Source organism: Ostrea edulis, chromosome 1 (assembly GCF_947568905.1).
Source record: "Ostrea edulis chromosome 1, xbOstEdul1.1, whole genome shotgun sequence".
NCBI lineage: Eukaryota > Metazoa > Mollusca > Bivalvia > Ostreida > Ostreidae > Ostrea > Ostrea edulis.
The window spans coordinates 83,895,671-84,039,849 of NC_079164.1; the positions used below are offsets into that span (position 1 = coordinate 83,895,671).

The following is a 144,179-nucleotide window of genomic DNA, read 5'->3' on the forward strand; positions in this document are numbered from 1 at the left end:
AGATTGTCTCTTTTTCTTTTGCTGATTTTGACTTTTTTCTTTTACATACGTGTTACCTTTAGAGCCTTGCTTCGCGGACGGGCCTTCGGCCCGTCCGAGCTTCGCTCGGTATTAGTCAGGAATTTCTTTATGTATATATTTGTCAGGAATTTCTTCATCTATATATTTGTCAGAACCGCCGCGGTGGTCTAGAGGTAGAGGGTTTGCCCCGCATGCGGAAAGTCGGGGTTCGAATCCCGGCCGCGACAGACCTAAGTCGTTAAAACAGTTAGTGATAGCTCCATCGCTAAATACTCGGTCTCAGTGTGAATGCCACGCGTCCTCGCAGATGACCTTAAAACGGATGTTCCGTGCCACAGTAGTTATGGCACGCTTAAAACTGCTCAATGGTCGTAAGCGCCGAGCAAAGGCCTATATTTGAAGCCCTCCAAACGTCTTGGTGACGTCTCCATATGAGTGAAAAATTCTCGAGAGAGAGACGTTTAAACAAGATACAATCAATATATTTGTCGGATTGAAACTTGGTGTTTACATAAACCCCTCAAAGACAAAATGTATCCTCTTTGGTATACATCAAAGTCAGAATTGAATAACTAGTCCTTGGATTTCCGAGTTTCTGGTTATTTTCTTTAAAATGCTAGCACTGAAATGCCACGTGGTGTTCCCATAAACAATAGACTCCAGTGTATTTCTCACATCGACTTCATTTTCAAATCATTATGTCTTTCGCATGAAATTAAGAAATAGTCCACCCTTCATTCATGAGAACTCTTGACAAAACCATCGTCGGAAACCCACGGTTGATTACGCTTCGTTCCTCTCTCCATCACCCGTGGGTCTATTCATTCCTACTCGCTCGTTCTCATGAATAAATATTAATATTTTAAAATATCGTCCAATCAAAGTAATCGTTATAGTAATGGAACTCTTCTGTTTTTAAAGGTAGCACTAACTTAACTTTGCTACCACAGGAATTGTATACCGAAATTGGGCTGAAAGCGTCTTTTTGATTGGACAAATCGCTTAGGGTTTTCCATAAGCGCCCAATCAAATTATCTCATTAATTATTCATGAGAACGAGCGAGTAGGAATGAATGGACCCACGGGTGATGGAGAAAGGAACGAAGCGTAATCAACCGCATCTTCGCTAGCCAAGGGTGACGCTCCACGGTGTTTCTAAGAGAAACACCGTGGAGCGTCACCCTTGGCTCAACCGTGGGTTTCCAACGATGTACAATATTAGCTGCAAGGATTATACTAGATGCTGTTCATGATTCATTATTTTCTACACTATTTGAACAACTTGGGTGGCCCACAGATCTTTAAAAAGTCCAATTTTGCAAATACATTTTGATATATACAATACTCTATTGTAAGAGCTCAAGTTGTTTGTGCTTTACAGTATTTTTCTGAAAAGATATGGTTTATGATCTCAATCCAATGTATAAGGTACCTATAAGATATGATTTGCATAAGTATTCACTTCCAAAACGATTTTGATATATCATTATTGCGACTCAGAACTTTTACCTTTCTCAAAATAACAATCACTTGCTCACTTGCATAAAAATGACGAATTTTTAACCGAAAGGATTCGAAAAAACCCTCGTAGTAGTAATTGCCCTTGCCCCCCCCCCCCCCCCCCCCCCCCCCGAAATTCTAAAAAAAAAAAATTTCTCGCGCTTTTTAAACTTTTACATCAATATGACTGGAGACATAGGGTTGCTGGTATTGAATCCCACAACATCCACCTTGGAAATTAGATCAAGGTTCAAGGTAAATCTAAAATCTGGCAGTTATGTTTTACATACATTAAAGGTTTCTTCGCCCGGGATCTTTATTTCTAAATAAAATTATTCATTGTGAAACTCCGCGCTACAATGGCTAGAGCAACTGCACATGATTACAAGTGCATGCAGACAGATTATTACGGGGGATACGTACTCCTCCTAGGCACATGATCCCACCTCTGGTGTGTCCAGGAGTCCGTGTTTGTCCAACTATCTACATGTGGTAGTTCAAGTTCCTGTATTTTCCCCAAAACATAAATTATGATACATGGAATACAAAATCATATGTCAGTCAAAAATAAGAAAGAAAGAGTCAGGACAAATGTGTAAATATATGTTTACCTAGAAGAGCCGACCATACTGTAAATTTTTGTTATAAATGTAAAGATTTTTCAAAAGGTTGTTGTGTCTTTACTTGATATTAATACATAAACTGTTAAGTGTTTGGGTTTTCCCAACAAGTGCTACTTAGCAACTCTTTTTAATCAACTATGACAAAGCAATGCATTGTATTCTAAATGTATAATGATATTCATTACCTATCTGATTGCTCTGACAGGTTACACAATGCATTCTTTGCGACGAGTTAGTCTCCATCTACCACTATCGATAGGAAGGAGATAGTTTACTGTTCTATACTTTATATTTCTTGATTTTCGTGGTAATAAAAATATATAATATTCACTACAAAATTTGGATTATAAATACGACATATGACTCCTTTTGAAGAGTCGACTATATCACAATTCCACTTTTGAATAGACTGGTCTCTGTCTGGGAATACTCTCTAGCCATTTTACATCTCTATCCACTATTCTTCATTTCTTAATTTGTGTAATTATTGAAAATGTACATAATGCAGGCAAGCCCAGAAAAGTTTCAAGTCATCTTTATTGGCTACAAAACACAAAGGGAAAACATTGTCTTTGATTTAAATGGCATCAAAATTTCTTGTGATGATGAGGTAAAACTATTAGGTATCACTATTGACTTTAAGCTTTCTTTGAACACACATATCACCAGTATTTGCAAAAAGGCAGCAAGGCAATCAAGTGTTCTTAAATAGGCAAAACATCTAAGTAAATTAGGCAAATTAACAATAAACCATTCATTTATTATATCCAATTTTAGTTATTGTCCACTGACATGGCGCTTCTTCACTGAGCAAAACACCCGCAAAATTGAAAAGATATGGGAAAGAACTTCGAGATTTATTTATAATTACAAAAGCACGTATTCAAATATATTAAATCAGTCAAAATAACCATTAAAAACAGGGGAATGCGAACAATATCTCGGGAAACTTTAAATTATTCACAATTAGCCCAATTTTTTTCTACAAGATTTAATTGTTTAAAAAAAAACCTTTCATACTATTTTAGATATACGAACACAGCTGAAGTACCCAGATCAAGAACAACCAGGTATGGGATTAAATCTTTCAGATATGAGACATTAAAGATCTGGAACTCTTTGCCGAATGTTGCCAGAAATTTCTCATCATACAGTAAATTTTCAAATTACTATTATATCCTAAATTGGTGTGAAGTAAATTGTAAATGTAGCTCATGCAGACTCCAGCCTCTCCTGCCTAAATCTTAATTTTTTAAATCTTAAAACTTTTAATCTAAACTATTATTGTTAACTGCTTTCATTTTACCCAACTGTTTTAGTGCTGTGTATCTTACTCCTGATTTTTCTGTATGTATCTCTGTTTTTATATAGTCTCTGTATATCTATGCATGTTTGTTTCCCCATCTGTATTAATGCTGTGTATTTTGTCCTTGATACCGTGGGGTCCTAAGTACCCCCTTGCTTGTCGTAAGAGGCAACTAAAAGGGGCGGTCCTTCGGATGAGACCGCAAATACCGAGGTCCCGTGTCACAGCAGGTGTGACACAATAAAGATCTCTCCCTGATCAATGGCCGTAAGCGTCGAGCATAGGCCTAAATTTTGCCGCCCTTCGCCAGTAATGGTGACGTTTCCATGAGTGAAATATTCTTGAGAGAGACTAGAAACAATATTCAATCAATCAATCTTATCCCTGATTCTTCTGTTTTTAACTGTGTTATTTGTTCAGATAGTATCTGTGTGTGTATGCATGACGTGTGATGTCAGTATACATGATTGTGCTTTTGTTTTTATTTAATAATTTATCTGTTTTATGACTGGGTGCATATATATACCATTTGTGCTGCATGTATGTGTTTTCTGCTATATAATCGGTTACAGAGGATTTTAAAAAAAATAGATCATGTTACTTGTTCACTGTAAATACTTGTAATTTCGACTTTAAATAAAAATTACTAAAACAAATTCCTTTGAGCAGCTACCAACTTCGCTATCAACATGCATACGTGTATATGCAATAATCGAACTAATCGTCAACAATATTCCTCCGGATATCACATTACTGTGACAATATATCTTGATATTCATTTACAAATCAGTACTTAATTAGTATTGCCGCGTTTTGAAAGATTTTTATAGGATTTGAGAAACTAACAGGTGGAAAGCTGAAATTTCACGGACCAATAAAGATTGGGCCTTTGATGCACTATAGTAGACGTCATTCAGCTGATAGAATTGAACTGTGTCAGGATGAACTTCGTAGTATTGACGAAGAAAACAATTTTATTTCTAACAATTTCAATACAGAATCAATTCCACATTATGTTCATTCGATATCAATTTAGTTTTAAGGACCCTTTTTAAATTTGAAATAGTGAACATATTTGTGGTATATTTATTAGATAAATATACTCTCTTTGATAAGTATCGATAAAGAATGAATGGAATGATCATTAAGGAAATAAAAGATGTAGACCATTGGAAAATGTTTAACAGTTGAGGACCGAGTTCGATGAACTAATTTAATACAAGTGTACTTTAATTACTATTAGCTATAGGTTTTGTGTTGAAGCATTAAAATGATGAAAATTCTTTGGAATGAAGTTTGCGAAGCACGATTGTAGAGTCCTTCAGGGTTGACATGAAGCCTCTGAATATTATCACAGCTATACCATATAGATCTAGGGTCTTCCAGATAGCTATTGATATTTATGTGGCGGTATCACAATAGCAAGGTAGAGCAATATTCAAATAAATTGAAGGCCATAGAATATCTTTAAAGATAGAAGTACGGGATGGAATACACAATCTTCTTAAAAGACTTTGATTTGATAAAATGCAGATGTAAATATACAATAGAAATTATTATAATATTTTTAAAAGAAATTATATTTTCATACTAATCTCTTGGTAGAAAGTTACATACACTTCCTATTTATGAAAATATGAAATAAAATTAATAATTTACCGCACACATTTTTAGAAAATGAGATTTTTCTTATTTTTACACAGGGCAGTTAACTTCTAAAAGTCTCGAGTGCAAAAAGGTCAGCTTCTAATTATTTACCAGTTATGTGAATTTCATCAACTTCACTTTCATCATTACGTGTATTTAACAATAAACATTTATGTTGCTTTAAATCTTTCAAAATTGTTTGTTATCTTTCGTTACATGTATACATTGAATACCTTACATTCATGAGTGAATTCAAATGCTACATGAAAGATCAAAATATACACATCTACGAAGGCTGTTCGATATGTAATGTGTATTGTACGATATCTCAAAAGCATTCGACTGAAATAGTGAAATGAACATTACATCCCTTCAAAGTATTCTCCGCGGTCTAAAATACATAATTTCAATCTCTGAATCCATTTCTGAATTGCGTCACTGTACGCTGATTTAGGTAGACCTCTGAGGCACTGACCAATGGCTGAGCCAAGGGCTTGTCGGGACTTGTAACGACGACCAGATAAGAACTTTCTAAGTTTTGGAAAAAGGAAAAAGTCGCATGGGGCTAGATCTGGAGAGTATGGTGAGTGTGGCAAGACGGTAACCTTCTCCGACTTCTCTGACTTAGATGTAAGGTGAAGATAACGGAACAGTGATCAATCTCATAACTCCTACAAGCAATACAAAATAGATAGTTGGGCAAACACGGACCTCTGGACACACCAGAGGTGGGATCAGGTGCCTAGGAGAAGTAAGTATCCCCTGTTGACCGGTCACATCCGCCGTGAGCCCTATATCCTGATCAGGTATGGAGCATTATCATGAAGTAGACGAACATGCCTAAATCCTGACACAGGGCGTCGTAAGATAATATTTCTTGAGCTCTTTTAGTATAACATCTCGTTAATACTGACCTGTAACACCTTTGCCCATCAGTACCGGAATTTGTACGGCTATAACATCACATGAGAAGAATATGCAATAAAGAATCATCTTTGTGCTTATGGTTCCTTTGGCAATTACAGGCCTTCTACCGTGTTTATTTAGCCATATTTTGTTTCCAATTTTTCTTACTGGTTCGAAATAGTAAACTCATTTTTCGTCACTAGTAACAATGTTTGCAAATTGTCTGATTGAATTTGGGAAACATTTTGAGCAATTGCTTAGCGGTTTGTACTCGTACCCGTTTTTGGTCATCTGTCAATATATGCGGTATCCATCTGACAGAAATCTTTCATACTTTCAAAATACGCTTCAAAATGAAATGCAACCGCGATAGCAATATGCCAACAGCTTTGGCAATATCATGAGTCGTGTATCTGCCATCACTTTCAATTATTTCCCTGACTTTTGAGACATTTGCCTTGCCTGTTGCAGTCACAAGTCGGCCAGATTTTGCTGCATCTTTGACGGACTCTGTGCCCGTCAGAAATTTCATTCTCCACCTACGAACTGTCTCATAAGATACCTTATCAGACCCATAAACTTTTATATAAACTCTAATTTCTTCAATATTCTCCACCCGTTTCCCAACCATTTTTACAACAGTGGTCAACGACTGGCTCTATTGAAATGACTATAAGTTTAAAACTATGTGGAGATGAAGGCTCGTGTTTTTACCATTGGAAAGGTATTGCATAGAGCTATTCAATAGTATCATCAGCCATGAAATCGTGCAAAGCGTTGTTGCGCTGTGGTACAATACACATTACATATCGAACAGCCCTTGTATACTGAATATGATGTTGAAATATTTGATCATTTGTAATGATTTACTGTTTTTACAGAAATTGAATGCAATGTACTTCTTTTTAAATTAATTTATTTACACGTTATTTTGTGTTTTACGAGTTTTTAACTCGATTTTTGTACCATTTCATTACAGAAATAAAAGCATTGAATATTTTAAAATAAACGTCTATGTTAAAAGAATTCTGAATTGTTGTATTCAATACTGCTTCTGTGTATACATGTACAAACCATGAATTTATGGGGTGCTCTAAACGAATATTTAGTTCAACACAGTTCAAAGATCACATCGCGGCAAAAGAAAGCTTGTCAGTTGTGTCTATATCTTCCCTATCAATGTGTATTGGATTGTTCGTGTCCCTGATCACACGTTCCCTACGTATGAAATGCTTATTCTTGACCAAAACAAAGACCGCCGCCCTTTGAAGATTTACTATAGTACTTTCCTTCATAGTACTTAAGACACGTATCTGGATGTCTGAAGATCTCTAACAATCTTATGATTATCAAAACATATGACAGATTTGTGAAATAGCTATGAGGGGATGTGATGACAAATTTTGGTGTTAAGACAGATTTTAGTGATAAGTTTAATTTGTGAAACTGGGCCCAGGGTCGTAGCAATGAGGTTTCTTTAACTTTCCAACGCCTGTCGCAAAACGGGGCCTCCGTTTCTAAGGTCACCCGAACGATCATTTTACATCTAAATATCAAGTGTTTGGTGAAGGAGCAATCACTACCTACATTGTATGTTAAAGTTTTGGATTTATCCATTGCTGGTCGCACGGCTGCCATGACACAAGTGGGGCTAGAACTCCCAACTTCCCGGTTACGAGGCGAACAATCTAACCACTGGTGATGAACTACTGTGGCCGGTAAATAGAGGTTTGGAATGTCCACTGTTCTACATAATTAATCAAATGTATTCTGTCAAAACTTACCACTTCCATCATTGAATTCAACTTGTAGGCAATAGGATATCATTGTGTGGTGTGGTAATGGTTGAAATATGAGACACATGGGCGAAGTAAGAGTCAAAAGCAAATCGTGTGCGAAAATCAACACCAGCTCTGCAGTAAACAAAGAACTAACTGTCATTTGATGTCTACGGTTAACATCACAATAAATTCTAACATTGAACAAAAGATTTTTCTATCGCCCGTAGGTGAGGAATGAATGAACTAGCTGGTACACAGCAGTCTACATGAAAGCTAGGTTATCGTTACAAAAAGATGATAGCAAAGAAGTTCAAAGCGTGGTTGCAGGCTTGAAGGGACATCAAGAGAGAAGTTCAGGAGAAGCAAAAATATGTAGTAAACAAGAATATATAATCCAAGTACTCATGACTGACATTTAAAAAAATAAATAAAAGCACAGATGATAACACACGGAAGTAAATCAATGGTAGAGATCGGACTATGTAGATATGTGTATAATGTATTAAGCCAATAAAGCTTTAAGGCAGAAGACGCAAACAAGAATCAATAAACTGGACAGTCATTCCTATGTCCAAGACCAAGGCTTTAAATGACCGCAACACATAGAGCAAGGACACAAAGAGGGTGGTCCATGTTTTCCAATCGAGTGGACTGGAAACAACGTAGAACACAGACCCTTCCAGCAACAGGCAGCATATTCAATTTCAACCATAATTGTAACATTTGTCAACTGTGAGGTTTGTTTATCAGCCCCTAAATGATTGGCGCAAGTTTTTTTTAAACTTCTTAAGTTTAAGATTGATTGTATACTTTAGTTACAATAAATTTCGTCTTATTACCGTAACTTCTTTAAGTTACGCAAAACATTCGTCAATATATGGGCTATCGTAAGCTAAAAAATAAATTCTTAAGTGGTGTTAAGGTTTTTTCTTAAGTGGTTAAATTCGAGTTTACAAAGAATCAATAACTTCAGGGATATGATTAGATATGAAATATGTTATCCAAATTTTCATATTCTTAAATTCTTTCACATCATCATTCGTTCAGATTCTTTATTATCGAAATATTACGTTCACTCTAAGAAATGAAAATTTTGTCCGGTACATGGCATGGTGCAGGGAAAACTATGGATATGGTAGAACCGAATTGCTTAAAGAGATTTTTTTTTTTATAAAACACCAATCAATATGGCGTAGTGAATATGACGATTTATGAAAGTAGCATGTGGAAGGTGAATATAACGAACAGTGATCAATCTCAAATCCCATAAGCAATAGATAATTGGGCAAACACGGACCCCTGGACACACCAGAGTTGGGAACAGGTAGGTGCCTAGGAGGAGTAAACATCCCCTGTCGACAGGTCACATTCGCCGTGAGCCCTATATCTTGATCGGGTAAACGGAGTTATCCTTAGTCAAAATCAGTGTGCCACGAAAGGTCTAACAATCGATATGAAACCCATCAGACAGCATTTGACCCAATGATAGGTTGTATTGGCAAACTAGAGCGTTATAACGACCATAGAATTTGCGAAATGCTGACTTTAAACGAGACTGTTGAAACCTCTGTACCATCAACTTGTTTGTCAGTAGCTTGCCTTGATCTAAAAACTGACCATACGCAGAAGATCTTGCGTATCGAATCAGTTGAGAGATATAAACTCCATATGCAGGTGATAATGGAATATTGCTACATAAATATGGGAAGTTGACGACGGAGAAGCTGAAGTCATCCCGTTTGTCATAAAGTTGAGTTGTTAGTTTGCTGTTAATATCTACTTTCAATAAAATATCTAAGTATGAAGCAGAAATGAACGACTCTGTGGTGTCTTTTATTTCGAGCTCACAGGGATATATCGAATCGATTGGTTGATTGATTGAATATTGTTTAAATATTTCACTCATATGGAGACGTCACCACTGCCGGTGAAGGGCGGCAAAATTTAGGCCTATGCTCGGCGCTTATGGCCATTGAGCAGGAAGGGTTCTTTATCGTGCCACACCTGCTGCGACACGGGACCTCAGTTTTTGCGGTCTCATCCGAAGGACCGCCCCATTTAGTCGCCTCTTACGACAAGCAAGGGGGTACTGAGGACCTATTCTTACCCGGATCCCCACGGGATTATAGCGAATCGACATATGAATGAAAGTTATTATTGTTAATAGATAAATCTAAATGTCGAATTGAAGACCACAACAAGATATATTTCTTATCATAACAGAATAAAGCGGGTAGTATTTATGTCAAAAGTTAAATAGGGTTCAATACTAAGATTTCATTTAACCATTCGTTTATCATACGTGTATATTTACATTAACGGATGTTTTGTCAGCGAGGCAATGTCACTGTATCTTATTTTTCGATGAAATTGTCGATCTTTTAACTTGACATAAACAACTATAGAGCATCAGCCTTAGGTTTAGAAATCAAGTCAGTTTATACATGTAATAAGAACAAAGCAAGAGGTCATTTCTGTATATTCGTCTACCATCCCAATGATACAAACAACCTAGAAATTTATTCATCAATTATCTGTAAAAGATGACCCATTGACTTTGGAGAAATGATACGCATTTAACCATTGCAACTTATAAAGAAAAAAATTGGAATGCTTGTAGTTTTAGGACATATGATACCCCAAATTATTAAAGCTGTATGACCCGATGTTCATGTATTATTTTTGTACATAATTACTTTAAAGCAGATTAATTACTTTATAAAGTTATTAACTTTCCCTTAATTACATGCTTGAAAACATCTTCATGTAAAAGAAAACAGTGAGAATATTATTTAGAAAGTAAATATAGTGTTGTACATATATAAATCATCCCATAACAGTGTTAGACGTCTATAAATAGACTCATGCGCGTCAGGGGAATCCCAACATGATGTATTAACTCATACGCAACTGTCTACTTTTAAGGCTGAAAGAGCGTAAAACAACGAATTACTAAGGGGTATTTGATATTTTTATTTCTATTAAACTTATGGCACGGTACTGTTGTAACAAAATACACAGCTTTACACAGATAAGACCACCGATGATCTGAAAGTTTGAACTGGTTACGTGACTGTCACTTGAAATGGCAGAGTGACGCGGTTATTTGTAAACATCGTTTTAAAATCAAAATAAATTTAGTTAAAACAGGTGAAATAATGTACGATATGTCATACAGACTCATAACTACATACGTGCGATGATTTGATAACGTTTTTACGAGATGGAAAATAATATTGCAATTCGGACCATACAGCTTTAAAGAGTTTTGTAAAACTGTTTGCAAATATCTTTTTAAAAAAATCCTATGAAACCACATTTATTTTTTCATTATTCACAAATCTTTACTTGAAAATTCATTGGATGAACATTTTCCCAAAATTTAAATCCTTCATGCAATTCAAAAGGTAACGGTAACGAACAGTGATCAACCTCAACTCCTAGAAAGATCAACATGAAAAGTAGGACAAACACGGACCCCTGGATATACCAGAGGTGGGCTCAGGTGCCTAGGAGGAGTAAGTATCCCCTGTCGACCGGTCACACCCGCCGTGAAACCTATATTTCGAGCAGGTAAACAAATTAATCCGTTGTCAAAATCAGTGTGTAAAGAAAGGCATCATTTGGGATGAAACATGCAAGACATTTTACCCAAGAACAGGTTGTATTGGTAAATTAGATCTTGATAACGACCATAGAATTTGCGAAATGCTTATTATACCCCCCAAACGAAGTTCAGGGGGTATATAGGAATCACTCTGCCCGTCCGTCTGTCTGTCTGTGCAGAATCGTGTCCGGGCCATAACTTCTTTGTTCTTTGACATAGGCATACCATATTTGGCACACAGGTGGATCACCATGAAACGAAGTGTCGAGTACCTTCATGACCTCTATATGACCTTGATCCTTGACCTCAATTTCAAAATTAAAGGGTTTCTTTTTTACAATGGATTCGTGTCCGGGCCATAACTTCTTTGTTCTTTGACATAGGCATACCATATTTGACACATGAGTGTATCACCATGAGACGATGTGTCATGACCTCTATATGACCTTGACCTCAAGGTCAAAATTAAAGGTTTTTTTTATACAATGGATTCGTGTCCTGGCCACAACTTCTTTGTTCTTTGACATAGGCATACCAAATTTGATACATGAGTGTATCACCATGAGACGATGTGTCGTCATCTCTATATGACCTTGACCTCAAGGTCAAAATTAAAGGTTTTTTTTATACAATGGATTCGTGTCCTGGCCACAACTTCTTTGTTCTTTGACATAGGCATACCAAATTTGACACATGAGTGTATCACCATGAGACGAAGCGTCGGGTACCTTCATGACCTCCATATGACCTTGACCTCAAGGTCAAAATTAAAGGTTTTTACAATGCTTACAATGGATTCGTGTCAGGGCCATGACTTCTTTGTTCTTTGACATAGGCATACCATATTTGACACATGAGTGTATCACCATGAAACGATGTGTCGGGTACCCTCATGACCTCTATATGGCCTTGAACTTTGACCTCAAGGTCAAAATTGATTATAGGATTTTGACATAGTCATACCATAAGACATGGGTGTATCACCATGAGACTATGTGTCATGTACATTCATGACCTCTTTATGACCTTGATCTTTGATCTCAAGGTCAAAATTATAGATTTATACCATGGATTTGTGTTCCGACTATATCTTCCATATTCTTCTACAAAGGCATACCATATTTTTACATTCGGGAAAGAGATACTTTATACCTATTAACAACAACCTTTGGGAGATTGGGGTAAACGGGGGGGGGGGGTTATTCTTAGTGAGCAGTACCTTTTGTTTTAATTGAGACTGTTGAAACCCCTGTATCACTAACTTATCTGTCGGTAGCCTGCCTCGATTGAAAAACTTATCATAAGCAGAAGAAGCTCTTGCGTATCGAATCAGTTGAGAGACATAAACATCATATGCAAGTGATAATGGAATATTGGTACATAAATATGGGAAGTTTTACGATGTAGAAGCCTAAGTCATCACGTTTGTCATGAAGTAGGTATATAAGACTCTGTGGTGTCTTTTATTCGAATTCACAAATCAACGTATGAATGAAAATGATTATTGTTAATAGATAGAGCGTCTTCGATATGTCTATATGTCGAGTTGAAGGCCAGAACAAGATAGTTTTTAGCCGAGTTGCAACGAAGTTGAACTCGGTTATTGGTTTGGTGATGCGGATGGTTGGGCGTCAACATTTGGCTTCCGGATGATAACTCAAAATATTTACAATCTAATCAAATGAAACTTTTGATATATTGTTGGGTACCAGGTAAGGAAGACCCCTATTGATTTTGGAGAAAAAAGGTCAAAGTTAAAGGTCACAGTGGCCGAATATAGAATGGAAATTTCAGAAAAATTTGGTTTCCGGATGATAACTCAGAAAGTTTAAATCCGAATCAAATGACACTTTGATGTATTGTTAGGTACCAGGTAAGGAAGACTCCTATTGATTTTGGAGAAAAAAGGTCAAGGTCACATTGACCGAATATAGAATGAAAATTTCAGAAATATTTGGTTTCCGGATGATAACTCAGAAAGTTTAAATCCGAATCAAATGATACTTAAAGATATTGTTATGTAAGACCCCTATTGATTTTGGAGAAGATAGGTCAAAGGTCAAGGTCACAGTGAAAATAGATTTAAAATTGAATGAAATGAAACTTGGATATATTGTTGGATACCAGCAAAGCAAGGCCCCTATTGATTTTGGAGAAAAAGGTCCAAGGTCAAGGTCACAGTGACCGAAAATAGATTGAAAACTTCAGACAAATATGGTTTCTGGACAGTAACTCGAAAAGTTTAAAACTGAAAATAGTTCTTCACAATTATAAATATGCCACATCATTCCTGACTTTACAATGTATCCCATGCAACTCGTCTCATGTACCCCTGGGTTCATATATTGATTTTCTTTAGATGTAGAAGCTTTTGAATAATTTCTGCCTTTTAAGAATATAACAAGAGTAACGCAAACGGTACAACGTACGCCCATCGGACAGTGAATTTCAACCTGGAAGCACATTAAGCGCTCTGAATTGGTTCCACACGCATTCTGAATAGAAAAGTCTTAAAGTAGGTCATGGTGCATCAATCCATCTGACGTATAAACTGATTATGTATTTCTCTGAGAGGGAAGTTGTAACAAATTATCAGTGGAATATATGCATCTATGGTGAGAAAAATTCCAGGAAACTATTTGACCTACTTTAAACCCTAAAGTAGGTCATGGTGCACAAATTAAGTTGAAGTGTGAACTGATTATGTATTTCTCTGAGAGAGAGATTGTGACAAAATTTCAGGGCAATAGCTATCCAGAATTTAAAAAAAACAACCTGGAAAACTGTTTGACCTACTTCTACCCCTACGGTAGGTTATGGAGCACCAACTCAGCTGAAAAGCTAAGTGAACTTGTATTCCTCCGAGAGGAAGCTTGTGACAAAATTTCAGGGCAACATTTTCGTCCGTAAAACTACTTTTAGACCAAAAGTAGGTCATGGTACATTAATCCAGCTGAAATGCAAACTGAGAGAGACGAACTGAGCAATCCAGCTGAAATGCAGACTGAACTTGTATTCCTCCAAGAGGCAGCCTGTGATTAAATTTCAGGGCAATATCTGTATCCATAATGAATAAAGTCCGGAAAACTGTTGATCTACTTTTAACCCTAATGTAGGTCATGGACGGACGGGCCAATCCAGCTGAAATGCAAACTGAATTTGTATTCCTCCGATAGGAAGCTTCAGGGCAATATATATATATCCATAGCGAAAATAGTCCGAAAAACTGACCTATTTATAGCCTGAAATGCAAACTCACTCTTACGCTTCTTGAGGGATAATTGTTACCAAAGTCCAAAGCTGTACATGCATCAGTTGCGGAAAAGGGTCAGGACAACTTGACCTCGGACGGACAGTCTGCCAGACAAACAGCGCACGGACAGCGTCATATCATAAAACGTCTAACGACGGGAGTATAAAAACAGGTCAGCTAATAAAGGAACATGATTCGTGCCTATGAGAATTCCAAAAGACTGTTGGAAGACCTGATCACCAAAGACTACGAAATATTGTCTATGAGGAACTCCAGCATATTTTTGATAACAGCTTCAGAGTACGTGTGCTTATAATCAGAGTGCTGTTTAATAAAGGTGAAGATAACAAACAGTTATCAATCTCATAACTCCTATAAGCAATACAAAATAGATAGTTGGCAAACACGGACCCCTGGACACACCAGAGGTGGGATCAGGTGCCTAGGAGAAGTAAGCATCCCCCGTCGACCGGTCACACCCGCTGTGAGCGCTATATCCTTATCAGGTAAACGGAGTTATCCGTAGTCAAAATCAGTGTGCCAAGAACGACCTAACAATAGGTATGAAACACGTCAGACAACATTTAACCCAATGATTGGTTGTATTGGCAAACCAGATTGTTAAAGTAATTTTTTGAATGACTGGTCAATATGAATACATCTTTTTATTGGGGCATTTCATTATCAATAGGCGGTTAAGATTCTCTTTTTTAATCAAGCAAATCCCACACCTGTTACCTTAAAACCTGGGATTTTATTTTTAGTGCAAAAATTTGCGTTATTTACAATGGCGTTATGGTGTTAATTGCGTATTATATACCGTTTTGATATATAGATAATTGGCATTTTAGTGCTTTTGGAAAGAAATATATTACTTTTACATGCATGTTTGATTAAAAATTTATAGAGCATATGTCACCATCACTTCAAAATATCTTGTTAATGTATGAAGTTACCTTAAATAATTCAAAATCAATTATTGAACTAGCAAAACAGAAAAGTAAAATGTGATTCATGACAATATGAAAACAAGCAATATGCATGACAAATGTGCAACCTATTTCTGATGACTGCTTAATCTGTTTCATATTGTACAATTTGCAAAATACTGGATACAAAAAAAATACCGATTACAAAAACAAACTGTCTCAAGTGATGACATATTTGTAAAAAAAAAATTAAAGAATGATATGTTCATATGAATACAGGAAACTAAAAATTAAGTTTTGTATCAGAGAAACTTTATCTAAATACAGCATATTAAAGCAGCTTTTACGGGAAACTGCAAATTTTATTCACTAACGTTGTTCTGAAATAAATTAACACTATCACAGGTAGCATGTATAGAGGAAATTAAATTTTGTAACTTTATCTGAATACATGGATATTCCTTATAGGAGATATGAGATCGATCACTGTTCATTATCCTCACTTTTCATCGTACTGTAAGACATTTTCTTCTACAGACCCTTGCTCAGGACAACTGAACTTTGATATTGTAAGCCTTTTGACACCCTGTCCTAATGCCAATCAGCAAACAAGATATACTCTGCATACTCTCTGGGCTACATGGTAATTTTTACTTCGCCTCGCTCCGTCATTATTAAAGACTTAAATGATTTAACTAGGTATATCATTGGTTGAGTTTATTTGCTGGACTTCCTACAGTCAGTAATATCATATATATATAATAATGCCTTGTCGGATTAAAATAATAAACTCTTAACAAACATCATTGTGGATTGTGGTGTCCGTGTGGTGGAGAGCTCTAAAACTATATACATGTATTTCGTATAATTCCTACATTTTCATACCTAGTGAATGTTCAGTGTTTTGATTCTTTGAAATGAACGATAAAATCGATACAGATCAGGATGATGAAACTGGCAAACTTCCCGCTTTATATACTTTCTCAAAATGGTCATGTGACCGAGAGAAAAAACCCAATGAATAATTGTCCTTTGTAGAGCGTATCCACACAAAATATAGGAAAATACATAATGTCAAAGTGTCCTATTTCTGTTCAGCGAATTATAATCAAAGTTATTATGATTGCATACAAACATAAGTCAAAATAATTCTTTATAATAAAACTGACAACTACAATCCTATACGTAGGAATACAGAACAACAATATGTAAATTGTACATTACGCCATCACAATAAGTTCAAGGTAGTTTTTTCACTGAAGTTGCAAATAATCTAGATCACATGTATAAAACAAATGAAGTAGAAATACGAAATTCAAATATCTAAATAATCGGAAAATTCTACTATTGATTATAAGATGGTATATCTATAAAGAAAATATCACGTGATGCATTCTTTCGCAAGCAAGATGGCAGGCGACTAACTTTCAACATGCAATAGTACCGTAGAGTAAGTTACGTAATTTACTATCGTAATACTTGATTTCACTTTGAGTTATCGATATAATTTACATCAACACATCTGTCTTAGATTGTAGTTTTACCAAATACATGTACCTTACATACCAAACAATGTATGCTATATAGATGATTGTTTACATACACATGTCAACAATATTGAAAGTAACAATGAACGAATAATATGCTAAAAATGAAATAGAACATCAAGATAGCTTATATAATCAATACCAAACATGATAACAAGATACTGCACTACTAGCCACTAATGTACATGCACATGGGATCATCATAAATATATGTGCAATTAATATAAACATTATATAAAAATCCACCCCAAACCAGGACGACGATAGGAGAAGGGGGGTTGATTTTAATCAGACTGACCCCAAACCTTATAGTGTACAAATAATTGAAACTCATGAATAATTAATATTACATCATTACTTTTTCCTCACTTTAAAAATAAAATTCTCCTGAATTTACACGTCAAGTCGAAGTCCAACACCGTCGTCATCTATTTTCCTCAGTAATTCGTCAAAACTCTGATCACGGTCTTTGAAGGAACTGTCGGTCATCTTTAATAATTCGTCGCAGTCTTTGTTGTTATGTCCACGCACGATATCTCTCAAGGTGGCAAGGTAGCGAAAAGGTAGTACTGTGCTTTGATGTGGACGCCATTCATTTTTGAGATTTTCGATCTTGGTAGTGCCAGGAAACTGTACCTCGTTCGTAGATCTTCTTTCGATAGGGGTGTTGTTTCCCAGAAGATAGCTCCGCTGCGACACAATGTACTCCCAGTGAAGAGTCTTATTCTCAGGGGTTATGGATATCCAGTTTTAGAGGGGATCACTTCAACTCCAAGGGAATCTTAGTTATGGTTATGAATTCGTCTGTTAACCATTCTCTTTGGAGTGGAAAGAGGAAAAGGCAATCTTTCCTGAAAAATTCTGTTGCTCTCTTTTCACTATCTGTCTGTTTTATCTTCTTCTCTTCTCCACCCGACTTATCTTCTGCTTCCCTTCCTGGCTTGTCAATCTTGGGTTCTTCTCCAAGCTCATCTTCTTCCCTTCCTGCTCATCCTGGTCTCGGTGGATTCCTGATGTGTCTCTCTTCCAGGCTCTTCATTTTTTTCTTCAGTTAGGATAAAGCTAGATGTCGATGGACAACCCAGAGGGAAAGTGGTGTCCTTTCAGGAACATTACTGAGTCGTGGGGCTTTTCTTTGCCACCAGTCAACATTTGCTTTCGAAATGCTTTACAAGAACCTTTCCTCAACAGTTTTGAAACAATGGCCGGAGTGTCGCTCCTGCTTTCAACATCATAAATACTGGCTTCTGATGGCTTACGCAGTGTTGAGGTGGATTTTGTCCACAATCTCCCCATTTCTTAGGACTTCATCGCTGAGCTCGGCCCTGTACCACTGTATTCCATTCCCCAGCTCCAATGTGAAATAAGCTCTAGTCACCCAAGCCCCGATACTGAAATCTACGAGCTTTAAGTATTCCATGACACTGGGCCTACTTGGGCTATATCCCCTCTTCTGTGGCTGAGATGGTCTTCGTGCACTCATGATATGCTCCTTCCACCCTTCCTCCTACTCCTCAATTGATCTAGATGACTTGTTCCACATGGCTACAACATTGGTTACCTCTATCCTGGCATTCATTGGCTCTGTTGATTCTGCTGGGCTCGGATGGATGACGGTCTTATGTATCTCCGGGTGTTCCTAAGCATTAACTCCAGGCGGAACCTGTGATGCTGTATGATATCGTTGAGATCTACCATCCGCCTAAATACTCGTTGTGCGAGACATCAAACACAGAGGACTATTAACATCATATGAGGGGAGGCTGCAAGGTGGTTCTCCAACTCTCTCCAGTTCCTAAATACCTTGTAACATAAGCTACATTCGACGTCTCTGTCGGCAGGTCGCATAGTTAGATCTAGAGATTCAAAACATTTAAGATTAGTTGTAAATCACTTTGTAATTAGTGTCAGAAATGACCTTGCTTAAGAGAATTCTAAGAAAAAGTCCATCCTCCATCCCTGTAAATAATCAAGTTATAAGCCACCTCCTCCCAACGATATTTTACATAATGCCTTAACATATATGTTTCTGTCAGTCAGTCATGTCTAATTGTTTGTTATTCCTTGCAGGTTTCTAATGATACCCCACTCAGAATGATCATCTGATTTTAAATAATTTCATTCCAGTTGTTGAATAGAACCAACGGATATCATGGATTTCCAAAATACATTCCGGTCCAGCCCTTAACTGTTCATTTTCACAGCCCGGTCTTAACCTAGTTGACTGCTACATTTAACTCTTCACGGTCCCGCCCAGTTCTAGTCAACTGCTACATATATCCAACTCACAGTCCAGTATATTTATCCGGTCCAGCCCTAGTAAACTGCTACACTATGTGCAATAACAGCAGAGACCATTTCCTGTCTACACATTCATCATTCACATGTGTCTGTCAATTAAAGAAATTTTTAAGGGAAATCCTATGTACTTCAATGAATCTTAAACTTACTATAAGATTTTCATCATGGTGCATACTTGTTGAACAAACTGAGGACAGTTCTTGCCATTATACAGCATCAGTCGGTCAAGGTGGTACACCTTATAAAGTTGCTTCATAGACCTCTTCACAATTTAGTACAAACACCAACTTTTCTGAATCCATCGTGCAAACACACATGTTGTCCAACTGCCAAAGAGCGTTTCTTGGCTCTCAAATTACAGTACCGCTTCTGATATGTAGAACTTTGTTGCAAGTTAATTCTGGCATATTGATGAACTTTAGACAAGTTTGACTGTAAATCTGCATCATAGTTATCTTTTTCAGGACATACATCATATGACCCTTCCTTTGGACGGGGTAGAATTTCTTCCATAGGCATCACTGTGTTTCGACCTAAGACCATTTCATTAGGTGTTTGCCAGTACTAGCATGCACAGATGCTCGGTACACCATAAGAACTTGTGGAAGATATTTGTCCCATATTTTTTTTATTGTGTCTCAAAAATATCGCATGAAGTAATCTGCTATCTATAAACAAAATTAAAATGTTCCTCAAATTTATTCCCAATTGTATAAAATAAAAAGGTGAAGATAACGAGCAGTGATCAATCTCATAAATCCCACAAGCAATATAAAACAGATAGTTGGACAAACACGGACCCCTGGACACACCAGAGGTGGGATCAGATGCCTAGGAGGAGTAAGCATCCTCTGTCGACCGGTCACACCCGCCGTAAGCCCTACATCTTGATCAGGTAAACGGGGTTATCCTTAGTCAAAATCAGTGCGTCATGACGGTCTAACAATCGGTATGAAGCACGTCAGACAGCATTTGACCCAATGATAGGTTGTATTGGCAAACTAGAGCGTTATAACAACCATAGAATTTGCGAAATGTTGACTTTATACAAGACTGTTGAAACCCCTGTACCATCAACTTGTTTGTCAGTAGCATGCCTCGATTTAAAAACTGGTCATACGCAGAAGAAGATCTTCCGTATCGAATGAGTTGAGAGATATAAACTCCATATTCAGGTGATAATGGAACATTGCTACAAAAATATGAGAAGTTGACGATAGAGAAGCTGAAATCATCCCGTTTGTCATTAAGTTGAGTTGTTAGTTTGCCGTTGATATTTACTTTCAATAAAATATCTTAAGTATGAAGCAGAAATGGACGACTCCGTGATGTCTTTAATTTCGAGCTCGCAGGGATATATCAAATCGACATATAAATGAAAGTTATTATTGTTCATAGATAAAACGTTGTAGGTATAATTAAATGTCGAATTGATGGCCACAGCAAGAGATTTTTTCTTCTCACGTAGAAGTTTCTGAATACATTCTGCTTCATGGGAATATAAAAACAGGTCAACTAACAAAGGATCACAATTCGTGCCCATGGGAATTCCAACAGATTGTCGGAAGACCCGATCACCAAAGACCATGAAGATATTGTCAATGAAGAAATCTAGCATATTTTTTATTTCAACTTCAGAATACTTATGCGTGGAATCAGAGTGGTGTTTAACAAAGTAATTGTTTGGATGATTGATCACCAGATATAAATATTTGCGTTTTCCAGTTTTGTTGAAGAAGCAACTATCTATGATGTCAAAAAATCTAGTCTTTAATTTATCGTGAGGAATTGTCGTGTAAAGTGTTGAAAAGTCATAGGTCTTGATGTTGTTGATCTGAGAAAACTTTTGCGATTTCAAGTTAACAAAAAGTTCTTTTAGAATATTTTAGAATCCACATTTGATTTACACCACTTCTGCACTAATTGTCGTATATCGTCACCCACTTCAGCTATAGTTTTCCCCAGATATCCGCCTGCACATTTCAAGTTTTGAACAGTTGAAAGCCATCCATTTTTGTGTTTAAAACATTCAAATCGTTGGACCATATGCTGTACCAGTGTGGCGAAAGTACGCCTTTCTTCTGGAATCAAACTCATATAAAATGTCCTAGCTTGTCAACGTAAGATAGCAGTTATGGAAAGAAGATTTGTTCTTTCGTTCCATTGAACCAATTCAGAACAATCCTGAAAGTGAGAAAAATATTCCTACCAACTGTCTTTTCCACAGTGTAGAATAGCGATCCGGGTAAAATCGGGAGTTTATTTTTCTTTTATGTGACGTTTTAGAGGCATTTCGTTGGTATATTTAAAGGGAGGGTGTTGATCCAAAATTACATGATTTGGCTCTGTCAATCCTTGAAAATATAACTTTCTATTTACGGAACAAAACTTAGGCCGAACTTTAATTAGAAATTATTTTATTAATTTCCATATCGCGTTTTGTGCAGGAAACAGCACGAGCGCAATTATATGCATTGAAACCGGATGCGGTATGGCAGAAATACCTAGTTTTGATAGAAATTCTTAACTTTATTTGATATTTTTTTATGGGACCCAACCTTGAACCACGATGATATTTTATACACAGTTAAATTGTAATCTGAGTAATATCATGTATGAGTTTCGTGTTGGTTCACGAGTGGTGTGTCAGTTACCAGTCTTGGTATGGAACATTGAATATTAAAACAAAACACAAAAATTTGGGTGGCTTGGGCGACCAACAGAGACAAGAGATCAGACATGCTCTATTTAAGACACACACACACACACTCTCTCTCTCTCTCTCTCTCTCTGAGGGTATCTGTTATGCCCCATCACTTACACTTCATGAAAAAAGTATGTGTACTGACCATCTCCTGCTCGGGCTTCGGTCACAAAGTGATACATCCAGTAATCTATCATTTGAAACAATCTAAAAGACACAGGAAAAGTTTTATATCACTATCAGCATATCTGATCCGTTTTGTTGATCTCCCAAATAGTCTGTTTTCAAGATCATTTTCAGAAATGATATCGAGGAAACTCATGGAAGTATTTTTTATCATGCCCAAAAATGTCCAAAAGAATATTTTTAGTACGTTCTTAGCTTAATTTGAAAAGACATGGCAGACACTCTTGAAACATGAAGATTCGAAAAACCTAATAATACTTGAAAACTACTTACTCACTGTGCACCCTCACCTGGCTGTTGAATACAGGTAAGCTCCCCTTGAGGGCACTAATCATCAAACCCAGCCAATACAAACTTATACCAATGAAGATAAATGCTGATGATCTTGATTAAAGGGGAAAATACGGAAGGGTTATGATAAACTGAATAGAGACCACAAAGAGTTTTCATTTCTCGTGTGAAACATGTACTGAGTAGGTTGTTAAACTTTTTTCTCGCCACTCGATTTGGTCCCTCGCTTTACTCGGAACCGAATCTCTTGGTTTACCAACATATACATAGTCCCCTACCGGTCGCAAAAACTATTGGACCGCAACAACAATCAAAGTTCATTACCAGGTAGGTAAGTTATGGTAAAGTGGAAAATTAACGGACCAGGATAGGAATGGTTGGAAATCAACTAATATTCAAGTAGAGACTAGACCAGGAAAAAAGACAAAGAGCGAAGGGCAATAAGCTGCCACAAGTGCTCAACATATTTTTTAATATTTCAAACAAATTAAATGTTTAGAAGTTTAATATTGCATTGAAATACAAGTTTTTGTCTTCTCAATAGTGATCTAATCAATTTTATTTTTACATTGGTAACCAAGATATCCCAGATTAAATTCGTCATATTTCCCTGTCAAAACAACATTATCATGATGAAATTTAGAATATATCCGCAGCAAAACAACGGGATGAAATTTAAACAGAAGAACAAAAGTTAATGTATAAATCTCTCATAAAAATATCTTTCCGTTGTTTTCACGCGAACATCACAAAATTTTAAAAAGTTGTCGATTTTTTAACACGCGAATTGCCCGGTTCGGTTTTTCCTTTTATAAAACAACACAAGCAGTTCTAAGCAGACGTCAAGTGTAAACAAAGTACATGTATGTGACACAAGCAATGACAACGAGATCGAAGGAAGTTAACAATTAAAATCCAATACAGAGAAACTGCTAATTAGGTTTAGGTCTTTAACCAAGTCATTGAACTGTGAAATGTGGGTGATCATGAATAATTTAGCTACATATACATTGTTGTATCACCATGCTATACTAGACAACATTTCTAACTTCCCACCTAAGTTTTTTTCACCCACTGGTTTTACTTTCTATCATTTTGACATAGGTTTTGATTGGTTTTAAGGATAACATCTTCAAAAGAAGTGAAGTTCTCATCAATCTTCATTTATTGAAACATTCAATTAAAAACACGAAAACTTAACGGCACCCTAAATTTGGAAATTCTCCACAATCAATACCGTGTGTCTCCCCCATTCATTCGAATACATGTAACTGTCTGACACTTGCACACTTGTATTGAGGTCACGTAATTGTGTATAACCCTTTGTGGAATGCTATTCCAAGTGCTAATGGGGTCTCTCTGAAGCTCTGTCAGATTCTGCGGCTGGGGAAGCTGTCTTACTCGCTTGTCTATCTCGTCCCTTAAAACATTGTTGTGACGTCAGTTCATTGTTTTGACAGTACTTTATTTTTCATACTGTACTGAACATAGTCCAGTATTATTAAGAGCAGTCCAGTATTATTAAGAGCAGGCCAATATTATGAGAAATACTGGACTGACAGTAAAACCAGGAACAAAGACCACTCTTTGTTGTTCGAGAAAACATATTTATTATTTATCAAATACAATATTCAAGGCATGAAATATTCCAGTAAATTATACGAAATGAGTGTTTCTTGAATAATCCGATATAATCCGGATATGAAATCGTTAAGGCACCACAGTTATAAATCCATGTCACAATCATTAACACATGCACATTAAAGTCGCAAATTCACTGTTACATCCCCGGCAGTGATGTTTATTTCTTTTCTCGATCCAAAGGAAACACTTTCATTGAGCTTCACTTTTTTCGGCTCCGGCGGGGACACTGTGGACGGTTTCTGAATTAAATCACTAACACTCTGTAATTGATCATCGGAGGTGCGTTTGTAGTTGCGAATCGCAGATGACCTGACGAATCTTTTATTTGCTCTCAAATGATGCTGCAGTGATATAGTACTCGTTTCCTCCTTATTTCGTACTTCAAGAATAAAGAATTTCAATGCCGAATTCAAATGTTCATTTGACATAGTCAGAAGTTCGCCGTGCCATTTCCGCGCGTTTTCCCAAGAATTAAAGACGCTCACTGCCCAACGTGTCTTGTTAATGGTATTGACAGGTTTGGAGTTCAAAACAAAGTCTTGTACATCGTGTTCCTGAAAAGGCAATGCAAATCGCTCGAAATTGTCCACTTTCTCTATTTCCTGTGAGGCCTGAACTAAGAGGTCATTGTCTGCATCTGATATATCAGAAAAACAGTCACTTTTAAGGTCAAAGTTCAATTTAAAATTTGGTTTCTTCCTTCTTTCTTCCTCTAAATCCAGAATATCATTCAAAATAGCATCAGAATTCTCGTCTGCTAAATCCGAAGTAGTATCGCGAAATTTATTTTGAGTAAGAGGGTAGTCATCATCTGAGTCCATTTCTTCAAGGCACCCGGACTAAATGCTAAAAGAGGGATGTGGCTTCTGTTTTTATACCAGTTATAAGCCTACGTGTCAGTATCATATTATGAGGGTTCCCAGAAAGGAACGTAGGAAATCAATGTTTTGTTTTATCTAAAACATTCTTTCCGAACACCCTTTACGTCCCCTCATTCACCCAAAAAAGAAAACCTGTTTTGTTGAGTACAGTCTTCAGACAATAGAAGCGTTCGAATCGCTTTCCATGAAGAACAAAACCCTGTTTTGAGGAGTACCGTATTATGACAATTGAAATGATGAGCTAACAGTTTTTTGTGAATTAAAGACAAGATTTGACCTTGTGTGCCATTAAAGTTTATGAATTCCTGATATATCAAAATTATTAAAAACAAATCAGAAACGAAAGGTGTAAATATATTTGTCTATACCAATGATTATTTGTACGTGGGTTTTTTTTTTGTGTGTGTGCGTTTAAATGCATTTGTTTTTAGATAGAACAATGTTTTAAGTAAGATACAAGACTCGATGGTCTATTGTGTCAGATACGGGACTGATCACTCGCCGCTACGCGGCTCGTGCCAGTCCCGTATCTGACATAATAGACCATCTTCGTCTTGTATCCCTTACATACATGTTCAATAGGATTGAGGTCTAGACTGTAAGAGAGCTAGTCAATTACACGGATATTGTGACCCTGCAGCATGAAAGTTGAAGACAACGAACAGTGATCAATCTCATAACTCCTATACAAAATAGATAGTTGGGCTAACATGGACCCCTGGACATACCAGAGCATGTGTTGGGTGGTTCTTGTTGTGTGTAGAGTCGCATTATCCTGCATAACGACAATTCCGCAATTTGCCACTGGCTGAAAGACAAGGTTTTGGTACTTTGCTGCATTCAGGTTCTGGTGGATCGGGATCATTGGTGCCTTTGTTTGAAACGATATTCCCGCCCACATCATGACAGAACCACCTGGTTCCCTCACACATGCGTCAATATATCGTTCCCCAATCCTGCGGTAGACACAGGACCGTCTATCTCATCCCCTTAGATTGAATCTTGAATAATCTGTGAAAAGAACTTGTCCATAGTCCGCGCGCGTATACCTCAAATGGCGTCTTGTCCACGCTAATTAAAGTTGTCTATGCCTTGCAGACAATACCAACATTACATAAGGCCTTCTTGCCCACAATCCTCCTTCCCTAAGTCTGTTTCTTACAGTTTGATCACTGAGGGGACTTCCATGTGTTCCCAATGTGTGCCTTGCTTTTGCTCGAACTGTCAAATGTCTGCCACGTAAATGGGTCACTCTTATGTAGCGACCCTGTTAATAGGTTGTTACACGCCGATTTGGGCCGTCGGAGTAGACCCGCTACACTTCCGGTTGCATTGATTTTTCGAATAAGGTTTACGATGGTCTTGTAGCCACTATTGAAATTTCTAGCAAACTCTGAAAATGATCAATTTAATTGACTTTCTAAATTGTTTCCTACACTGCATCTGAAAGTTTTTCGCAAAATATCGAGTTTAATGGGGAAAAAGCGAAATTTATTTCTTTACGTTTTACAATTCGTCATTTTTCGTTGCTTTCCGTAAATACATTTCGCGCGCTTCTTAGTCCATGCACGAGCGTTTTCGCGCTCAGTATGTGTCCTTTGTTAGCTAACCTGTTTTTATATTCATATGAAGCAGAATTTATTCAAAAACTTCTACGTGAGAAAGAAAAAATCTCTCGCTGTGACCTTCAATTCGACTTTTAGATATATCGATGACGTTTTGTCTATTAACAATGATAGCTTTCATTCATATGTCGATTTGATATATCCCTGTGAGCTCGAAATAAAGGACACCACAGAGTCGTCCACTTCTGTTTCATACTTAGATATTTTATTGAAAGTAGACATTAACGGCAAACTGACAACTCAACTGTATGCAAACGGGATGATTTCAGCTTCTCTATCGTCAACTTCCCATATTTATGTAGCAATATTCCATTATCACCTGCATATGGTGTTTATATATCTCAACTGATTCGATATGCAAGAGCTTGTTCTGGGTATAGTCAGTTTTTAAATCGAGGTAAGCTACTGACAAACAAGTTGATGGTACAGGGATTTCAACAGTCTCGATTGAAGTCAGCATTTCGCAAATTCTATGGTCGTTATAACGATCTAGTTCGTCAATACAACCTCGCATTGGGTCAAATGCTGTCTGACGTGTTTCATACCGATTGTTAAGCCGTTCTTGGCACACTGATTTTGACTGCGGATAACTCCGTTTACCTGATCAGGATATGGGGCTCACGGCGGGTGTGACCGGTCAACAGGGGATGCTTACTCCTCCTAGGCACCTGATCCCACCTCTGGTGTGTCCAGGGGTCCGTGTTTGCCCAACTATCTATTGTGTATTGCTTGTAGGAGTTATGAGATTGATCACTGTTCGTTATCTTCACCTTGCATACTAGCCCTGGTCAGTTTTCGGGCAGTGCGAAGTTCGTTACAAGTTACAAAGGAAGTCCGTGTATTGCTGTGCCTTAGCCTTCCCTCCCACCCAATCCATTGTCAGTTTTGAATTCAGTTTTTGTGTGATTTTCAGTTTTGTTGATTTGATGTTCATAAAAAGCGATCTTGTAACGAACGTAACCAACCTACCAACCTTTTTGTGTTTTATTACCAAATATTTACATTTGCAACTGTTTTCTCCTACATAACACTATTACGAGCAATACGTATTTATCCCCGCATAAATCCACTACGGGGTCAACAGAGGTCACAGCTGTGCGTATGAACATTTGTTAAAAGTAGGTAACAGGTACTACTTTTCTAAGGCAATACACATCTAACAATCGCTCTCACTTACTACAGAAATCTATCAATAGATGAAATCAACATCACAAAATGTATTTACGGTTTTATTTGTATTCCAAGCAGTGGACGTTCATCCATAATTGATAAAAGCATTTCTGTAAACAATATTTTACTATTGTATGTCTAAACTTTCGTCTGCTACAACTTCACCCTGGTCATCGGTGAATTGTACCTACTGCTAGACGATGACATTAGGCTTTTGCAAAAAGGTCATTCACAGGATGTATGGCCGATAAGTCGTCAAAGTGCATTAAGACCTACACACACACTGCTTCCGTGCCACAGCAGCCATAGGTGATTGATGTCGGTTTCCAAGTTTATGTTGGGACATCGAAGCGAGGCGTCGTTAAAAACCTATTACAGAAATTTATCGAGTCAAAAGAAGCGTTCAGTGAGCTCATGTTTGTCAACAATTACATATCCAAATCCAAACCGTCCCTTACCTTCGTACAGTTCCACATTCTCTGCGATGTTCAGTTCTTTCCGGAGATTCATCTGAGCTGCGTCCTCTGTTCTGTCTATAAATGATTTGCCTACACCTCACGACTGTCGCCCTGTTCTTCATGCTCCTCCATCTCAGTCTTCTGTTAACTCCGTAATATCCACAGAATATCTTTCAAAGTCGGTCTTCAACGTCTTCACTTTTCAAAAGTGAAAGTGCATCACAACTGTAAGTGTAACATTACGCACCCCCGTTTAAACCATAATTCCCCCCACCCCCTAAAATTAGACATATGGAAGAGTTTTCCATTATATACTCTCGAGTTAATGTATAAGTATAAGTTGATATACTTGCTTTCTAGCGTCTTAATAATTAAAACAGTTCTTCATTTTATGGAACTTTATTTTGTGTTGTCGTCATTTTGAACATCTATGACGCTTCGTTGTGGACGTCAACAATTTGAAATGTATGGAAACGTGTTGTTCACACAATTCAGCAATGTTACCGACCAAAAATGTAAATATAAGAAATAAGGTATCATTTTGAAATATTTATCGGGATATAAATACGGGTTGGTACATGATCAAATTTTCCATAAAGCCCTTCGGGCAATGAACCAAATATGAAATGAATATCTGCAAGCACAACAAAAAACGTTCGTAATCTGATAATTTACGCTATTTTTCTAAGTCCAAGGGCCATAACTTAGTGAAAACATCAACGGACTGAGACGAAATTCGAACTTGATCTATAACTTATTATGGTAAAGCAATGTTTCAAATATCAAATGACTATCTGCAAGCACAACAACAAAAATCCGGAAAACTGATAATTCAAGCTACTTTTTCTGAGTCCAAGGGCCATGATTTAGTGAAAAATCAACGGATCAAAACCAAAATTGAACTTGATCTGTAACTTGTTATGGCAAAACAATGTACCAAATATGAAATAAATATATGCAAGAACAGAGAAAGGGTGCTGGAAACTGATTTGCCGGACAGAGAGGTGGATGGACGGATGGATTGCAAACATTAAGTCCCTTTCGACTTCGTCGTAAGAAACCAACAAAACACTTTAAAGGTTACATCGTTGAGACGGGTTGTTAGCTAATAGGGGTGAGGGACTTGTTGATTCAGTTGCCGGCTCACTTAACTAAGTATATATCTTTTATCAAAACGATTATCCGTATTATTGGTGAGATAGAGAAGGAAAACCTTGTTCAACCACGTCTAATCCCTGTCTTACCTAAGATGTTTTCAGCTTGATTTCTACCAACAAAGTGAGGAGCTACAGTGACTGCGATCTTTATATGCATGTACTAACTAGACTGATTTTGATTGGATGATAACCTTTCTTGGTTCTCATTTGCATAAAAGAGTTCTAACATATTAATCTGAATTTTGCCTGATTATCACACATAAAACCATGTATCCTAACGCGAAGCAAGAAAGCATTTATTTATGTAATTTTTGAATATGGAAAAGACAGTCATTTAAAGATACCATGTGATTAGTACAAATTATCAAAAATACTTTAAATTATTTTTGACATTATTACATAAACTATGTGCATACCCCGCAAGGCTATCGATTGCCGAAATATGGGGGCGACGTCAATATGTGCCGAGACCATCATAAGGGTATGTACACATCATCGCCGACGACAATATGTACCGGTCGACCACATGTACCGTCACAGGAACCGTTTTACCCTACTCTTAATTTTGCATTCTTTATAGGATTTATTAGATTGATCACTGTTCGTTATCTTCACTTTTCCATGAATAAATCTGTTTACATGCAGACCTTTCAAACATTTTGCTGAGAGTTCATTTTCGATATTTTACAGGGATAGGGAAGGGTTGTCACGATAAGTGCACTTACTACGGAAAGATACTCTAGCAGTAAATATTTATGATTTAATGTGCTAAATGTTTCATTTTGTTACGCGTGAAAAGGACCTAATTCACATAAAGCAGAGATAATGTTCTATCTGTAATATCTGAAAAATCGAAGATAATCCATAGGAGTGAACAATTGTCTAGGCGCCAAAACGAGTACTTCATGTAATACCATTTAAACACACCAATGCCATTATATTTACATTCCATTGCATCATTATCATTAAACTACATTGCAAACGTTGTGTTTTATTCAACGATATCTACCGTCATTTTACCAATGTTCTGTTAGGCTGTTTCTTCAGTGACCCGACCTTTGAAATTGACATACAAGTTGCTGTCCTTTAAAAAGGGACCGTAAACCGTGGATCATATGCCACGTGTTTCTAAAAAAAAAGATACCAGTACAAGCTGTAACTGACGGTATTTTTTCAACTATCCAATCATGCACCAAATAACACGTATCGGTATAACTAATATCTGAAGAAAAATTCAGCAAAATAAACAAGGGAATATTGTTTGAGAGCATACCTACAATAAGGGTTTCATATAAACCGCCATTGCGTCGTATACACGGACATGGGGACGATGATTGCCGAACATTAATCGGGTTGCTGAGACCGAGGTCATATAAAAAGACGGAAACTGACGTGAATAACTACACGTGTCGTTTGTTTTAAAATACTACATCGTTTCATGAATGACAAGAAGTACTATAAGAAAATAATAATTACGTAACTGTGCCACTCAAATGAAATTTTGATAGTGAATATTTATGGAGCGCCAAATTAACATAAACTCAAATAATTGAAGATATCTTTAATTATTTGAAAATATCATCAATTCAATTGTTGCTCTCTTTAATTGAATTAATTCGCGCATTAAATCAATTATTGCTCTCATCAAATGAATTAATGCGCGCTTCAATTCAATTATTGCTGTCATCAATTGAATTAATGCGCTCATCAATTGAATTAATGAGAGCAATAATTGATTTAATGCGCGCATTAATTCAATTATTGCTCTCTTCAATTCAATTGATGCGTGCATTAATTCAATTAATGAGAGCAATAATAGATTTGATGCGCGCATTAATTCAATTATTGCTCTCTTCAATTCATTTAATGAGAGCATCAATTTAGTAGAAATATTGCTCGCAATAATTAAGTTAGAGCTTGGATTAAATTATTTGATGATCTCTTTAATTCAATTGAAGATATCTTTAAATCATTTACAATGCTTTTGTATAAGGAATTAATGCGCGCATCAATTCTTTTAAAGAGAGCAACAATTCAATTAAAGATATCATTAATTCAATTGTGGATATGTTGAATTGAAGATATCTTTAATTATATAGTTGCTCTCTCTAAAAGAATTATTGCTCTCTTCCAATGAATTAAAGATATCATTAATTCAATTGAAGAGAGCAATAATTGAATTAATGCGCGAACTAAATCAATTATTGCTCTCATCAAATGAATTAATGCGCGCATCAATTCAATTATTGCTCTCATCAATTGATTTAATGCGCGCATTATATCAATTATTGCTCTCTTCAATTGAATTGTAGCGCGCATCAATTCAATTGTTGATATCATTAATTCATTTGAAGAGATCATTAATTCAATTGAAGCGCGCATCAATTCAGTTGAAGAATTAATGCTATCAACAATTCAATTAATGCGCGCAATAATTCAGAATTGAAGATATCATTAATTATTTGAAGAGATCTTTAATTCAATTGTTGCGCGCATCAAATGAATTGATGATATCTTCAAATAATTGAAGATATCTTCAATTATTTGAGTTTATGTTAATTTGGCGCTCCATAAATATTTTCTATAAAATTGGCATGTTAAATATTGTTTACAAATCTGACACGTGCTCAGTGCCTCTCTTTCGCCATTTTCCGAACTGCTGACACCCGAAGTCAATGCACATTGGAGATTACGAGCTGGACCGCGTTCAAGAACGTAGCGGCTAGCCTAGCTGCTTGGCTAGATACTTAGGTCTATTGAACGCACTGTATGAATTAACGTTTGTTATTTTTGGCACACTGTTTTTGCCTATAATAGCTCTAAAACTTCATTATTATTTCGGATTTCAAACATTTCGGTTGAGCATCACTGAAGAGACATAATTTGTCGAAATGCGCATCTGGTGCATCAAAACTGGTACCGTATAAGTTTTACATCCCTACGTAGGGCTAGCCTAGCACATCGTTCAAGATCGTAGCGCTACCGAGCCCTACGTAGCCGCTACGATCTTGAACGCAGCCCAGGAATTATACTGACAGGATGACAATAATTCATGAATCGAAATTTTCTGCTGATTTGACGGGTTTAGTGCTTCAAATTCACTCTGATTCCATGAAGTTATATATATTCAAACACAAATATGTTAAATATTTGTTCTTTTATTTTTCAATTTATTCGCCGTTAGTTACAGCTTGTATTACTTTAATGAATACTCTAACTTGGATTAAATATGTGCTGTAAAATAGATTTTTAAAATCTTAAAACTGCTTAAGAGCTGTAATGATATATTTAGACCTAATCATCGTCACAAGCCACGGCTGAAATGTACATGTATACACTCCTCTCGAAAGGGGAGAGGCGCGTACGTTTCAGCCGTGGCTTTTGACGATGAAGCCTAATAGGTATGAAATATTTGTAGCCTTGACATTTAACCATGGAATTAAGAGTCATCATTGTATTGATTGATTGATAGATGTTTTCCGCCACACTCAACAATTTTTCAGTTATCTGTTGGCGCCCAGTTTTTATTGGTGGAAGAGAGAACCCAGATACAATGTACCTGGGAAGAGACCACCGACCTTCCGAAAGTAAACTGGGAAACTTTCTCACTTACCGGCGCGAGCGGGATTCGAACCCGCGCCGACCAGAGGTGAGAGGCCGTGTGATTTTAAACGTGATGCTCTAACCACTCGGCCACGGAGGCCCTTAAAGTTCATATTTATCAGAGGACACAATCTGGTATAAATGAAAAGTTGACGTTTGAGAATTCCATAATGTATCTAATCCAATGATATAAATTTGGCAACAAAATATACCTTAATCCAATGATATAAATCTGGCAACAAAACACCTTAATCCAATGATATAAATCTGGCAACAAAACACCTTAATCCAATGATATAAATCTGGCAACAAAACACCTTAATCCAATGATATAAATCTGGCAACAAAACACCTTAATCCAATGATATAAATCTGGCAACAAAACACCTTAATTCAATGATATAAATCTGGCAACAAATTATTGATCATGATGCTCACGAGTTTGCATGTCGTTTTTCATTTCAAAAGCTCAGTGCAATATCACAAAATGATGCTCATTTTAAGGTATGAGTAACAATACCCTTTGAATGTATTTTTTGTCAATTATTTTATATCAGTATGCTGATTTTGTATTTATAGAAGAAGACAGATTTTTTTGCAAGGTGAAAAGAAAATTGATATTGAAAGGCTATGTAAATATACATTGAGACATTACATTTCATATAACCATTATCAATTGACTGTTTAAGAAAAGAAAATGAACCACAGGCACTTGACGTTTTAAATATCTATAATAAAAAAAATTGTCTTCCTGTAAACATAATATTCACTTGTTTTTTTTATATAATAAATTATACAACTTTTTTATATAATAAAAATTTATATAATAAAAAAATTATCTTCCTGTAAACATAATATTCACAAGTGAATATTATGTTTACAGGAAGATAATTTTTTTTATTATAGATATTTAAAACGTCAAGTGCCTGTGAAATGAACTTGTTTAAAAAGTTTTTCTTACATAGAAATCCTCTACTGAAAGAAACAGAGGTAATATCATTGTTCATATTTTAGATACAAAGTGTTTTAAATGTGATTGTAACTGATGATTAGTCTGTGATATGTCTTTGGTTTAAATGGAAGAGGAGAAAAAAAAAGCACGTCGACTGCTGAACTGTAGATCACAGGTTCGAGTCCAGCAAGGGTTTTGAAGTTTTTTCAGATTGCTTTGTACTAAAACTATATATTTTGATTAAATAAAGAAAATATGAAAGTTTAAAAAAAACAATAAAGCAAAAAACGAAGAAGATCTTGTCACAAGAGATGCTCCTGTACAATATGAAAGCTCTAATATTTACCATTTAGAAGTTATGACCAATATAAAAAAAATTAAAAGTAGGTCAAATGTCAAGGTCAAAATGTTTAGTACCAACGGAAAGGTCTTGTCACAAGGAATACTCATGTGAAATATCAAAGCTCTATCACTTACTGTTCAAAAGTTATAAGCAAGGTTAAAATTTTCAAAACGTAGGTCAAACTCCAAGGTCAAGGTCTCTGGTTCAAAAATGTTGGTACACACAGAAAGGTCTTGTCATAAGGAATACTCAAGTGAAATATCAAAGCTCTATCACTTACTGTTCAAAAGTTATTAGCAAGGTTAAAGTTTCAGACAGAATTACAGACAGGACAAAAACAATATGCCCCCCCCCCCCCCCAAATCTTCGATCTCGGGGGCATTAAAAAACCCAGAAATGTTTGTAAAACATAGGACCCCCCCCCCCTTTTGTGGTGCAAAATTGAATTGAAAAGGGTTATACAAATGCATCATTCAATTGATAGAGTAGTGCCAAACCATCTCTGAGATATTGAGCACACAATGTATTTCTATGTCCAGAGTGGACTCACCATGTAACCTCAAAATCAATTGGGGTCATCTACTCCTCAGGATGTACCAGTGTTTCACATTTGGTGTCAATCAAGCAAATGATTCTTAAACAAGAGATGTTTGTAAAACACATGTGCCCCCATGGTGCAAAATTGAAAAGGGTTATACACACACATCATTTAATTGATAGTAGTATCAACAATTCAAAATATTGAGCAGGCAATATTTTCCTATGTCAAGAGTGGATTGACCAATCAATTGGGGTCATCTACTCCTTACGCTGTACCAGTGTACCAAGTTTGGTGTCAATCAAGCAAATAATTCTTTAAAAAATAGAGGAGACAATATATTACTATGCCCAGTTCAACCACTGACCATGTGACCTCAAAATCAATAGGGGTCATCTTCTTCTGAAGATGTACCAGTTTACCATGTTTGATGTCTGTCAAGCAAAGGGTTCTCAAGATATTGAGCAGACATCATATTCCAATGTCCAGTTTGACCTTTGACCATGTGACCTCAAAATCAATAGGGGTCATCTTCTAAATAAGATATACCAGTGTACCAAGTATGTTTGTCAAGCAAAGGGTTCTCTAGACATTGAGTGGTCAGTATATTCATATGTCCAGTTTGACCCTTGACCTCAAAATCAATAGGGGTCATCTACTCCATAGGATGTACCAGCATACTAAGTTTGATATCTGTCAAGCAACGGGTTCTCAAAATATTGAGCAGACAGTATATTCCTATGTCCAGAGTAGATTGACCCTTGACTTTAAAAACAATAGGGGTCCTCTTCTACACATAACCAACCCACATATGAAATATCATTATGATCAAGTGAAGGGTTCTCAAGATATTGAGCACACATGTGGTCTACCGACAGGTGCAATATGCCCCTCTTCTTTGAAGGGGGCATAAATATATGAGACAATTTGGCCCTTGACTTTTGACCATGTGAACCCAAATTTTATGGGCAGTATTTTTGTTTGTCCATCAAGACCCTTGAAGTTTGACAATTTGACCTATAAATCAATAGGGGTCATCTACTCCTTAGGATGTGCTGGTATGCCATGTTTGATCTGTCAAACAAAAGGTTCTCAAGATATTGAACAGACAGTATCTTCCTACGTCCAGTTTGACCCTTGACCATGTGACCTCAAAAATCAATAGGGATCATCTACTCCTTAGGATGTACCAGTGTACCAAGTTTAATGTCTGTCAAGAAAAGGGATCTCAAGATATTGAGCGGACAGTGTTTTCCTATGTCCAAAGTAGATTGACCTGAAAATCGATAGGGGTCCTCTTCTACTCACAATTAACCCATATATGAAATATCATTATGATCAAGTGAATGGTTCTCAAGATATTGAGTGGCCAACATGTAGTCTACCGACCGACAGGTGCAAAGCAATATGCCCCTCTTCTTTGAAGGGGGGCATAAAAAACCTGTGAATTTAGTCATAATGATGAAAAATGCTAAAACGATCGAGGCTTTATGGCTCATATCATGAAAAGGAGTTATTTCTTTTAAAATCCTCCTCACACCTTGACAACAACAATCAAACTTAGTACACAGTAATCACTATGAGAGATGTTAGTACCAAAATTGTGGAATTCATGGCACCTGGGTAGGGAATCTGGTAGTTTTATGGCTCATATTGTGAAAATGTATCATTTTGGTAGAAGCTTCTCTCAATATCATCGTTACGTAATGAATTTGGTTGTTTGCCAATTAATGTTTGATGTAAAGGAGTTTTAAAGAATTTGCATTTTGACTCCATGACCCATAAAGCCAACCCCAGCATGTGAAACCCTTACCCGAAGGCCATTGAATTGAGGTCATAATTTTGGTAAATGCATACCTGCTCATCACAATACACAGTTTGTTTGCTACATTACCCTGAGTAAAGGAGAAGGAATTTTGAAGAAGGATAATTCTTGAAGGTTTTCACTCTCATCCTTTAGACCCCATGCAGCGGTTCAGTGACCAAGAAAATCATTAATTTTGTTGGTTTATTTGGATGTTAATCTTTTCTCCGATTTCTACTGCATTTCTAAATCTATTGGACGGGCATCTTTTGCAGCATGAGAGTTCCTCTTGTTTAAATATCCTTGTCATAGTGATGATAAAATACAATTATGAATAACAGAAATTGAATGCAAGTCAAAATTTACATTTTACATTTTGTTTATTAGAAACACAATGAAATGGTGTGACAAAAAGATGAGAGCAATATCTTCTTTCTCAGAAAACAATGATGTAGTCATTATTCATCAATATTCCTCATAAAACTTGGGAATTTGATCTCCGGTTAGCACAAATCTTTCTACACCATCTTTATTTATACTGGCTAGTCTGACTACCCCACCACTGCTGCCGTCTCTACTCATAGCCAATGAAAGTCCTGGAAAACAAACCCAACCAAATATTGACAATAGATTACCGAATCATTTATAGATTTTGTTCCTAATATTTACCTTATAACGGATATTTAAGCAAGCCTTAATCATTATCAACTGTGTAAAGAATTCTCAGTATTTGATTGACACATGTGAGAGAACAATGTTGGCTCTCCTTCTGTATTTTCTCACAATGCATTGTAGAGTTTATTTTCTTTATCAATATGTATACCGTAGTTTCAAGTACATGTAAATATAATATCATTAAAACAATATTTATTAAAAATAATCAGCTGTAATGTTTAAATAACTAAAACAAATGTTCATTTTCTTCTGGATCTATAATGGATGATCAACAGAGGACTATATAGTATGCAATATAATTTAGGCCCACTGACCCCTAAAAATTGCCAAAATTCCAAATCTTTAGATTTGAAATGTTTTTCCTTAAACTTTAATTCTATTTAGTTATAAAACTAATAATATGAGTTTTCCACCAACTTTGTGTCATTTGTTGTACATGAAATTCAGCGTTGGAAATAAAGTTTTTTATCATTTGCTAGCTGTAATTTTTTGACCGAAAACATAATTTTAAGTGTTTTTATTTCAAACAGAGAACTACTTAGAAAACAAGGGTAACATTTTCATCAATTCTGCTATTGAGAACTTGACAGCTCATTATCTGACAAAGCAATGACAATTCTGCTATTGAGAACTTGACAGCTCATTATCTGACACAGCAATGACAATTCTGCTATTGAGAAGTTGACAGATCATTATCTGACGTAGCAATGACAATTCTGCTATTGAGAACTTGACAGCTCATTATCTGACGTAGCAATGACAATTCTGCTATTGAGAACTTTTGTTATCTTATAAAGTAATGACAATTCTACTTTTGAGAACTTTCCTTATCTTATAAAGCAATGACAAATCTTTGGAAGATACATAATGAAGCCATGTACTCTATGTCTGTGGAAAGGAAAACAACAGAAAATCAACAAAAATTCCTACATTTGGGAAAATTCCAACATTTAAGAAATCATTTCTAAGTATTACCAACAATTTATTGCAAATAACATACTAGTATATATGAAAGTTACATTTCTTGATTAAAATAAAATTGGTTAAAACAAATTGAAAGTAATTTTAAAGAGTCCCTTAGTATACACATTTTATTAAAGTGCTGGAGTTAGGACATGGTATATCATTATTTACACTTACCATTGGAAACAAACTTCAGACATTCTTCTTTAGTCATGCCTGGCTTGAAATTCGAGTCAACATATCCATATATGTAGGTACTCCCAGAACCTCCTGTGGAAAAGGGCATGCGTGTCAACATGCCCCCCAATGGAATACCAAATACCTGTTCAGAAGCAAACAGTAAATGATTGGATGATCAACATTATTTTAACAATCCAAAGTAACAAGTATCCAATCATGAAGAATGAGACATACTGTATCTACACTACATGACAATTGAATAGCTACAAGAAGTGTACAGTATTACCAAATGTGTGCATATTTCAATATGTACCACAGCAAAATTGTTCTTATTAATCATAATGAAGAATGCAAGCTTGTTAATTGTATTTAATGGGTAATTATGATAAAAATTAATTTGATTTTAAATACTAATAATTAACTGATTACAGCAGAAATGACTGTATGAAAACATTACAAGAACATGTGATTTCACTGACCCAACCAACCCAAATTATACTCCCAGTCCCTACCCTATACATTTTTAAACAAGTTGTTTGAAGCATTATCAAATAAATATTGTTTTAGAGTTAATACTTGTATTTACTTCAAAAGAAATTAGTTGAATTAATAGTTAACAAGAGTACTGCAAACAGTACATAATACGCCTGTGAAATGCTTACATAGGGTGTTTTTCTTGTGCTATAATTTGTATAACTTTGCTTCAGGTAGTATCAGCCATCATGAGGCTGTGACAAACTTTCATATGAACAAAGGGTCTTAGCTTAAAAATCGAGATTTCCTCAAAATGGACCAAGTTCAACAACCTGTAATTTTTTTCAAATATGGAAGAAAATCAAAATCCTTCCCCAGATGCACAACTTCAATACCCATACAAACACTCCACAAAATAAGATGGTCCTCACTTGAAAACTGTGGGAGGAGTTGGGCAGACAAATTATGTACCCTCCATAGAATATTAATTTCCAAATAGACTAAGTTCAACAACCTGTAATTTTCTCAAAAATTGTAGAAAATCAAAATCCATCCCACATATACATCTTCAATACCCATACAAACACTCCACAAAATAAGACGGCTCTCATTTGAAAACTGTGGGAGGAGTAGGGCGGACAAATTATGTACCCTCCATATAATAATCATTTCAAAATAAAGGGGCATAACTCCTGGAAAAAAGGTCGAAATGGATCAAAATTGCAGTATGATCTAGAGTGAACCACAAAGAAGCTACACAGCAAGTTTCTGCATGATATGTGAAAGGGAAATGAAATTATAAAGAGAAAACCCCGAACAGACTGACGGACGGACATCGTTGTACCATAATACGTCCCATCTAAAGATGGGCGTATAAAAATGAGAAACTTATATTCAATATGTTGATATAATTGCACAAGGGGATTGTGATGGTAAAGTTTGAAAAACATTGATTTAATATCCTAATTTTGTCTAACATGCTAGCGAAACAAAATAATTATTTTTGGTCAGAATAATGGATAGCCCTTTCACAACTAGGTTGCAAGAAATTGTCTATTTTTATGTACAGAAAGTAGTAAAAATTCTTAGGTTGCAATTGTACATAAAATTTGAACACAGTTAAAACAATTTAAGGCACAAGAATGTGTTTATCACTTTTTTTAAGAGCATGTCGCCATGCGAAACTGTCTTTAAAAGCCATTTATTTATAACAGATTATTTCCATTGATATGAAATCTGCATATTGGCATTTATATTTTTGTTTAATGTAACGCTTTTACATATATGTTTTTGAGATCAATAAATAAAGACTATTTTGTTATTGTCTCCAAAAGCTTCAAATCTACGGGACTAAGTATTTATAATATCACGTAGACTTGACGTTTTATCAGAAATGGGTTATATATAATTGTTCACAATAAAGTTTACCGTAAATACATTTTGGAAGATGAACAACGAATGTAACTTAATAAAAGCAATCAAAACAACAAGAATTAATTGATTGCGAAGAATAAATTTCTAATCAATGGGACAATTGATCGTAAGCATTCTAAGATGACGAGTGCCAACGTAGGGTTAACACATAGCGTACTTTTATACACCAGGTGACAATAGGTTGCTGTTAGTGTATGATTAAAAATTACATTTGAATATTTTGTTGAAATGATGTTAAGAATATGCCAATGATGTAAGAATTATAATTAACGGACCTAATTTACAAGACAATGAGAAAAGAATGGGATAAATAAAGTATTTTGGTATATGTTTCCATCGTCAACTGTGCTTTTCGGTATTCAGACCTAAGCCGAATATGTGGAGCATTTGTTTCGGTGATCATGACCTCTTAAAGAGACACTACAGCTCATTTTCCACATTTTAATAAAGTGTTTTTTAAAACATGTATTGATACTGACAATTTTGAACAATTGGGATGCATCAATTTACTCTCAACTGAGCTTTGAAGATCGTTCGGAATTCAAAGGTTTCTTCATTCTGACTCGGGACTTTTGAATGCTTATTTACATCACGTGGTTTTGAATGACAGCAAAGGTGTTGTGTAGGAAATTATTTAAATTCCCCTTCAAGGAGGTCCACACTCACCTTTCAAGTATAAGAGTATTCCCTGCTCCTTAAAATAAGTAATTATATCAATCATTATTTCAACAGAAACCCTTCCATGTTCCCATTGACCGATGTTTTTACAACTAACACGTGTCGTGTTCAGATAAAAATAGCACTTACTTTTGAAAGTAGTGTCTTCGCAGCTAATCTCAATGGCTCTTAAAGACCTCATGACCTCTTAAAGAGACACTACAGCTCATTTTCCACATTTTAATAAAGTGTTTTTTAAAACATGTATTGATACTGACAATTTTGAACAATTGGGATGCATCAATTTACTCTCAACTGAGCTTTGAAGATCGTTCGGAATTCAAAGGTTTCTTCATTCTGACTCGGGACTTTTGAATGCTTATTTACATCACGTGGTTTTGAATGACAGCAAAGGTGTTGTGTAGGAAATTATTTAAATTCCCCTTCAAGGAGGTCCACACTCACCTTTCAAGTATAAGAGTATTCCCTGCTCCTTAAAATAAGTAATTATATCAATCATTATTTCAACAGAAACCCTTCCATGTTCCCATTGACCGATGTTTTTACAACTAACACGTGTCGTGTTCAGATAAAAATAGCACTTACTTTTGAAAGTAGTGTCTTCGCAGCTAATCTCAATGGCAGATTTAGGGGGGGGGGGGGGGGGGGGGGGAGCAGGATCCCCCCTCCCTTTTTACGCCACAGATTTTGAATGAAAATCCAAATTTTGCACCAGAATGGCCGATTACTGTGGCTAATCTTTGACTTTCACACCCCCTTCAGAAATCCTAGATCCGCCACTGAGTTACATGGGTTTCTCTGAACTCTTTGTTTTCCAATGGTCAAACTGATACCATGGTAAATTTTATTTCACGTATGAGTTTTATCTCACTCTATTTTTACCTCTTTTCTCAAAGAATCTGTCAAAATTCTAGATCTATCAACTACCCTTTCTCTCACTGGACGACATGCTGCACTGTTTACTGTCTATGCGCATGCGTCTGAAGACTGAAAGGAGGAGACTCGATATTTTTTGTATAGGCCATCAAAAAGTATTAATTTTTACGTTAAAATGATAATTTTTAACTTTAGATAAGTGTTATTTTCGCAAAGTTCATACTTTCAACAATGCAACAAAAATTGAGAAAGCGCTAGGAAAATTGTCATTTCATAATTTTTGCGCAAAATGAGCTGTATAGTGTCTCTTTAAACAATATTGTCTGCTTCATTTTGCTTTCATCATCTGAGTAGATATATGTGTATCATTGGAATTTGTGATGGCCGGAGTAAACACAATTGAATAGCTCCTTACTGTCTATTGTAAGGATGCAAATAATATCAGAGTTGTTTTTAACAGCCACACCATGATTTACTCCTTTTATGTACATGTAAAGCCTCTTGCATCACATGTTGATAAGTCTGATAATAATTATTTTTGACAAGAATATATCCAAAAATTATTTGCAGTAGCGATTGTATTACCACAAATCGCCTTTCTAATTTATATTTGCTAAAAGTTGAATAGAGGGCAAAGATCATTGTTTACTTTTAGTTGTCCCAGTGAAACATAGTCTTGTGAATTTTTCTAGCATTTACATCAGACAAATAAGTTGAAAATGCAGATAATAGCATAAAAGGAAACGCAATGTCCCATTAATTGTAAGAATTGTGTTTTATCATTGTATAATAGGTTTATGCACTATTGTTTGTAACCGATATTCTTACTTTACATTAGATGAAAATAAGAAAGAATGAAGGAATAACGTGCCAGAAAAAAAGAGAGGAAATATCAGGAGACCCATCGTTAAAGATGGAACAGGAACGCATCAATGATTATTTCAACTGGAATGTTTATTGTTTCTGATGAGGTTCTTGATTTTATGATCACTTACAACTTTCACTTATCTACAGGACTAATGTTCTACAGTGCTTTATTGAGTAGCAATTTGATGAAGACTGCAGTTAATCGTCACACTGATTGTTTGACGAGTAGTTGTTTGTTTTAATATTCATTCAGATAGCTTTATTTTATGACACAAGACTAAGGAAAACAAATGTGTCCTGGAATATCTGAGACAGTTACAATCGGTGACTCTTGTTATTGAGGAACTTTTGTTTCATGTTATTCTATTTGAAGTGATAACTTGATAGATTAAGTTTGACAATGATGTAATATTGTGTTCATTAAAGAATGTCTTCTATTCAATTTGAATTCCTTAAGTTTTCATTATACATGTACATCTAACATACGGGACGTTATAACCTCCAATCTACGGGACAACCGTAGTATTGAACAACCCACTCTCAGTCTTGCCATTAGATGATGGATTGTGAAAATCTTGTGAAAATGAAATGTTTCCTATGATTGTTCTAGATTTTTTTTTTTACATATTGAATTAAAACAATTACACAATTCAAGACAATTTGGTGAATTAAGATATTTTAGAAAAACTATCAAAATTGATTAATTCGAATTCAACATTGTGATCAACATTTATTCCTAAATACATTGTTATACAATTGCCTTTATTAAACATTATAAAAGAAAAACATATTAAAAATTTCACATTCAGTCGCAAATCTAACTATTTAATGACCACAAGTTCATATTTCATGACATAAGAAATAATTCTACCTCTGCTGTTATAAACTAACAGACGAACATGAAAAAAAATCATCAGATGTTGAAAATATTTTGGTTTTTTCTTGCCTCAGTTTTTGCTGGGAAAATCACAAAAATAATTTTTTCTGACTATCAATATAATTCACCAAGTGTTGTACTTTCCCTTGAATGATCTAGTCTATACAATTGTTGTACTTTCTCTTGAATGAGTCTATAAAATTGTTTTACTTTACCGAGATTGAATCTATTAAATTGTTGTAATTTCCCCAAGATTGAATCTATACAATTGTTGTACTTTCCCCGAGAATGAGTCTATTCAATTGTTGAACTTTTTCTAGAATGAGCCTATAAAATTGTTGTACTTTCCCCAAGATTGAGTCTATACAATTGTTAAACTTTCTAGAGATTGAGTCTATACAAATGTTGTACTTTCCTGAGAATGAGTCTATACAAATGTTGTACTTTCTCGAGAATGAGTCTATACAAGTGTTGTACTTTCCTGAGAATGAGTCTATACAAATGTTGTACTTTCCCGAGAATGAGTCTATACAATTGCTGTACTTTCCTGAGAATGCATGAGTCTATACAATTGTTGTACTTTCCTGAGAATGAGTCTATACAAATGTTGTACTTTCCTGAGAATGAGTCTATACAAGTGTTGTACTTTCCTGAGAATGAGTCTATACAAATGTTGTACTTTCCCGAGAATGAGTCTATACAATTGCTGTACTTTCCTGAGAATGCATGAGTCTATACAAATGTTGTACTTTCCTGAGAATGAGTCTATACAAGTGTTGTACTTTCCTGAGAATGAGTCTATACAATCAAATTTTTGGACTCTGTCATTTGCATTGTGAGCATATTTATTGACTTCAATGTCACTTTTAATGTGAGTAACCACAGATTAAACAAAGACAATGATGACATGCACTGCTCAAGTACTAAACCTTTCTAGATCACTTGCTTAAAATCATTGCTTAATGAGAGGGGGGGGGGGGGGGTATATTTAAGGTGACTCAACCCTTATGTTACTAATCAATATTCATAGTTCAAAGTAGAAAAACTATTAATGTCCACTTGATATAGTGTAATTTAATCAATACCAAAGAATCTGGATATGCATGTTGCCAGTCCTTTTAAAGATGTCAGACAAGCATATACAGAAGTATAAGTCAACATCAGAAACTGCACATTTTCACTGAACAGCTTAAAAAAAAAATTCATAAAAAATGTTTAATTAAATGACAACATTTTGTGACTTAATCAGGCTCAACCTAAAAGGTCCAGAAAACTGTCAATGCACAACCACACAGATGCACAGACAGCCTGATCGCTATAGGGTCCCTGCCTTTATTTCTATAGCCCTATCAGCATGATTTGCACTAGATTATATGTAAAATTCTAAGAGGTCTTTAGATGTGCACAAATCCAACAATTAATGGGAAAATAGTACAGGATATGCTAATAAGGCATATATCTCTACAACTATAGTTTTTTATGCATATACCTATAAGAGTTTTTGGTTTCATTTTATTCATAGAATACTGTAGTATAGATATCTTTATTAAAATCTTACAAAAAATTGGACCATTATATATATATAGATATATATATATGTATGTATATATTTCCATAATGTAATCCTTTCCCGTCCTGACGAAGGGACAGGTTGTCCCGAAAATTTGACAATTCCAATTGTTCATGTCGTTGGTCATTCTAGTGCTTGATATAATTATTTTCCCTGACCATTGTATCTATTTAATATAGATCCGCCAGTTTTGGATACTGAATGTTGTTGGTTCTTCAGTGCTTTATATATATATATATATATATATATATATATATATATATATATATATCTGTGTGTGTGTGTGTGTGTGTGTGTGTGTGTACCTTTAATGTCTAGCAATTTAATTTTAGCTCGAAATATGTGGTAACCTAGATGTTGATGAAAAGTCAATTAAGTCAAAATGACAGAATAATCGATTTCTAAAATGATCACAAGATCAAGGAAATGCAATACACTATACTGAACTGTGAATTAACACTTAATTCAAAATTGTAAACATTACTGGAAACCATACTCAGTTGTCTTAACACAACATGCGTCATAACATCATTAATAGATAACGCCATGGAAACGGTCAATAATCCTGATGTCACAACACAACTGGGAGAAATAAATAATTAAGCTTTGTAAATTTGAATTACAGATGGATAGTTGAAGAAATCCCAGAGGAATACCCATGACCTTTAGTACTAATTAAGATTTTAAATATAGATTACATTTTCTATTATACGGGTAAAAACCGTGTGCTCTATGTTATACTTTGTACATTATGAAAGATAGGGCAGTAGTGCGAAAATTCAATAATCTTCTTTAAACAAGTTAAGAATTCAAAATTCATGAATCATTTCACTGTTCAGTGAGATGAAATGATCCAAAAATTTATTTTTATGGTTAAATATGTGTGGTATATATGTATTATTTATTACAAGTCTTAAGCTTAAAGGTCTACCTTTGAAGCATTTTAAAAAATATTTTACCATGTAATAATATGCAGCTGTGATTTTTTTTTTATGATATATTTAATCTAACCACTAGCTGCCCCAGCCAGGTGTAACTAGACATCATGAAATAGCATGTAATTTCAGCGATGTTCTTTCACCAATAGAAAGTCATCATTCTTATTACATAGGAAGTGCATGCAACATACTCTTATTACTTTAACTTTTTAAGTGAATTCGATTAAAGAAACTCTTGTGACACTAGAGTTGAATTTGCGCATGCTCAGTTAATGAACTCCATATATGAAAATAAAACATATCGTGTTGTGCGGTGTTTGTTTACAACATGGAGGGTAGGAACGCAAGAAATGCAAACTCTGATGGGGAAATGTAATATAACAAATTCATTGTTGCATTAACATAGGCAATTGTTTTATATCTTCTAATTGTCATATACTCATTTAGAATTGCATTTTGTAAAATTAGTAAACGTCAATTACGAAAAAAAAATCACTATATAGTTTTATTATTTAATATTATCTGGTAAATTCAGCATTTCGACAGTCTGTGCATTCGCAATTGTGATTTAAATTTTCCTTTTAGTATCTAGTTCAATTTTATGTGTCAGAATTATGTTTCGTATCGTGTTTTTATCGATGCGTTACATGTTTGGTACGAAATATTAACAAAACTAATCTTCACACTACGTTTCTTCCTAACACGCCGCCATATTGGAACACTTGTTACTCCTGGTAAAATGGGGAGTATACTCGAGTAACACGAGTTCAACACTAGTGTCGATAATTCGACATTTTATTTACAACTCTATTACTCGTGTAACTCGGGCCGCTTAATCAAATTCACCCTATGACCTCATGTCATCTTTACAACCCCACCAGGGATTTTGTTAGGGTCTGAAGGGGGCCAAAATAAGGCCCCATTCCCAGTGCTAAAAAACAGGTATTTTCCCAAATTTTTGCTTTGAAAGTAGCCTAATTGTTCATAAATCTTCTTCAGAGGCCCACAAAGAGTCAGAAGGGGTCCAGTTATACCTTAATGCACTCTGGATTGGTTTTCTCCCTACTTCTTTGTATGAAACATTTTTCCCAATGTCAAGCAAATGTCATTATTTTTCCCACTTCAAAAGGCCTTGAAATCAAGACTTTAAAGAAACCATGACCACTTTAACAAGTATTTTGTTAAAGCAATACAAGCTGTAACTGACGGTATTTTTTCAACTATCCAATTAAGCACTAAATAACACCTATCTGTATAACTAATATAATCCCCAAGATCTGAAGAAAAATTCAGCAAACAAGGGAATATTGTTTGAGAGCACACCTACAATGAACGTTTCGTATAAACTGCCATTGCGTTGTATACAAGGACATGGGAACGAGGATTGCCAAACATAATCGGGTTGCTGAGGTCGAGGTTATATACAAAGACGGAAACTGATGTGAGTAACTACACGTGTCGTTTGCTTTAAAATATTACATCGTTTTATGAATGACAAGAAGTGTAAGAAAGTAATGAATATGCAAATGTGCTACTCAAATAAAATTTTGATGGTGAATTTTCTATAAAATCAGCATGTTAAATTGTTTACAAATCTGATACGTGCTCAGTGTCTCTCTTTCGCTTTTTTCCGAATGCACATCGGAGATAACAAACAGGAATTACTGACAGGATGACAATGATTCATGAATTGACATTTTCTGACTGACAGGATGACAATGATTCATGAATTGACATTTTCTTACTGACAGGATGACAATGATTCATGAATTGACATTTTCTGCTGATTTGACGAGTTTATCGCCTCATATTCACTCTGATTTTATTAAGTTATATGTATTCAATCACAAATATATTAAATATTTGTTTTTTTATTTTTTCAATTTATTTGCCGTCAGTTACAGCTTGTATTGCTTTAAATATTGTAGAGCAATACATGTCCCATACCAGCCCCTAGTACATGGGTCATGACAAAAGTCAAGACTTGATCAGTTATCTAAAAAATTATCATTGTCTGGTTTGTTGAGCATGTGAGGCGATTCTTCAAACAATAAAATGCTTTCTTTGTTGTTTTATTGGGTGATGAAGCTAGCTAGCATTGCAGAAAAATTCATAACCTGCATATATCTAGGATCATGAAATTTAGAATTTTGGTAAAGGACTACTCACTTCTTTTAAATATCTATTTAGTTTCAATTTAGTATCAACAGCATTAAAGGAGATATTATTTTAATGTTCTACACATATACACCAAGTTTGGCCCTGCCCTGGAGTCAGAACCTCTACCCCGGGGATCATGAAATTAAAAGTTTTGGTAGAGGCCTTCCTGCTCTACATCACTATGCATTTAGTTTTTCAAATACATCTGAAATTGTGGAGAAGATTTTTGAAAATTTTGTCATGCTTTAACAATTTTTACCTCAAACCTAAGGCCCAAGGGGTGCAGGAGTCCTGAAATTTATAATATATGTCCCCCTTGTCCCAGAGATGCTTCATACCAAATCTGAAGAAAATTACACTATTACACTAACTGTATCCTTGTGGATATTGAAATTATTTTTTTTCATCAAAATTCCAATGTGTATGTGAAGTATCGGGCCTTTATTGTGACCGGGACCTAGCTGGTTCAAACAGAACTTTTAAGTCACACTACATGAAGATTCTTGTATATTGAACTGAGTTATCCACGTTCAGTGAAATGAAAGATTTTAAATTTCTCTTTTTATATATCTCACTTTCTAAACCCACTGTAGGCCCAATCCTGACCCAAGTTTTTATTTACACTTCATAAGGATGCTTAAATACTAATATGACAAATTGTAGGATTTTTAAAAGAATCTTCCAATAAAATGTATATATATATATATTCCTTTGTAAAACTTTGAGCCCCTAAGTGTGGCTTTGTCCTAGCCTCATGGATGATGGTCTGTATAAACATGAATCTGCATGAGACAAGAGAATGTTTGAACATTAATTTTAAGACAATATGTACTCTTTGTTGTTCTCAAGGCCATACATGACAATTCTGTCATTTCTTTTTAAAACTAATTTTCTCTCATCAAGCAATATTACTATACTTCGTATATATGCCTGGTTAGCTCAATGGTTAGATCACCAACTAGTTATGCAAAAGTCCCAGAATTTATCTCCAACTGATCCAAATATTTTTCTCTGAGGAATGTTGCATATGACCATTGAAGTGGGTTTTTTAAGAATTTCCAAAGGCTTCCCTATGTAAAATTGTGCAGCCTATTGTGGCCCCACACTGCCTTGAGGAACAGGTTTGAACAAACTTGCTTCATTTTGTGAAGAAACTTTCAAACAAGTCATGTCTTTCTGGTTCAGCAGTTCTTTCATAAAGTTCTTTTAAACACTCAAGCCTCTTTTCAATACAGGTGACTCGAGATGACACGAACTTCGATCTCTCGAAGTGAAATCATGGTCCCGATTTTTTTCTCTCTATATAACAAAGCAAATTTACTATTGATCTCTCGAACGCTCGATCTCTTGAAGTTCTCGATCTCTCGAAGTGAAGTTAGGTCCCGTAAAACACATTTCATTGTTTTTCACTCTCGATGTCTCGAAGTGGTGGTACATGTACATGTAGCGTATACCCACCATTACCCAAGCGTTTAATAGTTTCCGCTTGGACCTTACCTGGATTTTGTTGAATGCCAGAGGGGTAATTCGGTGTTTACATAGTTGAAACATCACCAGTGCTTCTTTGTGGAGGTGACACACTTAAGTATATAATTGGCTAATTGGTCAGTTTAAACCTTGCACTGGGGTTTTGTGTGGTGATGATTAAAATATAAATAATCCGACTATGAATAAAATCTATAATTTGTTTTGACATGACTACGAGAGAGTAAGTTTTATACATAATTTAGAGATCTACAGACTGTTAAATTTTTCGAGTTTGTTCTTTGTGTAAAGTTACTCTAAAATGTCGTTTTACTCAATCGTTAGAATTTTTGCTTTGGGTAAAGCGACATAACATTGTGCTCTGTTTAGTTTGCGATAGTAAAGCGTCTTCGGAACTTGGTTTTGTATGCCTATCAAAGCATGATTAAAGAACAAATAAATACATAAACTTCGAAATGTTTTTATTAATGCAAAATAAGGTTTTTTATTTTTATATCAAATTCACAACCTGACGAATATGAAGGAAAATATGTCAAAACAATATCATAAGATCTTGTTGGTAAACATTTCCAGTTACTATAAAATCTTAACCATACCGGCGGACCTTCAATTTCCGAATTTCGATCTCTTAAATTCTCAAAGTTTTATCAAGGTCCTCGAACTTCGAGTTATTGAGAGTCACCTGCATTTCTTAAATAATCTCCCCTTAAAGTTGAAAGGGGGCATGACCCTTCATTTGAACAATTTATATTCCCCTTTACTCAATGGTGCTTTGTGGCAAGTTTGGTTAAAATTGGCAGAGAGGTGCAAATATAGAAAAGAAGTTGACAAATGTGAAAACTGAAAAGTAAACAAAGGTACAAACAATTGTCAAATTTTGATCAAAAAAGCTCATTTGAGCCTTCAGGTCATGTGAGCTAAAAAGGGTTAAGGAACAAAGGTTACAAGGATTTCTTCTTCATCAGGGATCAAAATTAACTTTTTTCACTACTAGCTAGTGGATTATTTTCAAACTAGCAAAATTGAGCTTTTACTAGCATTTTTCAATTGATTGCTGTTTTACAGGAATTTAAGAAAACAAGCATGTATCTATTCTATATCAAAATATAGGGAGAATCTTTTAAAGTCTTCTTTAAAGTGCAATAATAAAAATAATACTGAGAATTCTTTCATTTAAAATTTAATGAATTATCAGACAACATACATGTACCATTGGGGCATGATGAGGGTCATAGGGTACACTTGTGCGGCGAACTCGCTGTCCAGAGATCTACCACTTATTTACAACATCATGTGGTTTTAAATCTTGAAGACTGTTTGCGCCAATTCAAAGTATATGTTCAAAACTTGTGGAAATTTCATCTAAAAAATTCTAGTTGAAAAAAAAATGCGGACTCTTAAGTGTTTGACTATAGACTACAGAAGGACACCGTGTGAAGCGATGACACTAACACTTTCATGTGTTGTTTTATGTAAACATGGACGAGATCAACATGCTTGCTATTGAAATCAGACGTCTCTAAGATGCCCGAAGTGTGCGTGAAGTAGGCCATCTTCGACATCACTGACTGAGATGACCTTGGCCTTAGTTATTTATTTGATCCACGTTTACTTTTTCAATACTTGTATATTCATTCTGTAAAGCGTTTCTATGCACAAGACAAAATTATTGTAAACTTCAAAGTACAAACCAAAGAAATGCGGAAAAAGATCAGGGGTTTTTTTTCACTCGCAAAAAGTTGCGATCACTTGTGATTTTTCACTCACAATTACAATTTTTAACTCGCATTTAGCAAGTATTTCCCCTTAATTTCGTTGCCTGCTTCATGTGGAAATGATAATCATTCCCTATGGAATGATTTTATTCCCTATTTATACCAATTTCACACACTGCTCCTATGTTTATAGTGAAGTTCATTCATGCCACATAATGTCAGCTCAATAGCATAGAATTATGCAAATATGTGATTCTAAACAACCAAGTACAAAACATTCATTCTTCAAACCTCACTCAAACTGTAGCCGTAGGTCACAATTATCACATCAGAACTGAAATCTGATTTATATTGCCATGAAGGTTTCTAATTTAAAAAAAGTTTACAAGTTATATTACAAGTGCATGTATCATTAAATGCTTGGTTATACTGGATATACTGCTTTCTATAAATCTTCACAAATATAAAATTATCTGCCCTTTACTTCATGATATATTTAATCATATTTTTCCTAGAGTGGATCATACTTCAAATAAAGGATAAATATTTGTTATCCTATATGTAGTGTTCTAGCACAGAGTATCAAAAATAAATTATCTAGCTATTGAGCTTTCTATGAAAAGATAACTGATGTCAAAATTATTATATTTTCTAGACGGAAGAGTAAAATACAGAGTTATCTGTTGGTTTCCTTTTTTACAAAAGAAAATAGGATTGCAATTTACACGATTTATATATCATATGTGAAAGGTTAAAAATACATTTCTCTATTAATGTGTAACACATTTCAAACATAGAAATATGAAACATTTTTATCAACAAATCGCTCTCTAAACAATTTTGAATTACTGGTAACAATATGGATAATACAAATTTAAATACAGATACTTTATCAGCATGCTTTACTGTACTTTAGGATTAACTCTGAACAATCCTATAAATCTGGATGCCTACCTGTCCTCCCTCACTCTTGTCCCATCCAGCAACAATGATCCCTGCTGACAAATTGTCTCGGTTGTTGTAGCACAATTCTCTAAATATGTTGGCTGCAATTTTCACTTTGGGCTGCTCTCCGGAATCCATTCTGTCAAAATACAAAAGAGAATTTAACAAGAGATTGATGAACAATATTAATACATACACACTTGTAACCATTATCAGATACATGTGTACATTGAAAATTATAACTCCTGCATAAAGTTCAATTAGTATTCTCGCCCAGAGTCTTCGAACTTGTTTAAATTACTTGAGGTAAAATTCACATTGCATTCATGTCATCAAAACCTTATCTTATTGTGTACAAGTTTCAAATGTAGCATAACTACAAGGTTAAGCCACTAAAAAAACTCATTTTTTGTTTAAATGACCTAAGACGAGATCATGAAATGTACAAAACACATAAATAAACATCTAAGCAATATATTCCTTATCCATTTAAAAAAAAAATTGTACCCAATCTGGTTATTCCAAAGGATCAAAGCCAAAGTATGTATCACAAGTTTCCAATCCTGAACACAGTCTTTGACATGGTTGTTTACCAATAAATTATAATTATCAAAACTTTGATAATCTTTGTACAGATCCAACAAGCATGAATTGGATTTTAGACAGATTTATGCTTAGTTAATTTTGTTTAATCCTAAATATACTGTGCTGTAGATCTTCATACACCTTGACTCTTATGTTGTCTACTGATTTATCTGTTACGTTTTGTAAAGTATCATCTGCATATTAACACAAGAATGCTCCAGAGCTTGTGGATAATCATTAACACACAATAAACAATGGGTCTAAAATAGAGGTGTGTGTAATTCCGGAATTCCAGTAGTTACATGCTTTGTCATATTTGTGGATTGTTTATCACAACTATACACAACAACTTTATCCACAAAATTCCTAAAGAAAAAATGACAAATAATATTTAATAACTACATAAATTTTGGGGTTTTGATCAAAGTCAGAGACCCTGAAATCTACATGTATATATTTTGTTACCTTCACTTACTGCAATGTGCGAATTTCATGAATCATTGACAATGGATAACACATAACAATATAAGGGAGCTAACTGTAACAGGCAAACAATCTAAACAGTATTTACAATTGTGTACCAATACATGCACATGGATTTAGATAGTCAACAAGTGCGGTCTGACTATTTATGTTGAGAAAATTTCTGAAACTGGGCATCCTCAGAGAAACAACCCCCTCCCATAAATTCTGGGGGAAATCAATTGACCCATGGAGGTGAACTCAGCGAGTTCAGGTTACAACCCTTACAAAACAAAATCCTTCTCCAGTTATGAACAGGTGTTAAATTTTACATACTGGTATCTTGAAATTAAAACCACAAGCTCACTTTCTAGCTCTTTTGAAAAACTTTTAAACTATTAGGATAACAGGGTTGAAAATTAATAAACACCCACTCTCACCATTAGCAGTGATCTGTTAATGTTTATCATAAAGGTACACATAAAATTCTGCTTTTCATTTTAAAGAACACCAGAAAAAAAGTTTAAAAACATTTCATAATTAGAAATCTTTGAAGTCCATGCATGGGCGATAACTTCGTTGAAAATATGTCACTCGACATGAAACTCAAACTTGATCTGTAAGTCATCAATATACAGAGATACACTAAATATTATCTCATTTAATATCTACACACACAGCGAAAAAATTCCAGAACTAACTACAATGGACTTACAAACGGATAAAGGTAACACTACCTGTCCTGACCATTTCAAAAGTGAAACATGGAATCACTTTAAGTATATTCTACTATGTTGAATACTTACTTTTGGAAATTAAGATGGTAATTCACAATATCTGCTACAGCCTGTGTATCAGCAGCTGATCCTGACCGACAGCAATAGATCATATCTGTAACTTTTGTGAGTTTGTCTGTCACTCTATTAGCTATGTAGGCACTGAAACATTAAATATAAAATCAAATTAAAAAACAGATATAGCAAAGTAGCCACTTATCACTGAAGAATTCTTAACGTAGTTCCACCCTCCTGTGACATCATAAGATTTCGCAAAGTCAATGATTTAACAAGATTTATGCATGACAGGAACATAGATTTTGTTGGAGTCTTTTTCAATAGTTATTGTAAAAAAAAATCTTGTTAACCATAAAATATTTCAAAGTCTAAGTTATATATGAATAATCAATTATATGCTTTAAAATATTGAATTCAAGGGTAATGACTCTGTTTTTGTTAAATTTTTTATCAAGTCCATTATGCAATAGATTTCCTTTAATTTTCACATACATTCTGTATATTTAAAAAAAAAAAAAAAAAGTTTCATGAAATTGTTATGAAATACTGTTATATCGCTTCAACCAGATTTTGTGAAATTTTGATAATGCTGTTTAAGGAAAATTGCAATTTTCTGACGTTGATACAGGTATAGGTGTGCTAATTGATAAAACATTTATCAATACCGCAACATACTTATTTTATCATTCTTATTTGTTACTAAGATGTATTATTTGAAGAATCAAAAATAAAATATAAGATTGAACCTATAATTCTAGAAGGGTGGAATTACCTTAAAAGAATGCTCTTTGGTATCCTGGACATGGATTTTATATAATCTATGATGAGAGTATTCAGTTTTGTGCACGATGACAAGAATTACATGTGTGATGCTGTCTTTCGGTGAAATATAAATACATGTTATCCTTTTTCTGTTATCCTTTTTCTATGGTAAAACTATTCAAGTTATATTGTTTGTACACAATTTAATTTTCATAAAGACCAGTTCCATTTCCCTGATCTGTAATTTGACATCTTATGACATTATATTAATTTAGCATCTGCCATGTTTTATTTCCTTCAGTAGAAACTGTCCAGAACATTTGACATTTTTATCATAGCGAATTTGACAAAACATACATATGAATTTCTATTGTTAAGGTTTTATATGTGTCCAGCAAAATTCAAATAGTCTTACAAAACTCGTAGCATCCATGCGGCCACCTTACTTTTCAGAGGTTCATCTAAGAAATTTTAAAGGACAAGTGACCATTTCTGAAGACAAAGAAACCTACATGTATTTTAGGGGGCATCTTAAAGTACTGATAAAGCAATGTCACTAAAGCACTATTATTCATTTATTCACCAAAACACTACTGGTTAATAGATTTATTTTTTTTTTTACATGAATATACATTCTATGTAACAGCAGATCTCTGGGGGAATAAATTGCAATATAAAATAAAGCTATAGATCCAATCTATTATTTAAAAAAACCTTCGATTTACAGCACAGTTTTTCTGTGAATGATCGAGGTCTTACATCACTTTATTTATGCTTCGCCATCTCTAAATTTTAATATGAAAAAATTGCTAACATATCTTCCTACTTCATGTTTTGAGTTCATTGCAATCTCTGCACTTTATAAAACATTTCAAATGCAGTGTGTATCTTCAATATTTTTGTATGATCCTCTTAAATTTACATCAAGTGACTGTATCTCATTTCCTTTCTCAATGACCAAGTAGCATGTGAGTGGCAGGGTGGTGAGATTCTATCATCATTGAAAGCAAGTTTTTTTTTCCACTTGACTTGATGATCAAGCAGTCTAATGTGCTGGTCAAACTCTGCTAGGAGATTTGATAAATATACAAACATAAACACATATATTTAGCATAACAATTCACATGTAGACATAAAGATATATTCAAAATTTATGTCATTTATAGTGAGCACAGAATGAATAAGCTTTGTGCTGGCTGGTACTGCAAGGTCTAGTGACTATAGTGGGCAAAAAAGTCTGAACTGAAGTTGCACATTCATCTTAGTAGAAAACGTTTTAGTCACAATCCCAGATGCAGATCTCACAAAGTCAAATCTCCTTGATCTCTGATTATGAACTTAGTTAATAAGATTATTTCAATATTTCATCCTAGTCTAGTGATCCCTTACACAAAGCAGTGTGCCGCGATAGGTCTAATGTATAACGTCTTCATTCCGACGTCATAATACAACTGGAGCAGTGACAGATTTGAATTAGGAGTTGAAGAGTGAGTTTAGCATACAGGCACACCACAATGAAAGTCAACCTTGCAACTTACACTATGACAAGGAAATGCATTACTACATGTACATATATGTCTATGAAAACATTTGACATCAAATGATTGTGATCGATTTGATTACTTCTAGGTTTGAAATGGACTTCAATGTATCATTGCAACAATGAAAAAAAATAGGGGGGGGGGGGTGTCAAACATGTAAAAATTTATTTACTATACTATACAAATGCTGAAATATTTAATTATGGTGATAAATTAAAATACATTATTGCTACATGGAGGTTATTAGATAAATTTTCAGGATAATCACTGCCTTGCTATTAAATATAAACTTTTGATGATTCTTTATTATCCTGTTGTGTGATTTTCAATAGCGTACAATTTTTTTCCACTTTTTTAAAATCAAATATCTTAATTCCAATGGAAGAGGCTATGTCAGGGATGCATATACAGGGGATGGAAGGTACAAACCCACCATCCCTGGGCTAGGTAGAAAATAAATATATTTGCCTATTATTAAGCACTTCCAGTTGTACAAGATTGCTACATGTAGTCAAATGCCCTCCAACACCACAAAAAAAGTTGAAGCATTAAAGTCCCATAACTCCTGTTAAATTTGCTGAATCAAATTGGCAGCGTAATATGATTGACTACATATGGTGACTAACAATCCTACAAAATTTGAACACAGTCCGTTGAACTGTTTCCAAGGAGTTGCGTCCATAAAGTGTTCCTATAGTGTGGCATGTACAAATTCAACAAAGTTCCTTAACTCCTGTAAATTTGTCAAATCAAAATGGTGGCACAATATGATCAACTACATATAATATATAGTAACTAACAATCCCACAAAATTTGAACATAATCTGTTGAGCGGTGTTGTAAGAATTGCTTCCACATAGTCAAGTGGGACGGACAGAGGGACACCAGTTTTTCTATGTCCCCTTCCACGATGCGGCGGGGGACAAAAATAAGAAATGTTGGTCCATAGTACTTATCAAATGAGACCCCTAAAAATGCATAGAATGGAACCCACTTCCATTGAGAAAATGTCTGGATCTGCTCGTATACATGTAGCTGGAAGTAGTAGCACTTGTTCTAACGGTAGCTCTGTCAACTTTTAAAGTATCATGGACAATGTAGAAAACACTGTAAAATTCAATGTACGTTTTCTAATTTTCTGGGTAGATGAGGATGCTCAATTTACTAGATGCCTCAGTGTATAGATTGATCACCACATCTACCCCAAAAACAAGACACCCATTCCTTAATTTAATGGCCTTAATTAATAATTGTGGTATACCCTGTCGTTGTTCTTGAATCTGCACCAATAACGACACCTCCATTGTATTCCACAGCCATAATAGTAGTCTATAAAAGAAATGAAAGAACAATGATTCTCATATTGACAATGAAACTCGCAAAAAAGATGCTACGACTAAAGTACTTTATTCAAACTTGAGCCGGGTCATATCAACATACAAACCCTTTCAACAGGTTGGGAACACTTCCTCTATAGCGAGATATTCTTGCATAAACGCGATTATCCCTCTTTAGCGAGAAAGTAAACATTACCATAAACAGGTGTTTTGGTCTCTTTATTGAAAATAATGGCAAATTCCGTGCAATGCTGAATAAGTGCGGCACACATTTGGCAAGATGCGATTTGTCTCTATAAAATTTATAACACAGTCAAGAAATTTCATATCAATGTTGCTGCGTAAGAGGGAAAGAGGCTGAAATCCAATGCACATAGTGAGTATTTTTGTTTTGATTAATATATTTGCAGAATAATCAGACATTTTAGCACTTTATCTTCTTTTCGCGTGAAACACGAAGAAATGTACTACAGTACACGCCTACTACACGGGTGTTTTTCCTCAGTTGTACAGGATATATTTACTCTCGCTAGAGAGGGATAATCGCGTTTTTGCGAGAATATCTATCATCTCGCTATAAGGAAAGTGTTCCCAACCTGTTCATTACACTAGTCTAGACTCTTGTCATGTCACAAGTCAACCATCATCAAATTGAATACCGCTATCAAAAAAATATATCAATTAATCATTTAACAACTTCTAACCCCAGTTTCATGTTCGGCACGAAGCCAATCTGGTGTATATGACATAGTGTTCATCATATTCTTTCAACTTCCAAACCCAAGACCTCGACCAGAGACTCTTTTTCTTTTTTCGCTAGTCACGAACGTGCGTTTGTATCTCTTAGATGAAAAGAGTTATAACAAAGGGGAATTACTCGTGATTAGTATAAATCGTAAAATTGGTTTTCAGGGGCGTAGCCAAGGTACTTTTGATGTGGACGCCCGAGTAGGCAGGGGGTTGGGGGCCGCCTTAAGGCCCTCAATGGGTCCAGGACAAAACCCTGGTAAGGGCCCAGGGGGCGAAGCCCCCGGAAACTAGTTAATTTTAGACGATTTCGATGTGTAGATCTATATTCGACTCCCCTGAACGCATTTTTCGTACACTTTATAAAATTTGTTACGCAGCCATATTCGAGGTCTGTTCTGTTTTTGTACGAAATGCGGACAAACACTTGTAAAATCTCAAAAATGAGAAAGGACCTGTCCAATATCGTTGTATATGACGAACCCACTACAAACAATTTTAGAACAAATATAATTGTCATAAATATTGCCCTTCACTACCTTTTGATATTTCTAACCCCCCCCTCTCTCTCTCTCTCTCTCTCTCTCTCTCTCTCTGCAAAAATGATGTGGACGTTTGTACGTACAAACGTACGCCTGGCTACGCGCCTGTTTACCATAGTTTGGGATTTCTCAATACGTTCCAAGACAATATATTTTGTGGAATATCAGTTTTGTCTGAAATGATCCAATAACGTAGACTTAGCCATTTTTGGTACGGATTTGTCTTGGTATGTTTTAATGCTATGCGTTAAGTAATACATATTGTATGATACGTTTTATACTATAGTTCTAGTATATCAGACTGGACCCACAAGGGGCAATAACATAAAAGAACATTATGATTAGAGACACACATGTACAATGTAATACATTTATAACAAAGCGTTGTTGGCATAATACCGTTATCTGCACCGCATATCTTTAATATACAGTTTATTCCGTAATTTAGGTTCATTATATATATATAATCCAAATAGAAAGAGTTGATATCATACAGTCAAAATAATTCAATAAAAAAGCAGGAAAATATACAGTTTCAAAATATATTTAAATCACTAGCGCTTTCTGGATTTTAACATCCATCCTCAGGTGAATACAAATTAATAATGAATATGATTTAAATATATTTTGGAACTATATTTTCCTGCCTTTTTATTGAATTATATATATATATATATATATATATATATATATATATATATATATATAAACGTTTTAAAACTTGTATCTGATAAAACTGCGAGTATGGAGTTACCTTAAAGAAGTTTGAAATACACACCATTAAATCACAACAAAATTAAAAGTGGATTTCACCCTCCACTTTGCCAGAACTACATAACAGTTTTGAAAGTTCAGAGGGGGTACTCTGGTATCTGTCCGATTCAATATGTAGCCAGGTATTTTTAGGGTCTATAGGGGACCGAAACAAGGCCCAATTCCCAATGCTAAAAAACAGGTATTTTCCCCAATAGTTGCTTTGAAATTCCCAAACAATGAAAACAAAACAAGCATGGTAGCCTAATTCTTCACGGGCCCACAGATTACAGTTTTTGCTTCAAAATTGCTAAGTAAACCTAATTTTCTGACCTCTACTTATTTGAATGAGGTAAACTTTGACCAAAGTGAAAGTCAGAAGGAGTCCAGTTATACCTTAATGCACTCTGGATTGGTTTTTCCCCTGCTTCTTTGTTTGAAACATTTTTCCTAATTCAAGCAAATGTCGCTATTTTTCCCAATTGGAAAGGCCCAGGCCCTTGAAATCAATACCTTAAAAAAACTGGTAGCTTGTATGATCTAATATTCTGAATTTCGTCAAGCTTCTTCTCTAATCAAAATTACTTATCAAATTTGAATAATTTCGAATCAAAAGTTTGTTATACCAAAGACGGTGGTAATTTTTTTTTTTTTTTTTTTTTACCAATGAAGAACTTTGGACTTTTGAACGAAAAACCAGTCTGTTCTGCACGAGGTACAGTGGCGGATCCAGGATTTCCAAGCACCTGGCCATGATTCACTAACAAATGAACATATTATTCACGGAGGTAAAATTCTTACTCTCTGTCTTCTGAAAATGTTCAATGCAGTCATAGCCTGCGGTAATATTCCCCATGAATGAAAGCGCGGTTTAATAGTTCCATTATACAAAGGTGATGACAAATCGAAAGCCGCATGCAACAGTTATAGGCCTATATCTCTTTTGCCCTGCTTTTTTAAAATACTTGAGAAAATAATTCTCTCTCGTATCTCAAATTCAACTCTTGTATCAAAACATTTCCCAAATGCTCAACAACAAGGTTTTCAAAAATATCTAGGTTGTTTAACCGCATCGTTTAATTTACAAGAGACAATTTTTCATAATATAGAACAAGGCAACGATGTCTATGTTAGCTTTTTGGATAGCAGTAAGGTTTTTGATACTGTTTGTAGGGATGACCTCATGTTAAAGCTTTACAAACTTGGAATAAAAGGTAAAACCTGGTCACTGATTAATAACTGTCACCAAGGAACATCTAGCTCTATTGTTGTAAATCAAACTCAATCTAGATGGTTCTCTGTTGATCAAGGTGTAAGACAAGGTGGTGTTTTGTCTACATTTTTATAACTTGTTTATATTAACGATCTTGTTGATGAATTAGAGCTAAGTAGTCCTAATACAGGTGTCCTTAATGTTATGAGCAGCTGTCCATCATTGGCAGATGATATATCTTGTATTGGATTATCCCCAATGGCCCTCCAAAATTTGTTAGATATTACATACGCATATTGGAATAAGTGGCGATTTTCCTTCATTAATGCGTCAAAATTGTGCGTGGTGAAATTCCGTGGTAAGAAGAGTAAAATGGATAACAACTTTCTTTGGCATCTGTGACAAGCATCGATTCCATGTGAAGAATCCTATAACCACCTAGGTATTGTGATTCATCAGAAATTCAAACTTTCTCAAAGAATAGGCAGAGCCTGCGAAAAGGGCAGAAAATCCTTTTTTGCACTATCTGACATAGGATCCCATTTTCTCAACCCAATGACTGTATCTCATTTATATAAAACAATCGTTATAGCTACAGTACTTTATGGATGCAAACTCTGGAATAATATGACCTTTCAGACCGCCAAAACCTTTGTATTTTTCAACATTTTGTGTGCAAAAAATCTCTGAATTTACCAAAATTATGCAGATCCGATATATGTGAGTCACTTTTTGATGTATTGCCCATCAGCGCAGAAGTAGATACAAGAAAACTACTGTTCTTAGGAAGGCTCTGTCGAATGGACATAAACACTCTACCAAAGAAAATATTCTTGGCCAGATTATTTTCTTACTGGCAAAAGCTTTCAGAAGTCCAATATGGTTTTATTCCAGACATCATTCAAACCTTACAAACATACAATCTTACCAATTATACAAGTACATGGCTTGACAACGGATTCTTCCCCGAAAAGGTATCCTGGAAAAGGATATCCAGAAATACTGTATCATTGTATCACAAACTGCCACAATTTGGAAATTAGGTAACATTGAACTTTGCAAATTCATAAGCGAAATATACACAGGTATGCATGTAAATGGCCTTGTTCATTTGTGTCATTTATGTGGTTTAATTCGTTCACGGATGTTTTCTGTCATTCGTCTTGTTTGTGTCCAAGTACCGCCAGCATACGAGAACAGTGGTGGAACGCCATCGTTAATAACTTCAGTGTCGAACTGTGTGCAGAACACTGTGTGGGCTCTCGGAATTTGAATGGTACCTTGTTCTTCTTGGTGGCCAAATATCTACACCTTAAACTCAGATGGATGCCATATCATTCCATCTGATGAACTTTAAATTGGTGCGCAGCACTTCAGCCCTATACTACAGATGCTCACTGCAGTAATTATATTATATCTATATTAAATATGCCTTGGTTTTAAAAGGGGCAGCTGCTACCATATGTACTCATCTATTGAGGTGTACAACTAAGAATATCCTATTCTTTTCTTTTTTCTTTTTTGGTTATATGTGTACATAGTGAGTTTTGTGTTGGGGGGGTGTTCCCCCCCCCTTTTTTTTTTCTTTGTATGTATTTGTAATTATATTGATGTAAATGTATTTTCTTTATAATCTGCTAAGGAAGGAAATAAAGTATGAATGATTGAAAGCTATATATGCTAGTAATGCCTTGTAAAATTTGTGGCGAAAGGGGAGGGGGGGGGGGGGCTCTAAATCCGCCACTGATGTACCAGAATGCACCGCTTCGTGTCGCGTCACTCTTGTTCTTTATTTTTATCTAAATTTCTAATTTATTAATTACCTACGGCGAATCTGATAGACTGAAAAATTGGGCTATTAGAAAAAAATATGAAGTGACGTCACATTGTGTAAATAATAATAAAAATGTAAAATGAAATTTAAACTCTGTAAATTTATCATATCATAATACAACCCAAGACACCAACATGCGTATCAAAATGCCTTAATCAGTTGTTATTTATGATTATCTTTTGTTTTACCGTGTTCTCACAAACACACCCAATGACATAATTTCTCGATCATATGAAAGTATGTGAAATTTCAACCAAAAATTCTTACAAAATGTATAAATTCCAAATACTGTAGAAATGACAGCTAGACTATGGATTTCCAATATCCAGTAAATTACTCTCATTGTTTTAAATTGGTCGATCTACTGAACAATCCATTTGAAATATCCTGTGCAAACGGGCGATCTCCTGCACAATCGTTTGATTAATTATCAAATTTCTTGAAAACAAGTGACAAAGGGTGATGTAAGAACATTTTATTTACAATTTTATTTAGAGTAAGATTGAGACTGGTTTTTTTGTTTTTTTGTTTTTTTTGTTTTTGTTTTACAAGGGTTTAAAACAAAGCATTTATTGACTGGGTCTCGGACAATGTGTGTTTTGTTGGACCCTCGGACCAAAATGTTGCCTACCGCCTCGGGTATTTTGGACCTCAAATCCAACAAAACACGTGTTGCCCTCGACGTCAGTCAAAATATATGATATCAAAAAAGTCGTGAGCTCGTTAATACACGCTAAATCCACGGATCCTGATTCCGTTTTTAGTTCACCTGAGCTATAAGCTCAAGTGAGTTTTTCTGATCAACTGTTGTACGGCGTACAACTGTCCATTGATCTGTAAATTAACTTTACACATTTTCGACTTCTTTTCAAGAATCACACACCAATTTCAACCACGCATACTTGCCATAAAGTACACTTCGGTAAAGGGAGTCAAAAGTCAACATGAAATGGTCACACCCTTTTCGATGGGGGGGGGGGGGTCATTAAGGAAATAGTGAAAATATGGTGGCATATCAATCTAATTGAAATTCGGTCCTTTGATCCGCTACACAAAAGCGACATACATGTACGTGAGCGGATCAAAGGATCTAATTTTAATTAGATTGGGTGGCACTTTAAAGAATCTTCTTTTCAAGAATTACTGGACCAGAAAAGACAAGACTTCCTTAAGGATCTGAGATTCAGAATTGTTCGAATCATGGCCCCGGGGGTAGATCTGTGGGTATGTACAATAGGGATCGAAGTTTTACATGGGATATATAGGAGAAATATTTCAAAATCTTCTTTTTAAGAACAGCAGGGTCATGATTAGTCATATTGACTTTTAATACAAGTATCCTAAGGTAGTGCAGATTCAAGTTTGTACAAATCATGCATGACCGGGGGCGGGGGGCAATGCAGGATCAACGTGTGTGTGTGAATTGTGAAAATCTTCTCAAGACTAGCAGGGTCATGATTTAGCCATGTGAATGTGCAACCATTAAATTCTCAGTGCTGATTTCAGTTAATTCAAATCATAGCCCCTGGGGGGTAGGGTGGGATGACAATAACACAATTAATACAGGACAACATATTAGGAAATTTTATATAAACATCTTCTCAATGATTTTCTCATCATAACTACGCGAGCATCTTCAGGTACTACCACAGGGGCTAAGCCCATTTTGGGCCCGAACTCTGTGATACCATAAATATATTTATGGTATCACAGAGTTCAGGCCCAAAACGGGCTTAGCCCCTGTGGGTACTACAGACCATATTTCTATTCTGACACTACCACTACCCCCTCCCCCCTTCCCTTAGGATTTTGCGGAAGACATCATTGTGAAGTCAACTTCTTCACCGACTGACCCCCTTCCACATTTGTAAAATGATGTTACGTGTCTATTTGATAGATGATTGGGTCATATGTTGTTTCAATCTGATTAAAATCAACTCCTCGATCCGCTCCTTTATTTATTGTAAAATAACCAGCTCTTGGGGAATGATTTCGTTCAAACTGATATACAGAGGATATGACGACAGGCCTTAATTGATATTGAGCAAAAATAAATTGATGGAAAAAAACTTGAAACATGAAATTAACGCTTAATATATTGAGTGCTATGCACATTTTCATGCCTCATTTATTTCCAATATTTCAAACATCATTTTCATTCCATGAATAACTATAATTTGTAAACATAAATCGCATTAGTTAATCTTTCCATTCGCATGTGTTGCCGGCGGGGAGTAAGGTATTTACGCTACAGAGACAGACACTAATTTTCTGTTACAACAACTTAAGTTGCCATAGAAACTTTCCGTAGGCACAAATAACTTTCAATAGGGGGAAAAGAAAGTTATAGTGGATATTGCCAAGAAATCGTAAACAAGATGTCGGGTGACCAGATTGTTCCTATAGGTCTGCGGAGATTTGATACAAGCCAGCCATGGGGATTTAAACTTCAGGGAGGATCAGATGTGGGATGTCCTATTCATGTCGCGGAGGTAAGACATCTCACCTGTAAATAAAATCGACATTGTGGTGATGTTAGCGTACCTGAAAAGATGTCCATATCGTGACTCATGTCTGATCATTTCTGACAAATTCACCGGAAGGACATGTACGTAAACGTTGTAATATCTATATACACACATATATATGTAAGTATATGCTTGTATCAAAGACTCTGAAAAGAACCAAGATTAATTTCTTCTTTTTTTTTAAAAGAAAGATTCATGATTTGTTTCCATTTAACTTTAGAGTTGTATTCAGCCCGATTCGTAAGTAGAATTGCTAAAAAACAACAACCAACCAAACAATAGGCTAGACCTAAATGATAGGTACGTACATTGATCCATATTTCATATTGTTTACAACTCACGCTGAAGATCAAATTTCAAGCCTTATACGTCAAGCATTTCTTTTCAGTTGGAGTTGTCCTTCTTTTCATGTATCGCTGAAAATCATAACGGCGGATCCAGTGGGGGTCAGAGATTCTGGAAATATACCCAACTAAATTAAAACTATGAAAATAGTACTTTATAGCATTGAAATTTAACGTGAACCGTGCCCGTCTTACAAACATTCTGAGACTATTGATGGGACGTGGCGAGAGAGAGAGAGAGAGAGAGAGAGAGAGATTTACTCTCGAGGGACAATATGTCAGAAATAATAACGCAATATACGATTTCAATTCATACGCCTCGGGCTTTTCACAGGATTATGAAGCATGTGTAGCTAAGAACCCTGTTGTGTTATTTATTAGAGGAGACACATATATAACTTCAGTGAGATTCGGATCGGCTGTTATAGATATCAAGACTAAGAACGTAGGACCATTGTAGTCGAGCAGATTGTTATCGGCATTGGAGATGAAGAATCTTATATTTCACAAGCACTGAAATTCCATGGGAGCGATTTTGGAATACATGTATATGAAATTTGATGCATGCAGTACATGCAGCAGGAAGGATGTTTAATTTCTTTCTCTGTGCACAACACTGTCGAAATCGTTCAGGTATCGAATCATGCAACATACGACACTGCATGTTTGCGTTGACTCGACAGTTGTACATGTATGTGGATATTTATTTTAAAGTCATGTATTCAATTTATCAATTCTGATGATAATAATAGAGAGAAAAATAGCCGATTGCATAAAAAAAAAAACAACTTACGTGTGTTAATTAACTGAGGCCTTCTCAACATCGATCTTCACAGGAACTATACATACATGTACTGTCTGTATCCAATGAAGCGGCCACGTGTCTCTCCTTATCTTTAAAGGGGAATCTATCATACAGCGCACATTGCTTATTTATTTTTAGCAAATACGCATGTTTTCTCGTCAAATTTGTGAAATTTATTTTCCCAGACATTGAAAACTTTTGTCCTATCGTTTTATCGTCTTTTAAAAGAACAAGGATCCCTTCCTGAACCCCTCTTAAATTTCAAGATTCCAGAGTTTTAAAAAGAATGAATTCGCTCATCGCAAAAATATTCATGTGAATCTTATAAAATTCAGGTTCAGCCCAAAAGCTTATCAGGGAAGAGTGGATTACAGAACGGCGATTTGATTCTGAGGATCGGTGATTTTGACATGCAGAACGCTACCCACGAACAAGCCAGAAACGAGATGATCCGCTCTGGTAACGATGTGGACTTGGTTGTACAAAGGTTTGTTTGGGGAAAATTAAGAGATTTTTTTAATACATGTATACAGTAATGAGGCTACTGAGTGCATCTGGGTAAGAACGAATAGTGATTCACATCAGATATATTTTGGTATAATCTTAAAGTTTGTAAATACATGTATCTCAAAATCTGCATTAAACTAATTAAGTAAGATGTCTTGTTCTATTCTTAAAAATGTATTGGCAATAAAACACAACTAGAAACTCGGTGGTTCTTTGAATAATTCACTCACTTGGATCAGTATAAATTTTGTAGGGTAAAATGTGAATCGGTCGACAATGGTTATCGTGGGGTTACAACTTCACATGTTACCCTACAAAACGTAATTATTTTGTTGTTGTTGGTATACTGAATGTTTTTCAGTATATATTCTAAACGGTAAACCACATGCGCAAACATTAGATGCGCAGTTAACAATTTTTATCTGTTACCCATCGTTATTCATTGTCAATCGGGTAACAGTAGTTTTAAACATCTGTCTCTAAATCAATCAAATTCGTCTAATTTACATGAAAGTATAACACTGTATCATGTGCATGATGGAACACCATTTGCTCGTTTACGATTCAGGGGAGGAGTAGCTGCTAAATCCGCTCCTGAACCACAGCTCGAGGACGACAGGGAAAAATTCCAAGAGGTGACCCCCAAAACATACCAAGTTCTACAGAAAGAACTCCCTCAGGCACAGGCTACAGGCAAGTTTGTATTGAAAAAGTAGTATGGGCACATTCACTGTTGAATCAATCTGATTAAAATCACCTCCTCGATCCGCTCCTCTTCTTTTTTTAAAAATGTTGCTACTCGTGTGAAATAATCTTATAAGGGACATAAACTATAACCAATCAATTGGTCAATTATGATGTTCACTACGAAAGTGCAAGCGAATTCATGCACATCTTTTATGCAGAGAATGAATAATTTTAAGGATAATTCAAGTTGCAGAATTTACACTCTCATGACATTTGTTTTTTAACTTTGACGCCACCACCCTCGCTCAAAGAACATATTTTGATAGATATTTAAATGTGTACATGTAGTTCACTTCCTTTATTTTGCAACGGTCCTTTTGTTTTTCGAAGAAATAACTAGTTAATTCCATTTACACAAAGAGTACTATTAGAGGCACACGAATAAAATTTCCAACTTTCCCCTCTTCCATATTAAATACTGAAGTCAACTTCTGAATACCATAGACTTGGTCAGTTAATTATATAGTAAGTGTAAAGTAAAAAAAAAAAAAAACGAAAATTTATCTCGTGCGAACAACATAATAAGTCGTGCGAACGAGATATTATGTCGTGCGAACGAAATAATATCTCATGCGAACGAGATAATAAGTAGTTCGAACGAGATAATATCTCGTTCGAACGACATGAAATTTTCCAACATACGAAGGAAAAAGATATTTGCATGTCCTAAATATACATATAGCACCTACTGCAAAACATGGGTAAATATTCAATTCAAAACACAATTATAGAAAGTTGAATGTTGCTATAGCTGTTGAATGAATTAGAACCCTCTTTATTATCATTCAAGTTTGAGTTTTCATGATCACACAGTGGAATTTCATATTAAAGAAATATATAGTCCTGATTGGTATTTAAAAATGACTACACAAAATAAAAGTTTAAAAAAAAAATAAGGAAAAAAATCAATATATGCACCCAGGGGTGCATAGCCGAGTTGCATGGGATACATTGTAAAGTCAGGAATGATGTGGCATATTTATAATTGTGAAAAACTAATTTCAGTTTTAAACTTTTCGAGTTACTGTCCGAAACCATATTTGTCTGAAGTTTTCAATCTATTTTCAGTCACTGTGACCTTGATCTTTTTTCTCCAAAATCAATAGGGGCCTTGCTTTGCTGGTATCCAACAATATATCCAAGTTTCATTTGATTCAAATTAAAAATTTTCGAGTTATCCTCCGGAAACCAAATTTTTTTTTTGAATTTTAAATCTATTTTCGGTCACTTTGACCTTTGTTCTCCAAAATCAATAGGGGTCTTCCTTACCTGGTTCATAACAATATTTTTAAGTATCATTTGATTCGGATTTAAACTTTCTGAGTTATCATCCGGAAACCAAATATTTCTGAAATTTTCATTCTATATTCGGTCACTGTGACCTTGACATTTTCTCTCCAAAATCAATAGGGGTCTTCCTTACCTGGTACCCAACAATATATCAAAGTTTCATTGGATTCGGATTTAAACTTTCTGAGTTATCATCCGGAAACCAAATTTTTCTGAAATTTTCATTCTATATTCGGTCACTGTGACCTTGACCTTTGTTCTCCAAAATCAATAGGGGTCTTCCTTACCTGATACCCAACAATATACCAAAGTTTCATTGGGTTCGGATTTAAACTTTCTGAGTTATCATCCAGAAACCAAATTTTTCTGAAATTTTCATTCTATTTTCGGTCACTGTGACCTTGATCATTTTTCTCCAAAATCAATAGGGGTCTTCCTTACCTGGTACCCAACAATATATCAAAGTTTCATTGGATTAGATTGTAAACTTTTCGAGTTATCATCCGGAAACCAATTGTTGACGTCCGCCCACCCACCCACTCACATCACCAAACCAATAGCCGAGTTCAACTTCGTTGCAACTCGGCTAATTATGTCGTGTGAACGAAAAAATAAGTCGTGCGAACGAGATATTATGTCGTGCGATCGAGATAATAAGTCGTGCAGACGAGATATTATCTCGTGCGAACGAGATAATAAGTCGTGCTAACGAGGTATTATCTCGTGCGAACGAGATAAGTCGTTCGAACAAGATAATATCTCGTGCGAACGAGATAATAAGTCGTTCGAACGAGATAATAGTTTCCAACATAAGAAGGAAAAAAATATTTGCATATCCTAAATATACCACCTTATAAATATACTCCATGCAATGTAAATGTATTGTTACAGGAGCACGCCCTGCGTCTATATTTGACAGACGGAAACAGGAGAGGACAGCCTATACGAAAACCGACAAGTCAGGCTACACGAAAGCTTACGGACAACAGTAAATAGAGCACGTGTCCTGTGCACGTGACTTCTACACTGTGCAGTTTACCTCGTATAGATGTGTCCTAACTTTCTTTAATATGTGCTTCTGTTGATAGACATATTCTGATAAAATCTTTAAAACTCACTTGTTAACTAACAAAGCGATTTTAAAAGTTTGTTTCGAAGATTTTAGATGAGTAATTTTAATTTACATGTATAACTTCTATTTTTATAACGAAATTTCAGCTTGCTTCTGTACTTCTGTGTATTTCTGTATAATAAACTTATAAAAATGTAGTTTTCTTCTTTAATCAGTTTTGTTTGATCTTTTTTTTTTAAGAATTAAGAAAGTCGCTGGTAAAAGAAAACTTAAATTCACACACCTGCAATATGGCTTTGGGATAGAAGACAAAAACAGAGAGTGCATGCCTCCCTCAAATATCTTCAAAATTCTAAAGAGGAAAACTCCTCCCATTATACTGTTGTGTTCCATTACTTCAGGACAATGTGTCTTTTCATTTGATAAGGATCATAGATATTTTTCTGTTTAAAAAAATAATAACTGCATAACTGGCAATATTGTGTCCAAGTGAAATCAAAAACGTCTTCAACAACTTGCACGTGCATTTCATGCCATGGGAAATGCGTTTCTCATCACGGTTTATGCTTTTGCTACCATTGCACGATTTTCACTCAGGCATCGGTGTCTTGATTCTTTCTAAAATTTCAAACTCACTTGAGTGTGTACACTACGTTTATCAACACAATGCCCCCTCAACGTGTAAGGCGTCGCCTGACGACAGAACAACTGGACAGATGTATTGGAATGCTTGACGCTGGCTATTCATAACGTGACGTTGCAAATGTACTAAACGTCAGCCAGAGCGTTGTAAACAGGGCCTGGAACCGACAGCAAACTTTTGGTACAAAAGCACACCGACATGGGGGTGGTCGTCAGAGATCGACAACCCAACGCCAAGACCATTTTGTGGCTCTTCAGGCACGACGCCATCCCTTCTGGGCAGCAACCAGCCTACGAAACGACCTCCTGAACGCCTCGGGGGTGAATGTGTCCACTCAGACGATACGGAATCGGCTTCACAATGCAGGTCTCAACTCGAGAAGGGCATGTGTTCGTGTTCGAGTCCCTCTGACTTTTCGACACCGGCGGGAGCGATTGGACTGGGCTGAAGATTATGTCACTTGGACACAGAACGATTGGGTTCAAGTTCTGTTCACCGATGAGTCCAGGTATTGTTTGAACTTTACAGACAGGAGGCACCGAGTGTGGCGACGACAACGTGAACGTTTCCATGATGCCAACATCAGTGAACATGACAGTTATGGTGATGGTTCCATCATGGTCTGGGGTGGAATCAGCAGGGATGGAAGAACAGATCTTCATGTCCTGGAGAGAGGAACAATGACGGGAGTGCGGTACCGGGATGAGATCCTCGATGTTTACGTCAGACCCTACGCTCGTGCTGTTGGCCCTGAGTTCATCCTGATGGATGATAACGCCCGTCCTCATCGCACCAGGTGGTGGAGCAGTACCTTCAACAGGAGACAACTGTCCGTATGGACTGACCAGTGCGCTCGCCGGACTTGAACCCGATTGAGCATGGAAGGAACATGCTGCAGGTTGCCCTTTCACGCCGTAGAGCACAACCCACGACTTTGGCAGAGCTCCGAAACGCCCTCGTGGAAGAGTGGAACGACCTTCCCATTGGAGACATCTGGGTGCTTATTGACAGCATGACTCGACGTTGTCAAGCCGTCATTGATGCAAGGGGAGGCCATACCCGGTATATTGACACGTCATCGACTAAGTGTAATGATGGACTATCCCCAAAAACTGCAATTCTTTCTTTGGTTTGCTGTTAACTTTTTGTAATGAAATACCTTTTGGTGTTGTTATCAGATTTGAAGCATTCCGTATTGATAAAAGTTCATGCCGTTCATGAATTTTCATTCATAACCTGAGTAAACACGTTTCCGAGTCAAATTTATGTCTTTTGTTATGTTAGTGGTAAATTACACACATATAACCTAGTGATCCTTATCAAATTTTGAGTAGTATATAATAACACACGCCACATTTAACAAAATTAAATCCCGTGGAGATCCAGGTTAGAATAGGTCCTCAGTACCCCCTCCGGGGTCCCCGGGTTAGAATAGGTCCTCAGTACCCCCTTGCTTGTCGTAAAAGGCGAATGAATGGGGTGCATGGTCCTTCAGATGAGACTGCAAAAACCGAGGTCCCGCGTGTCACAGCAGGTGTGGCACGATAAAGATTCCTCCCTGTTCAATGGCCGCAAGAGCCAAGTATAGGCCTAAATTTTACAACCCTTCACCGGCAGTGGTGACGTCTCCGTATGAGTGAAATATTCTCGAGAGGGACGTTAAACAATATTCAATCAATCATTTTAAAAACACTAGCTGCTGTAGATTGACACGCTTATAAACAATGGGTGAAGGTAAATAAAGACCATTTAATGAAGCACGCACATCATGTACAAAGTATTGAAGAACTCGCATCATACAAATTAGCCACTATAGACAACATGCACAATGTAACGAAGCACAGAACGCACAACAAGCAACAAGACATTGATGAAGAACTCGCGCCATGAATCAAGGAGAACACACAAAGTCCTGAAGAACAAAAACCATGTAACGGACCACTAAAAACGTGCGCCATGTAATGAAGTATTGGAGAATGCACACCATTTAATAAAGCACTGAAGGATACACATCAAGCAACAAGATATTAACGTGTATCATGAAAATAAATAGTGAACACTACACACCAATCAATGAGGTGCTGAAGAATACATACCAGCAATGAGATACTGAAAAATACACACTAAAACAGAAAATGCACACCATGTTATGTTCAAAGCACCGAAGAATGCACAACATGTAACAAAGCACTGAATCATGAATATCACACATGTACCAAAGCACCATGTAACACGGCACTGAATCATGAACACCACGCCTGTACCAAAACATCATGTAACATACACGGCACAGAATCATGAATATCCCACATGTACCAAAGCACCATGTAACACACTGAATCATGAACATCACATATGTACCAAAGCACCATGTAACACGGCACTCAATCATGAACACCACACATGTACCAAAGCACCATGTAACACGGCACTCAATCATGAACACCACACATGTACCAAAGCACCATGTAACATGGCACTCAATCATGAACACCACACATGTACCAAAGCACCATGTAACACGGTACTGAATCATGAACATCACACATGTACCAAAGCATCATGTAACACGGCACTGAATCGTGAACATCACACATATACCAAAGCACCATGTTCCACGGCACTGAACCATGAACATCACATATGTACCAAAGCACCATGTAACACGGCACTGAATCATGAACACCACACATGTACCAAAGCACCATGTAACACGGCACTGAACCATGAACATCACACATGTACAAAAGCATCATGTAACACGGCACTGAACCATGAACATCACACATATACCAAAGCAATAAGAATTGCATACCAAGCAACCAACAATACAATACAATACTACGACTTTGATATATAGCGCCCTAATCAATTAAAAATCTCTATTACAGCGCTTTACACCAAAAAAAACCCCCACACACACAACAATGTCCTACATAAAAAATGATGGTACATGCATATGATTGTAATACATTGAGAGTCTTTAAAACAGTTTCCAGAATTGTCTTTTAGCTAGATATTAAAAGCAATATTAAAAAATTAGTCTTTAGGTGTCGCCGAAAAATGTCCGGAGATTTGGCTTGGCGTAATTCCGAGTGGTAAGGCGTTGCACAATTTTGGCGCGGAGTAGTCAAAACGCGTTTCCGTGAGTCTGTGTTCTTATTTGAGGAACATTTAGAAGCATCCCATTTCCCGAACATAAATCTCCTAGAGGGCAATACGGGGTAATAATCTCACTAAGGTAGGTTGGTCCGGTTTTGTGGACTGCTTTGCACATGTGTACAAGCACTTTGTATCGGTAGTGAACCGGGAGCCAGTGCAGGATATACAGTCCAGGTGTAATGTGATCATGTTTTTTAATACGAGTTATTACCCTTGCTGCTGTATTCCATACACATTGGAGTTCATCTGTGGTCCTGTTTGGTAAAGCCAAGTAGTAATGCATTGGCATAGTCAAGTCTTGATATCACCAGAACATGCATTAGTGTTTTGCAGGTTGTCTTGTCAATAATTTGTCTAATCCTTCCAATATTCCTTATTTGGTAGCAACAGGACCTTGCCATGTTAGTCACATGTTGATCCATACTGAGGGATTGACCAAAGTAAGCTCCCAAGTTCTTAACTACTGGAACTGATTTTATGACACATCCATCGAAAGTAAGGCTGATGTCAGACAGACCACGATCTCTGTTTCTGGGTGCAAAAATGATAAGTTCAGTTTTGTCATGATTAAATTTCAACATGTTTGATGACATCCATTTGCTGATATCAGACAAACAAGCTTCAAGTCTCAATACTACTGATTTCTTTTGTCAGTCATCAAAGTGTTGAATCGGTGATATGTTTGTAAAAACATTTCGCGGTGAATGGTAAGTTTTGATCTGCGACACTGTCTCTCCGCCCTCCGATGCTCTCTCTTGGAAACGCGTAATTCATCAGTATACCAAGGACTGTTTCTTTTTCTTACGGTATGGTACTTTACCACTTAAAGTGTATTTTCGTACCGTGTGGTGCAAGGACGTCTTATGGAATTAATATAAATATTTACAAGTGCATTTAAAAGTTTAAAATCCAAGTTGTCTGTGGTCGGATACTGATGGACTGGATCTGGCACTTGAAGCTGTCTAAAGATGTTGCATTGACAGCCTCAGATGATAAAGAGTTTCAAATCCTAATCCCATCTGGAAAAAATGATTTCTGGTAAACTGTAGTCCTGGTATACGGCACAAGGAAGGTGATGTTGTTCCCTCTTGGAGAAATGGTTGGTATCAGGAGTGTAGATGGAATGTCAATCAGCTGATATACAATCCGGTACATCAAAATACTCCTGGTCTGGGCTCTGCGCTCCTGTAGTAAGGGCCAGTTGAGTTGCTGTATCATATTGAAGACACTGCTGGTTGTCCTAAAATCATTCATTACCATTCTGTCAGCTCTCCTCTGTACCATCTCAATCTTGTTGATATTTTCTGTCGTATGCGGGTTCCAGATAACACCTGCATATTCCGGCAAGGGACGGACTAATGTCATATAGTATAGGGTTTTGGTCTCACGTGGGCATTTGATGGATGTTACGCCGAAGAAAAGCTGATGTTGGGTTTGCTTTCTTGGTGATTTGATTGATGTGCCGAGTCCATTTCAAACTCTTGTGGATATTAACCCCATGGTACTTGGCAGAATCAACCACTTCAAGGGTGTGTCCATGGATGTTGTAGGGGTATTCTACATACTTCCTTTTGTTGGTGACTTGAGTACTTGACATTTCTTGGGGTGGAACTCCATCAACCAATTACCATCCCATTGCTGTAGAGCTTCTAGGTCTTCTTGAAGCTTAATGGCATCCTCCTCCTTTCTGATATTCCTGTAAAGGGCACAGTCATCTGCAAATAATCTTGCTGTAGATCCCTGAGACACAATCTGGTATGTTTGGACGAAGGATAATTTCCTTGGTGATCAAAGGTGCGTGCTTGTCAATGGTTCCACGAATATCCGAGTCATATGCATCAGCTTGATTGCCTGCTGTACCATCCATATCGCGTAGTGACGTTCGCAAGTCGCAATTCAGATCACTCAAAACAACTAGAGAATGCACACAATAACGAAGCAATAGAAACCACAATCCATGCAACTAAACGCTGTAGAATGTACACCATGTAGTGAAGTACCGAGGAACCTACACCATGTAGTAAATCACTCAAAAACACACACGTCATATTTCAAAGCATTGAAGAGCACATAGCATTCAACGAGAACTGAATAATACACATTATGCAATAAAATACTGAAGAATGCACACCAAGCAATGAGATACTGACGATTGATTAATTGATGTTTTCCGCCACGCCCAACAATTTTTCAGTTATCTGGTAGCGCCCAGTTTTTATTGATGGAAGAGAGAACCCAGATACAACGTACCTGGGAAGATACCACCGACCTTCCGAAAGTAAACTGGGAAACTTTCTCACTTACCAGTGCAAGCGGGTTTCAAACCCGCGCCAACAGAGGTGAAAGGTCGTGTGATTTTGAGCGCGATGCTCTAACCACTCGGCCACAGAGACCCCGAGATACTGACAAATACACACCAAAACAATCAAGCACTGAAGAAAACAGGCTAAGCATAGAGCCACTAAAGAACAGACACAATGTGAATAACTACTGAAGAGTCGCTTTGCTTGTCGTAAGAGGCGGCTAAATGGGGCGGTCCTTCACATGAGACCGCAAAAACCGAGGTCCCGTACCTAAATTTAGCAGTCCTTCATCAGCAATGGTGACATCTCCATAAAAGTGAACAATTCTCGAGCGGGACATTAAACAATATACAACCACTGAAGAACTCGCACCAATCAACAGAGAATGATGTACATCATGAGAATGATGTACATCATATAATGGACACAATTTATATACTACATGTACATACATCTGTATATAAAACACTGGACTTTTAACATCATATAAGAAGACTCTGCAAACAGTTTCTTGCCAATATTTGTCATCCCCAACCAGCATTTTAATTAATATAAGAAATATAGCAAATATCATTCTTTATAAACTACATTTTTCAAACTACCATAAACTCCTTGCTGCTCAATGGTGCATTACAGTTTCAAGGCAAATTATTTCTACTGATATAGCAAAATTCCTGCTAATTTTGTGTGTGAATCATTACGACTACACTTTGGTAATTGTTTCAAATACATGCACTTAGAAAAGGTCACCAAAAGTAAAATGCTCTGCTGCTCTTCACCGTGACATACAAATGTGTGCTGCGTCTGTAAAACACTCGCCTTGTTGACGGAACTGTCAATACATGTATACTCATTTCATAGGTAAGCGCTCAAGTGTAAGATTTGACTGATCAGTGTGTGAGCAGAGCTTGATACACTTGTGAGTAAAAATAGGAATTAATCATGTACAAGTATATGTAGTTGGTTTACCTCTTTATAATAATGAAATTAGTCAAAACATGCTTGATTTATTGCCTACATTTAACTCATATAATTCTTCAATATTTGCACATACATATGTATGTCCTATTTTTGGAAGAATTTCATTTATTGAATAATTTCATTTTTGAACCTTCATTAGTATATATTTGCTTTGATTACTCCCAACTTTGTCTGAATTAAAACAGAATTTGAGGAGCCCCTTAGTTTGGCTGTCCGCCAGTGCTGTTCAGTTCTATCTCCCTCTACTTCTAGCTTTATCTCTGACACTGTAGACAAATCTTGAAGTGTGGCTTCATGCTGCCTACTATTATAGTTGTACAACATGTCTCTAAGAATACTTAAATTGGCCAATAGCTGGATATATGGGTTGTCTGTGGAACAGGACTCGTTTAGAACTATAAAATACAGGAAATACATATGAATTTCTGATAGCAACTGGCATATTGAAAAGAATGTGGTATAAAATTACTAAAACAATAAATTCATGTGAATGAACTTTGAATCAGAAACTTCAAATTGAATGTTCTCTTACTTTCTTCATGACACTCTACATTTTGAAGGAAGAGCCCCCGTGGCTGCATGGTATGGGTTGTATCTACTCTAAATAGCGTTGTGTTATCTTCTTGAGACAGTTTCTGTCCTGAGATAACTCTTCTCAGCAGCTCCAAACTATACTCTCCTTGTGCATACCCCACCATTAGTCCAACCATCCGACGGATCTGTCAACAAAAGTTGCACGTATAGGGACTTTTTAATGTACATATACATGTATATGTTAACCATACAAGAAATACAAACCTCGAGTAACTTACAACACGGCATAAATACCAAATACCTGTTTATATATATAGGAATGAGACTTGAAATGAATCTCCCAGAATTCCAGTTCCTGTGCCAAATGTGGATGAAGATCCAGCAGCATAGGATGCCCCCGCCTCACGTCTATCTGTACATTTCTTATGTAGGACCTATTACCACCTCTCTTCTTCCTCATCTGTACGTGTCCAGCTTCTGATGTGCAGTTATAAATGTTGTTAACACCAGACAGTATCTCTGTACTCTCAATCAATTTATCAACACTGAAAGGAGGACTGCAAAGTAAATCAATAGAAAATTTGTATGTAATTGTATGAGAGAGAGAGAGCGAAAAGAGAGAGAGAGAGAGAGAGAGAGAGAAACATAACAATTAATCATTAATAGTTCAGATCTAGACATTTATGTTACAATAACTATATTTTCAGCAACAGATGCAAGTATAAACCAATGATACATGTACACAAATGCATTTTATGATATTACATAGATAGAGCACAGTTTTTCAACACTTATGATTATTTGCACATTTACCTTAATGTTGTGCATGTTTTGTCATTAAATATAATGCCTGTGCCCTGTTCTGGAAGAGTTCTACATTTTATCTTTTTTATTGTGACTCCCTTGGACACTGGAACCATTAATTCCTTGAAGACAGCCAAGCGATATATATACACACGTTGTTTGATGACTTCTACTGCATTTCTGTAGAATGGAATCTCCTGAATGTTATGCACTCTGTAAAAGGAATCAATTTACCATAAAAATCGATCTCTTAGTTTTCCCTGACATATAAATTCATTTAATTTGAATGCTTATCCCTTTAACTATAAAATGTCTATCATGCAGCCATTACTTCAGACAATAATTACCTGACCTCTTCCTCTCTAGCTCGCAAATGATAATTCAATGAGTAAGAGAAGTGTTTTGTGTCAATTACAGCTTTTCTGAAATGAAAACAATACATGATACAAGTTTAGTTCTTGTATTATCTTGCATATCGACAGTCACCACTGTAAAGCTGTGTACTCACTTATCATACAGAACAAATTGCAGGATATTAGATATGCCATGGACTCCTGCATCAGTGCGGCTTGTTGATCTCAGGGAAAAATTATTCCCAAACTGTTGTTTCAGAAAATCCTGTAAAAAGAAAACACAAGAACTCTTTTTAAAAGTCATGTTCCATAACAAATACAGACTGGAATGAATGATCACCACAGCACTAAAGTTTTACGAAAGTACAGACTAGCTGTACGCTTTAGATCTCTCATACAGTAATTATTTAGATTTTTTCTATTGGTCCATTAACAGTTCCAGTCAAAAGACTATTTCTACCTACGTAGCTATTAATAGCTACCTAGGTATTTAAACCTACTTATAGTACCTTACTTCTACTTACTTTTCCCTGTTTTTAAAAATATAAACAAATAATAATTAAGGTGCATCTTTTAAACAAGTCAGTCGTTTTATGTATCATGTTGTGCATGTGGATGGCAAATTTCGGAGTGTACATTGGGGAAATGCATGAAAAATCGCCCCAAAAACCTTTAATGTAAAAATGCATGAAGGTAAACTTTAAAATTAATACAGATTTGTAAGAATTAAATTCTAGACTTCTTGGGTGTAGTAATTAATTGATGCAAATTTGAAAGGTTAGAAAGTAATAATTTTTTTGTCCAATATTTTTGTGGTAATTCAATCGTCAGTGTAAGTGAATCAAGAAATTTGGTACACACCATATTGCGCTGTTCTTGGGTTTGGCCATGAAATGCAAGTAAAGGAAAATGTAGGTAAAAATAGCTACCTGGAGTAGGTTTAAATACCTAGGTAGCTATAAGTTGCTGCGTAGGTAGGTTTATAGTCTTTGGACTGGACCTGCTTATTGGATATGTAATTTCTAACTCACCGACACAGCCAATTCTACTGTTTTCAAATTTTGATTGATAGAAACTCCTCTGAAATACATTAGATTTAATTGTTTATGTTGGTTAAGATTGCGTTTAAGCTTTTAAGTCATAAATTGCAAACTGCAAACACGTGGGGTTCTTTTTTTTTTTTTTTACATTGTATTTTTTTCCATTTGAGATCTTATGAAGAAAATGAAATCCCCCAAGTTTGTAGAGATACCTGTATTTTGTGCCATCATATGACAATCGAATGAAATATCGCCTTGCGACCTCTCTGATCATATCAAAGCCATGCTCTGTCACCTTTTCTTCTTTTCGGGCTCGGCTTGGATGTCGTAAAGTGAAAGTAGGTATAAGCGTTATGTATAAAATGTAAATATTGCCTCCGAAGTTTTGTATCATGTTTTGATATTTTTCAATGATCATAATTTGACTGACCCTGGCCTTAGTTTGCACTATACTAGCCTTGTTAATAGTTTTGGATAAAAAAAAAAATTATGAATTTAAGATCGGGCTCGCTGGACTAAAAATTTTGAATGGAAACAGGCGCCACGTTCAAAACAATAAATGAGTAATTTGAGTAAATGAGTAACTTAAGCCAGGGTTAAGCTAGATTTAACTTGAGTGACAACAGAACATATATTGAGAACTACAGAGAAGTCATTACAAAGGAAATTTTAATTCATGATGGATGAAACAGAGGTTAGATGTCTGATGTGCTTACCAATGTTTGTTCACAGGAGTTTGAAATTTTATCAATAAAGCCGATAAAATCCATTTGATTATACTTATAGCTCATGGCTTGGTCAAACAAGTGAATTCTATTGACTCTATTGATAAAATTTCAAACTCCTGTGGTTTGTTGAATTTGTTTGTAAAGTAATAGACTGAGTTCACACAATTTAGAAATTACTGTTGAAAGAGGAAGACATATTGGGGTTGAGCATAATAATAGAATTTGTAAACTGTGTGTAACAGGAAGGGAGAAAATGCAACGAACCAGACCGGGATTCGAACCCGGGCCCCCTGAATCTCTAGTCAGGTGCTCTACCACCGGCGATCGAACCCGGCTACATGTGCAATAGTAATAACATAGAAAATGAAACTCACTTCCTGTGGTTGTGCAAATGTTATGAACAAGAAAGAAAATCCCTATACAATAAATTATCAATGTTACATAACTTCGATTATAAGCTGATCAATGATGACAATATTAGGTAAAAATTATTATTGAATTCCAAGTCCTATAGTGTATTGAAATGTCTGTCTAAATTTATTGAAGATGTGTCTAATAAAAGAAATTTCCTTCAAGCAACTGATTCCAATATATCTACATAATTTATTATGAGAAAATCCTAATTCTATGACTATTCTTAAATATGTACTATTATGACTCCATATACTATTCCTATATACAAGGTATACCTATTATGGTCCCTTTATCTCATGTACACCTTATATGCAGTGTAATATATCATAATATGATTTTGTCTGGTGCCATATCAGTGATTTTTGAAGACCCATTTTAGGTCCGAATATCGGCCCTTTCCCCTTCCAAAAATTCCCAATTTAACTTGCACTTTTCCCAATAATAAAAACTGGCTAAAAACATACTCGTTAAAAAATAAGTTCAATGTGAATAGTTTATGTATGGCATGACAAAGATGCATCAATTCTAGATGATTTAGAAAGAATGGTCGAAAATTTTAAGAGCGTAAAGAGAAGAAATTTAAATATGTAAAATAAAAGCAGAATGACATCAATTTGTGTTTAATTTCTTGTATGATATGATATATTTAGCGTATTTACAATAATGACTAGATTTTCCCAATTTGATCAAAATGTTGACTATTTTTCCCAATTCGAAAGCCACAGGACCCTTTTGAAAAATGTTGAAAATTCACTGCATATTCATGCATTCAAATCACTGATTATATTTTGAATATTATTGTTTCTATGATATAATCTATAATAACTGCCTTTGCCAGTAATTGTTATTGTGCTTGTGCAAATAAAATCATTGTCATTAATCTAAGCGAGATTCGTTGAGGCTGGATATTTCGACGATGAATCTCGATGAGATGTAAACATGATCAATAGCTCAGTATCATTCTTAAACTTAGCAGATGAGTACCATGCAAGCATGACACATGTCATTAGTCAGTAAACCAGTTCTTGTCACATATATTATACATGTATTTCTAATGATGGATATGTTACGACAGTTAGGTATCTAAAAGGCTTTTTAAAATATCTAAGCTCTAGTGGTACAATAAGATACTGACCCAGAAGCATACTAAGTACTCCACTTGCACGGAACGGTACAAAACGATCCTTGCATGGAAACTGAACAGTCTGCACTGAATGGTAGCATTTGGGCCAGGGGTCTAACTCTGACACAGATAAAAAAAAAATACCCACTCACTTCAAATGTCTAAAAAAAAAATCAGAAACTAGGTGCGGTATGCATAATTTGCTGGTCTCCTTCCAAAGATTAATGTACTTGCTTGCCAAATTTCAAACCACAGGTTCTTTTAAGAAATATTATACAGATATACATCATTGTACTCTCGATTTCACCTGCTTATCTTTACTAGGACATTTACCGGTCCAGGTCACTGGGTGGTTTCTTGCCTATGACAGCAGCAAAATCTCACATCAAAATTACGAAATGTAATATGCTTTATGAAGTATGCTGGAATGAAGCATTGCATTTCATGTCCTCGTGTATTTTCAGAAATGAAATTATTTCTTTCAAAGATGATTATCTTTAAAATCTTATTAGTTTTACTTTTGTTTGAAAATGAGGAACATTATTTTGTCTCAAAACAATATAGTAATCAAATCTCACCCATAATGAGCAAGATCTCACCCTTTGTCTCATTGGATTGATCACATGTTTGGCAATGGGTGTCTTTTGAGTGTACGACTTGTGTGGTGTAGTAGTATCATATATTGATAATATATATATCAATTCATATATTAAATATCTGTGACAAGTACCTGTCATTAGGGATGTTAGTACATGTACAGTACATTGAGTACACCGCACTTTCGAAAATTCAAGCATCGTACATATAATTTATTACCAATTTACACTATATGTGTCATATTTGTACCACCCCAAATATTTTAAGTACATTACATAAATCTTGAACTTGGGAGGTTTTCTTTTAAAATATGATGTTTTTTTATCACTTGAACATGTTGAAAATGAAACTCCTCAACCTCTCTTCATTCACTCCCAAAAGTTCTATATTTCATGAATTTTTGACTACAAATACTAGTAAATTGTGCATAGAAGTCTATTAAGGTAGCGCAGTGGTTAAAGCATTGGGTTGGTGAATCGCCGATCTCGAGTTCAAATCCCTGAGAGTCTTTTATTCATATGTGTTGAAATAATTTTTTTGTATTTATCCAGATTTGTATATTGTTTGCCTTTTTGGCATAGGTACTTATTGTATATCATCATATCTTTTATAATTAAATCAATTCGTACTGATTTGAGAAACTATTTCTTGGTGTAGTGAGCCACCTTAAAAAAGGTTAGGGTTTAATTTATATTAAGATTAAAGATGTCTGAATTCAGAGTGTTGCAGTTGTGTCTCTTTATTTACAGGACTTAAGACAGGAAGTATATTCTTTAAAAAATAAGTTGGCAACAGCTACTAGCCAAGAGGCCTGGTACAATGAAGAGATTGCTCAACTTCAGACGATGAGGAAACAAGACTCAGATATACAGGAAATGTTGAAAGAGGAAGTCATCAGGTTACAAAGAAAGGTGAGTTTTGATACAGATAAAATTTAATGTTGTTGTGATGAAAGTTTCAGTGCACTGGAAAACTTTTACCCCAGTGGGCAGCTTCTAAACTGAGCAAATTTGAATTTACTCATTACCCTAATGTAGTAAATGGTTTAGAGGAAATTTTAAAGGGAAACAAAATTGTTTTTCAGTATGCCCAAGCAAAAATAACAGGGGTAGGTGTGTGTGTGAGTTGGGGAGGGGGTGTTTTCCTTGATATACAGTAATAGGCTACTTTAAAAACCACAGCTGAAGTTACAGTATACTGCTAATTTGAAATTTGAGTTATATGTAATGGCCTTCAGTAAGGGTCACTGACACTCTAAACCTTGAGAAAAAAGGGAAAGTTGTCAGATCAGCTTGTTTAGAAATGTCTGTTGTTTAACAGGTACAAAGTGTAAAGTTTTCCTTGAAATCACATGTACACGCTAAAATACACAAAAAAAAAATGTACTTCCAACATGTCCAAATACTGTGTACCCGGTCAGACTCTGATTTATTATTTAAACTAAACATGCTAAAGCAAGCAAATTTTGACTAACAAAAAAACCCACTATGCATATAGTTGACTCAATGACTGCAAGTTGACAAAAATAATGAATATTATGATGTTAAATAGTGTTGAATAATCGGGAAAATTTCATAATCGATAATCGGTCAAAATCGGAAGAACTAGATCGATCAATGATCGATATAATCGGTATTTACATATAGTTAATAAATGTTTATTATTTTTGGGTTATTTCCTTTTAGTTTTATGGATATGTGCAACATACACACATCTATTAGCTTATTTACGAGGAATGAAATGGGTTTTTTTTTTTAAGCCATGACATCCAGATTGGCTTTAGTTTAGTTTTAAGAAACCTTAAAGTTTTCAGACGTCCGACTTTGGTTTCCATGGGTAGGGATATATATCAAGTTATCAACTAATCCGAGATTCCTCCTACTCTTACCCCGCTTTTATATCGTGACATGTGTGGGAGAGAGTCAGAGCGGACTCTATAATGAAAAGTGGGAATTCAGCGACACCAGCTAATGTCGCTGCATTACCTACGTAATATAAAAGCGGGGATAAGAGTCGGGGGAATCTCGAATTATTTATCAACTTCATTATTATTGAGTTGATTTCAATATCCAGGACGACGACGATGATGATATCTAAAGCCTTCCTTTTCAATGTGTTGATTGATATATACATAGTTGATTTGTTTATAATGGGCTTGTGTTTGGGCGACAATCGATTATGAAAAATGGAATCGATAATCGGAATCGACGAGACAAAAACGATAGACAATCGTTTCATCACTAATATTAAGTATGATAAGCTTGAAATTTTCAGATTAAAAACACATGTAACTGTTTGTGGGATTGTTTGGAGGGCATGGTGCTGTAAATGGGCCAGCTAATATTATTATACCCCCCGCAACAAGGTGGGGGGGGGGGGGGGTATACTGGAATCGGGTTGTCTGTCTGTCCGTCCGTCCGTCTGTAGACGCAATGGTTTCCGGGCACTAAAGCATTATCCTTTCCACCTACCGTCACCATATCATATATATGGACTACCCATGGGATGAAGATGTTCCCTATCGATTTTGGGGTCAAAAGGTCAAAGGTCACGCGCACTGGACATCGAAGTAGCAATATGGTTTCCATTTAAATTCTTTAACGGCTTTTTCATCGCATGGAGATGCTGTGTTCCTAGATAATTCATTTCTCCCTACAAACGAGAATACCCAAGGTTTGTCATGCCATTTGTTTTTTACACTCAGAAAAGAGGTAGTTTATACCTATTACCAACACCCTTTGGGAGATTGGGGTAAGCGGGGGGTATTCTTAGTGATCATTGCTCACAGTACCTCTTGTTATAAATGAAATCTGATAGTGCACAGTAAGTAGGACTATATGATTCAAAGGTTATTATGATAATTCCTGTGTGTGATATACATTCAATAATCAACTCCAGATAGGGAATTTGGAAGAAGATATTGATCAGCGCAAGTCAACAGAGTCTAACTTGAAATCCCAGATTCAGTCTCTTGAGAAGTTAGCAGAGAGCAACAAAACTATAAATGAAACCTTGTCTCACAGCATAATGACGGAGGATAACTCACAGCTGATGAATGAACTGGGTTCTCTGCAGACTGAAAACGTAAGGACCGAATATTTATTACTTAAAAAACGGGTGGGAAAATCCACAATTACCAAACAGCTTTATGTGATATGTATCAATTGAACTGTAAGTACTGCCATTTTTTTATTGAATTTTTTATATAGTCAACATGCTTGAAATTGACATGTATGCCCAAAATTAACTCTTGATGGCAGCCACAGCAGATTTAGATATGTAAATTTTAATAATTTGATGCTGCAAGTGATTTAAAACTTTAAACACAGAATAAGCGCCATGCAGTAACACTAAATCCGACAGGTAGTAATAGACATCTGTCAACAATATCATAGTATTTGTGTTTTAGACAATAAATGATACCTGTAATTGTGTAATCTTTGTAGACCCAGCTAAAAGGTGAAATCATTGAAATTAGGCATGAACTACAAAGTGCAGCAATTGAACTGGAGAATGCGAAACAAAAGCTGGTACACAAGGACCGAGAGTTGGAGGAACTTCAGTGCCAAATAACCACCTATGTCAACACTATAGAAGTATGCCTGGCATTTCTATTGTAGTGGTTTTATTGTTGATTTCTTTCTATCATTATAGTTTTGAAGTTTCAAAAACCTAAATTTCTGGAAATATTTTTTTTTTCCTTTTAGAAATGTAGGACAGAAAACATTGAACTGAATACACAGATCGATGTTTTACAAATGGAATCTCAAAGCCAATCTTGCAAAGGAAATTCTTTATTTTCAGAGGTACTGTATTTTATTTTATTTTAAATAAAGAAAGAAATAATACCCTTGCATGTATTTGATTGACTGTGTCTGAAATTAGCTTGATTCTGAATTTAAAGTTTATATGTAAACCAGGTTGAGGATAGAAGGATAAAAGCCGAGAAGTTGGTGAAAAAATACCAACTCTCCAGTCAGCAACTGAATCAACAGAATCATAAATTGAAGGTAAATGTAACTCTTAATAGTAGAGAAAGACTTGTTCATTGATGATTAATATGCACATGAAATTAGACATGAAAATTTGCTTCCTTGTTTGGAAAGTACTGTAGACCAGTCTATCATGGGCTTTGTAAGTTTTTCAAATTTACACACATAAATGATGTGAAATTTGTCGGTAGTATCTTCCTTTTCTAAAATTCTAACTATTCTTGGTGCAATTTTTTTCTTTTATTTAGATCATTTTATATTTCAAAGAAAGTCCTCTTCTTTTGCCTCATCAAGTATTGTGGTGCTTTCAACACTTCTTAAAATGCAGAGGGGAGAGAATAAGGGTTTTTGAGAAGTCATCATGGACAAAAATGTTGATCATTATACATGTATAGTAACCCAGATCAGTTCTGACATATGCCATAATATTCCAAGTTCCCATCTTTGCTTACTGAAGATGAAGGCCATAAAGTTCATGAAAATGATTTTTTCTTTGGGGGGGGGGGGGCAAAATTGGCAAATTTGAAGTATGGATGGCTTCAGAAAATATATGTGCCTATCGGCTATCTCTCAAACTTGCATAATTTATACATCTGTTTTTAGCTTTGGCATAAATCTGGTACATACACAAACATTTGCTCTGTTTATTCTACAACAAAATGTATGAAATTAAAAAAAAAAAATGCCATATTTTACTGAAAACCTTAATTTGTTCAAATTTGAGACAACTTTGTGACTTAAGACACCTACATGCATGATCGTGAATATATATTTTTACTAAGACTTCATCTTGATGTAAGTTTTACTGTACTAGGTTTCATGGTTTTAAGTCTATTTTGAAATTTAAGTGAAAATGGAGGCTACATGGGGTCCTTATTCTACCTTATATGAATTGTTAATTCTTGATAAATTCCAAATTTTGCAGAAAAGTTGATGGGAGACAATTACCAATATTAGCAAGGTCTTGGGATTGGAAAGCCTGGCTGTAGTTTATGTTTAGTTCCCAATATTTTTGGATTTTATTGTGTTTCACATTTTTCAGATATCAATATTTTGTTCTGTTACTGATAGATTTGATTTTTTTTAAAGTGTAACATTTCATTTATAGATGCAGCTCTTTACTTGTATGGGCCTCAATAAAGAGAGATCTGATGATGACCGCATTGAGAAACTTCAGAGTGAAGTGTATCAACTTCAAGAACAGAACAAACAACTCCTGGAACAAATTCACAGTTCTCCCAAATCAGAGGTAGCACCCACTTAATAAGGATGGATTTCAATTTCAAAACGTATCAGTACTTATTTTGGCAGAGTTTTGATTCACAATATTTTGTGCTAACCTTGTTAATTAATATCAAATATTAATTAATTAATAATACATATTTTTGTTCCCCCTGCAACGCGGAAGGGGGCATAGAAATACCTGTGTCTGTGCGTCCCACTTGACTTTGTGGACACATCTCCTCTGAAACCACTCAACAGATTTTGTTCAAATTTTTTAGGATTGTTAGTCACAATATGTAGTTGATGATATTGTGCCGCTAATGTAATTGGACAAATTTTACAGGAGTTATGGGACTTTGTTGAATTTGTACATTCTACAATATATAAGAGGTTGTGGACGCAACTCCTCAGAAACCACTGAACAGATTTTGTAGGATTGTTAGACACAATATTTAGTTGATCATTTTCCACCGCAATTTTGACACAACAAATGTTACAGGAATTATGGGACTTTCGTGCTTCAACTTTTTTTGGCGATGTTGTGGGACATATAGCTCCATGTAGCAATATTGTACTATCTTTTCATGCAGAATTAGACCACACAAGTGTGTTTATCATAATGAATATTGTTTCTATTTGTTTTATAGTGATTTTAATTTCTGTAAACAAGGTTTTGAATCTTTTCAGGCAGTGCTTACTGGAGATGTTGAGGGTATATTGAAAGAAGGAGCGGTCAGTTCTGGAGAGGAGTATGTGAAATACCTACTTAGCATTATCAAAGCAAACAAGTGAGTGCTGGTATACTTGACGCTGATTACAATTGCTTGTTACAAAACAACGGTGATATTGTATGTGTTGAAATACAAAGATAAGATCGCTTATTTATGATAATGATCAGAAATTGTAATTCCCGCAGCATTTGTAAATATAGATAGTGTATAGTGGTATAATAAGTTGTACATGCTGACAATCTGTGATCTTTGTAGTGATGAAGTATCAAAACTTAAAAATGAAGTCAAGGCACAAAAGCTGCTCCTGTTAGCTGAGAAAGACACAGTTTTGTCCCTGGAAAGGAAGCATTATGACATTGATACTCAGAGGGAAAAAACAAGGGCTTTGTATGTAAAAGAAAAAATGAAGGTGGAAGAACTCAGAGCAAAATATGAACCTGGTAAGTTTATTGTAGTATAACTGTAAAAAGTCTCTTTACACATGTGATAAACATGAAATTATCGGGGCTGATGAATTTTTTTGCTGTAAGATTTATTCAGAGTGTAAAACCCCTTTCACACATTCACGGATGAGATGCTGGATTATCCCGGATTGTTGATCTGTGATGATCTGTGACAATCCGCCATCACCATGTACAATTGTGCATGCATTTGGCGTAGTCCTGGACAATTCGACTTGGCTAAGCCAAACCGTGAAAAAAATGATACTTGTTTAATTTTTACCCCGGATCGTCCCGGAAGAAAATCCTCCATATTGATCCATGTAGGTACTGTGTACCACTGTGTATCAACTGAGATGTCCATGTATCAACCAAGAAGTCCGTGTAGCCACCTTAGTAACCGTGTAAAGCCCGGGATCAGCCAAGTACAAAATTTTTCTGCTGAAGAACATGGATGTCTACGGTCTGTACACGGATTGTTCCCAGTAACTACACGGACAGACACGATAAATGCAGGGAAGACAGACCATGATAATCCGTGTATCTCTGTGATACAACTGTGGATGGACCGGCAGAAACCGTGATCTTCCATATGCTCTGTGATCATGCTGGCACCGATCGGGATTTTTCCCCGGGACATACGGGTAGCTACCATGCTTATCCATAGAGAAACCAGTGTTTTCCGTGTCTGCATTGTGATAAGACCGTGTTGACACCGGCATTACGTCGGATCACCTCAAATGACTAGAATTTTGCATCCGGTGTTGACCAGCTCCTGATCCGTGAATGTGAAAGGGGCTTTATTGATGCAATTTGCACATGTGCAGAAATTTTCAGCAAAATATATAAATGCAATGAGTTTGCAATTTTATTGCCACATTTATAAACCAAAATGCTGTGATGCCTAAATTTTAACCTCGTATGTAAATTAACGCCATCAAACTCAGTTGCTATGTGTAGACAAATGTAACTATGACGTCATAGTCATACGTCACAATATGAAACGCGAGCTTTTAAATGCATCTAAGATATTATATACATGTACATCTAAGGTATTCTACCACTATCTATTCCATGTATATGTTTATGTATTAGAGTGAATAAGATGTCAATGATACCAAAACTGAATCTGTGGTGAAAATCTAAAGAATGCTTTATACAGGGATTCGGTTCTAGCCTTTTAAGGTAATTCCATCCCACTAGAATTATAGGTTCAATCTTATATTTGATTGTTAATTCTTCAAATAAAATATCTTGGTAACAAATAAAAATGATAAAATAAGTATGTTGCAGTATTGATAATTTTTTTATCAATTAGCACCCATATACTTGTTATCAACGTCAGAAAATGCAATTTTCCTTAAACAGCATTATCAAAATTTCACAAAAACTGGTTAAAATGATATGAAAGTACATGTATTCATAACAATTTCATGAAACTGTTTCTTTAAAAAAATATACAAACTGTTTGTGAAAAATAAAGAAAATCTATCAGATAATGGAATTGATAAATGATTTTATTGAAAACAGCTATTGCCCTTGGATTCAATATTTTGAAACATATAATTGATTTTTCATATATAACGTAGACTTTTGAAATATTTTATGGTTAACAAGATTTTTTACAATTACTATTGAAAAGACTCTAACAAAATTTATGTTCCTGTCAACATAAATCTGATTCAATCATTGACTTTGTGAAATCTATGACATCACAGGAGGTTGGAATTACATTAACTTCAGGCACAGCGAAGAAATGCAGCAATTTGATGCAATTCTTGTGCTGATCCACGTCCGAGTCTTCTTATCGGTAACGGAAAAAGATGAGCGTGTGATCCGATTGGGGCATATACATACATTTCTTGTTTGTAAAACACATTTGATTAAATATTCCTGGTAAATGTTTTGCCCTCAATAATTATTTCCTCCACACTTTCTTAATCTTCTTCAAACTACCATAAATCCCTTTGAGATAAAAAAAAACTGACATGAAAATCTAAGAAACTATGGAAAGATCATGGGACATTTAATTAATAAGAATGTAAGGAAAGTATAATTGTTATATTTAGAGAGTACACATAACATGATCCATTTTTTGTTGTACATATATCATCAAGTTACATGAAGTTGTATTGGTAATTTTTCTGTGCATTTAATAAACATGTAACTTGCACATTATCTTTGTTGTGGCACTAATCCACAAACTTTTCTTATTATCCTCATGTGTTATTAAAATTTTAAGAAATTTAAAAATAAAAAGATTTGCATTGTACTAGTGGTGTTCTTATCATCGATTATAATCGAAAATCAGTCGATTGTTGGCAAATTCTAAGTGCTCGATTAGGAAAATTTTATTCCAAATAAGCGTTTTTAGATTTTGTTTTCTCAAGGACTGTAGGATTTGAAGAATATTCCCGCTGTGACCTATCTATTAACTTAAAAGTTTTGTTTATTGTAATGGCGACGCACATGAAAGCGAAAGTATTCATACCCGGGAAAATCGTATTGACTTTTATAAATGTAATTAAAGGATATTAAGATAGTAAATGAATAACAAACACAAACAGAAAATATTCATTTACACAATCTCTGCAATAAATTATATTGGTTGTTTCAACCAATATAAATGTAGAAAATATTTTTTCAGTAGTTAAATGACTTGCATTATAGAATTTCTCTATGTCCAATTATCTCACCGATTCCCATCACTACATTGTAGATACTTTCACTTTATAGGAACTATCTTCCTTGTAGTATACTAGTATAGTATTACATGTATATGTAGTAAATTCAATGAAATACTTGCATCTATCATCAATCTGAAGATTGTTTTCAGGTACATAACCAATTATATTTTGATTCAACAAGTTCTCAATATTAAACACAGTTAAATTCAATATATTATTAACTGTGACAGATTGATTATTTGTTGCAGAGAAAATGAAGAATGAGACTGGTACAAAAAGGGGCAAGCTAGAAAAGTTAACTTCAGGGACTGAAAACTCCATAAAGGAAGCAAAATGTGAGAAAAAAAGAAAAGAGAGTTCCAGAGCAGTGAAAGAACTTTACATGGATGAGAGTACAGCCAACACTGAGAATATAGAACCAGAGTTAGACACAACAGAGAAGAAAACAGAAAGTGAAATAGAATACAAAAAAACGAAATCGGTTTCTCTGAGTGATGAAATTAAGATGTTAGATACTGAGGGTAGGGAAGAAATTGGTTCGTTGTCAGAGAAAGATCATTTTCAAAGGTCAGGTTCGTATGACAAACCAGCAAAAAGTAAAGGTCGTAGGGTCACCAATATTGTCAAAGCTGAGATACCAGATTCCAAAGTGAATGAATGTTCACCGCAGTGATACTGTGTTATGCTAATGATTGTTGTGTAAAAACCATTTCAAGAAATGTTAATGTGGTCTATGTTGATCTAGAATGGATTATCCCTAGTGGAAAAAACATTGAGTGATGATGATGAATCTTTTATTTAATTAATCTTTGCAAGTCTGTCTGATTGAAAGGTGAATTAGACAAGACTTCCAAAGATGAATTTAATTGGATGATGCATTTAGTAATACACTACTTTACAAAGTTAAAGAGAATATAGTAAATTTCCCATGTGTGTGTGTGTGAAACATTTCTGAGGATATCATTAAGTTTTTCATCTCATACCTGTTACAGGAAGGACAGGTTTGGAAGGGAAATTGCCATGCAGTTGATAACCTTAGTAGTCAAAACATCATATTACATCAAAGTTATAGCCAGTAACCAAATGCCATATACAGACCGGTCTTTTACATTCTACGTAGATGATGGGAGGGCAAAAAGGTCATAGATCAAGGTCATTGTAGTCAGTAAGCGACTGTAAGATAAAAAACTCAAGAGATGTTGCCTTTTGATTTCTAGGTTCGTTAATCAATATCGTAATTTAGTATCCAAGGTAATAACAGTGCCGATAGGGTACCTCATGAAATACTGTAAACGTATTATATTTGGTGTGTACGATATTTGGCGGAAATCGTTTTTTCAACAAGTTAGCATAGATTTGATTTAGCGCATTCCTGAATTACTTTAAACATCTAGATTTACGGATGGCACTTAGCGATGTACTTGATTTAGCGGAAGCTGCGTTCCGCCAAAGGCGCTAAATAGAATACACAGCCAAATGTAATACATTTACAGTATGTGCACATGTCATTCTCTGCTCCTCATGTATATAAAGACCAAAATTTTCAATGTATAGTTGCTTTATATATGCATGTGTGTATACTGGGGGAGGGGGGGGGGGTATAAGTTTGGTTTCTATGATGTCAGGTATATATGTATTAGACGTGTATCAATATGGCATTAGTTATATTGATCGTAGGTCTGTATGATCTGCATATTGTCAGTATGATGTTGATATTATAACTTGTATATATCAATAATCTGGAATGATTGTCAGTCTGACATAAGTTTAAAGGTGTTTTAACCCTCATTATTTTAGTAATTTTCATTTGTTATTTTTATACAGTTAATGAACGAGTTCATACACTAGGTCTTGTGATTTTCAACTTGAAAATAAAACTAAATGTACCACTATGACAAAATAAACAGTTCAACAAAAAACTCAACAATGTTAAGTTATTAAAATGATGAAAATTGTAGTGTGATACACATTCACGTTTGTATCATGGTGAGGTAGTATGTTCTCTGGACCCACATTCACGTTTGTATCATAGTGAGGTAGCTATGTTCTCTGGACCCACATTCACGTTTGTATCATGATGAGGTAGCTATACTCTCTGGACCCACATTCACGTTTGTATCATGGTGAGGTAGCTATGCTCTCTGGACCCACATTCACGTTTGTATCATGGTGAGGTAGCTATGCTCTCTGGATCCACATTCACGTTTGTATCATAGTGAGGTAGCTATACTCTCTGGATCCACATTCACGTTTGTATCATAGTGAGGTAGCTATGTTCTCTGGACCCACATTCACGTTTGTATCATGATGAGGTAGCTATACTCTCTGGACCCACATTCACGTTTGTATCATGGTGAGGTAGCTATGCTCTCTGGACCCACATTCACGTTTGTATCATGGTGAGGTAGCTATGCTCTCTGGATCCACATTCACGTTTGTATCATAGTGAGGTAGCTATACTCTCTGGATCCACATTCACGTTTGTATCATAGTGAGGTTGCTATGCTCTTTGGATCCACATTCACGTTTGTATCATAGTGAGCTAGATATCTTCTCTGGACCCACATTCACGTTTGTATCATGGTGAGGTAGCTATGCTCTCTGGATCCACATTCACGTTTGTATCATGGTGAGGTAGCTATACTCTCTGGACCCATATTCACGTTTGTATCATGGTGAGGTAGCTATGCTCTCTGGACCCATATTCACGTTTGTATCATAGTGAGGTAGCTATACTCTCTGGACCTACATTCACGTTTGTATCATGGTGAGGTAGTTATATTATCTGGACCAACATTCACATCTCTATCATGGTGAGGTAGCTATGCTCTCTGGACCCACATTCACGTCTGTATCATGGTGAGGTAGCTATGCTCTCTGGACCCATATTCACGTTTGTATCATAGTGAGGTAGCTATGCTCTCTGGACCCACATTCACGTTTGTATCATGGTGAGGTAGCTATGCTCTCTGGACCCACATTCACGTTTGTATCATGGTGAGGTAGCTATACTCTCTGGACCCACATTCACGTTTGTATCGTGGTGAGGTAGCTATGCTCTCTGGACCCACATTCACGTTTGTATCATGTTGAGGTAGATATGTTCTCTGGACCCACATTCACGTTTGTATCATGGTGAGGTAGCTATGCTCTCTGGACCCACATTCACGTTTGTATCATGGTGAGGTAGCTATGCTCTCTGGACCCACATTCACGTTTGTATCATGTTGAGGTAGATATGTTCTCTGGACCCACATTCACGTTTGTATCATGGTGAGGTAGCTATACTCTCTGAACCCACATTCACGTTTGTATCATAGTGAGGTAGCTATACTCTCTGGACCCACATTCACGTTTGAATCACATGTTTTTGAATATGAATGAAAAGTTTACAATATGAATAACAATTTATTGAATAAAAATAACATGTTTTTGAATATGAATGATAAAATTATCGAATATGAATAACAACTTTTCGAATATGAATGATATGCTTTAGAATATAAATTACAAATATGAATAACAAGATTAGTATAATAGTGCAACGTTTTACACGCCATACTGACAATGGTTGTTTTTTTTTCTCTGTAGTTTTACGTACAGTATATCGAAGACGTATATAACGCACAAATGTCTCCGAGTGAACCTGACAAAATTTTGCACTCTTAAAAAGTGAAATTTGTCAGCAACTTGCCTTGTGTCGTTCAAATTGTGCATAACCTTAATAGAAGCACATCTAGTTGGAACTGGTGGTTCTTACTTTTTCTCACTACCAGAAGACGTACGTTTATAATGATTTTCTCTCAGCGTTGTTGACTAGTCCGTTAGAATTTATTATCAGCGAGCTGAACACAGCTTGTCAAGAATGCCAAAAATAAATTTTATGTTTTTGTCTCCTTTTAAGTCCAGTCAAAACAATGTAAATAGCAGAAAGACAAACACGCGTGATGTTATTAGGTACATCGGTAATTGTAAATTTCTAGAAATGAGGGGGATAACGAATTGTTTGCGAAGATTAAATGCAAAGGTCATTTATTTTTTTCTGCTCAGTTGAATTATAAAATGAAAATTAACCACGCAACCAGGGAAATCCTCACATTAAGGGACTTCTTGTTCAAATAGTATCATATACAGATTGGTATCTAGAAAAATTATCAGGGTGAATATACTTAACCTGGGCTTAAACCCTTGGGATTGTTCCTGTGTCTACATTACAATGTTCTATACATACAACCTTAGGTCAAAGCTCAAAAGAATCAATTTTAAAATGTAGGATTGGTCCAAGCTTGCAAGTTTTTTTCTTTTTCCTGACTACCGGTACCTGTTGAAAAATGGTTCAAATTTCAACGACTATGGGCTAGATTTTCAACGTTAATTGCGCTGCCCAAGTCGTTTTCAACGGTGTCAAAATTTTACGCTACAATGGCACAACCCTCCAAAGCAGTGTCACGGCCTTTTATTTTGCTAACTTTTTCAAAACAAAATGTTTTAATTAGGTGATTTGAATACAAATTCCATAAAAGTCTCATGAATCCTGAAAATTATACATTCACAAAGCATTTTTGTCAATATTTGAATGAGTGTTTATAAAAAATAAGAAATTTCGTGCCTTTCGTCAGCGTACGCTGAGTACATGTATACCAAGACCGATATGTCTTTACTTGAGAAATAAATTCCATTTTTGAAAATACATGAGGACATGAATTGCGATGCTTCACACCAGCGTACTTTCACGAAGGGCACTTCATAAAAAGTGTCGGAATGAAGCATTGCAGTTCATCGTGTATTTTCAAACACATTCTACGTTCATATTGAAAACGCATTTAGAGGTTTTCAGCATCTTAGATGCAACGATGAAATTCCACAAGCTCTACGCATCATGCTGAATTAAACTATCTACACACTTGTCCAAATAGTTTAACAAACATCACCGATACAATCAGATGGTGTTAAACTCAAAACCTTTTAACCCTTTCTCGCTCAAGTATTTGCCCATCAAGTGGCTTGGAAAGCCACTGTGCGTAAACTGATGTTCGATCGAATGTTGAGTCTCAGACCAAGTTTCCCCAGGTGATACATGTATTTCACATCATTTATCGATCATCTTCAATACTTATAAGTTATCACAAAATCTTGGCTCTGGGGATCAGTTGGTCACATCTTGAGCTTGCTTGCAGAGGAGGAATAGCCGCGCACTGACCTCTAACCGCCAGATAAAGGACAATCATATATATGTGCCTACATTTCTTCAGGACAATTTTAAAAATATTTAGGCTCTCTATCGATAGGTAGAACAAATGTTGAACATACCTGTACAGACTAGATAAGATTTTCGGTGCATATTTAGCATTGGCATCTGATAACATGTGTAAAATTCGGCGTGGTAGGAACAACCGCTTTGTAAAACATTGTTTTCCAATCATTAAAACCATTTCAAACAGAAATAGACAACTATAAAAATAAAACACACTGCAAAACAAAGTTCGTGAAGGATTTTGAATTATTTGTTTACTTTTAGAGGCTATTGAGAATTTGTTTCCTCAATTTCTGAATGTTTTAAAACTAGCATTTTCAAGAAATTGATTACACTGAAATACACTAGATTAAATGGTCACTTCATAAAGATGCAGAAGGGCCATTGCATCGGTTCTAGTTGCATGAAAATGATGTGTCTGGTAACGGAATGGATGAAGTCCAACAAAACGGTTTTACAATAGACAAATGTCTCGAAATTCGAAATGTCCATGTATACAACAAAACACGTCAGCAATTTTGGCCAATGAAAAGACCTATTTCCACCAACTAGTATACATCACAAAAATATCCATGGTTTCGGATTATGTTATTCAAATAAAACATTCAATTAATGTTCTTATTTACTGGTCGAACGAATGGAAAAAAGTAAATTTTTGTTGCGGACCGGAAAATCTTAGTTAAACGATGCCCAAGAACAAGGTAGCCTGCAATAAAGCGTTTAAAATGTCACCTCGAGACCAAGGTATCACGTAGTAACACGCGTTCTTCATTTGTCAATTACTCATTACATCCATTTTGTGTTTTCTGGAAATGTTCGAATGTTGTTCTTGTAAATCGTACACGTACCGGAGCGCTCTTTACCACTACAACCATATTTACCAAACTATATAAACCCCCAAATTCATACATAAAATTATCCTTGTATTTGTTGCCATGGAAACTTGGGTCCAGTATATGGTACAGGCAGTAGCCATAGTGGCTATCCTTCTGGATGCCGTGTATGGTCAATCCAGCGATGATCCAGCCTCCTGGGATGAATGGAACTAAAGGTCAAGGTTTATTGTGGGCACAAAGGTGGGGGTGATTTTTAAAGTTGAAGATCGTAAATTCCAGCGATAGAGTTACTAACAATGGTAATGGCGGTGCAGGTTTGCTTTCCTTACTGTGCATTTCTAAAAATATATCAAGTTATCGTTCAACAAGTTTGATACTCACGAGGCATTTTAATAAAACATTTCTAAGAAATCCGAATTCACCGTGAGCGGTAACCCTATATTTGGGCGATTTATCGACAGCCAGACATAAAGACCGTGAAACAACAAAACATGCAACATAAAAGGAACTTCCTAAACTATGACACAAACTGTTTCCGCGTTATTTCAAATATTCTTGTTTAACAACTTCCCAAAACATCCTACGTAGTACGTTTTTTACGTTGTTTTGAACCGTGTGAGACTATATAAGCTAAACTCCGACTGTTGGTCTTCACTCAACGTTCAAACGCAGAGTCCTCCACTTCAAGTAGTAACTATAGCAACAAAGATGGAGTCAGTCCGCCAATATATCTACCAGGCCGCTACCTTTGCCATGGTGGTCATGCTTCAAGCGGCGTTTGCCCAGTACCAAGATGACAACAACGGTGGCGATTTCTTGTACGGTCCATACCGCTACATCAACAGATATGGTTACTAAGGTAAACGCGTTTCGAAACTTTGGTATGACGTCACTATTTCTCACCGCTGTCTCCTAAATACATTTTGCTAAATTACATTGGAGGATATTTTCTCTCTCTCTAAATTTTTGTTGTTTAAAAGTTAAATCCAAAATTAAGTTTTAAAATTTATTTCTTATAATTTGAATAGCAAGAGGGAAAAAAATCAATACGGTTGACAATATTATTTATAAAAGACTAGCGATACTCCTAGCAAACGACAATTTTCCTTATGACTGTTCTGGGTTTTTAATCGCATTATTTAAGGGCCAGGTCTTGTTCATGCACCGGATATCAATCATAAATCCACAATTTCCTTTTGATCTAGTTTATTTAACAGAAAAGGTACCAAACTCATACCAGAAACACGCGTTTAAAATCAGAATTGTCGCGTTTTTTGACGAAAAACATGGAAAAAAACCCAACACAACAAATTTGCTTTCTTTTGAAATTTATGAAAAACTATTCAATTTACACACCGCAGATTTGTAAAGTAGAACGGACATTTCCTGGAAATCATTCTTTCATCAAAATTTCCATATAAAAACTCGTCAGTATCGTGAATGTTTGCACAGTGCCAAAGATACATATACTAAAGTGTGCGCAAGAGATTTTGGTGATAGTGAAACGCCATGTTCAGACCCCTGCTCATATTTGCTCTGTGCCTGGCTTTTGTGGTTTTAACATCAGGCTTATCATTAGACGAGGGAGCTTACTACATGGGGAGGAATGAAAACGGTCGGCATTTCGTTCTCTAGTTAGAATAGTTCATACAAATTATCTGTCGATTAATTTCTAAAAGACGGAGCATTGAATTTTATTTTTTAGACTTTATAATAACGTTTACTATGTTGTAACAATTACTTCAATATATTTCTAAAAGTATTGAACTCTACCATGTCTTTAGTGTAGCTTGTTTTATTTTCAGGATATGACGATTGTTATTGGGCCGGTGACGAATGGACATGTGGTAATGGATACTAGTCAACAAATTAGAACCATCTCATCTTGTAGTACCAAATTCCGGACATCAATCAGAAAATACATGTTGGCAACCAAATATTTTGTTGTATGCATTCAAATTGTATCTCGTGGTCAATAAACAATCGTTGCTTCCTATCACTTGTATTTGTTTGGGTTTTGTTTTCAAGTTATTCTATTGAATAATCGAACGGACAGGAGACAAGTTATTTCACCTTACTAGCTCCTACCCCAACATTTCATAATTTGGAAATATGATTGGGGTCGTGATATATGATATTGGTAAAAGTTTTCGATTAAACTCGAGATGTCTCGAAAAATGGTATTCATTTGCCGTTTAATGGATATCAAGTTGAGTTTACATGTATTGACATTATACTCTAGCTGTTCCTGACTGCTAAGTAAAGTAGGAGATGCTTGGGTTTTCTAAAAGTATATTACTTTGCTACAAGGAATGTGCACATTCTGTATACACATGGAGTCACAAAGTTTTTACGTGGAATTCAAAAAGATGAAATTTCGTTTCTAAATGGAATAGATTTTCATGGAGAGGTAAAATCATGCCCATAAAACCGCATAACCGCGAAGATGGTTGTAGCCGCTGACGCACTAATATTTCAGTACTTGTTGGTACCATTTTTTGGGAGGTATCTTTTTCATAGGTCCAATCTTGTTAAAAAAACCTAAAAGCTAATTAAATTCATATTTTAATATGTTATAAAAATATCTCAAAGAAACTGCAACATTGTTCATAAGCACATCAGTCATGTACAGTATATACAAAATGTACCGTAGTGAATGATCTTAAAAAGCGTCTACATTTTTATGCGAAATTTTGGCCCTTTTTAAGAGAGATCTGAACGCTCTGGGCACACTGCAGTGGACTGAGAAACTCCTGCCATCTAGAAATTCTGGAATCATGATGAATTTGGCGTGGATGTACATTGGCAGGTTGCGAGTCTTGCTCTGTCTGATTCCAAGTCGTCTGACTACGTCACTAGGGAGAATCTGCGGATGTAAAACACAGGGTTTAAGAGACAATTATCAATGGTATGTGGTATTACCTCTTTTCTTGAGTTTTTTGTTGGTCAATCATGTACTTGTGCTTTACAGGCCGTTGTATGTATCGTGTAACTAATAAATGTATTTGTTTTCTAACTTTATATATATTTCTTTCTAATAAAACTATCTTGGGATTGCCAATTTGTCATAATGAAAAAGTTCGAAACTTTATTAAATATTAGTATGAAAATTATTTTGAAATTTGTCAGAGAACAAAATTCGGACCATATAGTTTCAAATATTACGTAACAGATGTTTAAATAGTACCTGTATTTTTCAATTTGGGGTTCAAAATGCATTGTACTATTATTCGATAATAATAAACTAGTCACCTGCGGTTTGATTTCACTCAGGTAGGAATATTTGTGGTCTCCCAACACCGGGGTTTTCAGCACATGAAGGAGATGTGTTCGTATCTGATGTTTCACACCTATTAAAACATGTATACAGAAACTATTTCATATGTTTTGTGGGATATTCTGAAAGTAAAGTGCTGGGAAAATATTTACTGTAATAGAAACAATAAAAAGACAAATATCCCTCACATTCAAGTAAATTAAACATGCATGGTCTATGAAAACATTGGGAGAAATATACTGTACATTCACTACATGTACCTATACATACATAGCTTACAACAACAAATAGGACCACGGGTCATAACGCCCGCCAGACTTTCAGCCAGGTTTCTTACCGAAGTGCTTTAATCGGCATCGCAAAATGTCAACCATTGTAGTAAGCATGATTGATTGATTGTATATTGTTTAACGTCCCTCTCGAGAATTTTTCACTCACATGGAGACGTCACCACTGCCGGTGAAGAGCTGCAAAATTTAGGCACAGGGAGGGATCTTGATCGTGCCAAACCTGCTGTGACACGTGACCTCGGTTTTTATGGTCTCATCAGAAGGACCACCCCATTTAGTTGTCTCATACGACAAGCAAGGGGTACTGAGGACCTATTCTAACCCAGATCCTCACAATTATGAGAGTTCGTGTATATTACTAGTGAATTTCACACACTGCAGATTTGTTGATGTTGAAAAGAAAATATAAGAAACTTTTCTACAACCTACTGGGGATGGTTGTCGGGATTTTCTCCGGCTTACACAGTTATGACCTCCTTATATAAACAAAACCAGATAGAGGACTCCTATTGGAAATAAGTTCTAAAGAGTTTTTACAGGTTACATGTATCCCAGCTAGCATTTACTATCTAAGCCGAATAAAGATTTATTTTACTCGGAGAACATGCATATTTCATTGTAAAGTATCTGGGTCTTACTGTTGTGTGTCACGCGAATTAAACCCCGGATATTTTTGCTTGAAAATACAATGGAGTCTACAGTCGCACTACACAGTGATGCTTCAGATAGGTAAACCATACAAAATTTCTTTGTAATGTATATATCAATATATATTATGGGTAGCAATAAAGATCTATTGGATGGTTTGTGTGAATTGCATACAAAATACATGTATATAAAAATTGTACATAATGCATTTATCACTTTTAACACACATCGGTGCACGTACGTTGTATCGAATATTTCAATGACACAAAACAATCTGCTTATTGTTTCAATGGTTTGACAGTATCCACACAATGCTACATTTATACGCTGTATTAAGCAATATAATAACAATGGAACAATGTATATATTATATTGAACTGAATTTGAACGTTCCTAAATTTCCTACAAACGGAGACAAGAGAGTGGGACAAGTAGGATCGCCAGCTTATTGGGCGGTATACATTTTCGATGGACATTATAAATTCTCCACATCGAGGACCTATTGCTATAGTATTACCACGAACAGTTCTAGACAAAAAAGCGGTCACTTTATGGTAGACAGTGGGCATCATATTGCAGAGGCAAGCAGCCATGCCATCACTTCGGATACTCAAGAAGTGGTACCACAAACAGACAGTCTGGTGATATTGAACATACAGAATCTGGTGAAAATTTACGACGTAGGATCCGGTAGTGACGTCGGCGAGATTCACGCGCAGTATCTCCTCGACAACGTACTGACGGGCACCAGAAAATCCTTACAGACAAATCTAGCTCGTAATGACAGAAGTGATTGGAGGGATGGAACAAATACGTTCCAAAACTTACAGGCTAGATGTCAATATTTTGTTTTCGTAAAATACACCGCCATTTTCTTTATCATGTTTTAACAATTCAGTAATTTAACATAAGGATTTCATTTCATTTTCAGATTTCCGCAGGCGTTGGAGAATTTAAGAGTGAAAAGGCAATCGTTGGAACCCTAGAGTGAGAAAACAATGCAATAATGCACTTATTATTTTGTTCCTATCCGGATTTATTTTATATTTTGCTTTAGCATACAAGAAAAGTTTACTTTCTACTTTTATATAACAGGAATATTCAATGGACAAATCGAGTGGAGGAAATCGACACGAAGATTTCTTTTCTATCATCAGTGGTGAGAGAATGAAATATGTTTGTTTTCACATTTTTATTTTCTTCTTCTGATAAATGCACTTGGATTAACCTTAGGCAAACGGAAAAAAGTCAAACTCAAAGGTCATGAGATCAAAAAATTTTGGTATTAGAAGAAAGGTCTTGTCACTGGAATATCACCATCCATTCAAACGTTATGATCAAAGGTAATTTCTTAGGAACAAATAGACAAACGACTAACAAAACACTATGCTCCTGAATCTCCGATTACGGGAGCATAAAAAGAAGAAAAAAAGGATGGTTTAAATAGCTAGGATGATATCTACTGGGGAAAAATACAGAAGAAAATGAAAGAAGAATTTAGTGTGTGCAGTACACAGTCAAGAGAAAGTTTATGAGCATAATCATGTACATGTGAGTCTCTCTCTCTCTCTCTCTCTCTGATGTAATAATTTCTATAACAGATAACTGATTTGAGAGAGATTCAGTCACAGGGATCAAGAAGGGACGCCAACTCGGAAAGCAGCTTTAGCGATTCCGACGAAAATTCAACCGAACCCACTGACTCGGTTACCAAAAATAGAGCGTCTTTCTGGTGTGGATTTTTCTGTGGATCATCCAATTCATGTGTGAGTGCAACTTTTAGTTTTGTACGCTATATATCATTCTGAAAGTATGTGTTGAAATATTTTATCTTTAAGATTTTGTATTACTTTCAGAACAAAGTAGAATCCATTCACTGCAAAAGATCTGCTTTTCTAAAGAGGATTCGAAAGTTTCTCTGGAAGAATTAACAGGAATTTAGGTTTTTACTTTGAAATGAACACACAAATCCAATAAATCGATGTACATTTGTCTTTGCTGTGTTCAGGTATTAAACTTACATTACAAAATGTCGTTCATCATGGACAATATGCTATTCTAGTATAAATTTACATATGATAGTATTTAGCTGAAGGTATAATGTTATAAGTCTATTGTGTTGTAAACTTAAGATCATCATTGAATACTATTAGTGTTTAGTATTATATTAAAACTGTCTTATTTCAATTACTCCCTCCTATCTTTAGAAGGTTTCCCCAGTGTGTGTGTGTGTGTGTGTGTGTGTGTGGGGGGGGGGGGGGGTCCTCCTCTGAAGAATTTTGCAGTGTAATATAATATGCTACTTTATATGATAGCTGTAATGATTACTATATTTGTGCATACATGCTAAATATTTGCATATTTAAAGATGACTCAGATAAATGTATTCTAATAGAAAATCGCTAAAACGCATCAAAGATGCGTATGGCCAGTTGCAGTTTGGAAAATTATGCACGTTTGCATTCACGAAATAAAAACATGAAGTAAAAACATGCACGTATTTAATAATAGTTTATAAGTATGAAGCTTTGAATGGCCGCAATAGGTATTTAGTGTGATAATGAACTTGACCTTTGGATTTCAAAAGCAACATGAATCTTGAATGTCATCAGGATTTGAAGTCTGATAAACATGCACCAGCAAGTACATGTATAAAAGTTAGAGGCAAGCTCAAATATACAGTATATAGTGAAAAAGAGACATTGACCGTTGACCTCAAAATAAATTTGAACCTTCCCCTTTTGGATGTGATCAAAATATGCAAGTCTGACAAAGACGCACCAAGTAGTATGAAAGTTAGAGACCGGACAAGCTCAAATCTCTGGTATTTAGTGACCTTGACCTCAAAATAAATAGGAACCTTCCTCTTTTGGATGTGATCATGTTATGTAAGTTTCACAAAGATGCCCCTAGTAGTATAAAAGTTAGAGACCGGACAAGCTCAAATCTATGGCTTTTAGTGACAAAGTGACCTTGATCTTTGACCTAAAAAAAAAGAACCTTCCTCTTTTGGATGTGATCATGTTATGTAAGTCTCACAAAGATGCACCAAAAAGTATGAAAGTTAGAGACTGGACAAGCTAATTGTGGACGCTGCCCGCCTGCACACCCATCCTTCACCAATTTAAAAGCCGAGATTTGCTACGCAACTCGGCTAAAAAGTAAGGTACTCATTTTTAGCTTATATCAATAGGGATGATAGGCTAATTATTACAAATTCATTTTAAAAGAAGCTAACACAACCACAATTGAAGCTGACAGTAAGCAACTTCATTACTTCTAAACTTGCACCCATGTGAGAGTACATAGGAGAACAAGAGGCACACAGGCCTTATCAATCACCTGAGTATTAATCATAAGTATCAATTGTCCCAAGGGCTATGAAATCTAGAATGTTTTTTCCTGTTTTGAATACTAATATTGATTCAATAAAAGTACATGTATAAGTCTTAAGAACACAATCTCTTTCTTTTAAATGTGCTCAAAAGTTGCCTATAGTGATGAAATACTTTACATAATATAATATATGTAACATTAACACAGTATGAGTAATTTGAACCCATCCTAAAGTCAATACCCCGGGGTTGCAAAATTCACAAATTTAGTACATCCTTTTCAGTTTTACCTAAATATACATTTAGTTTTTACATGGTACCATATCAACAAACTTCAAGAAGTATTTAAAATGATAAAGAAAATATCAGTCTGATTAAAGTCACACCCCGTACTTATGAGTATATGTGGGGTCTGATTTTAATCACACTGAAGAAAATACAATCACTATAATAAGTTTGGCTCAACCCTGGAACCAAACCCTTACCCCAAGGATCACGATCAAGAAATTTACAATTTTAGTCAAGGACTACCTACTCCTTCTAAAGATCTATTTAGTTTCAATAGCATTAAAAAGGTATTAGCTAAATGTTTTACACCTTTACACTGTATACACCACCTTTGGCCCCTCCCTGAAGTCAGAACCTCTACCCCTGGGATCATAAAGTTTACAATTTTGGTAAAGGTCTTCCTGATCTACATTACTATGCATTTAGTTTTTCTCACACGTGCAGTTGTAGAGAAGAAAATTTTGAAAATTGGGTACCCTTCCCAACAATGCTGCATACAAAATTTGACAAGAGTTTGAATGGAAGATATCAAGAAGTAAACAAGAGATGTTTGTAAAACACATATGCCCCCCATGGTGCAAAATTGAAAAGGGTTATACACACACCTCATTTAATTGATGGTATTATCATCAATTCAAAATATTGAGCAGACAATATCTTCCTATGTCAAGAGTGAATTGACCATGTGACCTAAAATTCAATAGGGGTCATCTACTCCTTATGCTGTACCAGTGTACCAAGTTTGGTACGTGTCGATCAAGCAAATAATTCTTAAAATATAGGAGACAATATATTGCTATGTCCAGTTCAACAGACCTATCCCAGGGACATGACTTGAACAAATTTGAATCTGTATTACCAGAAGATGTTTGCATAATGATAGGACTAATCATGGCCCTGCTTTTCTTTGGAAGATTTTCAAAAAACCATATCCCCATATAAAACTCTAATCCCCTATTGTAGCCCCACTCTAACGCTGGGTGACATGATTTGGATAAATTTGAATCTTCATTATGTTAGGAAGCTTCCACATAAGTTTCATCAATTTCTAGCCCAGCAAATATTTAAAGGACACCACCCTATTTTTTGCCTTTTGTTGATTATCTCCCCTTGGAAGAGAAGAGGACCCTTCATTTGCAACTGGAATCCCCTTCATCAAAGAATACTCTGTGCTATGCGCTCAATGGTTCTGGACATGACGATGAAATTGTGAAAAGTTTACAACACCGATGACACCGAAGACAACACTAACAGACAACAGACAAATTTTTCTAATTTTTTGACAACTCTTACCTGTTTCAGGCCGAACTTCCAACAGAGCACAACTGTTACTTTTGGCAACAAGTCTGTAATGAGTTATAGCTGGCATCATCTTCTTTTTCGATTTGTGCATAACATGTTTTGTCTCGGAGTCATAGATAGGGATGCAAGTCATCTGTAACCAAACCATACTGAATCTATCAGAGTGCACAACACAAGATAAAATGATAATACATGTATCATTTTCTGTAATTAACACTCAAGTCATCTGTAACCAAACCATACTGAATCTATCAGAGTGCACAACACATCATAAAATGGTAATACTTATACAATTTTCTGTAATAAACACTCAAGAAACAAAGTATATTTTCATTTTGTGTACAGAAATTATCATTAAATTTGATGCTAAATACTTATTTATTCCTGTTTATGCATTTGTTTACATACATGTTATTTCATATCTCTCTACATGTATATCTATTCAAAGGATTCTCAAGATACTGAGCAAACACTATCTATGGCCAAAGTAGTTTAGTAGTTTGACCATTGACCTTGTGACCTCAAAATCAATAGGAGTCATCTATTCTTTACCTAGAACCTGTGTACCGAGTTTGATATCTGTCAAGAAAAGGGTTCTCAAGATATTGTACACACAATATCTTACTATGTCCAGTTTGACCCTAAACCTTTGACCTTGTCACCTAAATCTAAATATGGGTCATCTAATTCTTAGGAGGAACTAGTGTACCTAGTTTGATGTTTTTCAAGCAAAGAGTTCTCGATATGTTGAGTGGACAATATCTTACTTGTCTAGTTGGACGTTTGACATTAAAACTGATAAGGTTCATCTACTCCATAAGTAGAACCAGTTTACCAAATTCACTGTTAGTTAAGCAAAGGGTTCTCAAGATATTGAAAAGATAATATCTTACAATGTTCAGTTTGACTATTGACCTTTGACCTTATAATCAATAAAGGTCATCTACTCTCTAGGAACAACCACTGTACCAAGTTTGGTAACTGTCAAGCATTTAGGATACTTTAGATACCAAGTGAACAATACTTGGTCTCTAGACTGACCAACCTTTGACCATGTGACCTGAAAATCAATCGGGGTTCATCTATTTTCTTGGGGCAACAACTGTACCAAGTTTGGTAACTGTCAAGCAAGGGGTTCTTTATTGAAAAGACAAGACTGCATCTACAGACCGATCAACAGGTGCAAAACAGCATGCTCCCTCTTTTTCAAAGGGGGGAAGGGCACAAAAATAGATTTCATTTTTAAAAATACATGAGGGTATGAACTGCGATGCTTTACGTCGATATAATTCATGAAGCGTGTTAATTAAATAATAAAATGCTTTCTTTGTTATTTTATCAGGTGATGAAGATAGCTAGCATTGCAGAAAAATTCATAACCCGCATAGGGTTATAAAAAAATTTCTGCAATGATTGCTACCTTCATCACTCAATAAAACAACAATGAAAGACATTTTATTGTTTTAATATATTTTCACGTATTTTTTAAAAATATAAACTAGATCTAAGTACTGATATATCATATCATGGACCATTTCGTTACTTTTAAACAGAACAGCCAATGCAACTTTTTACTTTGACAATGCTCCATATTTTGTAATCATTATGCAGGAAGGTGGTACTAAAAACTGGATCTAACTAGTTTGCAACAAACATGTATTCATTTTCTATGATGAATGCAATGTCAATTTCAACAGAAATATAAGAGAAAAGATTCAGTGAATGTAAATAATGCTTCATAAAAAGTATGCCATTGTGAAGCCTTGCAGTTCATACCCTCATGTGTTTTTCAAAAATAAAATTTATTTCTTAAAGGGACTGATTCACAATTTCACCCCAAATTTTGAGTTTATTATTTGTTGTGTAAACAAAGATTTGGGTATATTATTGATTACAAAGTTTTCAAAATAAATAGATATCGAATTAAGTTTATCATGTTTACCACATGTCAAGTATTCTTTAGCTAAAATGTGTCATTTAATATCTTCATTCTACATTATATCAAAATGCTTTTTAAAAATTACAACATTAATATTTCACTGGTTGTTTGTCAACATAAAAGACTTGAGTCTTTGTTTACATAACACATAGTTTAAGGCTAAAATATTGCTTTTATCCTTGCATTCAGAAGGTCCAAAGAACTGCAAACGATAGTATTCTTTCACCATCTACCTTCTTAATTTTTAAAAGTTATAATTTTAAAATTATTTTTAATGTCAATATAGATATTTATATGAATTTTCATAAAAGTGAATTTATGACAAAACAAAGAGAGATAACTCTATAATTTGGGTTAAAATCACATATTTCACTAGAAATCAATGGAAAATATTTTAAAATTCCTTTTCACAGGTGTTATAAATTGTCATTTAGCAAATTTACACATAAACATTTGTTGTTTTGGGGGGGAGGGGGGGGGGGCATATGTTTACAGACCAAACATGTCAAAAATGCTCTTTCTTTGATCAACTGTAAATGAGGTTAAACTATGAAAAATTAAGATGAATCATTTCTTACTCAATAATGTAAAGTAATTTAACAATTTAAATGGTTATCTATTTATATCAATATGTATTTTAAAATATATTACATTTTAAAGCCTGATTTCAAGGAACAGATTTTTTTTTATCCCCTAATAAAAAGGAATTGTAATTACTTTGCATTAAAAAAAATCTCATTAGCAAAACTGTAAAGCTTTTTAAAAAGTTAATAATGTAGGCAGGAATCCAGAGTTAACGTGCATAGTTATATGCAACATTAAATGAATTATATGGTAATTGTTTTTAAAACATAAAAAAAAAAAGTGAACCATACCCTTTGAATGGATAAAAAATATAAATACAAAGTGACTGGGGAATTGTTGCACTGCATAAATTGCATACAAACTTACCCGTTTTTTCCTGTCTTTTCCAACCTCTCCCTCACCAATAGGTACATCAATAATGCCTATCAAAACACAAAATTTTCAAATGTTCTAGAACTACCAAAATTCTTTGAAATGAGAGCAGTGCTGAAATTAAACTGATGAAATATTTACCTTCCTTGATAGATGGGATTCCCTTTGTAATGACTAAGTATGTCTTCTTCACTTCTCGGTTCTTGAATGCTTTTCTCAGTTTATTAGCCATTTCTTCAGTTCTATAATTCATGGTAATAAATGAATATGCTATATAAATGTCCTTCTTGAAGTACATATTTCAAACACTTATAGAATCAGAAAACTAGCAGCGACAAGGGTAAACTATATACAAAATTCAATTGAGCAGAAAGCACCTTGCTATCAGAGAATTGTCTATAAATAAAATGAATTTCAATGTGCAATACAATGACATACAAGAATTTGAAGCAATTCATGTCTTTCTGATATGTTATGAGATATTGTTCATAGTAAATTTCAGACTTCGTCATCATCCCCTATAAAAAGATACGATATATGATTGCTAAACATTAAGAAGTCTACTGTACAATGATTGACCACACTAACTTGCCAAACAGCATGATTCCCGTCGTTTCCTTGTCCAGTCTATGAACCAGGTGGAGATTTTCACAGTGGATCCTAGCTGCCAGCTTTGGTAAGAGGTCTGCAATATTCAGTCTTACACCTTCTCCTCCTGTTTGTTTCCAAAAGAAATAAAATTTCTTAAATTCCTAATTCAACTGCACCAAGACTAAAGAGGAAAAGTTACATACTAAAATTTCAGTTTTCAAAATATTATTTCCTCATTGCTTCTCTAACCTTGTGATGGTATCCCATAAATCTTGTTAATTGCAAGAATATCATCTGAAATCAGTTTTATATATTCTATTAATAAACATGCAATTTAGAGCTCATCTGCAGAAAGTCTTAACAAATGAATAAAAAATGTACACAAAATAACATCCCCAACAAAATTAAGCTAGCTTACTACCTACCCAAATCTTTGATAAAGAGTATTACTAAAGAAAGATTTTTAAAAAGTAACTTTACAGCACATGCATACATATAATATCTACTGCCTATTTCAAGTTAAGAGCTACTACATGTACTGAATATCTCCACACATATTGCTGATATTTCCTCTGAGTGAACTCTAAGAATAGACTCTAAAATAATAGATGATAAACTCTAAAGAAGCAAAATCTAGAGTACGAGTTTTCTAATGAATCAGAGATTCAGGGTGGGGCTTAATGTGAGAGTGACAGCTCAAACAGAGCTCCACCCTGTATTCTCAGTGACTTGTGACATGGCCCTGGCAAATATTCTGTATTTTGATACAGTCCCTCACTGAATCAAGCAATCACATTGGAGCCATTTCGATTTCCTGCAAGTTGACAGAAAGCATGGAAAACTCGAAGGCAATTTACAGATTTAGCATTGAGCTAGTTAAACGGGAATACAAGAATGTTTCAATATTGACATTTGTTCTTTGCTCTGTGACGATTTTTTAAATCAATGAAATAGACGACATTATCAAAACAAAAGGTGACAAACAGCACCTTCTGAAGTCAAATGACAATGGTTTATTCTCGTAAACTGACATAATATACAGTGTAGAGATAAATTACACGTAATATGAAGAAGAAAATGCTTTTGGATATACATGTAGCATTCTGACCAATGACAAAAAATTGAAACTACCATTAGTAAACACTGTCTTATCATTATCAAGACAAAGAGTCTGTAAAAGCAGAAGTATTACTGATGCAGTGTGTCCTACAAAAGTGAAAGTAACTTATAATATTTTACTAATCATGCTGATTGTACTTTCAATTTTGGTATTGTGAAATGAGCACATTCATTTTTCAGAATAAAATGATTAAAAGCATTGTCAGGAAGACAAATTCAAAAGCATTTTGCATCTTAAAAATGTGTTAAGTTTGCCATCATTTATTTTGTTTTATGCCGGCTAGTAAAATTAAACTTTGAATTTTAGAAAATAGGAATTATTTTTTTCGATTTAATCCTCGTCATTTTATATAGGATGCAGGTAATTAACAAAACCTGTGCTGCATCACAGTTATTTTATTGATACAGAACACTTTGTCCTCATTTGCATATTACCAATTATATATTAAAATCATCCAAGTTGTATCTCAAAACAAAATCACAAAATCATCGATCAACGCATGAAAGCAAGAACTCCCAAATATGGTATCAACAATATGATTTCACAATCAATACCTACCTCTATTGTAAATAATACTCTCCACCAATTCATCTAAAACTTCGTCTTCTGTCAGCTTTTCCACTCGTCTGTGTAGATACTTGCTTAAATCAACAGTAGATTCTCTGTCAATTCTTGACACTATAAATAAAACAATATGAATGACTTTACACAGTCAGGTAAAAAGTGTCTGTATGCAGATACATATAAAGGTAATCTGGAAGAATATTTTCCCCTACAAGTGTTTGTTCTTTAAATCGGAATAAGGAAAACATTTTTTGATATCTTGTTTAGTAATGATCATGTTTTCAGTACTTTTGAAACTTTGGTCAATTGCGTTAACTCATTTTCTTGCACCTCCCACATGACCCTATTAGTACATTGTTCAGCTGTCTATATATTGAAAAAAGAAAATCATATCTAAAGAACTTTTAAAAACTGTTAACTTTAGTGGGATATATATCTCTGTATCAATTTAATAACCACACACCTTGATCATCTCTCTGAAGATCTTGAAAAAACTGGTATGCAGCATTTTCTACCATCAACGCATTTGGGGCCATCTCTGATACTGGCATAGATGATTCTCTCTGAGAGGTAACTTCTCCAGCCATTTCATTCTCATAGACAGGCATTACATTGTCTATTTGTTTCTCTTCATAACAATTTAGCATACTATCCAATGGGTTCTCCCATGAACTTTTATCCATTACAAGTTCCATTTTACTTCCATGCTTTTCTGTGTTTAAGGCTTTTTGTTGCAACTTTGCATCATGATAGATTGTTTCTTCTTTTGATAACTTTTGTATGTCTTTATTGGTGCAACTTTTTTCCGTATTTGTGTTTTCTGTTAACAAATCCTCTGTCTTCATTGAATTCCTGTTTTTCTCTGTCCCTAACAAAATATACTCTGATGTTGAACTACAACTCTTTCAAAAATTCAAACTAGATTTCAATCTCCAGTTTTAATACTTCTACCTCTCTTAAAAAAAAGTTTCATATTTTTCAGATTTAAACTTTATTTACTATTCTCATTACTTGTAGATACATGTATTTGTAGTCTTACCCCTATCAGACAATATTTCCCTCTTCTTCACAGTATTACTTTCGTTCACCTGCATGATTTTAGGTTCATGAACTTGATGTATCTTATTTGGCACTGGTCTTTGGTGAGTAGCATTTGCCACGCTGTTGATGATGTCTGATGATGTTTCATCAGAGATTTCCTCTGTCACCTCCTCTGGTTGAATTAACAATTGCCGACATGCACTGGGTGTAAAATGGCTTTGTGCTTGATGCAGCAATACTTGACTTTTATTTGTCTTCATAGCATCATCTATAGTTTCTCTGTTTGGTTTACTACCACTAGAACCCTCTTTACTTATCTGACCTTCGCTTGTCTTTTCAGAATTGGGTTTAGCTGTCCTTGCATTTTCGTTTTTTTCACCATCATATACTCTGGATTGTTTTATTAGTAAGTGTGAAATAGGCTGAGGAGATGCTTTCCAGTCTACATTCTTACGATACTGGCTCAAAGTGCTAGCTATTGAGCCCAATTTGGGCTGCAAAGTCGAAAAGTCTTCCTTCACTGGAATATATCCCTTTCTTACCCCATCTATTTTAATACTTCCAAAATTTGCCTCTTCAACTTTACCATCATAAGCATGAGGTTTTTTATATTTTCCTATACCGTACATTTGCGACAATTCTTCTTTTGACAGTACATTTTGAATTTCCTCTGTCTTCTCTTCTGAATGCTCCGATACAGTGACACCGAGATAATCACCACTATCACACTTAGATTCAATTAAATTCCCAGGAGTCTTTGAGTCCTTTTCAATTTTTGTAGAAGAATATTGAAATACTGATCTGTAAATTCTGCTGTTGCAACCTCTTAACACGACTGAGTGTCTAGTAAACATTGCGTTTCATGACATTCAACAGCTGTTCAACAACTAACTAAACCACTAGAACTTATCACCTTCAACATATTGTAATTCCTAAATAGCACAAAGATTGGCTAAATATCAAAATAAACCGTTTGAACCTCTAGAAATGAAAAATTCCTGCGAGTTTGTCGGTGCTTTTTTTTTCTTTCTTTTCTGTCAACGACATGTCTACTCTATGGAGGCTGCCATATTGAAAATCTTGTTAACTCGATCGGGAAGGTATAATTTTATTTTTCAAATCTAAACAGTTAAAAATAAAAATAATCCCCTCTAAAAGATAGAAAATGACAATGAGATGATTATGAAATTTTTTATAACAAGATTATGATGATCAGAACCGTGGATGTCTAACAAGTTTACACTATACCGAATGAATAAAGTACGAATTAATAATAAAATCTACTTTCACTTTGGACGCTTGTGTGCATTCGTGTGTATACATTTGAATGACAATATGGAGGAAAACAGACGAAATATGTTGTTGAAGTTCCCGTGCTTAGTTCCAAAAAACCTTGACTTTACTGAGTATGATGGATACATTCAAGTTTTGGATCAGGAATATAGAATGAACATCAAATTACCAAAAGATGGAAGACTACGAGATGCGAAATTAACATGTGATTGGAAATTAGAACAGATTTTGAAAAAGTATGAAAAAATTGTAACACAGAGATTAGCTCAATGTGGAAATCTTCCAGCTTTCTTGGAGGAGCTGAGAAGTATTGCAGAGAGGCAACTTAGTTCCCAAGATCAATGTAAATCAACAGCATTTAGTAGCAATTGTGCACAACTGATATCAGAACTAGAAAATATTGGATGGGAAAAAGTGGTTTCTGTTGATGCAGATTTTCAATCATTCCAAATCAAGTACACAGATGCAAAGCAGAGACAGCATATAATGAAAATCAAGCTCCATCCTCAAAATTCAAGGCATGCTCCTACGATTGCAGTAGATCTTCCTGCCGAGTTTGATGTTGTTTGGACACCCTCTTCTACACTTCTAGATGTATTCAATCAGTTTGTTCATAATGTTGATCTTTATCAAGAATTATGGAATAATTTGGATGAATTGGACCAGAAAACATGGATTCTAGAACCAGATAATCCCACGTTTGCTGCCACTAATAGAAGAATTGCCTTAAGTGCGAGCGCATCTGTACAAGTAACTGTAGATCCCAAACATCCGCATAGCTTACCAGAAATCAAATTCCTGGGGTCAGATAAGGCAACCAATCCTTTGCGGGAAAACATGACAACTAATCTGGCTTTGTGGAATGAAAATGATAGCCTCCTTAAAAATGTATCCACTGTATTAGATGTTACATTTCCTTCTCCTTCAGACTCCAGGAAGGAGGATTTTAGTGCAGATTGTGGAATATGTTACTCCTACAGGCTAGGAATGGAAATTCCTGAGGAGGTGTGTAATGATTCTCGTTGTGGCCAGCCCTTCCATCAGACCTGTTTGATTGAGTGGTTACGAGGACTTCCTGCATGTAGACAGAGCTTTAACACTATATTTGGGGAGTGTCCATATTGTGGAACTCCCATTACTGTAAAAATGTTGATTAAGAAATGAGATGTTTGGAAAATGAATTAAAGGTTTGAAGATTTAACATTTAAAGAGAGAGAATTGATTGGATATTGTTTAACGTCCCTCTTGAGAATATTTCACTCATATATGGAGACGTCACCATTGCCAGTGAAGGGCTGCAAAATTTCGGCCTAATCTCGGCGCTTATAGCCATTGAGCAGGGAGGGATCTTTATCGTGCCACACCTGCTGTGACACGGGACCTCGGTTTTTGCGGTCTCATCCGAAGGACCGCTCCATTTAGTCACCACTTACGACAAGCAAGGGGGTACTGAGGACTTTATCTTGTTTGTACATTTTGAAAAAAAAACACTCTAGGGGTGTGTTTGAAGTCGCCATTCCCATTGTTCTTGTGTTCCATTCTTAGAGTCGCAAATGACGAGAACATGTGCGCATGAACGTGTTCTTTGTTCTTCAACCACACTACCTACAGAGGTGGTGTGGGTTCTTTCACCTCGAACCCGTTCTCGGGTTGCGTACTTGGCGTTCAGGATTGACAGGAATTTGTACTCGTACAAAGAACAGGGATCTCGAACGCACTCTAGTAAACAGGTGCCTGGGTTTACAGTCTCCTCTATCACTAGTTAACAGGTGCCTGGTTTTACAATCTTCTCTATCACTAGTTAACAGGTGCCTGGTTTTACAGTCTCCTCTATCACTAGTAAACAGGACCACCCATTCTTCAATTAAGATCAAACTTGCAAAAAAAAAAAATTCTCCTTGTAAAATTTTGCTCGTTAATATTGCAGTTTGACTGTACTTAAGGTAGGTCCTTAGTCCTGGATTTTTGGGGTTTAGGTAGCATTTTTTTGTTTGGAATCAATAAATTAACATTCAGAGTAATGAAAAAAGGCAAAACAGTTAAGGGTTTCCATATTAATTTTCATTACATACACCACTAAAGTCATATACCCCGATGTAGATTTTTATGAAATTCATTGGAAACAGTTATTTGTTGTTATTTTAATATAAAAACAACAAAATATTTTTTGAATTGCATTTATTTATCGGGAAACATGTCAATCAGAGATGGGGTAATCGTAATCAGTAATCGTAATTGATTACAATCGATTACATTTTTTTAAGTAATCGTAATCGTAATTGATTACATTTGTTTTTGCTTTAAAGCAAAGTAATCGTAATCAATTACTTTGGCAAAGTAATCGTAATTTATGATTACAATAATGATTACAATGATTACTTTATATTTATATTAAAATAATTATTTAATAGATAACAGTTAGAGCTTATGTATGTTATGTGTGCCATCATAAGATTTATCCATATCTATATGATATTATACTTACAGTATTTGCATGTATTCAATAGCAACTAAGGTCTAAATCTGTTTAAATTAAACTTAATAATCTGAACTAGTATACCCTGTATCATTTACTGTACATCTCATTGATCTCATTGATCTATTGTTACTTAATGAGTATGAGCTCACTCCTAATTAGTAGTTCACTATACTGTGCTCTATTGTTAATTAGCATCTTTCATCTTTTCTGTGGATTTATTAATAAAACCAGTAAATATTTGTTGTTTTTCTTGTTCAAAAGCATGTAATCATGATTACTTTTCACAGTAATCGTAATTGTAATCAATTACTTTCAAAATATGTGTAATCGTAATCGTAATCATAGATTTTCAAAGTAATCGTAATCAATTACATTTACAATGTAATCGACTCATCTCTGATGTCAATAACTAAAACACATGTCATTTTCAATATGTTCATCAAGTTTTAGATTAATATGTGGAAAAATATTGAATTGGTGTTATTCCCCAAAATGTTAAAAAACAAACAAATGTGGACGCATTTTCCTTATAGCATGGTTTACATGTCATTTTTTCTGTTTATATTAGTAGAGTTACATCTGTTATAGTTATTCATGGGGAAAAATCCATACCTTTCCTTAATAATTTCAAATCTATAGCTTCCAGATTATGTATACCCCCATCAAAAACTGAAGTCTGGCACCATACAGCTGAGCTATTTAAATCACTCGGGATTAAAATTGTATGTAATTTCATGAAAAAACACAGATAATGATTCCTTATCACCTTGGTAAAATGTTTGTCAAAAATAAAGGAAATCTATCGCATTATGGACTTGATAAATAATTGAATGAAAACAGAGTTATTGTCCTTGGATTCAATATTTTGAAACATATAATTGACTATTCAAATATAACTAAGAATTTTGAAATATTTTATGGCTAACAAGATTTTTTACAATAACTATTGAAAAAGATTCCAACAAAATTTATGTTCCTATCATTAAATTATTGACTTTGCAAAATCCTATGATGTCACACGAGTGTGGAACTACATTAAGACATAATTTTGATGATCTCAATCTATCTGTGATACAGGAGGGAACACTGAAAGGACGTCATATGACAGGGAGCCATTATTTATAGAAACTGTTGTCCAACAAATCTAGAGTACTATAGTTTATTTTCAATGATAAAAAATATCAAATGAAATATTTTCAAATATAAAAACCTTTATTTACTCTAAACTTCTCTTCTTGAAGAATTATATCTTAATCCTGTAATTATACGTGCTGCTTCAATTTGTACATCTTCTAGTAATTTTGAATCTTGTACGCTACAAACATCCCATACAACATCAGCATATTCTATTACTGGTCTGATTAAAGAAAAATATATTTTGATAAGGGAGTCTCTACTAAGTGTGTATTTGAGCATTCTAAGAATATTTAGACGAGTGCATGCTCTTTGGTATATTCCTTGAATATGTTGTACAGACCTTTCTAATTCGTTAATGTTGCATGGAGGAGGGGGGTTACTTTTGACTAAATTCCAAATGTGTTCAATGGGATTAAGATTCGGGGATTTCGCAGGCCAGGCATAACGCGGATGTTTCCTGCAAGAAATTGCTGAGTTGCTCTTGCACTATGACAGGGAGCCTCTGCCTCTATCAGCTGTGATATGCGGTACAAGAACTGTATGGTCTAAGAATGTCATTTTGATATCTCCTTGCTGTGAGACCACTGATAACACGAATAATCGGAGTTCTCACATGCATTGATACTCCCACCCAGACCATAATAGTACCACGTCCACCTAATCCGTCCACCTCCTCGACGGAAACAGTGCCCTGGCGTTCTCTTTGTCGCCGATACACCCTCTTCCTACCATCAGAGCTCCATAACTTGATTTTGTCTCATTTACAGAGAAACAAAATTGCCCAATCAGCTCTGGTAGATCTTTAATGTCTTTGTACCCATGCCAGACGTAATGTTCAATTTATCTGGGTCAGCACCACAGCTCCCTTTGGACGTTTGGCACATAGCTGTACCTCTTTTAAAGCGGTTGTGTACTGTTTGAGAAGATATTGGACGGTCATGAACACCACTGTTTATCATGCCGTTGACTGATTTCAATCTGTCTCTTAAATAGTTAAGAACGATGTTCATAGCGATCTTGAACTCTGGTTATGACATGTGACTTGGGTCTTCGGCGGATATCCCGAACACTTCCTGTTTGATTGTATTTTGACCAGAGCTTTCGAATTGTTGTAAGACATCGATGAAAGTGACGTGCTACCTCTAACAGAAAAAGAATAACCTTTGATGCAAGTTGCCAAAGAAATTATAGAGAAATTACAAGAACGAGATAAATAGTGAAATAAGGTGAGTACAACCTTGTCGTTAGGACAATGCAGACACCAACATTCCGACGGCTCTCCCTCTTACCTCAATGGTCTTTCTGTCCATTTTATGTGATTTTACATTGAGACGATTATTAAGGAATTATATTAGTCGTAAAAAGTAGCCGATTACATTAAGCACGTGCTGCAAAGATGAGGTTTTGTCACGGGTCATCGATTTCTATCGATAATATTTAATTTTTTCTGTGCTCCTGTTAGAGAGACACATCGATTACAATGAAATGGTTAAAAACTGATATCAATATATTTTGTCATTTTCATATTATTTCTTTTATCAGGGTGAACACTTAGAAGTTTTGTTAATATATAATCTTGGATTAAATTGCGATATTGTAAACCTATTATTTCAAGAAATATGACAGATACAGTTGACGTTAAAAGTTTTTTATTTGTACGTCATGTTCTGAAGTAAAATGCTACTAAATACAGTATCGTTAATCGAGTTGCAAAATCATTTGGAAAAGAATTTCAAGAACATTGTTTTATGCGACATTGATAACATCAAACAAAAAAGTAATGGAACATTGTCATTGTATAGTACATTGATTCAGTTCTCAACGTCTGAAAGAGTTGCATATACAACATACATTTTTGCTCCATTTTTACAAAGTTTCGTTTTTTAAAATATATATATATATATATATATATATATATATATATATTATAGATCTACTCTGCCTTCAGGAGACATGATGGAGTTAGTAAAATCACTGAGAAAGACTCTCAAACCAAGTTCCAGTGGTGAGGAAATGACAAGGGCACAGGAGGGGTAGGTGACATGCTGGCAGAAAGATGGTGGGAGAAAGTATTTAAAGTCAGACGCATCTCCGACAGGATACTCCTAGTGCGCTTAATTTTTGGTTAAAGTTGTGCTCGCCGTTGTGTGCGTCTATGCCCCCACCCCCACCCCCCAGGGTGGCCTTAGCGAGGATGCCAAGACTCAGTTTTATGAACAACTGCAGAGCCTTGCTACAACTGTCCCTGCCTCTGAAGAACTGTTTGTATGTGGTGACTGGAATGGCCATAAAGGCAGCAAATCAAACGGATACGTGGAAGTCCACGATGGGCATGCCATTGGCCAACACAATGCTGAAGGTGAAAGAGTCCTTGAATTCGCTGTAGCAAACGATTTGGTGATAGGCAACTCCATTTTCAAGAAGGACCACATACATCTGGTCACTTACCAATCTGGAGACGTCTCAACACATATTACTTACTTATCCTCTTCATCCCCGGTGGGACATAAGGCACCAACAAGCTTCCTCCATTTGTCCCTGTCCTTTGCCAAGTGTTGAGCCTGCCCCCAAGTGTACCCTTCCTCTTGAAGTTCCGCTTGGATGGTTCTCCTCCAGGTGGTTCGAGGTCTTCCTGGCTTTCGTTTCCCTGGTGGTGTTTAGTGCAAGGCAGTTTTTGGAATCGTCTCAATGGGCATTCTCGGAACATGACCTAGCCATCTAAAGCGCCGTTGTTTTATCTGTGTTGAGATTCTACTACATTTGCTAAATTTGAACAAGTTCTTGTTTGTTATCTTGTTAGGCCAGTATATTCGATGAAATTTTCTGAGGCAGTTGTTATGGAATGCCTCTATCCTCTGTATGTCGCTCTGTATTATTCTCCAGCATTCCGAGCCGTAAAGGAGGACTGATTTCACGTTGCTGTTAAACAACTTCAGCTTGGTGTTTATGCTGAAGTTTTGTGACTTCCAGATTGGCTGAAGTCTGTGAAAGGCTGTACGGGCTTGTGATAGTCTTGATTGTATGTCTTTTTTTTTGCTCCATTGTCATTGCTGATTGCACTGCCAAGATATGTAAAATCTTCTACATTTTCAATTGGATGGTTATTGATGGTAACTGGATCTATGATTTTCTGGTTTGCCACCATCACTTTTGTTTTTGTTAAGTTGATGTTTAGTCCGGTCTTTTGGGCATATGAATTTAAGCTGTTTGTTTTTTCTTGTAGTTGTCTCTGGGTTGTTGATATTTCTGCTAGGTCATCAGCATAATCAAGGTCTTCTAATTGTTTAAACATTGTCCATTGTATTCCATTTCTAACAGATGTTGTGTTTCTCTGTATCCAATCTATTACCATCAAGAATAGTATGGGTGATAGAATACATCCTTGACGGACACCAGATTTTACTTCGAATGGATCAGAAATATTGTTTTCTAATTTGATGTTGCATTCAAAATTTTAATAGAAGCATTTTATATGAGAGTGATAAGTTTCACTGGTATACCATAATATACTGTCAATATTTACCAAAGTGTATCTCGGTGGACGCTATCGAAGGCTCTCTTAAAGTCTATAAAGTGTGTTCCATTCAATGCATTGTTCAATTATATTTCGAAGAGCAAATATTTGGTCAATACAACCTCTGCCTTTTCTGAAACCAGCCTGTTCTTCCCTTAGCTTCCGATCAATGGCTGTATCGATTCGGCTGAGAAAGATCTTGCAGAATACTTTGCTAGGTACAGAGAGTAGAGTGATTCCTCTTCAGTTGTCATAGTAGAGTAAGTCTCCTTCTTTGGAAGCAGTACAATAAGACCTTTATTTCAATCTGATGGTATAGTCTCTTTGTCCCAGATGTTTTTAAAGAGTTGATGTAAAACTTTTGCTGCTAAATTAGCATAAGATTTTAATAACTCGGCAGGGATGACATCGATTCCAGCTGCTTTACTGTTTTTCAATGATTTTATTGCTTTAATGATCTCTTCTAGTGTTGGTGAGCTTGTATCAATACTAATGTCCTCGCCAGTTGGTGTAATAGTGGCTTTTTCTGATGGATCAGGGCAGTTAAGTACTTCTTTAAAATGTTCTACCCATCTCTTTGCTTGTTCTTCCTCTCTCGTCAGTGAGTTTCCTTGTTTGTCTTTTACTTGGCTTGTTTTTGAGGTCTTATTACCACAAAGCTGTTTGGTTATTTTGCAGACAGTACTGACTACATCTGATATCGGCGCAGGTACAGAACATATGTCACAAATGTAAAATCCATCCTGGGTGAAGAATGTGCATCCCAACACAAACTTATTGTGTGTGACATGAAGGTAAAAACTCCATGTAAGTACAAGCGACAGTTCAAGCCCTGGATAAAACTCTGGAAAATTGAAGACCTAGACACAAAAGCCGAGTTTGCTGAACCTTTTGCTTCCAAGATTGAAGGAGCTCAGAATAACACCATAGGAAAGCTATGGAAAACACTGAAGGAAGGAGTTACTGAAGCTGCCCAAGAAATCTATACACCAATGGAGAAAACAAACGTGGTTGTGGAATGACACAGTGGAGAACGCCGTGCAGGAGAAGAAGAGATGCTTGAAGGCCTGGGAGGCAGGTGGAAGCAGAGAACCGTACAACAATGCCAAACGTACTGCTAAGCATGCCATCTACAATGCTAGAACTGAGACAGAGAAGGAGGTATTTCACAACACCAACCCAAAGTCAGGGACAATGTACAAAGTGGCTAAGCCGTGACAACCAAGATGTTAGTGGTGATAAACCCATAAAACATTGTGCCAGTGAACTCTCCCTTGACAAGGAAGAAAAGAAGGTTGCATGGAAACAACACTATGAGCGACTTCTTAATGTGGAACCCCCCCCCCCCCCCCCCTGGAACTCCAATGATCTCTCAGACGAACCCCCCGTTGAGGGTCCTAGTGTACCAATCACCACTGAGATGATCGAAAAAAACCTCTCAGTAAGATGTGCATTGCCACAGCTCCTGGACTATCAGGAATAATAGGAGAGATGCTGAAGCCAACGGGCAAGGGTGGAGTAGATCTTATACGAGACTTTGTGGAAGCTACGTTCGAGAGGGCCGTTTAACAGCAGACTGGGAAGAAAGTTACATCATTAGCATCTACAAAGGAATAGGGGATGCTCTAGATCGGGGCAATTACCGAGGTCTGAAGCTGCTAGATCAAACTATAAAAATACTTGAGAGAATGACAGAGCAACTGCATGCTTAGGCAACATGCGCGTATCGACGAGATGCAGTTCGACTTTATGCCAGGCCGAGGTACAATCGACGCCATCTTCATCATTTGACAGCTCCAAGAAAAGCACATAGCCGCGAACAAAATCCTTTATGGCTTTTGTCGACCTCGAGAAAGCCTTTGATCGAGTGCCAAGGAATGAAATCTGGTGGACCATGCGAAAGCTGAGTGTTGAGGAATGGCTGGTACGGATGGTACAATCGATGTACTCAGATGCTAGGAGCTGCGTGTTGGAGACGGATACAGTTATGCTTTCAGAGTGGGAGTAGGTGTGCATTAGGGTTCTGTACTGAGTACGCTGCTTTTCATCATCGTCCTGGAAGCCTTGTCAATGAAGCTGCGCACTGGCTGCCCTTGGGAGCTCTTGTATGCTGACGACCTTGCCATTGTCGACACCTCACTAGAGGCACTAGTTGACAGAATTACCACCTGGAAGAAGGGCATGGAAGCAAAGGGTCTAAGAGTGAACATGGGAAAGACCAAAGTAATGATTACTGGACCAAACCTGAATTCCCTTTGAAGATCAGGAAAACACTTATGTTCAGTATGTCTAAGCGGAACAGGAAGAAACTCTATCTTCTGCACCAACTGCTCTTGCTGGGTCCACAAGAAATGTAGTGGAATTAAAGGTCCACTCAGACCGATCCACAACACGCATGTCCACGTTGTATGGGCACAGCAAGACCAATAGAAGGTAGGCCAGTAAGCGAGGTTGAGGTTGATGGAGACACACTTGACGTGGTTGATGACTTCTGCTACCTCGGAGATACCATGTCTTCTGGTGGAGGGTGTGAGCTTGCAGTCATATGGCGGTGCAAGTCAGTCTGGAAAAAGTTCAAAGAACTCCTACCTATCCTCACAAACAAGCAACTCCCTGCTACAATCAGAGGTCAAGTTTACTCCAGCTGTGTGAGGAGTGTCATGCTCTATGGTTCAGAAACGTGAGCAACATCAGCGAGCACCGTCAAGCGCCTTCAACGTAACGACAGAGCCATAAGATGGACCTGCCCGGTCAAGCCTGAAGAAGACATCCACTTTGAGACTCTCCTATCTAGGCTCAAAATAAGAGACATTGCTGAAGTTCTCCAATTGGGCAGGCTGAGATGGCTTGGACATGTTGAGCGCAGCACAAACATGATCTCACAGGTCAGATGCATGAACATAGTAGCACAGCGAGGTCGAGGTAGACCAAAGCTTTCTTGGGATGAACTCGTGAAGCGTGATCGTGTAGCCCTGAACATGGACTCTACCGACCCACTGGATCGCCATGTGTGGAGAGGATGACTTCGTTCTCGACAGACAGACAGGCCACACCCTCCACATGAGGATTTATACATGGTCTGTATAATCAAAACCGGTTGATGATGATGATGATGATGATATATTCCGTTTCCTGCAAACTTTTAAATCTTTAGGAACTGAGACTTTGTATGAAATACAGGATTAATGCGAGACATACATATAACATGGGATTTGGTTACCTCAATATGCTAGGAAATCGGCTGCCTGGTGGCATGGAATCTGGAAATTGATGAATATGGAGCATCAAATTAACATAAACTCAAATAATTGAAGATATCAATTCAATTATTGTTCTCATCAAATGAATTAATGCGCGCTTCAATTCAATCATTGCTCTCATCAATTGAATTAATGTGCGCATCAATTGAATTAATGAGAGCAATGGTAGATTTGATGCACGCATTAATTCAATTATTGCTTTCTTCAATTCGATTGATGAGAGCATCAAGTTCGTAGAAATATTGTTCGCAATTTAGAGCTCGGTATAAACAATTTGGTGATCTCTTTAATTCAATTGAACTTACGGATATCTTTACAATGCTTTTGTACAAGGAATTGATGCGTGTATCAAATCTGCGCATCAATTCTTTTAAAGATAGCAATAATTCAATCAATCTAATTAAAATTAGATCTTTGATCCGCTCATGCAATCGCTACACAAAGTGTAGCGATTGCATGAGCGGATCAAAGATCTAATTTTAATTAGATTGTAATTCAATTAAGAGATCATTAATTCAATTGTGGATATGTTGAATTGAAGATACATGCGTATCTTTGATTATATAGTTGCTCTCTCTGACAGAATTATTGCTCTTTTCAAATGAATTAAAGATATCATTAATCTTATTGAAGAGAGCAATAATTGAATTAATCTGCACATTAAATCATTGTTCTCATCAAATGAATTAATGAGCGCATCAATTCAATTATTACTCTCATCAATTGATTTAATGCGCATTATATCAATTATTGCTCTCTTCAATTGAATTGTACATGTAGAGCGCATCAATTCAATTGATGATATCATTAATTCATTTGAAGAGATCATCAATTCAATTAAAGCGCGTATCAATTCAGCTGAAGAATCAATACTATCATCAATTTAATTAATGCGCGCAATAATTCAGAATTGAAGATATCATTAATTAATTGAAGAGATCTTTAATTAAATTGTTGCGTGCATCACATGAATTGCGGGTGATGATATCTTCCATTATTAGATGATATCTTCAATTATTTGAATGAAAAGGTGCTAAGGTATAGAATTAATAGTCATTAAACTGGCGTCCGCCACTTAATTTATGTGGCGACCGCCACTTATTATCATGGCTGTGTCACTTATTATCTGGCGGCCGCCATATTTAACTAGTGGCGGCCACTTGATTTATCTGGTGGCGCCGCTTATTAAGTGCCAGTCGCCACTTAATTTATTTGACGGCCGCCAGTAATTATTCAACTCCTCCCTCCCCCTCTCTCTCTCTCTCTCTCTCTCTCTCTCTCTCTCTCTCTCTCAAAATGAAAGGGGTGCAATCCCTGTTATCTCCGTTTTCAACACTTAGCTAGTATTTATTCATATCATATATGATATACAGTTAAGAACATTATTGTTTGTCGATTGTGCTGTTAAATTTACAGAGATATATTATCGAATTAATGTCGACAGATTTGCGCACGAGAAAATCTCCAGATGTATCATGCACGTAGAATCAGGGGGCTAACCGCCTCCACTCCATCTCCCGTTATTTTTACATGGAAATTAAGTTATTTTCAATTGTAAAATGAGATTAATTGGCGGATTGATCCCGCCCCACTCTTAAATGGGTAATGAATGCAGAATGGTAAAAATGTAATTAATGAATTCATGAACTATCAATGAATTGAAAGACAAACAGAGCCCCCTCCCTCCAATATTTAGGAGTCTGAAGTTTGGGCAACAGAGAATTTTTTAAAAGTTCATTTTCTGCTTGTCAACAATTGTAAAAAATAATTTCTCCTCCAAACGATGAGCTATACGTGTCTGCGTACTATTCTAACTTTTTCAAAAATAATTACTCAGCAGTATAAATTGAACTGTTTTTTTTTTTTTTTTTAAATTGGCAGCCGCCATGTCATGTATTAATTAAGTGGCGGCCGCCACATAAAGTAAATGGCAGCTGCATGCCAGATGAAATAAGTGGCGGCTGCCAGTTAAATTTAATTCTATACTCTGGCACCTATCCGCTTCCGTACATTTTCGGGGGGCTTTTTTGATTTAAGAACACATCAGATATCATAGCTCCTGGGGTCAGCGATACTTTTAATTAATATTCCTGTGACTGATACGGTCTATGAGCCTCTTGTTTTTTTAATCATAGTTTACTTTTTTACTTTTTATTTTTTTGGGGGAAGAGGGGTTTAAAACTTTTAATATTCATATGCAATATCAATCATCCAGAGGAATCCAGTTTTCAGAGTGAAACTTTTTTCTTCAATAAGCTTTTACGATATATAAAAAAGCATAATTCAACTAGCTTTCTTTTTAAATTCCACGTGTTGGTCATATTAAGCCTGGCAACACCATTGTTTTGTTTACAATATGCAATGACAGAAGCGGCTTCGTAGTCACGTGACTAAATGGGCTTTGGCTTGCCCGGTTTGATTCAGACACATGAACTCTGTAAGCAGTAATATTTCTCACAAAATGGCATCGGATGCAGATTATGCTAATAATGTTAAAGTAGACGTTCGTTTTGGGTATCTAACGATATTTTCAACCATAATTATATTTCATTCGTTGAACAAGTTGGTAGCACGATATGTGGGAACTCCAAAAAGTGTCAAAGAAGACCCGTGGCGATGGAGGAATTTGTTTATATCTTGGATACATGGAATGATATGTGGCACATGGAATATATTGTGGTATGATGCAAGTCTGTGTAGTGAAATATTGTAGTAAATTCTTTAGTAAGACTTGAAAATGTTATGCCCATGGCTATATTAGTAACGCAGAAGGCCCCATATGACATGTAAAATTATATCCGGCACATGCATTAATTGATTTTTAATGTTTTATTACAAACACATTCATAATGTAAGATGTTTTGTTGCACTGGTTTTTGTACAATGTTTAAATGTTCTTTTTCATGTTTTCTAGTTTTGTTTTGTATCCTGAAATCTTTGATGACCTAATTGAACACATCAACTATTTCACGTACCTGATGATCGCTTTCTCGACAGGTAAACACAATTCTGTTGTACAGTGCACATAAACACCTCTTCAATGATATTCCACATGATTAGTATACTGTTATGGTGTATGGAATGACACAGGCTCTGATAAAAGATTAAGTTAATTCACTCAGACAATCATATTATTATGTCATGTAGAATTCATTATTCCCAGAGTGCTACAGTTACATGCCTTTCTATACTTCATGTCAATCATTTTATAAGTGTGCATGCTTTCTATAGGTGTATTGAGGGCATATTGTACTATACCACAGTACAAACCTTTGAAGCATTGAATGATTATTTATTTGACATTTATTGTGTTACTTGTGACAAGAATGTGTACAGGAAAATTTGATAATGCGTGCATTACAATGAATTGTCTGCAAGCAACGTTTATGTTATTTGCATAGAAGATGAAAGAAAAAATAGTCATCATTTATGCTTTTATGTACAATTCCTCGGCTCAATTAAATACCTTAGTATTGCTTTCCTCGTACACATACATAATTACATATATGTGAAATTGTCTAACCAGCAACAGCTGGCTCTGAGCCTCAAACTACTTGATGCTTGTTTTGACCAGTTGTATAACACAACAAGTTTTGTCTGAGCAGAAGGCTTATGTGAGTATTTCTGATAAAATTTGTCTTTTGTCAGGTGTCAAACAAGTCTGTAAACTTTTCACCTTTTCAACTTTTTCTCAAGAACTACTGGGCAGTTTCAGTGAATCTTGCTACAAAGCTTTCTTGGGTAAAAGGGGTTTGATTTTGTTCAGAAGAGGGGCCATGCCAAGGAGAGGTAATTATCTTATATCTGCAGTACTTTCTTTCATGTGTATGGAATTTATTGTACAGAGGGGCGTGGCAGTCAAGTCGTGTAGCGATGAAACTGTCACACCCCTCCATACAAATGGAAAAAAGTACTATAAATGTCTTGTGTTATGAATAGAAAAATAGCACACTATGTGACGTCATAAATCTGGGATTGTTAAAAGTTAGAATCTTTTCAGAATTTTAAAATGATTTAGATGACGTTATGTTATCTCATATATGCATGGTAATGGATAATGAAAAAAGCAAGGATGAGGGATTGGGCACAATATATTATTTGCATAAAACATTTGCATTTTGCAGTTGAGAATCATTACCATTGTAGTGCAGAATCATTATATGCATTTAATATATTGATGTGTGGGTGGCAGATTGAGAGAAGATCCCTCCCCTTACCTTTTTTAGGCCACAAATTTACAAGGCATCACTACATGGTGTATAGATGTTAAGGTTGAAAATTGAAATCAGAAATAATGTGATTAAAACTCCAGATGGCTGAGTATTTTGGCTAATACCCCCCTCCCCCGTTTTTTACTTTTATATTTAATATAATTACAACAAGCAAGGGGTACTGAGGATCTATTCTAACCCGGATCCACATGGGACTTTGACTTTGTGACCGTGAACTCTGAATTTGACCTACTTATAAGAAAACGTATTAAATATGCCATGAACTGTTTTAGGGTTTTCATATTTTGAATAGAGATTCTTTATGGCAAGACATTGTGACACAATGGTGTTTGATCTTTTGACCTTGGAGTTTGACCTATGTTAAGAAAAACCAGACCTATTTAATATCTCCTGAACTATTTAAGGTATGGCTTTCATATTTTGTATATAGATTCTTTATGGCAAGACCATGTTGTACTTTGGTGTTTGACCTTTGAACAACGGCAGGACCAAGATGGCTAAGGTTAGCAATGGGGCCCATGGGCCTCTTGTTTAAGTTTGTGATTTGATTCCAATGATTATAATGATATGTTAATAATTACATGCACTAGCATGTCTAATTGTATTCTGTTTGTCGAAAATATTGATGAGAATTGATCATGAGCAATTGCTGATGTGCTAAAGACATTCCGATCCAGATACATGTATTAAGAAGTCAAGGACTAATATTTATATACTTCTACATCACGGCCTTACATTTTTTGTCAAAAATCATGTAAGGGACAGATAAATATATAACCAATGACAAAGATTATTGTACATATTATTCAGTCTTTTAAAAAATTCCTTAACTGGCACTTAATTTACAATCCGATATAGTAATGCTGTGTGGCCTGTAAAATAACCCCCACTGCATTGTGGGAATGTATCCCATCGTTGATTTCGTGAATTGTAACTTGATAGCATTAACAGGTTCTTCTCTGAAAACCTTTTGGTTAATGGTAACCAGATATGTTCTGTTTGGCATTGAAAAGCTTTCATACATTTATCAGTTTCTCTTCAGTTTTCATGAATTTGACAAAATATGACATGAAATTGTTTTTTCTCCCTCAAACATCATGCTCCAAGAGGACATATTTGACAATGATCTTATGGTAAACATTATTAGATTTAAAGAATATATGCCTAAAATTCCATGTAGAATCCTTTCAATGATTATATCCAGTCTGTGAAATAGCAGAACACTAATAGCAAAAATAGCACAACAGTGTTAGAATTGATTTGTATTAATTGTGTCAAATAATAGTACAGGTTTTTAAATATGCTAATTGCTCATATAAGGAAGCTGGGTGCATGGCCCAGTTGTAATGGGTGTCCTTACTGTCCTGTCAGTAGTCTAGGTCATTGGCTCAGATTCCAGTATGGGCACTTCATTGTGTCATTAGATAATGCAGTATATCTGCATTGTCTAACTCCACCCAGCTGTAAATCATCATCATCATCATCATTGGCACTTTGATTAACGTGCAGGATTAGGTGCATCTTCCACAGCAGTGGGCTCCCTTCCAGGTAACTGGCTTGCTGCACGCATGGCAGACCTAACATTTGACTTCCAGGCATCTCTGTCCAATGGGTTAACATCACGAAGTCCCCACTCACGCTGGTCTTTTTCTAACTGTGCTTTCCAGGTCATCTTTGGTCTTCCTGGTTGTCGTCCTCCCTCTTTTTTCATATTGAAGACATTATTGATTGCCCCACTGGATCTAGCAACGTACCCAAACCAGCGTAGCCTCTTCTCCAACAGGATAGTGTCGAGGTCACCGATCCCAAGTCGGTACCCAATATGGGTACCTAATATGACTGGGGATCAAACTGTTTAGGGGGGAGTCTGTCATCCCAATCCACTGAGGACCGCAGAAACACGGAATATCCAAACACCAGCCATATAGGCTTCATGGTTTTGGAAGGATTTAAATTTAACTAGAGTAAGCTTATACGCATTTTGAAAATTGTGTAGGTAATTCAATTGATTTTTCTGCTTTCAGGGTATTTCCTTTACGATTCAATTGACATGTTCCTAAACAACAGACTAAGAAGTAACTGGGAAGTCACACTTCACCATCTAGCTGTAAGTCAAATTTATTTTTCATTGTAAAGAGGGGACAAGATTCACAGTCTAGGATGAGGCTTTGCACAGGGAATCTTGTCCCTTCACTATACTTTCCCTATTCCACATGAGTTAATGATGAAAGATAATTTTTTCACACCTTATTTACAGTTCATTGCATTAATTCAGGAGCTTTGAGAAGATTTAGAATCATCAAAATTCTCATTTGAATTTAAATACAAAAGTTATTTAGAAGGAGCATACCCATACTTTGTGTAAACTAAAAAACCTAAGGCTGTCCCTCAGAAAGCTATATGAAATTGAAATTTGAAGAAAAAAGTACAAAATATTTTGCTTCTACATGTAACTTTATTCATAGAATATACATGATATTTTCATCAATAATACCATAGCAATGCAAGACAGAAAAATCTCACATGGCTGTCTAGACACACATGGGTAATGTCGGTCTTACACTGGTGATAGTGTGAGAATAAAATATCTTTCACTTCTTTGCAATGGCTTCAACTTATATAATTTTTAAAAAAGCCAAGAGATTATAGAAATATGAAAAAGTTTCCTGTAGGTGCATTAAAGCTCATTTTATTACATGAAAGTAAAATGACATGGAATTGGGTGGTAAGACTAGATCGATCCATGGTGGAAAAAATTATGGCCGATCGTATACTGCATCCCTAGAGGTGGGTGAAAATTTACAGAGAAATTAGTGTGCATTGTATCTTCATATGATACTCATATCTGGTTTACTTTGAACCTCAGTCGATATATCTCAGCCTCTGGCAGGTGTAAAAGCAAATCATGACTGGATACCAGACTTAGTGTGTCTCTTCTAGGTTGTTGCACTTTTTTTTTCATACACTGATCTGATGATGCAGCTCATGAAGATTTGTGGTGAAAGAAGATTTACTAGATAAATATATAAATTGACTATTGGCATGACATTATTGTCTTCAAACATCATGATCCCTATAAAGTACAGGGATTTATCAGTACCTTCTCAGGGGCTGATATTCGGCCCATTCCCAATCAAAAATTGTCTAACAAAATTCCCAATTTGCGGGTAAAAATTCCCAAAAATAAAATTTTGAAAAAATTGTGTTGTTTTTTAATCGCAAATCATGCATTCTGTTTTCTGGAACTTCTTTGCATTGTTCATGTCTCTACCGCCTCTGTAGAGAGAGACTTTTCCTCAATGAATATTATTTGCACTCCATGCATTAATAGACTTGTAAACACATATCTTTGGACAGTATTATTAGAATTTGCTTATGCGGTCTGACCATGTTAACACTGTGTTGTGTTTCTGTGAAAATTAAAGGTTATGTTGGAATAATCTGAAATATATATGAAAACAAGTATATATATAATTTTGTTATTTTTCCCAATTTCAGCAAATTGTCGATTAAATTTTCCCAATTTTGAAAAAATGGTGTTTCCCAAAATAGGCTGATTAATCCCTGAAGTATATTGTATGAATTAAATGTATGATCTCAATGCATTACAGTTTGAAATATATGAAACATAAACTGGTATTCATATTCATTACTTTTACATTCTAAGCATGTATAAAATGTATTGCTCAAGTCTTGTTTTCAAGTAGTATTGTTATACCTAGACACTGTTTATCAGTACAAAATCTGGCTTTATTCCTTGAAAAATGTGCATTTGTATATATGAATCTTCCTAAAGTTTTAATTCTTTCTTTCCAGGTGACTTCAATGTTTTGGTCCAATGTTCACAATGGCTCATGTATTGGATATAACTGTGTGGCCTTAATGGCAGAAATAAACAGTTTTTTCCTCCATTCCCGAAAACTCCTTCAGATGTCGCAGATTGGCTTTGATCACTGGTTTTATAAAATAGTCACATACCTGAACTTGCTAAGCTTTGTGAGCTGTCGAGGATTCTCCGTCTGTAGGATATTCTACGGAATGTATACAGAGGCTAACAGAGTACCACTGTTGTTTTACTGTTGTCTATCATTATCCATGCTCGTCATGGCAGTAATTAATGTTGTTCTGTTTTGGCGATTATTTAGAAGTGATATATTAAAACCGCAGAAGCAACAGATTAAGCTGAATGGCAATCACAATAGTTTTTACAGAAAAGACGAGTGATATGTTGTGTAACTTACTTATTCCTTATTCACGGCTTAATTTAATCAATGCAAAAAAAAAAATGGATGCCAATGGAAAACATTGCATAGTGTGAACATTTCATGCATAGTCTTATATACACATAGTTCTTCTTGGAATGCATAAACAAAGTGTTTTTGATGTCAGTTTTTTTTAATGACAAAATTGTACAGCTGCATAATCCAGATGAGTTGCAAGTTTTGTCAACAATCTGTGGTACATGTGTGTATATGCTTTATGTGTATCTTAAGAATCTAAATTGACATTTAGGAGGAATTTATTGGAAAATAACTGTAGGTCTCCAGATATGGTTGGAAAATAAAAACTTTACTCTCGGACTCAGTTTTTATTTTCCAACAATCTATTTTGACCAAGGAGATCTGTAACAATTAGAATGAGTTGATTATTTCTATCTTACTAATTTACAGTGATCTTTGTAACATAGTAAGCAGTTCATATGACCATTTTACGTGATGTCAAGGTATATATTGTCAGATGAACCACTTGACACAAAAATTTTGTGACATCATGAGGTTTATTGAAATTTTAACTTTGACGGATGTAGAAAAGTGCTTCACCACCCCTAACACCCCCCCCCCCCTTTCCAGTGAGTATTGGATTAATGAAAATCATTTTATTTGGTGAATGAAATTATTTTTGTGTAAATTTTATAGGCTGTCTTGACATGAAAATAAGGTTTTAATGAATCGCTTTGTATACGTACATAGGTATGAACAAATTACATGTTAGCGAAACTTACAATGTTGGATCAACAAGGCAAGAAGATAGCAGAAAAAAAGTATCATGTAAATATCAATTTTATAAATTACTGATTATTATATAATGCTGATAGATCTAACAAGGCAAGAAGATAGCAGAAATAAAGTATCATGTAAATATCAATTTTATAGATTACTGATTAAGTACTTAACATTGTAGCTTTGTTACGTGGACTGTTACTGTTAACTTCCCAAGGTGCTGTCATTGGACATGAATATATTATAACAATGTTTTTGTTAAGAATCTCACTTTGAGAATTGAACTTTAATGTTCTTAATCACATTTTGTAGTTTGTTTAATCCATTCAGTTATAGCACATGCTTTTTTTTTTTTTTTCCTTGAACTTCATTTCAATCTGTTGGATATGATATTTGGTATTTGATGTTGAAGAGGAAGGACATAATTTTATTCCCCCCCCCCCATATACATGTTTGTATTCAGTTTTGGTAATTTTTGCTTTGATAAAAAAGATCTGTATTTTTGGTTTCAGTCTGTTTCAGAACATTTTTCTTTTTACATGTATATGCATAGTAATAGGAAAATACTACAGATTTATGTGTCTCAGATAACCATCTTTTAAATGTCTGACCGTCTCAATTCCATGTTTATGTTATATACATGATACATTTGAGTAATTTAAGCTCACTGAAATATGATATGGCATGAGGAATTAAGAAATATGTTACAATATTGTATGGATTTTGTGATTTTTTGTTATATTTTATTATTTTTTGACAGTTTGTTAAAAAAAGATATCACTACATGTTTTGTAATGGCTGTGGTAATCGTATAAGTGAGACCGAGAGAAGAGCAAGCACAAGGTTTAATGTACAGTCTATAATTATGAATGGAAATATTGTGTATAAATACAGTTTGAAATGTCTATTAGGTGACATTGATCAATTCCTGTCCATTATTTTCTTGCCCCAAGATAGAAAGCTTTTGGTTTGTCTGGGTTTTTGTTTTGTGTTTGTAAATTTAGATCAGAATTTTTGAACTACAGCTGTACATGTATACAAGTTTTGTGATGTGAAAGGCCAAGACTAAAGGGTGTGACTAATAAGGTCAAGGTCATTATAAAATTTGCCAAAATGGGATTATCAGGGTAACGATTTGAATATGAAGGAATCAGAATTGCTTGTAAGTTAAAGAGTGCAATATTTATATATCAGTTTAACATGACATGAATTGCAACAATAGGAGTTTTAAATGATTTCAGAACAATCTTAGACATTTTCCAGTATATATAGGGTTTATTCTCGCTTTTCAGTTAGTTATTACCACCAGATATTTAGGTTCATAGAATCACGGTGAGGAGATCAGTATTAAGTAACTATATTGTCTACACTGTTGGCTGTTGTACCGGGATTCTGCTACTGTCAGTGTTATCTGTAGGGACTGTTTGGCTTCATGTGCTGTAATAGATGTGCCTTATGACTGAGAGTGGGGATATGTAAAGCTTCCATATTGTTTCTTCCTTTAGAGACATGTGTCAGACTAAATCTGCTCTCAAAGTTTCGTATATTGTAGTAATCATTACCGTTTTAGAGTGCTTCTCGGTTTTGATGAACAGTGTATCATACCAACAGCCAGAGAAACTCTTGTTTTCCATAAATTGTGAGCTTATCACGAAATGAAAATAAGAGAATTGTAGGAATACTGTTTATCACCATACAGATTTTTATCGGAGGTACATCAAATCTCGCGTATCAAAATACTGTTGAAAACCATTTAGTGTCAGTTGTTAAGGTTCCAATGCTCTTGAAATCGAGCAATTTACTTGTTTGTGTTGAATTGCATCTTATCTCTTCATTACATGTTTATTATGCACATACATTTAAATGAATGTTAGAAATCTCAATTGTCTGTAATGGAACCTTGATAATAGTATAGTACATGTACATAGTTGCACTGACATATCACTCTGTCATATAATAGGGAAGTCCCACAAACATCACAGTTCTAAAGGAATTCCCACAAACATCACAGTTCTAAAGGAATTCCCTTGATCATGACATTTCTTAAACATGAACAAGTTTTTAAGAAGGATTAATGCACTAGATAATACTCTGATGTATATAAAGTAGAGGATATGTACAATGTCTTAAAATTGAAATCTTTAAAATTTACGGTATTTAGTGAAAAGCTTTAGTAGAAAATCCTATGGAAAAAAAGAAACTTCCTGGATAGACTCGAACCCATGATTTACAGTTCAGCAGCCACATATGTTAATCCACTGAGCTAAATAAGATTTTTAAAAAAAAAACAACAAGAAATAAAAAACTGCTACGTGTAGTTATTTTTTCATTAGTGTATGGAAAAGAAGTCGGCCATTATTATGATGTATTGTTCCCCCTTAAATACATTCTTTGTTCATGTACTAATAAGAAACAAAAACCAGATTTTTTAATAGAATGTTTAAGATATTTTGAAAGATGATGCCATACTGAGCTCTTAAAATGTGTTAATCTGTGTTAGTTTTATTTGGATGTTTATTTGTCTTGCATCAATAGAATCACATAGTTTAAAAAATTATAAGCATTAGAAATTCATGGGGCAATTAATTTAGAAAAGATTAGTGTATATTGTTCTGGATGACATGATCTGATGCTGCTTAAGATACTATTGTAGAATTATTTCATCATGAGTTGATGACTTGGTGGTAACCAATTTCAATCTGCATTGTGTCCATGTGTGAAAGTTTTTGGTTTTTTTTAAAAACGAGTTTGAGACTATCAGCTGTTTGTACAGTTGGCTTATATTAGTGAGATTATGCTTGATCTACTATTCATGTATGTATCTTTTACCAAATAGTAGTATTTATTTTTAGTAATGTTGCATTGTATTTTTCCGTGAATTTGAAAAATACAAGTACTATATATATATATATATGTTCATTGCGTAATTATTTTTCAGAAAGTGACATGAACAGAATAAAATAAATATTCATAATAACAAAGTGTAGATATTTTATATAACATCTGGAAACTCGGTGCATTTCAAGTGATCAGCTATCCATTGTTAAGGTAATTTTTATACCCCCGAGATCGAAGATCGGGGGGCATATTGTTTTTGTCCTGTCTGTCGTTCTGTAATTCTGTCATTCTGTCTGAAACTTTAACCTTGCTAATAACTTTTGAACAATAAGAGATAGAGCTTTGATATTTCACATGAGTATTCCTTGTGACAAGACCTTTCCGTGGGTACCAACATTTTTGACCCGTGACCTTGGAGTTTGACCTACTTTTTGAAAACTTTAACCTTGCTAATAACTTTTGAACAGTAAGAGATAGAGCTTTGATATTTCACATGAGTGTTCCTTGTTACAAGACCTTATTATTGGTATTGAACCTTTTGACCTTGACATTTGACCTACTTTTAATTTTTTTTTTACATTGGTCATAACTTCTAAATGGTAAATATTAGAGCTTTCATATTGTACATGAGCATTTCTTTTGACAAGATCTTTCTACTGGTACCAAGATATTTGCCCTTGTGACCTTGGCCATCTTCGGAATTGGCCATTATGGGGGGCATTTGTGATTCATAAACACATCTTGTTCTACATGTATTGAAGAAATATTGTCCATATCATATCAAAGTTGAATAATCCCAATCTTCTTGACTTTACAATTAATCAGTTCAAATTATGCCACACCTGATTATGAGAAAGTTCTGTACTTCTAGTCAAACTATGGTAATAAGACTGAATTTTTACCTTCAAATAATAAGCATTTTGTAGTATGAAAATATTTTATAATTTTGGATATAAAACCTTTAGACACAATTTATACCTTTAAATATTTAGTCAGCATGTCATTAAAAATTATCAAGAGGTTGGTATTGTCGCCAAGAAGGCAGTTGTGCGTGTACCAACCAATTAACATAAGTCTCTTGTTGGCGCATTTAATGAAGGAGGACAATAGCAAAGAGAGCAAGCAAAGGAACATTCTTATACAAAATGAGTTTTGTCATCATTCACACAGATTAGAGGTCTGTCATAGGAAATAAATTTAATTTTGTAAGATACATGAAGGCATAAACTGTGGCACTTCACACCAGCATACTTGAGCGCATTATAATTTATTTTGTATATTTACATTCTACTTTCAATTATATCAGAATTCCCAGCCGTTAAAAATCGATATACTATATCAAGATTCATACGCGTGTGTTCACAAGTGCATTCATGAGGAAATGTCTATCACTGCAGGTTGTAAAGATATCAAAGACAAAAGCATTTGAAATGCAAATATATGTGCATAATGCTTATTGTATAATATTTTCTTGAAATGTGAGACATGGTGCCAAATTTTTTCTTACTTACCAGTACATTTGCATAATTTAATGCTAAAATTGAGTAGAATTTTTGTTAATTGTTGTACATTGTACATGGGTCACCTGAGTCACTCACTCAGGTGACCTGTTGTTGTGCATCTATTGTTGTGTTGTACATCGTCGGTTAAGAATTTTACATTTTTAACTTCATCTTGAAAGCTACAAGGCCATTTGTTTCTGTTTTTTGGTGTGAAGCTTCTTTAGGTAAAGAGCAATGTGTATTTTGAAATTTATTATATTTGCTCCTCCAGGGCCTTATGTAAAAAATGCCAAATTTTCAAAAGGTTTCTCTACTTTACCTCATACATGAGAAACACCAAATGCCTGGTTATAATGTCCATGAAGCCCTTTACCAAATTGTGAAATTCATGGCCTCTTGGTCAGGGGTTCAGTCTCTAGGGCGAGGTTAATATGGCCATACAGTAAAGATATATTAAATCTTAGAAAATCCTCTCTACTCGTAAGACGTGTGAGAAAAACTAAATGCATGGTTATGATGTCCATGATCTCTACCTAAATTATGGAAATCATGATCCATGGGTTAGGGGCTTAGATCCAAGGGTGGGGCCAATATAGCTCTAGTGAAAATGTATTAAATCTTTAAAAATCATGTTCTTTACTCTCAATATTTGAGGGAAAACTAAGTGCATAGTTATGATGTCCATGAAGCTCTCTATCTAAATTATGAAAATTGTGGTCCCTTGGTTAGGGGTGTAGGCCTTAAGGGTGGGGCCAATATGACTCTCTAGTGAAAATGTATTAAATCTTAGAAAATCATTCCTACTCTCGAACATGTGTGAGAAAAACTAAATGCATGTTTATGATGTCCATGAAGGTCTCTGTCTAATTTGTGAAATTCATAACCTCTGGGTCAAGGATTCATGCCTTAGGATGGGATCAATATGGCTTTATAATGGGGTGTCTTAATCTTATAAAATATATTCTCCCACGTATGTAAGAAACAACTAAATCTCCTCGCTCCTATCAGGAATACAAAATAGAGAGTTGGACAAAACGGACTCCTGGGTATACGTCAGACAGCATTTGACCCCAAAATAGGTTGTATTGGCAATCTAGATGTTATAACGACCACAGAATTTATCGTGCTGACTTTAACGAGACTCTTGAAACCCCTTTTAACATCAACTTGTTTGTTAGTAGCCTGCCTCGAATTAAAAACATCACATGCAGAACAAGCTCTTGCATATTAAATCAGTTGAGAGGCATAATCACAATATGCAGGCGATAATGGAATATTGCTATATAATTATGGGAAGTTGACAATGGAGAAGCTGAAGTCATCCCGTTTGTCATAAAGATGAGTTGTACATTTGCCGTTACCATCTATGTTCAATAAAATATCTAAGTACGAAGTAGATGTGTAAAACTATTGTCTTTTATTTCGAGTTCATTGGGATATATCGAATTGACCAATGAATGAAAATGATTATTTATAATAGAGAAAACGTCGTCGATATACATGTCGAGATGAAGGCCATGAGCAGCAAGATATTTTTTCTTCTCTTGTAGAAGCTTTTGAATAAACTCTGCTTCATCACAATATAAAAACAGGTCTCTCTCTCTCTCTCTCCTTTTTATTTCATATTCAATACCTTTTGCTGTTTCTTATTTTTTTATCATCATGAAATGAAAGGCTAAGATAACGAACAGTGATCAATCTCATGACTCCCACAAGGAATACAAAATGAAGAATTCGGCAAATACAGACCCATGGACACACCAGAGGTGGGATCAGGTGCCTAGGAGTAGTAAGCATCCCATGTCGATCGGTCACATCCGCCGTGAGCCCTATGTCTTGTTCAGGTAAATCTGTAGTCAAAATCAGTGCCAAGAACAGTCGAACTAACCATCGGTATGAAACACGTCAGACAGCATTTGACCCAATGGTATGTTATATTGGTAAACTAGATTGTTATAGCGACCATAGGATTTGCGAAATGCTGACCCCAAACAAGACTGCCGAAACTCCTGTAACATCAACACGTCCGCCAGGTTGATTTGAAAAAAAGGAGAAAGAACCGTCTTAAATTTTGGACATCAAACAATTAAACTGGGTACATAGTAATAATAAAAGGTGAAGATAACGAACAATAATAATTAAAGGTGAAGATAGCGAATAGTGATCAATCTGATAACTCCTATAAGTAATACAAAACCGAGTTGGGTAGATATACCAGAGTTGGGATCAGGTGCCTAGGAGGCGTAAGCATCTCCTGTCGACCGGTCACACCAGTGTTTGGCACTCTAGTTTTTCTTTTAGCCCCTACAAGTTTATTGTTATTTTGATTTTCCAAACTTTCGGCTTGAGAATCACTGGAGAGATATTATTTGTCGAAATGCGCATCTGGTGCATCAAAATTGGTACGGTAGAAGTTTTACATTATGACCCCTGGGTCAAGGCCTCTGCTGCTAGACTGTTAGTCCCCGAGGGTCTCTACAGCCCAGTAGCTTAGTACTTCGTTACTAGCTTGAAAATACAGATGTATATTTAATTGCTGCGATAAAATGTAGAAATTCATTTCAAAATTAAGGTTTATCTCCCTCATACATAGTTCTTATCCTTGGAGGCTCCAATTTTTGGCACTCTAGTTTGTCTTTTAGCTCCTACAAGCTTATTGTTGTTTCGATTTTCCAAAATTTCGGCTTGAGCATCACTGAAGAGACATTATTTGTCGAAATGCGCATCTGGTGCATCAAAATTGGTACTGTACCGTATAAGTTTTACATCCATGTCAACTCGAAATAAAGGACACCATAGAGTCATGCACTTCTGCTTCATACTAGATATTAACGGCAAACTAACAACCCAACTTTATGATAAACAAACAATCGTTTACTAAAGACCAGGTTTGCAAATAAGCAAATAAACATAATTATTTTACAAATTGATCCCAGCCAATATACATCTAAAAACACTAATAATAATAATAAAAAAAATAGGTGGCCTACGAAGAAGGCAAGGCCGCGCCATAATGCAAAAGCATGTAATAAAATAATACTACATGTATATGCTAATAAAGCATGAAAATCATAAAAGAAACCATTAAAAAGGACGGAGGAGGGTTTGTGGAAATCGCTGACAAAATTCTGCTTATTTTCGAACAAATGGCGAAAGCTTCAAGTGACCGTATTACTACTTTCTGATTGGCTAAAGATTGAAGGTCACTAAAAGCAAAATTTGTAACACAATGATATTGAGGTACTTAAAGGAAAAATTAGCTAATGTTTAAAATTCAGAATATAAAACAATTCAATGTTCCATTAAATATTTATTTATATTCCGCAATTTTGAAATTGAAAAACCCATATATGAGCAAAAACTCTGGTATTCCGTAGCTCAGTTTTTGTTACTGGATAATCATTAGTGTAGGATGCTTAAAGTAATTCCACCCCTCTAGAATTATAGGTTCAATTTTATATTTTATATTCTGTAACAAATAAAAATGAATTGCTGTATTAATAAATTTTTTTTTATCAATTAGCGCCCGCATACCTATTATCAACGTCAGCAAATTGCAAATTTCCTTAAACAGCATTATCAAAATTTCCCAAATCTGGTTATCAATTTCATGAATGGACTTGATAAATAGTTCAATGAAAACAGAGTTATTGCCTTTGGATTCAATATTTTGAAATATAGAATTGATTATTCAAATATTAATTAGACTTTTTTTCATATATTAATTAGACTTTTAAACTATTCTATGGTTAAAAAGATTTTGTTTACAATAACTTTTGAAAAAGACTCATAGGCCTTCCGGTTACTAAGACAGAGTCCTAACCACGAAGTGACCAGTGTGGGGATGATTCGGTATAGTGTGAATTTCAGGTTGAAGTATTTTCTAAGGTCGGACTATACATACAATTTGTAACTACTAATAATAAGACGATACTTATCTTGAACTTATGACGTTATATCAGCAGGGAGAAAAAAAATCCTTAGAGGTGCTGACGTCATTACGTAATTGACAATGAAATACATGTATTTGTTTTGCGAGAGACCCAACCTAAAGTTATTTCAATGAATTGTCAATAGAATTGTTTTATTTAATTTCATTTTGAATACATGTATAGTCAAGGTGAGAGAGCTTCTTATGACGTCACTGAGACTGTCCCAGAATTCTACAACTGAAGGTAATAACTATCCTTCACCGAGGGATACCAAAATTGGGCTAAGGAATAAGAGTATTGGATTGGATAGTAAGGTTGTAATAATTCATGCACGTACGAGGGAGTTGCTCCATCAACAGTTTTATAGAATAAGATAAACTTGTGTCTTTCTCTTCTGATATATTGCTGTTATAAAATTTACAAATTCATTTCAAAATTAAGGATTATTTCCCTCACGCATAGCTCTTATCCTTAGACGAATTTGACTCCACTTTTTTGGCACACTGTTTTCCCTATAATAGCTCTAAAACTTCATTGGTATTTCGGATTTTCGGTTGAGCATCACTGAAGAGACATTTGTCGAAATGCGCATCTGGTGCATCAAAATTGGTACCGTATAAGTTTTACATGTAAATGTTTCCATTTAAATTCCTTGTGTAGACAAAACTTACAGAACCTAGATGAGTTAATTCTTTAACCAGTTATAATTCTAGCTGCTTCGATTTGCACCTTTTCTACCTAATAATTCAACGTTTTCTTGGATACGATTACTCCATACAATGCCTGCCATTTTCCAAGGTGGGTGGAATAAAATCAGACTATTTATTGATCATGCGTAAGTTTAAGTAATTTTAGAATATATAACCTTCTGCATGCTTAATATCAGAGAGAGGAAGTACATGACCGGTTCAACCACCATCTGATTAAGATTGAAATCCTAAATGAACATGACTGTCATACTGTTTATGGATATTGTCATTGATTCAAATCTTACTTCAGGATATGGTCGCTGATTTCTGGTTTGTAAAGTTTACATACCTTGTCTTGTCGAAGGATTTAGTAAACTTGAAATCACAAAACGTTTCTTAAATCAACAACATCAAAACGTATGATGTTTCAACTCTTTACACGACCATTCCTCACGATAAATTAAAGACTATACTTTTTGACATCTTAGACAGTTGCTTCTTCAACAAAAATGGAAAACGCAATATTCCTATCTAGTGATCAGTCATCCAAAAAATTATTTGTTAAACGCCACTCTGATTCCACGCACAGGTACTCTGAAGTTGAAATGGGGGATAGGCTGGAGTTACT

General features: G+C 35.5%; 8 protein-coding genes and 3 long non-coding RNA genes across 13 annotated transcripts; 6 read left to right on the forward strand and 5 right to left on the reverse strand.

Annotated features, from left to right (window-relative positions):
* Positions 1–27,965: 27,965 nt before the first annotated feature.
* LOC130054281 (uncharacterized) lies at positions 27,966–33,221 on the reverse strand. Its single transcript, XR_008802585.1, has 2 exons — positions 28,381–33,221; positions 27,966–28,291 (listed from the first exon to the last, which is right to left on the reverse strand). It is a non-coding gene; the product is annotated as an uncharacterized LOC130054281 (long non-coding RNA).
* A 3,917-nt stretch (positions 33,222–37,138) lies between these two features.
* Positions 37,139–58,956, reverse strand: LOC125678179 (proteasome subunit beta type-6-like). Its single transcript, XM_048916423.2, has 6 exons — positions 58,800–58,956; positions 58,020–58,087; positions 54,468–54,599; positions 52,624–52,753; positions 38,593–38,737; positions 37,139–37,373 (listed from the first exon to the last, which is right to left on the reverse strand). Exons 1-6 carry the CDS (start codon positions 58,854–58,856, stop codon positions 37,243–37,245), a joined length of 663 nt encoding a protein of 220 aa, XP_048772380.1. The 5' UTR covers positions 58,857–58,956; the 3' UTR covers positions 37,139–37,242.
* A 6,322-nt stretch (positions 58,957–65,278) lies between these two features.
* On the reverse strand, positions 65,279–67,092 carry LOC125678205 (uncharacterized). Its single transcript, XR_007371442.2, has 3 exons — positions 66,850–67,092; positions 66,054–66,168; positions 65,279–65,690 (listed from the first exon to the last, which is right to left on the reverse strand). It is a non-coding gene; the product is annotated as an uncharacterized LOC125678205 (long non-coding RNA).
* LOC125678185 (PDZ and LIM domain protein Zasp-like) lies at positions 65,333–70,674 on the forward strand. 2 transcript variants are annotated; one of them, XM_048916436.2, is made up of 6 exons: positions 65,652–65,792; positions 65,933–66,012; positions 66,101–66,689; positions 67,197–67,348; positions 67,937–68,061; positions 70,297–70,674. In XM_048916436.2, exons 3-6 carry the CDS (start codon positions 66,621–66,623, stop codon positions 70,395–70,397), a joined length of 447 nt encoding a protein of 148 aa, XP_048772393.1. In that variant the 5' UTR covers positions 65,652–65,792; positions 65,933–66,012; positions 66,101–66,620; the 3' UTR covers positions 70,398–70,674. The 2 variants fall into 2 exon arrangements, with proteins under 2 accessions (XP_048772386.1, XP_048772393.1); XM_048916429.2 differs by lacking the exons at positions 65,933–66,012; positions 66,101–66,689 and having other exon boundaries at positions 65,333–65,676.
* Positions 70,675–77,540: 6,866 nt separating this feature from the next.
* LOC125678164 (tRNA pseudouridine synthase A-like) lies at positions 77,541–80,901 on the reverse strand. Its single transcript, XM_048916399.2, has 8 exons — positions 80,510–80,901; positions 80,289–80,337; positions 79,413–79,522; positions 79,252–79,326; positions 78,914–79,117; positions 78,402–78,657; positions 78,099–78,285; positions 77,541–77,961 (listed from the first exon to the last, which is right to left on the reverse strand). Exons 1-8 carry the CDS (start codon positions 80,713–80,715, stop codon positions 77,702–77,704), a joined length of 1,347 nt encoding a protein of 448 aa, XP_048772356.2. The 5' UTR covers positions 80,716–80,901; the 3' UTR covers positions 77,541–77,701.
* LOC125678162 (protein Spindly-B-like) lies at positions 80,810–94,157 on the forward strand. Its single transcript, XM_048916385.2, has 10 exons — positions 80,810–80,991; positions 83,909–84,070; positions 86,058–86,243; positions 86,606–86,755; positions 86,867–86,965; positions 87,080–87,169; positions 88,260–88,400; positions 89,063–89,163; positions 89,362–89,546; positions 92,482–94,157. Exons 1-10 carry the CDS (start codon positions 80,974–80,976, stop codon positions 92,904–92,906), a joined length of 1,557 nt encoding a protein of 518 aa, XP_048772342.1. The 5' UTR covers positions 80,810–80,973; the 3' UTR covers positions 92,907–94,157.
* Positions 94,158–98,552: 4,395 nt separating this feature from the next.
* Positions 98,553–100,322, forward strand: LOC125678200 (uncharacterized). Its single transcript, XR_007371441.1, has 2 exons — positions 98,553–99,182; positions 100,129–100,322. It is a non-coding gene; the product is annotated as an uncharacterized LOC125678200 (long non-coding RNA).
* Positions 100,323–100,875: 553 nt separating this feature from the next.
* On the reverse strand, positions 100,876–114,751 carry LOC125678158 (uncharacterized). Its single transcript, XM_056163590.1, has 10 exons — positions 113,674–114,751; positions 113,098–113,502; positions 112,629–112,748; positions 111,200–111,244; positions 110,948–111,074; positions 110,501–110,601; positions 110,354–110,409; positions 107,455–107,596; positions 101,576–101,673; positions 100,876–101,189 (listed from the first exon to the last, which is right to left on the reverse strand). Exons 1-10 carry the CDS (start codon positions 114,527–114,529, stop codon positions 100,986–100,988), a joined length of 2,154 nt encoding a protein of 717 aa, XP_056019565.1. The 5' UTR covers positions 114,530–114,751; the 3' UTR covers positions 100,876–100,985.
* LOC125678169 (uncharacterized) lies at positions 101,189–104,725 on the forward strand. Of its 2 annotated transcripts, none has more exons than XM_056163600.1 (5): positions 101,189–103,375; positions 103,470–103,525; positions 103,634–103,697; positions 104,140–104,304; positions 104,395–104,725. In XM_056163600.1, exons 1-5 carry the CDS (start codon positions 103,319–103,321, stop codon positions 104,467–104,469), a joined length of 417 nt encoding a protein of 138 aa, XP_056019575.1. In that variant the 5' UTR covers positions 101,189–103,318; the 3' UTR covers positions 104,470–104,725. The 2 variants fall into 2 exon arrangements, with proteins under 2 accessions (XP_056019575.1, XP_048772370.2); XM_048916413.2 differs by having other exon boundaries at positions 101,189–103,368.
* A 170-nt stretch (positions 114,752–114,921) lies between the features above and the next one.
* LOC125664827 (E3 ubiquitin-protein ligase FANCL-like) lies at positions 114,922–116,177 on the forward strand. Its single transcript, XM_048897629.2, has one exon. The coding sequence runs from the start codon at positions 114,927–114,929 to the stop codon at positions 116,130–116,132; it is 1,206 nt and encodes a 401-aa protein (XP_048753586.2). The 5' UTR covers positions 114,922–114,926; the 3' UTR covers positions 116,133–116,177.
* An 11,168-nt stretch (positions 116,178–127,345) lies between these two features.
* Positions 127,346–137,571, forward strand: LOC125678154 (TLC domain-containing protein 2-like). Its single transcript, XM_048916359.2, has 4 exons — positions 127,346–128,037; positions 128,273–128,355; positions 131,615–131,697; positions 133,407–137,571. Exons 1-4 carry the CDS (start codon positions 127,787–127,789, stop codon positions 133,812–133,814), a joined length of 825 nt encoding a protein of 274 aa, XP_048772316.1. The 5' UTR covers positions 127,346–127,786; the 3' UTR covers positions 133,815–137,571.
* The last annotated feature ends 6,608 nt before the right edge of the window (positions 137,572–144,179 follow it).

Bases quoted from the DNA above. Each gene is read 5' to 3' on its own strand.
- LOC125678179 (XM_048916423.2), bottom strand. From the start codon at position 58,856: ATGATGAACACTATGTCATATACACCAGATTGGCTTCGTGCCGAACAT. The intron at 52,754-54,467 runs GTAAGTATTCAA...GTATTTTGACAG, and splicing joins TACCATCTTAATTTCCAAAA to AATGGATTCCGGAGAGCAGC. The intron at 38,738-52,623 runs GTAGGCATCCAG...GCTTCTGAACAG, and splicing joins ACAAGAGTGAGGGAGGACAG to GTATTTGGTATTCCATTGGG.
- LOC125678185 (XM_048916429.2), top strand. From the start codon at position 65,563: ATGTCGGGTGACCAGATTGTTCCTATAGGTCTGCGGAGATTTGATACA. The intron at 65,677-67,196 runs GTAAGACATCTC...TATAAAATTCAG, and splicing joins GTCCTATTCATGTCGCGGAG to GTTCAGCCCAAAAGCTTATC. The intron at 67,349-67,936 runs GTTTGTTTGGGG...TTTACGATTCAG, and splicing joins GTGGACTTGGTTGTACAAAG to GGGAGGAGTAGCTGCTAAAT.
- LOC125678164 (XM_048916399.2), bottom strand. From the start codon at position 80,715: ATGATCATTGAAAAATATCAAAACATGATACAAAACTTCGGAGGCAAT. The intron at 80,338-80,509 runs GTATCTCTACAA...AATGTATTTCAG, and splicing joins TATGATGGCACAAAATACAG to AGGAGTTTCTATCAATCAAA. The intron at 77,962-78,098 runs GTAAGAGAACAT...TGTATTTTATAG, and splicing joins TGTAGAGTGTCATGAAGAAA to TTCTAAACGAGTCCTGTTCC.
- LOC125678162 (XM_048916385.2), top strand. The intron at 86,244-86,605 runs GTAAGGACCGAA...TAATCTTTGTAG, and splicing joins GTTCTCTGCAGACTGAAAAC to ACCCAGCTAAAAGGTGAAAT. The intron at 89,164-89,361 runs GTGAGTGCTGGT...TGATCTTTGTAG, and splicing joins AGCATTATCAAAGCAAACAA to TGATGAAGTATCAAAACTTA.
- LOC125678169 (XM_048916413.2), top strand. From the start codon at position 102,850: ATGCTACATTTATACGCTGTATTAAGCAATATAATAACAATGGAACAA. The intron at 103,698-104,139 runs GTGAGAGAATGA...TTTCTATAACAG, and splicing joins TTTCTTTTCTATCATCAGTG to ATAACTGATTTGAGAGAGAT. The intron at 104,305-104,394 runs GTGAGTGCAACT...TATTACTTTCAG, and splicing joins GTGGATCATCCAATTCATGT to AACAAAGTAGAATCCATTCA.
- LOC125678158 (XM_056163590.1), bottom strand. From the start codon at position 114,529: ATGTTTACTAGACACTCAGTCGTGTTAAGAGGTTGCAACAGCAGAATT. The intron at 113,503-113,673 runs GTAAGACTACAA...ATATTTTGTTAG, and splicing joins GGAAATATTGTCTGATAGGG to GGACAGAGAAAAACAGGAAT. The intron at 110,410-110,500 runs GTAAATATTTCA...GTGTTTTGATAG, and splicing joins AATCCCATCTATCAAGGAAG to GCATTATTGATGTACCTATT.
- LOC125664827 (XM_048897629.2), top strand. From the start codon at position 114,927: ATGAATAAAGTACGAATTAATAATAAAATCTACTTTCACTTTGGACGC.
- LOC125678154 (XM_048916359.2), top strand. From the start codon at position 127,787: ATGAACTCTGTAAGCAGTAATATTTCTCACAAAATGGCATCGGATGCA. The intron at 128,356-131,614 runs GTAAACACAATT...TTCTGCTTTCAG, and splicing joins GATGATCGCTTTCTCGACAG to GGTATTTCCTTTACGATTCA. The intron at 131,698-133,406 runs GTAAGTCAAATT...CTTTCTTTCCAG, and splicing joins TCACACTTCACCATCTAGCT to GTGACTTCAATGTTTTGGTC.